At 54.5% G+C, this 123,534-nt stretch overlaps 5 protein-coding genes across 6 annotated transcripts; 3 read left to right on the top strand and 2 right to left on the bottom strand.

Moving 5' to 3' along the window:
* Window positions 1-9,363: 9,363 nt before the first annotated feature.
* Window positions 9,364-15,884, top strand: PRDM12 (PR/SET domain 12; the record flags this gene model as incomplete). The annotated part of the gene is made up of 5 exons (XM_082775759.1): window positions 9,364-9,577; window positions 10,402-10,592; window positions 11,398-11,553; window positions 14,385-14,496; window positions 15,502-15,884. 5 exons carry the CDS (start codon window positions 9,364-9,366, stop codon window positions 15,882-15,884), a joined length of 1,056 nt encoding a protein of 351 aa, XP_082631885.1.
* A 2,181-nt stretch (window positions 15,885-18,065) lies between these two features.
* On the top strand, window positions 18,066-23,425 carry EXOSC2 (exosome component 2). The gene is made up of 9 exons (XM_082775591.1): window positions 18,066-18,227; window positions 18,307-18,408; window positions 18,524-18,569; window positions 18,972-19,061; window positions 19,401-19,466; window positions 19,633-19,701; window positions 20,828-21,004; window positions 21,197-21,325; window positions 22,125-23,425. Exons 1-9 carry the CDS (start codon window positions 18,103-18,105, stop codon window positions 22,203-22,205), a joined length of 885 nt encoding a protein of 294 aa, XP_082631717.1. The 5' UTR covers window positions 18,066-18,102; the 3' UTR covers window positions 22,206-23,425.
* Window positions 23,426-28,051: 4,626 nt separating this feature from the next.
* On the top strand, window positions 28,052-97,563 carry ABL1 (ABL proto-oncogene 1, non-receptor tyrosine kinase). Of its 2 annotated transcripts, none has more exons than XM_082775682.1 (11): window positions 28,052-29,115; window positions 74,795-74,968; window positions 75,707-76,002; window positions 81,188-81,460; window positions 85,300-85,384; window positions 85,722-85,899; window positions 88,213-88,397; window positions 90,480-90,632; window positions 91,231-91,320; window positions 91,624-91,788; window positions 94,138-97,563. In XM_082775682.1, the coding sequence occupies exons 1-11, from the start codon at window positions 28,980-28,982 to the stop codon at window positions 95,832-95,834; spliced, it is 3,432 nt and encodes a 1,143-aa protein (XP_082631808.1). In that variant the 5' UTR covers window positions 28,052-28,979; the 3' UTR covers window positions 95,835-97,563. The 2 variants fall into 2 exon arrangements, with proteins under 2 accessions (XP_082631808.1, XP_082631809.1); XM_082775683.1 differs by lacking the exon at window positions 28,052-29,115 and adding an exon at window positions 66,875-67,152.
* Window positions 97,564-101,557: 3,994 nt separating this feature from the next.
* QRFP (pyroglutamylated RFamide peptide) lies at window positions 101,558-101,953 on the bottom strand (the record flags this gene model as incomplete). The annotated part of the gene is made up of 1 exon (XM_082775996.1): window positions 101,558-101,953. One exon carries the CDS (start codon window positions 101,951-101,953, stop codon window positions 101,558-101,560), a length of 396 nt encoding a protein of 131 aa, XP_082632122.1.
* A 3,829-nt stretch (window positions 101,954-105,782) lies between these two features.
* Window positions 105,783-117,874, bottom strand: FIBCD1 (fibrinogen C domain containing 1; the record flags this gene model as incomplete). Its single annotated transcript, XM_082775929.1, has 7 exons — window positions 105,783-106,042; window positions 106,267-106,446; window positions 106,709-106,805; window positions 110,988-111,124; window positions 111,738-111,897; window positions 112,710-113,186; window positions 117,803-117,874. 7 exons carry the CDS (start codon window positions 117,872-117,874, stop codon window positions 105,783-105,785), a joined length of 1,383 nt encoding a protein of 460 aa, XP_082632055.1.
* Between the last annotated feature and the right edge of the window lie 5,660 nt (window positions 117,875-123,534).

Raw genomic sequence — 123,534 nt, 5'->3', positions numbered from 1 at the left:
GAAGGGAGGGAGGAAAGAAGATCCCATCTGCAAAGCAGGGAGTGGGAGGCATGTTGAGAGCCGGAAGAAAAGGAGATGTAGCATCTCTAAATATACCTCCAGAGAATCAAAGAGAGACAGTGAAAGATGGGATAGTAAAAGCCACTTGGAAAGAGGGGAGAGGGGGGAAAAAATGGCTAGAGGAGGGCATAAAGGCTGCTGATGGGAATTGGGAGCGGGCATTACCGAGAAGACTTCCTTCTAATTCATCTTCCAAGCTCTGTGCCAAAACAGCATTTGGCATGGTTCACAGGGAGCAATTGTGTGATAATGAACCCTAAGGTGTCCCTTAATTGAAGACTGAGTATTACAGATTGTGCCAATAGTCGTAAATGGCACAGGATTGTGGGAGGATGCATTTTCTTAAATGTATCTGTAAGTACAGATTAGTGAGTCTCCCCAGTGAAATACCCATACTATAAATTATGGAAATATCTCTTTCTGATGCAACCTTTTATTGAGGGGGTGGGGCAGCAAAAGAAATAGTTTGCAAGCCTTTGAAATTTGGCCTGTCATTAAGATGGTGCCTGCAAAGCTGGGTTTTCATCAGCAGTCTGGTGTCCTGGCAGGCTAAAGTGCTTGAAATGTTCCCAAGTTCAGCAATTTGTTTTCCATTATTGCTGCCCGCTCGGGGCAGAGGGGCCGCAGCCATTACACTGCCCCGCTGCTATGAACACGGCTCCTGCTTGTAGGGCAGGGGCTGGCGGGTGCCCTGGCACCTCCCGCAGAGCCAGGGGCCCCGTGCTGGGTTCCTCCAGCCCTGTGGGGTGTCCTGGGGGCCGGGGCCGTGGTAAATCCCCCCCTGGTGCTGCTCTGGGGTCTGTAGGTACCTGCTCAGGTCCTCTGGTTCAGGTGTGGTTTGCTGCCCAGAAGCTGCTGCGGTGCCTCCAGGAGAGGAACCGAGTCTCTGCTCGGCTTTGGGCAGGTTGAAACCTCAAAATAAAGCGGGTTTAAGCACGGATTGACTTAATTCTTCTTTTTTTTTGGGTGGGGATCAGCGTGGCGTTGCCTCCTGGTGGAGGTCAGTCCTGGGGTTGAGGAGGCTGCGGCGAGGAGGCCCAGGGAGCGCTCTGCACCCCGCTGTGGTATTTGGGGCCAGGAGCCAGAGCTGGAAGAGACCCCAGGTGAGTGCCCAGCAGCAGTCCCCAGCCCCGTCCGAACCCACCCTGACTCACTGGCTCCCAGTTTTCCCTGTCGTTTACGGGCAGCCCTCCTTCCCTCACCGCACACCCTCTCCGAGGCTTCAGCCCCTCCGGGAGCCGCACTTGGGGCCTTGTTTCTCTTGGTGCGTCCCCTGCCGTGCTCACCAGCTGCAGAGACTCCTTCTACACGGACATTTATTGCAATCCTGCAAAGCATCTCCGAGCAGCAGCCTGAAAAAGCACAGTACGTAGCATCTCATCAGGTTGACGATCACCCCACCGCCCTCCCAGGCTCTATATTCGGTGCCTGAATGGGCACAGGCTATTTTGGGAGCAGAGGGGAGGCTTCAAGGCAGTCTAAAATACTTTCTTTAATTTTGCATGATTTCAGAGCAAACTGCATTATGGACGTTGCAAGTTAAACCCGAGTGATCATTGAAAGAGACGAGCGGGCACGGGGACTTTATTTTTTATTTATTTTTTCCTGGCTACTAAATATTTCATGGCGTGTTTTGAGTACCGCTGTATTTACAGTAAGGTGGGTGGGGAGAGCTCGTGGCTTTTTGGCACGACGTGGATGTTCACAGCCTCACCTGCCCTGCGAGAACACGGGTTTCCTGAATCTGGGGTCGTTTTCCAGGGGATTTTTGGGGCTGCGGCACATGCGGGGGGCTCAGAACTGTGTGCTGATGGAGTCCTCGTGCAGAAACGGTGTCGGTGCATCCCGTGGAGCACCGCATGGGTTTTATTCGCTGTAATGAGCTCTTTGGCCTTGCCACCGTGGCTGCCGTGGATATTTTTTGCCCAGATGTGGCAGAGACCGCTCAGACAGGCGGGCAGCTCGGCTCGGTGGGGGTGAGCAGCCCCCTGTGCTCCCCCTGTCACATATGGGGCATTTCTCTGCTCTGCCAGGACTGGAAAATATAGAAAGGGACCGCAGGCAGTGAGTGGGGCAGGGGCCGAGCCCCCGTCCCATCCCACAGCACCTCGGTGGGGTCTGGGGATGGGGCAGGCAGCCAGGGAGCAATAATTCACCCCCAGGGCATTGGGGACGGGTGCCCCCATCTCCCTCCAGGCCTGGGACATAGGGCTTGAGGGAGGCAACCCCAAAAGGGCATCACGGGGCGGAGGGGGGCAGGTACCGGCAGCCCCAGCTCATCTTCCCACCCTTCCCCTTATCACTTGAGGAAATCCTATTTCAAGGCCGCTCTAAAGGAGCCTCTGATCTCTGCAGAGGCCGGCTCGCTCCCCTCTAATCCCGGCCAGGCCAGGGTGCAGGTGCCGCGGGCCCGGGGGGATTAGACGGTGCCTTCCCTTTGTGCGAGCCGTCACTCAGCCGCGGCCGTGCCCGGGGAGCCGCACCGAGCGGCGGGGCTCCTTGTCGGGGCCATTGGCCGGGGAATATTAAACTTGGCCGCCCCCGAGCAGGCCGGGGCCAGGGTTTTGGTGCTGTTTGTGTTGTGGAGAAGCGGGCTGGCAAAGGCCGGGAGCCATGGGAGGCCTCAAGGCCTGTGATGGCGCCCGCTGCGGGCCTTGTGCTGGGCACCCACACACGGCTCCTGCCCCTCCTGTCCCCTGGTCCCGTCACTGCTCCTGAATCCCATTTGGGACCGGCCAGCATGGGTACAGCAGCCCTGGAGCTTCACGGCCAGCCTGGTTCCTCCTGGCGGAGGGGCAGGAGGGAGCCGTGGGGTCCCCAAAGTCGTGCCCGCTCCCCTGGGGCTGCTCGCCCTGCCCTGCCCGAGCCGGGCCGGTGTGGTGGTGTGGGGGCCAGCGCGGGTCTTTGGTGCCGGAGCTGCTGCTGAGGGAGATGCAGGTGGTGGTGGTGGGATATAGGAGAGGTGCTGGGATGTGGGAGAGGTGATAGTGGGGTTTGGGAGAGGTGATTGTGGGATTTGGGAGAGGTGGTGGTGGTGGGACGCAGGACACCCAGCAGTGGGGTGTGAATGCCCTGTCACGGGGGCCAATTTTCCTGCTACTCCACACCAAATCCCCTTCTCTCCCTCCTGCACCATTCCATCTAACCTCTATCCACGGGGAGCCCCTTCAGCATCCACCCCTGGTATCAAGACCACAAGGATGAGGACGAGCGAGTGGGGTCTGTGCCCAGCCCCACAGCCTCGCTGGAAACCCTGGGGAGCACCCATGGGGGACCCCCCTGCGCCTGCCTCACCCCAACACATTCGGTGAGGGGCAGCCCTGGCTCAGAGCTGCTTTATGGGGCTGTTTCCACTCTTCCCGTGCCGGGGCTGCTTTGGGGGGGCCGGCAGCCATCCGCCCACACCGTCGGTCCCGCTGGCCGTACCGCAGCACCGTGGGGCTGCGAGGAGTTACTGCCGCAATTTGCCACAATCATGTTTCATTTGCAGGCCGCCTGAGCCGCGCGAAGCTGTCAGATGCAGCCGGGAACGCGAGGATGTTTGTTGGTTTGTTTTTTTTTTTCTCCCTTTCCCTGTTTGCTTTTGTGTGCCGTGACCCCCTCGCCAAAATAATCTTGGAAATACTACTCAAAAAAAAATCAAAAGGGAAAAAAAAAAAAGACAAGAAAGAAAGTGAGAGCGGAGGGGAGAGCACTCAGCATCCCTCCTCGGCTCCGCGGCCTCCCGCAGAGTGAAATGGAGGCAAATAATGCCCTAAAGCTCCTTTTTCGAGCAGCGCAATCAGCCCGCCTGGCTCGGAGGGGCGGCAGCGCTGTGTGCTGGAGAGCTCACTCGAGGGGCCACAGCTTCACCGTACCGAACCCACCGTGCCTGGACCCTCCGAGGGGCTGGCTCTGCTCGGGGACCCCCCAGCCCTCTCCTTGCTCACACTCTCCAGGAGGAGAAAGGGAGCCAAAGTCAGAGCACGGTTCAAAGGGGGCACAGGGGTCCTATCGGCTCCATCCCACGGATGTGCCCCCCCCAGGGATGGCCACTCTCCCCCTGGGGAGGTGGCGGTGCCTCCTCCGTGCCACCCACCTGCATGTGCCCCGTGCCACCGTGTCCCAGCAGGAGAGGCCAGGGGACACAAGGAGCTGCTCGGAGCGAGGGGCGCACCCTGGGGAGACCCCCCTGGGTCCCCCACTGCCCGCCGTGCTCCCCTCATTGCCACCCAGCTTCGTGGGGACGGCTCCGGGGGCTGTGGCTCCCCAGCCCTCGCCTGTCCCCATCATTGTGTCCCCCCCCCGGGACAACCCCCGGGAGCCGTGCCGGGCGCAGGTAACATTTGGGCACATTCCCATAACCGAGTGCTGCCAACTGCTGCCGCGGCAGGGCCGGAGCCGCCTCTCCAGCGCTGCTGTTTGCTTTGCAGCCTCCTTAGCCCCTATTGAGGCTTTTCAGCTCCAGCCCCTTCAGGGGGTTTAAGTAGGTAAAACCTGAGGAAGAGGCTATTTTCCTCCCTCCCTTTTGAGCCCTGCCTTGTGCCCAAAAGGCCCCCTTGTTTCACGCGTGCCAGTCACCTGGCTGGGCCCCCAGCCCCTTTCTCTCCCAGCCTCCCCTTTCTTTCTCCTTTCTCTCTTTTGACTTTTCCAGGAGCCCTCGCTCTCCAAACGAGCTTCAGATTGGATCCAGATTGAGGTCCCTTTGTCTTTCAAGGGTTGTACTAAGCTAATTAAATGTGATCCCAACAAATAAACGCAGATCTCCCCATTACATTCAGGCCTGCCTTTCAGGCAGCACCGGGCGGCCCCTCGCCCCCGCCCGCTGCGCACAGGGTCCCCCTCATTGAGTCCCGGCCATTGAAAGCACTGCCAGGATTTCTTTTGTGCCGGGGGTCTCCGAGCCCTTTTTCCATCAGAAAAGACCCCCAAACAGCAGCTCGGCCTTTGTGAGTTTGCAAGCAAACGCCAAAGAAAAGCCCCCTGAATGCTTTAATAAATGACACATTTAGCAACTTCGGAGGCGCCTGGCTCCTGCGGCAGCCGCAGGGGTGCAATGATCCCTCCTGCCCCGGCTCCCCCGGCACCCGCAGGGGTGCAATGATCCCCCCCCTGCCCCCCTTCCCTCCGGCTACCGGGGCATTTTGCAGCCGGCGGAGGTGCAGGGGATGCGGACGAAGCACCTGAGCCTCCTGGGCTCCCAGCCCAGCTCTCGCTGCCTCCAGCCGCCCCCTCTTTTTGCCCCCTCGGAGGAGCGCACGGAGCGGGCGATGGGGTCGGCGGCTCCTCGCCACACCGGCCCCGGGTACCGGGACCCCGGGCAGCAGGAGGAGCACGGCGGGGCTGCTGCTCGGGGTGGGGGGGGAGCTTTTCTACCCGGTCCCCCCCCCCCCCAGTGTCCCCTCGGCTGGTATTAGCGCTGGCAAATCCCAAATCGTCTTTAATGATTCTCACCCCCCCCCCCTGCTCCGGATCGGGGGCTGCGCTGGACTTTTCTCAGCTCCACTAATATCTTTTTAATGACTTTGGGAGGGGGCAGAGCCCGGCTCTGCCCTAGAGCCTGGATTGCTCCAAACAGATGTTGGGGCAGAGGGAGGGGGATGCTCTTCCCTGCCAGGGACTTTCTTCTAGAGTTCAAACGAGAGGGGAGCTTTCAATCACCGCTAAAAATGTATTTCTCCCTTCTGAACAATGGGCTCCTTTCTGCGCCCGGGGGGACTCGGCTGCGATCGCGTTTCTGGTGCCGGAGAGGAGAAACCTCCGGCTTCAGGGCAGGAAAAGAGCTCCGAAAAGGGCTCTTCCCCGCGCCGGTTATCTCGTAGCTCTACATCCCTTCTCCCTTTACCCTCCTTGCGGGAAAATAATAATAATAATAATAAAATAAAATAGATATATTTATATACACACACACACGTATCTGTTACAATCACTAAGAAATGATAACAACTCCGCCGCTGCTGCCGTCCCCGAGCCGTGCGCGGAGCCGCCGGGAGATTTTTGCGATGAAGCCGGGCTCTCGGCAGCGCTGGGCAAACGAAAGGGGGCTCCCCCCGGGCCGGGACCTGTCCCCCCCCGGGCCGGGACCTGTCCCCCCCCCGTGCTCCGGACCCCGGCAGCGCCGGCCCCGCGCTCCCTGCGCGCCCGCGGAGCCCCCGGAGCCTTCCCCAGCGCGGCCGTCAGCTGCGGCCCCACAAGAGTTAAATTTTAAAGCAAATCAAATTCCCATTGGCCACTGTATATTATCTCAGCAGTCTTCATTTGATACCTCTTTAATACAGAAAGGAGCTTTTCAAACCCCTTTTCTCTCTTTTCTCCCCGCCACTCTTTAAGAGCAATAAATGTTCAACTGCAATAACTATAAATCAATCTCAGCTCTGTTCAAATCCTATTCATGCGGAGGGCTGGAAGAGGGGAGAGAGCTCCCCCCTCCCCCCCACCCCCCAAAAAGCAGCTGCTGGGCTCTAATCTCCTTTCTTGCACTGTCATTCACCCTCATTTTTCCTCCATCACCCCATCCCTGCAATCTTTTCTTGTTTTGCTTTTCTTTTCTCTCTTTGCTGCATTATGATCCCATGTCTCCCCTCATCAGACCCCAACCTTGTCCAGATCCTGACCATCCCCTTGTAGGCTGTGAAAGAAAAGAAGAGTCCATGGATGTCAAATTGGTCTCAAAAAGACCATGAAAGATTGATTTGCTCCACTTTTCTTCTGCCTGACATTATTTCTGAGGGTCCTGAATGGGAAACCAGAAAGTCTGGGACTGGAATAAAGATGTTCTCTCTGTAAGGGGGAGACGGGGGGGAAAAATGCCCATTTACTCCTGGCCCATCAACCCTGCAAAACAGAGCAAAAGAAAAGAGGACTGTGGCTATTCAAAGTCAGACCAATATGTACACCTCCCAACAATATGCCAATATACTGAGGGCTTCTCTATTAACACCCATGAATATTAAAGTGCTCACTAAACGCTCAGAAGGAACTTTGGGAATATACACATGAAAATACAAGCAGCATTGTGCGGGGCTCAGAACAATGGGGCGGCGATAATGGCCCTTCTCTATTAACAGCCATGAATATTAAACTTGTTTCCTCTTAAATGTTAAAAAGGAGGGATAGCTGCGATATTAAAAAAGAGAAACGAGAAGGGGAGGGAGGGGGGGGGCAAAGCACCTTCCTACGACTGGGAAGGAGGTTTGGGAAACAGCTGGGGATATTTAAAGCCCCTCACAAAACGGGAGGATTTTTTTTTTCCCACCTTTTTCCATCGCCACCCTCCCCGAGCCCCCCCGCACCCCCCAGCGCGGCCGGGAGCGGGGCGGCAGCGCAGCGCGCACGGGAGCCGCGGGGTTTTTACGGGCATCTATTTTTTTGTTGCTATTATTATTATTTTATTATTATTTTATTTTTTTTTTTATTTTTATCACGGGACAATTTGAGGGTTGATGTGGTTCCTGGAAAAAAAAAATAAACGCGGTCCGCGGGGCCGGCAGCCGGAGCGCTCCGTGTGCTGGGAGCTTCCACCTGATGCGTTGCAGAGCGAGCCTGGGATGCGGGCTGGCGGCTCGCTACGCTCAAAAATGCAGAAAACCGAAATAAACTTATTTTTACGTCCATGAAAACCCGAACCAGTCCCGGGCGGGTTATTCACCCTCCCTGTCTAGGAAAAGCGCTGTCCCTCTCCGAGCAAACGGCCCCGGTAACCAAAAATTTGGGTTGATTCCTGCCGTTTGCACCTTTTCTTGGGTGGGTTGATAGGAATAAGCGGCTGAACCTGGGTTGTAAGATCGCTTTCGCAACGCCCAGCAAGGGGAGAAGCCGCCCGACGGGCTCACCCTATAAAATGCCCGCCGGGGGTGCTGCTAGGGACCCTGGGATGCGGAGGCTGTGGGGTCCCGGAGGGGCTGGGGGCGGCCGTGCCTCGCCCTCTCCCTGGGTTTGGGGTGCGGGAGCCGGGCTCTGAGTGCTTGAGGAATTTGGGGGCCCGTCCTCTTCTCCCCCCACCGCCCGGCCCAGCCCTTTGCAGCCCCTTGTCCCCATGAAAATCAAAAGAACAAGGCTGAGGAGAGGGCTCTAAGCTCCGACACAGCAGGATTGGGTTTAAATCCAGCGAAGATTAACCCTTTGCTGAGCCAGCAAAGCCGCGGGCCCTCGGGGAAGGGAGGGTCGCGGTTGTGGGGACCCCCCCGGGGGCTGCGAGGTGCCCAAGGGCTGGCAGAGAGGGGGTGGCAGCGTGAGCCCCGCGGCTGTGCCGGGGAATATTTTGGGGTACAGAGACGGGGGTGCTGCGGGGGGCCGAGCCCCGGTGATGCTGCAGCAGCACCCGGGCCGGGGAGAGGACAGGGCCGGGGTCCGCAGCCCCTGTCCCGCGGCACAAGGTCCCCAAATCCCCCCCAGGACACGCATTTGGGGGCCGGCTGGGCTGTCCCCGCTTCGGCTTTGGGAATCAATCCCCGATTTTTTTTAGGGGGAGCACAGAGGGGTCCCGGCCCGCAGTATTAGGGCTGGCACCGGGCACCGCGGACCCCCCCGAGGGTCGCTCCCCAAAGGCGCAGCGGGGCCGCCGGTGCCGAGCCGGGGATGCGGGTGGGCGCAGCTCCCCGGGACCCACTCGGGGGGGAACCGGGACCGATCCTCGGGGCTCTGCCCGTTGGCTGGGGCCGAGAGGGACCAAACAGCACCGAGAAACGAGGTCTGGGGGCATCGGGGGCGCGGATTTCGTTGTGTGGAGCCGCGGCCCCAAAACACCGAGTTTTGCGCGTAAAACGAGCGCCGGCAGCGGCTGGGAGCAGCCGGGGCCGAACCGGAGTGAGCAGAACCGAATCGAGCCGTGCCCGACGGCGAGGTCCGGTCCTGCACCCGGCTTTTGGGGGGCAATCCGGAGTGTGTGTGTGTGTGTACGTGTGTGTATGGGTGCGTACGTGTGTGTGGGGGGGTATAGGGCTGTGTATGGGCGCATAGGGGGGTGCATCTGTGCGCACACGTGTGTGTCCGTGTGTCTGCGTGTGCGTGTATGAATTTACACGTGTGTGCATTGTATGTGGGGGTGTGTGAGCGTGTCCGTGTGTGTGTGAGCGTGTCCGTGTGTATCTGTGTGTGTGTGTGAGTGTGTGAGCGCCGTGTCCCTCCCTCCAGCCACCCCACCCCCGGGGAGGGGAGGGCTGGAGGGGAGGGGGGCTCCGACGGCTCGCCTCGCTCCGGCAGCCCCAGTCTCTCCGGCAAACGTCAGGGAGGTCATTAATAACCAATTAGGAGGGTCAATGAAGCTCATATATAGCCGGGCGGGAGCCGCCGAGCCGCACGGAGCCCGGCCGCCGCCTCGCCCCCATGATGGGCTCGGTGCTGCCCGCCGAAGCCCTGGTGCTCAAACCCGGGCTGAAGCCGCAGGGGCTGGCCCTGGCCGAGGTGATCACGTCGGACATCCTGCACAGCTTCCTCTACGGCCGCTGGAGGAACGTGCTGGGCGAGCAGCTCTTCGAGGAGAAGAGCGGCCCCAAAACCGCTTTCACGGCCGAGGTCCTGGCTCAGTCCTTCTCCGGAGGTGAGTGCCCGGCCCCCGCCACCGCCGCCGTCGGGGCTTCGCCGCCGGCCGCTTTTTGACTCGGGTTTGACCCGAGAAAGTTCCCACCTCGGCCGTGGGGCTGAGAAGGGGCAGGGGAGGGGGTCGGGGCCGCTGCTTTCCCCCGAGCCGCCCCCGGCCGCATTCAGGGCCCCGCACAATGTCTTTTCTCTCGTCCCGGCTCCCTTTTCTCCCCCCCCACCTCCCTCTCGGATTTCTGTTCCTCTCTTAATTTACCGTGAAGGCTAATTCCATTTCCATTCACGATATGTCAACCATCTCATCTCCCCATTTTGTAAGAGGAATTCCTGGGCCCTTTTAAACAAGCCCCCGCGCCATTCAGGCACAATGTACCGCTACAGCATTCCTAAAGGACTAATGAATTTAGAATTAGCAATTTCTTTCTACTTGAGTTTAATGAATGCAGATCACTTTAACGGCATGACAAATTGCTGGATGGGCCGAAATAGACACCATTTAACCCCCTTTCTCAGCCTCGCTCCCTCGCCCGGCCCGGGCCGCTATTCCCAGGTACCGGCTCAATGCCCTGGAGGGGAACCTTGTAGCGCTTTGTAGGAACCCTCCCGGCCCTTTAAAAGCCCCACGGCCCCGGCACAAAGCAGCGCTTTGGGGGTGCCAGCCCGGGGTCTCCGCGCCCCCTTCCCCGGCCCCGGCTCGGGGACAGCGCAGCCGGGCTCGGGGTGGGGGGGGGAGCGCGGCGGGGATGGGGGGACCCCGGGGCGCTTTGGGGTGCGGGGGGAGGCAGCGGCCGGTCCCTCATCGACCCCTCTCGCCGCCGTCCTCAGAGGTGCAGAAGCTGTCCAGCCTGGTGCTGCCGTCGGAGGTGATCATCGCGCAGAGCTCCATCCCCGGCGAAGGGCTCGGCATCTTCTCCAAGACGTGGATCAAGGCGGGCACGGAGATGGGGCCCTTCACGGGCAGGGTCATCTCGCCCGAGCACGTGGACCTGTGCAAGAACAACAACCTCATGTGGGAGGTAACGGCCCCCCGGGGGGGCTTTGTCCTCAGCTCGGCGTGCCTCAGTTTCCCCCGGCTCTCCCCAGGGCAGGCTGCTTTAGGAGACCCGTGGGGCTGCAGGTGGGTGCGAGGCTCCCGCAGCCCGCCCTCGGAGCATCCCCAAGCCCCCGCTGCTCGTGTCGCACGCTGCGGGGTCACATCCTGCCCTGCCCTGCCCCGTTTGGGGTGAAACGCCCGGCTGGAGGCTCCCTGCAGTGTGCACCGTGGGTGAAACCGGCTCTGCCCATCCCCTGCTTTGTCCCAGCCCCGGTGTTTTTACTCCATGGGTTTTGGGGTGATCCGAGCTGCCAGGACATCACTGTTAGCAGAAAGGGTTTTGCTCAGTGTTTTGGTTTCACCGAGTGCTGGGTTTGCACCGATGGTTATTATTATTTCATGCAGAGTAGAAGCTCGCCTCGCATTTTTTGCCACCCCACAAGGCATCCTCCCGCAGGGCCAGCTCCGGCAGCGACCCCGTTCCCCCCGAGGTGGTGGCAGGGTGCTGAGCAGCCCCATTGGGGCTGGGCTCCTCTGAGAAGGGGGCACTGAGGCAGGGAGCCGGGCAGAGAACCAGCCGTGCCCACCCAGCACCACGATCAGGAAGGGTCCGGGCACCTCCTGTCCGGAGGCAGCAGCTCCTGGCTGCCTGCAGGGTCTCAGCCCCGAGGCCGTGCTGCTTTGGGGCTTGTCCCCAGCCGGGGACGCGATCCCAGAGCATCCCCCAGCGCCGCGATCCCCGTGTGGAGGGGCTTGGACCACCGAGCGCTGTGTGTCCCCCCCCCCAGGTCTTCAACGAGGACGGCACGGTGCGGTACTTCATCGATGCCAGCCAGGAGGACCACCGCAGCTGGATGACCTACATCAAATGTGCCCGGAACGAGCAGGAGCAGAACCTGGAGGTGGTGCAGATCGGGAACAGCATCTTCTACAAGGCCATCGAGGTACGCGGGGTCGGGAGGCAACGGGGTGCTGGGAAGCCACCTTTGCGGGTCCCTTTCCTTGTCTGTGGGGCTGCTGCTGGAGCACCCGTGGGAGTGCAGGGCACCCAGACCTGTGGGGAAACGTCATTGTGCAGGCTTCAGGGAGGCAGGGAAGCACCCTTCTCTTCTCTGTTTCCTTCTGGTGGGCTCATGGGGTGAGGTGTGCTGAGCACGGGGAGAGCAAACGCTGCCCAAGCTCGTTTTGGGGCATAAAATGTGAAAAGAGCTGCGATCCTGGCTCAGCCGGGGCTTTGGGCAGGAGCAGGGTTTTGATGCTGTCTTTAAAAATGGGATTTTTGCGTGTGCAGAACCTGCTTCAGTGCAGCAGGGAAAAGTCTGGGGGTTCTGTGAGTGCCCGGAGCCGGGTGCTGGCTGCGCTTGGCTCCGCAGCTTTCACCCGGGGGTCGCAGCGGCTCCGGGTGCAAATGGAGCAGGAGGAGGACGGGGCTGTGGGATCCGGGCAGGGAGTGGCACCGCTGCTGCTGCAGCCATGCCTCGGGCATCCTGCGGTGGGCACCGGCCTCATCCTGCCCAGCTCATCCTCACACTCCTGTACAACGTGTGGGCAGGTGCTGGGTCCCGGGGACACCCCAGGGTGCGGGGTGAAAGCTGCGGGTGCTGGGATGGAGGCGAGCGCCTGGCTACTGCAGCAGCATCGTCCCCGTGCCCGTACGTGCCAGCAGCACCATGGTGGGCACCAGCCCTGCTTGTGTGCAACGTCCCCATAAAATGACCCTATTGCAGGAGGAGCTCGGGGAGATGTCAGCGGGCAGCTACCCGGGTTTAGAGCGGCGCGAGGGGACAGCTCCTGCTGCTGCGGGGAGAGGGAGCGCGGCTGGGGAGAGCGCGAGCGCCCGCGGGCATCGTAGGCAAGGGCAGCTCCCCCGATCCTTTGGGCTCCTGCAGTGGCTGCCAGAGGAGCAGGAGGGCTGTGGGGCAGGACCACGGCCAGTGCTGCACTGAGCCAGCACCAGGGTTTGGGATCGGTGAAGTGGGATGGGGAAGGCGAGTAGTGGGGTGAGGGAAGAACAGCTCCGCTGCTGCTGCGGGAGGGTGCGTGTCTCACTGGGGTCTGCGAGCAGGAGCCCTGAGCATCTCCGTGCTGCTCTCCTCATCCTGGGGTTCCCTTTGCAGGCTTTAAGAGCCGATATTCTTGTGGGCAGCCGTGCCTGGCATGGTGTTCGCTTAACTGCTTTTTTTTTTCATTAGATCTTGTTGAGGGGTGTAGCTCGGGGTGCGGCTGTGTGTCAGCCCTTGCGGACTTCCCTATGCAGGGCAGTGGGGCAGGTGAGATGAGTATGGGTGGTGCGAGCAGAGGGTTATTGCACAGCGATATCAAATCCACGGGCTCGCTGCCCGTGGCTGGATCATTGGGCACTGGAGCAGAGGAGTTGAATTCCCTCAGCGCAGGCGGTGAAGTTGAGATGTGGAGAGCTGAACCCTGCGTGATGGGGACGTGGGCATGAGAGGTGCCCGTGCCTGGCTGCGGGGCCACGGGGAGGGGAAGGGGCCGGGGCTTTCTTGGTGAGGGAGTAGGGAAGGGGAGCACCGAGGGGCCGAGGAGCTGGGTGGCAGTTCGAGGGGCTGCTTCCTTCGCAGGCTCCCCGTTCCCACCGGTGCCTGGACAGCACACCCGTGTGCACGCACACCCCTGCGGCCCCAAACCCCGCTGCCTGCTCCAACTCAGGGTTTGTGCGCCGAGAAGAAAAGAAAAAGCAGAAGTTTGACTCTTAGGTGACTCTTAGGATTCCTTTTCCACCTGCCTGCCAAAAAAATTGGGCTTACTGGGTGCCTTCCTCACCATCCAGCATTTGTATTTTCATGCGGTTTCGCTTGTTCCTGCCCTTACTCGCTGGTTTGCTTTTCCCATCCTCTTCCTCAGCAATTCCAAGTTAGAAAGTACAATATAGGAAAATACTGGAAAATAGGGTGAGGGCCTTGAGCTTTGCCCTTCTATCTGAAGGCCACGAGGTTCTTCGGGGGTAATTTAAATTGTTTTGGGGTGTATGCATGCGGATGAGCTGCTGGCGTGTGCAGCAACAGACCACGCACATATACTTTATCCCTCCAGCAACATTTTATTCGTTTATGTTAAAAATAATTAACTTTCTGTTAAGAGAAAATGATGCAGAGAAACAGCACGAATTTGGGAGGGGAAGTGGTATCGGCTTCTCCTCCTCAGCCTCTCACCCTGCAGCCCCAGTGAGGTCCTTACATAGAGGGAGGCTTAAGGATATGGAATCTGGCTGCCACTGCTTCCCGATGCTTCAAATGAGGCACATTTTCAGTGCTCTGGTGATCTTAGATCTGCGTTTCGTGGAAATGATGCTTTTCTTGAATCACTCTGCGTATCGAAAGCCGGCCTCTGCAACAGCGGGCTGTTTCTAAATCAGTTTCTCAGCACTAGGAACCTGCAAGGGAAAAAAATACAATTTTTTTTAGGGTTATTTGTTATTGGTGCTGCCTTGTGGATTTGCTCTGGTGTGAGCGCATCCGTGCTCCCAGCCACGGCTGCTTTGCGTGGCGAGGTTGGGCGCCGTTTGCTGGCTGCTCGCTCCAGGGAACAGAGCCATTTCCCCGTGCCGCTGCACCCTCACCTCCCTGAGCTGCAGGGACCCACAGGGGCTGTGCTCTGTCCCTGCCAGGTCACCAGTTGTCACCTTCCTCCCAGGACCTGATGGCAGCGGGATGTTTTAGGGGTGGGGGACGGCCAGTGGGGTCTGCAGCGACTGGCCGAGGATGCGGATAGAGCCGCCCCATCCCGACAGCCCCGTCTGTTTGTCTGTCTCCAGATGATTCCTCCAGATCAGGAGCTGCTGGTCTGGTACGGGAACTCCCACAACACCTTCCTGGGCATCCCGGGTGTGCCGGGGCTGGAAGAGGAGCAGAAGAAGAACAAGCATGGTGAGTAACATCGCGCACACAGGGACACGGCATCCGTCTCGTTCTCTGCTCACCCCATCCCCAGCTCTGAGGGTGTGGGGCAGGGACCCCCTCAGCTCTCAGGGGACAAACATGGGGACCATGGAGGAGCACAGCACGCCCCGTGCTGGGCACGCAACCCCACACAGCTCTCCCTAGCCCCACGATCTTCCTGGGAGAGGCTGATCTGCCTCGGCTGTAATGCAGCGCCCGTCTCCCCCAGGACAGAGCCATGCAGCTGGGGCAGGTCCCTGGGATTTGGGGACCCTCTCCGTGCCGACTTGTCCCTGGCTGGTGCTGGTGCTGTGACCAGCGACTGCTGGGCAGGGAGGAAGGAGCCCTGACGCACTGCGGGAGGCTGGGATGCAGTCATTTATTTTCCTGCTCTGCTTTTAGCAGCACAAACTGTTTTTTTACCCAAATCGCCAGCACAGGCTTTCCCTTCCATGGGCTTTCACTCTGCCTGTTTCAGTGGTTCCCCAGGGTGCTCATTTACGGGCAGGCAGCGGGTCTTTTTGGGGTGCTGGGCTCGGAGCCGAGCCCCTCCGTGCTCCCCGCTCTGTGTGAGCAGGGTCAGAGCCCAGCAGGGCATGGGGTGAAGCTGGGACTGAGGCAGGTCGCTGCTGGCAGCTCCCCGTCACCCTCCCGTCACCCCTGCTCTCTGCTCCTGGCTGCTTTGGCCACGTAGGTGCAGGAGAAATGAGAGGTAGCCAAAGGAAGGGGAAAGCGCATCCTGTGTGAAATCCTTTCTGCAGGGGAGACGGGTCAGCCTGAGCATCCCCCTCACCTTAATTGGGGTCAGCCTGCTCCCAGCTCTGTCCCCATCCCAAATCCACAAACACCAGCCTGCGGGCACCCACAGCAAGCAGGGGAGAGCCAGCGAGGGCACACGGGGCGGTGATTTAGGGCAGCCAGCACCGCGGGCAACTCGGGAATGGGGGTGAGCCCAAGAGGGCAGCGCCTGACCGCTGCATCTGTCGTCCCCAGAGGATTTCCACGCGGTGGAGACGGGGGCCAGCACCACTGGGCGCATGCGCTGCGTCATCTGCCACCGCGGCTTCAACTCCCGCAGCAACCTGCGCTCCCACATGCGCATCCACACCCTGGACAAGCCCTTCGTGTGCCGCTTCTGCAACCGCCGCTTCAGCCAGTCCTCCACCCTCCGCAACCACGTCCGCTTGCACACCGGCGAGCGGCCCTACAAGTGCCAGGTTTGCCAAAGTGCCTACTCCCAGCTCGCCGGGCTGCGGGCCCACCAGAAAAGCGCCCGCCACCGGCCCCCCAACGCCTCCCTGCAGGCTCACTCCCCTGCCCTGCCCGTGCCCCATCCCGCCTCCCTGGCCCATCACATCCCCACCATGGTGCTGTGAGCCCCCGGCACGGCGGCGGGGGTTTTCGGAAAGCTGCTGCCAACGGGCAAAAGACTGGCGGTGAGACATGCAAGAAGTCGGGAGCCCTCGGCAGAGCTGGGGGGGGCAGAGGCAGGGCTGATTTGCGTGGTGAGCTGCTTGAATTTAGGAGCATCGCTGGGTGTGTGGGGTGCTCCCCGAGTGTGAGCTGCTTGTCCCCGGGGCTGGCAGGGGGACAGGGGAGAGGGGATGGTGCCTCAACACACAGGGCACGGTGTCTGGCGGGTTTGCTGGTGCACAACAGGAGGGCAGCCTCAAGGCCATGCCTGGATGAATCGCACCTGGGTTTTACAGATAATTTGACAGAAAGAAAAAAACCTTCGTGCCCCCTTGTTACTGTCCCAGCAAGCGGCCAGCAGAGAGACGTGGCACGGCCCTGCTGGAGCCATCAGCTTTCTCTCTGCTGGCCCTTCCCAAGGGACAGATTTCCCTCCTGATTCAGCAAACGGCCGTGTTTCCCCCCGAGCTGCGTTCAGCCCCGCTGTCTGCCTTCCTCCAGCCCACGGTGATGGGGTTGGGGTGCCGTGGTGAAGGGGACAAGCCAAGGGACACCCCCAGCGCGATGTGCCCACCGGCAATGCCCAGCCACGGGCAGGTTTTGTGGGGTGCTGCTCCAGCATCGCTGCCCCTCGCTCCCTGCAGCCCCGAGGGAACATTTCGGGTTTCCTTCTGCTGCCCTCTGGGGACAGAAATCCCGTCCCTGGGCCAGCTCCGTCCCCAAGGACAGCTCTAAGCGCCCTCTGGAGTCCTGCCACATGCGAGAGGAGCCGTGTATCATAAGGCTTGGAAGAAGGTATTCTAATATTAATTATAAGTCTAAGGTGTATAAAGTTCTCACAAACCGTGTTTTACTTCCGAAAAAAAAAAAAAAAAAGAAAAAAGAAAAAGAAAAAATCTGTCACTTTAACTTTGTAAATATTTATGTAAAACATTATTTACAAAACTTTGATATTATATATTATTTGATTGTATATGTACACAGTGTAAATACATTTGTACCTCTCTCTTGTATTCTAAATAAAAATTACTTGGAACATTTATCATTTAGAAGATGGATAGTTTTGAGGGCTTTATTTTTGCTCCGTGCTGGGTGGAAGAATATAGTGGGCAGGAAGAGTTAGTTTCAAATAACTTCAGGCAAGTAAGTGGCAAAAAAGATGTAGCACTGGGTGTTAGACCAGGCACTGAGAAGAGGAAAGGTCGGCTCTGGGAAACAAAAACCCTTCTGCAGGTCGAAAGAGAAGGGATGCGTTCGTGCTAGTAATAGATGGGGTGGTACTAGTTGGGCTGCCTCCACTTTACAGTCTGTTTGGAAGAAAAACTGCTGATATCTTTTAATATCTTCTCTGAAATGATAGTCATATTTCAGCTGATAGAGGCTACAGTTGCAAGCCTTGCTTGAAATATTTGATTTTGGTCCTGAGGAAGCGAAGCATTCAGGGAAGGTCAGCCCTGGCTTCTCTTTTCCCCTGTATTTTCTCAGCAGCTCTGAGATGCTAACTGGCGTTTGAAGGAAATGCGTAAAACTTCCACACAATTGTGTTATTTAATGCTAGAGCAGCTATGCCAGGGGTGAATCCTTCAGCCCTCGTTTAAGCCGAGGCTTTCTTTTGGGGGCCGGCAGTGCTGTGTAACGGGGTCAGTGCTCAGCACCTCCACGGTTGTGGTGTGAGGAGCTGTTCCTGGCGCCTTTATTTCACCTTGGGAGACGATAACAGCATCATCTCTGAAAAAAATGGGAAATAATTTGCATGTACACACACACATAAGCAGAAATTAAGAGCCTGGGGGCCCTGCTCTCCCTCAGGTTGAACGTTTTGTTACAGCGCTGAGGGGCTGGGGTCGGGGGGCTCCATGCCGGGGCTGCCCCCCCCCGCCTCAGCACCTCAGAGGCCTGGCACAGCGGTGAAGGGGCCCTGCCCGCACTAAACATGGCCGCCTTCTCCCCTTCGATCCCAACGCAGTGAAGCCCCCGCCTCCCGGTCGTGCCAGCAACCAAAATGGCCGCCCGGCGCGAAGGCGGCGCCACACCTGACGCTGCCCCCCCCCCTTCACGGCTGCCCTCACTCAAGATGGCGGCGCCCACGCCTCAGGCGCGCCGCTTTCTGCCAGCAGCCAAGATGGCGGCCGGAAGGCACGTGTGGAAGGGGGAGCCGGCGCCGCACCGCCCGTCCCCAAGATGGCGGCGGTCGCCATGAGGCTGCCGGTGGCCCGCAAGGCGGTGGCGCCGAGTGGGTCGCGGGGCGAAGAGAAGCACCTGGTGGCGCCGGGGGACACCATCACCACAGACACGGGCTACATGAGGTGGGGAGGCGGAGGAAGCGGCGGGGAGGTGACTGGTGGCCGGTGCGGGGCTGTCTTCAGGTGCCTGTTCCCTCCACAGGGGCCATGGCACCTACGTGGATGAGGAGAAGCTGATCGCCTCGGTGGCCGGTGCTGTGGAGAGGGTGAACAAGCTGGTGTGTGTCAAGGCGCTTAAGACCAGGTGAGCACCTCAGTCTTGGCTACGGCGTGGGTGGTGCGGGAGGCAAGGTGTGGGTGGTTGCTGTGGGGAAAGATGGGATTAATAATGAATAAACTGCTGTCTGTGCCCCCGCCAGGTACAACGGCGAAGTCGGCGACATCGTGGTTGGGAGGATCACGGAGGTAAAACCTGCAGGCGCGGTTTTAGGGGGCTCCTAAAAGTGTGCTGGTGTCTGGGCGTTGTGGTGCCTGGCGCTGCGGGACAGCCGAGTGCTTGCAGGGTTGGATGTGATGCTCCTACAGTCTAAAAAGAACTGAATAAAACCCATACTGAGAACAGAGAAGAATATATTTGGTTACAGAAGCACTGTTAGCACGTGTTTTTTCAAAAAGGTGAAGCTAAAAGTAGGCTGCGGTGCTGTCTCAACTCCCGCTTGTCTCAGTGCTGGTGGAAGCACTTGTGCAGGCCCTGGGGTGGGATGTCGTGGTCACATCACTGCTCGTGGCCTTTCGGTGTGAAGCTGTCAGGCACTGAAGACCTTTCTCATTTTCTGAGTGTACAGCAATAGAACTTTTCTTTTCCAGGTTCAGCAGAAACGATGGAAAGTGGAAACCAATTCCAGGCTAGATTCAGTCTTGTTGCTGTCATCTATGAATTTACCTGGTGGGGAACTGGTGAGTGCAGTTTGTGCAGAGACATGTCAGAGCCCTGTCTTCTGTTTTCGCAGCAGGAAGCTCTGGAGCCCTTCCCACAATTAGCACACGAGTAGTGTTGGTTTTTTTTGTGCCTGCAGGAGAGTCTGCAGTGCTCTAATAAACTTCAACTTTTAGGGTTATTTGGACATAAACACTTCCATGATTTAAAGGTGTGCTGACCAGTTTACCTGAGTTCCCTTGGTGACCAGATTGTGTTTTTCACAGCATCCTAAAGAGATGGTCCTCCCTAGCATAGGTATTAATTAACGTTTGCTAATTCTGAGTGCTGTGTAACTTTTCTGTGATTGTTCTTTTCAGAGAAGGAGATCGGCAGAAGACGAGCTTGCAATGAGGGACTATCTGCAGGAAGGGGACCTCATCAGTGTATCCTTGCACTGCTTGTACTCAAACAGAAGACTCAGGGGGCACAGGGGGAACAGCTAGACCTCGGCCAGCCTGGCTGACACGGAGAACTCTCTGCTGTGGGCAGCCAGTTGCTCTTGGCACTGAGCAGCAGTAGGGAGCTTGTTTCCTTGACTGGCCCTGACAGGCAGAGGTCCAGTCTGTGTTCTCTGATGGGGCTGTATCGCTGCACACCCGGAGTCTGAAATACGGGAAGGTAAGTTGCTCAAAAGCACTTGGTCTTGGCCTAATTTTGTTCAATTTGGCTTTGAAGAGTTTACCAAACGGCATAACTGGCTGGAATTGGCAGCAGTTCAGAGCTTTTTATCTGATGGCATCTGCTTGCTACAAAAAGAGGGGTATGAGAAGGGCGGAAAAAAGAGATCTCCCTTTGGGGAGAGCTCTGGTGAAGGGCACCATTTAGCATATCAGAGAGTTACAGCTAGGCTAGTGGTCCTGTGTTAGAAGGCCAGGCCTTTCTCAAATATAACACAACTCTATCCACGTCAGTAGAATTTATTTGATTTATATCAAGGTAACGATATAGGCCAAAGCACAATTTGGACTTTTGGGGAGATATTTAAGAAAAGCTGGAGAAGATCAAGGTGTTATAACCCATTTGTGCAGGTTAGGAAGAGGCTTAGCTCCCACGCTGGAGCACAAGGCAGAGTTCCCCAATGCAGAGAGCACGTGCTTTGAGCTGCTGCTGTCACTGTTACAGCTTGTGAGTCCTGTTTTCCCCCACTAGCTGCTTGGGAGCTGAAACCCAGGGAGAAAAATCTTCTGGCTCAAACTTCATCGTTCCTCTTCTGCAGGTCATTGCCCCTGTGACTTGTTTCTCACTCCAGGGCTCTATTTTAGGCTTTATGCAGTCGGCATTTATCTCTGGTTTGGCGCATTGAAATAAGCCAAGGGGCCATTGGAGCGCAGGCTGCAGTCAGGATTACTAGACTGAGGGTATTAGCACTTAAAAGATGAAAGCGAAGTGTGCTTATTGCACAAAGGGTGAAGGACAGCGACTGGATTAAGAGGGAAAGTGTTCTTCTAAATTGGGCCTCTCAGTCCTCATTTTTCTGCAGGAATGGTTGATGTCTAGTTAGGATCGAGATATTATTAACATTTGTGCTAAGCACTTAGAGTATTCTTCATCTTCAAAGGACTGCACAGGCATTAGCTAATCCTCCCAGCACTCCCAGAGGCAGGCAGGTTTTATATTCGCTGTTTCACAGGAAAGGATGTTAAAACTGGTCAGTTCTTAGCCCAAAAATGGAGTGCATGCCAGTGACTTGATGTTAGCCGTGGTGGCTCGTGTCTCAGGCTGAGTATCGTGGTCTCTTCTGCAGCTTGGCCAGGGTGTGCTCGTTCAGGTCTCGCCCTCCCTTGTGAAACGCCAGAAGACTCACTTCCACGACTTGCCCTGTGGTGCATCCGTGATCCTCGGCAACAATGGTTTCATCTGGATCTACCCAACCACAGAGCAGAAAGATGAAGAGGCAGGGGGCTTCACCACCAACCTAGAGGTGAGAGGACACGGAGGATGACGAACCATGTTCTACCAGTGGTGCTTTGCTAGTTTAATGTGGTCCAAGAGGCACATCAATAACTTGAGGCTTTCAAGAAACGGGTTTTAGTTCTGTGGCAAAACGTTCTTTACAGTAGGTTTGCATTATTTTCCTGTGTATTCATCTCTTTTTTTGTCTGTCCTTCCTCAGCCAGTTCCCTTGTCTGACCGGGAGGTGATCTCACGGCTCCGAAACTGCATTGTGGCTCTGGCTACTCAGAAGATGATGCTCTTTGACACTAGCATCCTGTATTGCTATGAGGCATCCCTTTCTCATCAGGTACAGAAGCCAGTGTCATACACTTCATTCCACACTCTGGGGAGGGATTGGAAAGGCTGCATCAGTTGTTGCTGAAGTTAGTAAGATATGTGCTAGGGTTTTTTATCTTTCCAAAGGATTTTGTAGTGAGTGATAATATGAACTTCCCCCTTACACGTGACATAAATTGCCATGGGACATTTTCAGGAATAGTTTGAAGGGTTCTGGCTCTGGCAAAGCCCACCTATTTCTATAGAGAAATAGTTAATTTTTAGATACGTGTTGTTTATCTCTTGCTGGGTAGGATTATGGACCATCTGTGATCCCTGTGAAAACAGCATTGCATTAGAGTTTGCATGAGGCTAAGGTGCAGTTTGAGAACAAGTGAAAAAGCAAGCCTCGTGTATCATACAGAGCCTGGCCTTCTGTTTATAGCAATTCTGCATGTGCTGAATGCTCCCTCGGTTTGAGCTCTTGCTGTTGCACACCTTTGCTCCGTGAGTTTGTAGGTTCTGCCAGGACAGTCGTTAGCAGTTCTCCTGTCATAAATGGCTAAGATCTGAAGTGGCTTTTTCTTTCATCTACAGGGGCAGTACACGCAGCTAGATGGGGTGTTCTTTTGAACTCTACTTCTGGTTAAGATGTTTTTTCCCTTCCCAAATACTGGTTTATGGCATTCAGTAAAGGTTGGGAGTTGTTAGTAGATTCTCCTTTGATTTCTTATGGTCTTTATATGAAATAGTAGGCTGGCAAAGTTAACTTGGAGTGCGATGGTAGTTGTTGTTCTTTGGTGCCAATGTTACTCTTCTTTCCACTCCAGATCAAGGATATTCTCAAACCAGAGGTGATGGAGGAGATTGTTCTGGAAACCCGGCAGAGGCTGTTGGATCTGGAGGGATAGTGTCAGAAGCGGTTATTTGAAGCCCCACCATGGCAGCTTTTGATCCTCAGTATTTTTTTTTTTCAGTGTTTTAGTCCCAGGCATTCATTCCATACTTCAGAAATTACCAAAATTGCTCATTTTAACTCCGTGGATACCTCCTGAGCCCTTTTAGTACCATAGTACTAAACAGTACTGGAGTACAATAGCCTTTTAGTACAGCAGTACATATCTGACCTTTATGAAGACACAGATACAATGGGGACGTGCCTTGTTGCTGTGTCTAGTGCCCCTGAATTTGGTGTTGAACAATAGAGAGGAAGGGGTGTGTTTTGCGATTGGTTTCTTCCTTCCCAAAGGCTTTTAAATTGTTTTTAATTTTTCTTTATTGTAATGCAGATCTGCCAGTTTGTCCTTTTGACTTAGGGTTTTGCAGTCTCAAAGAAAGAAAATAAAAAGTACAAGTCCTTAGAGGAAAGGAGCGTCTAACCACATTGTGGGTTTAGATTTTCATGGTTTGTATGTCTCAAGGGTTTGAGACTGGACGTGGCTGTCCGCATGACCCAGGTAGCCATAGGCAAGCAGTGTCTTCTCAGTCTGTGTGCATCCTGCCAGTCCCTTTTATATGCCTGATGTGGCAAGCTCGTCCTCTGAAGAGGCTCTGTTACTGTTTTCTATTAAATATTTTGTATTTCAATAAATTTTTTTTTTGAAACAGAGGTAGTTGTTCAGGAGCGTGTGCGTTGGTTTATCCTCCTCCGGAATGAATTGAGTCTAACTAGAGAACTACAGTTGGCTTAAGTTTCCTTGTGCCAGGACACTTGGAATGGTTGCAGTGTCCTGGTGCCTCCCCTTCCACCATTGCTCTTCATCCTTAAAACCAGAACTTGACCTTCATCATCAGCACGTCTTCCAGGCAGGGTAAGTGTGTGAGTAGATTGCCTGGCACTGTTCACAGTGGCTTTCTCTCAACATTGCTTCACTGCAAGATGCCGTGGAAAGGTGAGTTGTGCCGCTGTGTCAGGGCTGGGGGAGGCAGGGAGCCCAGCAAGACACTGGCCTGAGGGCCTTGGTTAAAGGTGGGCATGCTGAGCCAGATGTTGTCACTCGCCTTCCCTGTATAGAATGGATGTGATGCTTTTATTTTGATGTCCTGTCAGATCTCTGATGCTGTATTAGAACTGTTTGTTTTATATGTGTATTGTGTGTGTGTATAAACATATTTGTTTCGTATTAGAGCTGCTTGCACTACGATGTTACAGTTGTTAAAAAGGATGAAAAATCAAAAAGTCTACCCCAATTCCCCCTGAATCTAATCTTAATGTTTCAAGTTCTCATGCTTGCCTCAGGCAAAAGGAGAAAAAAAATTGCTCACTCTTTTCCTGGGAACAAGAAATATCCTTCCTTGCTTTTCATCTGGTGCAGACTGCTCTGCCTGTGGTCCAGAGTAAGCACTAGGTGGCAGCTTCAGATCGCGTTTGTAGTAATCTTCAGCAGCTTTGCTTCATTTCTTTCCAAATAACAAGGGCTGGATGTCTGCCACCAGCGCTGCTACCTAAACACTTAGTAGAGCATTATGGAGCTCAGTGGCTAAGGACAAGCAAGGACATGGGTAATCCTTTCTGCTGCTGCAAAACTCAAACTTCAGCCCTTGCTGCCTCTGTGAAATCGTACTTAATTCCTAGGGCTGTGACAGTGGAACATTCCATGCAAAATCTGGGAATTGGTTATTTCTGAGTTCTGCAAGGATTCCTTAGGAAATGTGAGAACAATTGCATCCTCAAGATGACTTGGGAAGGTTGAAGACTAAAGCCTGATGGTGACGTTTTTGGGTCTGTATATAAAGCTGCTACCAGCGTTATCTGCATCAGCATGGATGGGAACAGCACAGAGAATGAAAGTTTCAGCAGTCTCTGCATCTTCCAATTAGAAAAATACCTTTTTTTTTTCTTTTTTTTTTTTTTTTTTCTATCCCTCTGCTGTAGTGTAGCAGCTGTTTATCTTACTACTGTTTGGGGAGACTGGGGTTTCTGCTGTGAGGCATCTATGGGGACGTACAGGCAATGAGATAGTGTCTGATGTTCCCTTTTCTGAAAGCATTTTTGAAGGCTATTGAGTTATCTGTATTTCATCCAGTAGCACTCTTTTTGTCTCTGCTACTTAACTATGTCAGGTAAAGGGCAAAAAAAGATGAAGAGACTGTACTGCACCACCTCCCAGAGAGATCTGATACCTGGAAATGGTTCTGCTGGTCTCTTAGATGAACGCAAAATGTTCCTCTGTCCTTCAGCAACCTCTCTGCAGGCATCTAACAGGTCAGGAAGGATCTGGGGGTGGGTTAGGAGGCTCTTGAAAGCACCGTCAGTAATGTGGTAGAAGTGCTCTCAATTGTGGGCTGTCAGACCTGCAAGGTGAGACAGTGCCAGGTTCTGATAGCGTGAATCTCGGGAAAAGGGAGCTGGTGTCTCTGCAGCAAGATGTGCCTGCACAGATGAGTTCCCTTCTTTGTATGTTTTTCCTTATTTTTTTCTACACAGCAGCATCTTTTTAAAACTATGCTCCATGTCCAGGCTTCTCATGCTAATCCTGTCTTCCCAGCATGAACTTTGGCTGCTTATTCTCAATAAATGAATATTTAACCTGAGAAACAATGAGCTAGATCTAGACTGCTTCATCTGCATGCTGCAGCATTCCTGATATCTTGGCCTCGGGAATGTGTTAAACAGGGAAGGATGTGGGACTCATCCAGTTACGTGCTCCCAGATTCCTGACAGTTTTGTTTTTCAACCTGTGAACAGGAGCACAAGCAGGAAAGGTTTGCTTATTGATCACTTCTGATCTGTGCGGGGAAATGGGGGTCCTGGCGTTTTTCTCCATGGCCACAAGAGGTCATTGCTGCTCTCTGCACATTCAGCCAGTGCCAAGCCCAGACCTAAATTCTGTGAGAAAGGTTTGAGGGGCTTGTTGGCAGTTCCTGCAACCCCATCTAGTGTAGCTTCACAAGCCAGCAAGTGATAAGAGATGGGAGTGACAAACTGGCTGGGGAGGGATAAACTTCCTAAGCAGTTTCAAAGGTGTCTGATAGAAGGACGTGCCCAGCAGCCATTTACTGATGATTTGACTGAATCCTTGTGGCTTTTCTCTTCAATAAATATTGAGAGCTATTGACTAGTGCTCATCCACCTCTCTAGCGATGGGATGTGCTGCCAGAGCTCACAGTTTCCATGCAGAGACTTCAGGTACTAATCATGACCCACAGTATGGCAGATGCCTCTTCTACGTTGCCCACCAGAGACGAGTGGGGAGTGGAGGGGACTGGGGGAGGTTTGGCAAACAGGACTGGGGAAGCCAGGGCCCCTCTGCATAGGCAGGTCGAGCTGTATAGATGCCTCTGAAATGGGAAGTGCTCAAGATGTAAAGGAGGACTCCAGCAAAAGCAGCATCCTCTTGCGTTCTTTAAATAGCCTGCGGGATTTTGCTAGGCAGCTAAGAAGGAGGGATGAAAAAGAAGAAACTATGGTTTCTGTGGTTTAGGAACAAAACCATAGCTGAAACGGGTGGGAAAAATTAACATACACAGAATGCTCACGTACGCACTAAATCAGCTTAGACCAATTCGATTTTTGGTCACTGCTGTCTGCCAGCATCGAGCCTGTTTATAAGCCTGTGCTGCCTATTCCAGGGCTGATACATAGCACAGATGTGCTTGCAAGTGGAGCTAGTAAATAGTTCCCTTGCTGGTGAGTGTTGCCTGCAGAAACGAGAGCACAAATCACTCATCTGTAGAAATAAATTTCCTGTTTCTTGGTGCTAGTGTTGATTCATGAACTAATATGAAGAACGGCAACCCCTCCCTTCGCTTCCAGTAATAACCACTGGGACTTCAAATCTGTGCTAATGGATTATTAATCCAATTACTGCTGCTATTATGTTACTTCTGTATCATCTGTGTGCAGTTTTGCTGTTCAAGTGAGGTGAATGGTATAAATACAAAGCCTCGAGCAGACCCTGGAAGATACTGAAATCCCACTGAGATGAAAGGCAGTCTCGAAATGGTTGTCTCAGGTTTCTGAGGACTGGCAATTAACGTGCTGAGGCTTGGTATTCGGTCAAGTGGTTTAAGATACTGTTACAGGGGAAATGGAGAAAATATCACTGCAGCTGTTGGATGTAACAACCCCCCGTGTAAGGGAAGGTAAATGGAAAAGGTACTGAAATTTCTTCTGGATTTCACTCTGCTTCAGTCCTACCACAGTACCTGATAGAGATTATCCAGAATGTTCCAGTTGCGCTCAGAAGGGAGCAACTTTTTCATTAAGGGGTGGTTGGTACTGACTAATCTAGTAAAAAATCTCCCTCAAGTTGCTCAGCCTGTGTTGACAGGCAGCTGTTTCCTCATCTTCCTTCAATCCGTGGGATCAGCCTGGGTATGCATTGGAGCTGAGTAGATAGATCATCGTCGTGAAAAGCTGATCTCCATTACTGAGATAAACCTGGAGAAATTCTGCTGAGAGGCTGTGCCCCTGGATTTGTCTCAGGGCAACGTTGCAGAATTTCTCTCTGCTGCATGTGTAGCACAAACACCATCAGTACTTGAGTCACTAAGGGGAAAATGCAATAAAAATGGTTTGGGATCAGTCTCCTGGCTGAGAATTAGCAATGTAGGAGCAGGCGATTACAGCAGAGGTGTGGAGGATCCCTTAGGCCTGAAAGAAGGGCTATGTTTCAAATGCTATTGCAGGAAGATGAAAAATACATGTCAGCCAGGGACCTTGAGTGCGGCGTAGATGTGGAGTGTGTTTGGATTTGTCACAAGGGAGGAGCCCGTATAAACAAGCCACTCTGTGGCCAGATGGTTACCCCGAGCAGGAGGCTACTGCAGAAATTGCATTTGTGTGTTCTCCCATTGTCAAGTGGGAGCAGACGCAGACCTTTGACCAAGACACCCTGACCTCATCCTGCTGCCTCGGCCCTCCTCTGTTCCCAAGGTGAAGCGGAGAATGTACGAGGAACTAAAACATCTCCGGCGTCACGGGCTGTGCCCCGCAGTGTGGGGACCGCGTGTGCTGCACAGCTAGCGGGCTGAACAAAGCGGGGTTTAACTCCGGCGTGGTACAGAACGGTGCTCAAATAAAATCGTGTTTGTTTTATTGCCTCTTCCCGTGGCCTCTGTGGATGTTTTCGGTGTCAAGTTTTGCATATCCACTGAAGCCAAGTCCTTTGTGCAGGCAGGACGACTGCTCCCTGCCTGCGGAGGAGCTGCTGGCGGGGCGTGCAGCTGCCCAGGTCGAGGTCTCCTCATCCTTCCACATCCCTGCGGGGAACGCAGGGTCCTGAGCTGTCCTGGGGTCTGAAATCCCTCATGGCAGGGGGGCTGTAGGTGGTCCGAGGGCCAGCCAGCTCTCCCTGACAGGCGGAGGAAGCCACTTGGGTGGCCCCGAACAGGGACAAGGGCTGTGCCGTGAGCTCTCCGGGCCCTTGGCTGTGCTCCACGTAGGGGAAGAGCCCAACTTTAATCCTCAATTCGCACCATTGCGTGCTGTAATATCAACAAACACCTCTCCCACCCGCCCTTTCCACCTTCACCCCGTTCCCCTCAGCTACCCCTCATCCTGAGGGACGCGGGGGCACCCCCCTCAAACCCCACCGTGGCACCCCCATTCCCCTCACTGGCTTCGCTCCCCATCCCCTCAGCGCCCCGTTATTCCCTCACAGCCCCCATTTCCCTCATTTTCTCCCCAATCCAAGCCCTATTTCTCCTCACAGGCCCGGCAGCGGGCGGGAGGCGGCGGCGATGGCGGAGGAGGGGCCGGAAGGGGCTGTGACCGCCCGGCGGCCGCGGGTTCCGCCATCTCCCTCCCCTCTCCCGGGGGTCTCTCCCCCCCCACACACACCCTCCTCAGCTTTGTCCCCCTTCCTCCTGTCAGCCTCCCTTCCTCCTCCTCCTCCTCCTCTTCCTCCTTTCCTCCTGCAGCCGGCCCCGCTCGGCCTCCCGGGGGTGCTGTGCGGGAGCCTCCCTGCAGGAGCCCGGCTGCAGCCCCGCTCCTCCTCCTCCTCCTCCTCCCCGTGAGGAAGGCCGGGGGCAGGCAGCCGAGAGCGGGCCCAGAGCTGCTTCGACGGCCTCCATGGCCCCCCGGCACCCCCTCAGCTCTCCCCGAGGGAGAGGCACGGCAGGAGGCGAGGCGAGGCCGGGGGAGGCCGGAGGCCGCCGGGCTCTGAGGTGCCCCCGCCGGGCCGCCTGAAGCCTTAGGGGAGGGGGGGTGGTGCCGGCTGGTTGGCCTTGGCCGGCTCAATGCTATGCGAAAGAAAAGGAAAAAGAAAAAAAGGAGAACGAAGAAGAAGAAGAAGAAGAAGGAAAAAAAGGAGCCTCGACGCTGGTCGCTGAAGGGGGGGGGGAAGGAGCGTTTCCTGCCCGGGGTGAGCCTACACGCGGGGTCTGGCGTGCGTGAGGTGACCTGACCCTGCTGCCCTCGGTGGAAGACACGCCGCGGACGGCGACGTGAAACTTCGGTGACACTTGTTTGGTGACACTTGTTAGGATCGGAACTCTTAACTTGCCTTTTTTTTGTTTTCGTCAAGCCGCCTAAGAAGCCTTGCTGCTGTCACCGAAAGCGTTGGGAGAAGCCGTGCTTGCCTTGGGTCTTTGCCTCAAGTGACTTTATTACTTGGTGAGTGCAGCCAGCACGCCCACCTGAAGCAAATTCTCCTTCAGAGCTCCTTCCCAGCCTGGAAGATCGGGGGTCACGGACTTTGCTGAAGCTTCTCGTCCTGGGAAAGGCTGCCCATAGCTGCTTTATGGGGCAGCAGCCTGGAAAAGTTCTTGGGGACCAAAGGAGGCCAAGTCTGCCCGCCCTGCACTTTATCAAAGGAGCAGGGAAGAAGGAGTCATCGAGGCATGGGGGCCCGCACTGTAACGTCTTCGTCGAACATGGTAAGGTGTTTCAGCTGGTTTTTCTCTTGGTTTAATTTTGATTTACCCACATGGATGTGGCATGTGTTTGCTGAAGTGCATAGTGCGGGTACAAAAATGCTGTTCTTCATGGAAGTCTTTTGTTTGCTCTCCCTTCGTGCTTAAGGTGAATATTCCGTGATTGTTTCCTATGAAAATACTCCACGTGCATCTGATTACTCAAAACCTGGGCTGTGATTCTGCTAAACATGGAATACAAGGAAGTAGTTTTTTAACGTCCTACAAGCTTCTCATTCTTGCCCTGGATATGTTTGTTGTTTGTTTGTTTGTTTGTTTTTTAAGGTCTATGTAAGTGTTTCATCCTTTTTGAGTAGTTTATTTCGTAGGTATTGATGAACCACAGCTGATGGTGATGCTATTGCCACTGACAAGTGTTTTCAATTATCTTTACAAAAGGGGTTCTGCTACTTGGAAAAAAAAATAGCCTGCTTTGGAAACTTTGTGGATAGTGCTGTTGTGACAACTGGTGGGAATAAAACAGTTCCTTGTTAATTTGCTCGGTGTGTTTACAGCACTTTTGGTTAGTGGTTTCTCAGCCAGTTAAGTGCTGATCCTGTGCTGTGATGGATTTAAGTGCAAGAGGCTAAAAGTGGCCAAGTTAGGGGTATAGCAGCCCTTTCACCTGTTGGCATCCCACCAATTAAAAAGGGGTCAAGAATCTCAGGAAATCACAGCAGATTAAAAGTGCAGTAGAACTTGGTTGGCTTCGTAAATGTTGCAAATGATTTATTTGTTTTTTAAATGTCAGAAGAGATTTCAGCTAAAGGCATCTCTTTCAAAAGTTAGACACAGAAATGAATTGTTTCTCTGGTACTTTTTGGAGTAATCCTTGCTTTTGCACAGCGGTTTTTCAGCTCTAATAGTCTTTGAGGAAACACGCAGCAGGCCTCTATCCCAGGCTGGCGGGTAGGATCTTCATAAAGCTTCTTCGACGGTTCTGACCTCACAGGAAAGTTTATCTGTGAACAAAATGAAACTGCCTCTATAGTCTTCATCTAATTAAAAATGAAAACGTTTGCTCTCTGAGAACATAACCCACCAGTAAGTGGAACAGCTTTGATTTGGTTTCACTTTAGCCGGGCTTTGCTTTCAAACCTTCTCTTACCCTGTGTTTCTAGAAGGGACCAAGAAATCCTGCGCAGCGTTTAGCAGAGACACCAGCAGAGATGTACTGAAATACTACTTTGAGTCTCAGCTCTTTCTTCTGATTTTTGCCCAGTGTTTGTGCGCTGAGGTTATTTGGAGGTAATTACTGGAAGGTTGGGGAACAAGGGCTAACTTAGCCCCCCGATGATAAACCTGCAGGACTTTTCCGAGCTGTGCTGTCCGCACCGTGCTACACCCACTCCTCCAACCCCGGTTTGGTCGCTGCTTTTGCTACTTTGGACAGAGTTTCAAGGTCAGATGAGATACAGCAAGCCCTCACCGCAAGCAGTGCAATATTCTACCCACCTTTGGTGTTTTGATGTAGCAGAAGAGCCAGAAACGCTCCTTTTTGATCATGTAACAGGAGCAGGCAGATGGTAACTTTATGCTGGTGTGACCCCAGGTCAGAAGATCCCAGCACATTTGCAAAGAAAAACAGCAGCTATAATGTCCGTGTACCATATGTCCACGAGAGACCTCGGTGGCTTGATTTAGAAAAGAATAAACTTGAAAGGGGACATCAAGGCCAGTACATCTGTTCGGAGAACTGCAACAGATCAGCCTCACTTAGCTGCATGAGGAAAAGTTTCTGCCTTTGAGTAAATGAAATGGTTCTTCGTGGTGCTGGCAGGAGAAGGCTGTACCACTGGTTCTGCGTTGTTCAGCTCTATTTTGAGTTTGGGCTCCTTCTAGCCTGAAAAATGATGTCTTAAAATATCTAGAAAAATACAGAGAAAGCTAAGTTCATTGTAGAAAGTTATTCATCTCCCTCAATTTATTTATTTTTTAATCGATAACTTTGTCTTTGAAATATATATATATATATATATATATATATATATATATAATCTGATATACAGACCTTATGACCTCTTGACTTTATAACCAATGGACAGAATAGTGTTTCATGGTTTCAGTGCTATTCAGAAGTGGTGCTGTAGGGTGCATCTTATAAAAGTAGATTGGGATTTCTTAGGACTTGAATTGTTTCCATGTTTGTCTTTCAGCATTTTCATTACATGGGTTCTTCTGAATGCTAATCGCTGTGTGTGGATTCTCTGACTGGGCCTGCTTTAAGGGCTGCTTAAAGCTAACCCTTAGTGATAGTTGAACTCTTAAAGGTACTTGGTTGAGGTTCTTGTTTTAAGGTACAAAAAGGTTGGGTTGGTAGTAGCGACCTGCTCTGGTTGTCTTTTGGTAAAGCTGTCTGTAACTTTGGTGTTTCAGTGGGACCGCTCCCCGCTGCCTCAGGAGATGTTTAGTGGTGATCTTCAGAGCACTGGAGAGCTTAAATGCTTCCCTAGTACTGAATTTGGTGGATAAATAGGCAAATTAAGTCGGTAAATATTATCAGATGCTAACAGTGTATGGCAAAATGACCTTCAGGGCCGTAATTCCATTTCGCAGGCTGTAGCACTCGAAGCAATGCATCAAGTGGCTTCTGAAAAGCAAGAAGGCAAGTGGCCAGCAATCAGCTCTGCTGGTGGTCAGACGCTGGGCTGGAATAATGCAGAAAAGCTCTAAACTTTGTTGTGAGTTGACAATTGTGGGAAAAATCTGTGGGCAAGTTTTGGAGTTGTTCTTTGTCTTGTTCCTTTATCCGCTAAGAATATTTTACGTGCTGAGTTGGCTCTGGTGCAGTTACCCTGGGCAGCGGGGTAGCCCTTGACGGGATTTTGTGCATTTTGGTGCAGCTGAGAAAGTATAATGGCAACGTTTGCCTCTTCCCCTATGCTTTTCTCAGCTGAAAAATGAGTCTGTAGTCGCTGCTTTTGGGGAGTATCCAACTGAGAGCAAAACCTTGGCCAGTATCTTGATTAGTGGGACGGATTTTGTCACTGCAGGTCGGTTTGCCTGGTAGTACCAGGACGTCGTTCTCAGCAGAACTCATGCTTTTGAAAAGAAAAAATGTGTTTTGCCTCGAGACTTGCAGCTCTCCATGAACATCACACCTCTGCCTCTCTTGGGGTGCTGCTGCATGGGGGATGAGCAGCTGCCCTGCAGCATCGCAGTGCGGCAGGAGCTCTGAGCAAAAGCAGCACCCGAAGGCTTTGAAAAATGAATTTTAATGGTTAACTTGTGCTGCCGAGGTGAAGAAGAGCCGAGGTTACTGAACTCTGCTGGCTGTGGGGTTGCTGCCTGGTCAGCAGCGGGGCAGCGCTGCAAGGGGTGAGATCTCGAGGGGTTTCCCTGCTTGTGTGTGCCCCAAAAGCTGGGTTTTGTACCTAGATGGAGATAGCAGCTGAGAACGGGGGCCATCTGTCCATGCTTGTGGTGTCAGACCTTGAGCGAGCTTTTTGGCTTTAATAACGGGAAGTTTGGTAAGTAGAGACCTGAAACGTGGGTCGTTCACATGATGCCAAAGCTCTGGTACCCGTCTCTGCTGTCGTTAGCACCACTTTTGCTGCAGCAGTCAGCACTAGCTGGCTGCGGGGAGCAGAAACTGCCTGGAGAGGTTTTGGGCGTGCAGCTTTCGTGTGCCACCTCTCCTTACGTACAGAGAATCAGTGACGGATGCAAACCCAGGCTCATCACTTTCATTGTTTTCTGCTATAAATCATAGCCACGTTTTTTATTGCTTTGCAGCATGTGTCAAAGTTTATATATCTGGCTGTGGAGTTGGTAGAGAGAAAAGGAGCTTGCTTTATAATCTGTATTACACCTCCGTGCTACCAGGGAGCGATAGCTGCTCAGCTTTCAGCTTTATTTTCTGTGTGAGAAAGCGATAGGGAAGCTTCAACAAGTTTCTTACCTTACTGAAAATAGGAGAACTGCAGGAACTGGATCCACTTTTCCCGTATTTCTGGTACTGAATACTTCTGAAGTTGGCTACTATAAACTTTTTCATATTGCTTCGAACGTTTTCTTGTAAGGGTGCTGAAAGTTTTGGTGCTTTAATGAGGAAGTAATTGCCCCAAACCGATCTGTGGTGTAAGCTTGCCAAAGCTGCCGGTTGGAGACCAGCCCTGTGACATTCACTGTTAGAAAAAAAACAAAACAGTTGGAAGTATCTTTGCCCATACTGCTGATTTTAAAATTTACTTTTTTTAAGAGTCTTTAGGTTTAATGATCTAATTTGGTTTACATCATTAAATTTTGTTTCCACTGTGAAAATTATGAAAACGAGTAAATTGCTTTGGTTCCTTCCTAATGACTTAGTGACCGAGCAGCGTATGCAAGCATATAGTGTAATATATACTGCTGTAATTAGATCAGTATTTATTATTTTAATGAAACGTTGCTCTCTTTTTATACCATGTAGGAAAACACCTAGTTCCGAGAGGCTCCAGTTATTGTTCTGTTGTGAGTAAAACGTTGTTAGTAGCCTGAAGACTTTGGAATATATTTCTCTCAGCTGGACGCTCCAGGCCAAGCAATAATAGGTGACTTTGTACTCGTTACCCTTTATCTTGCAGGTACTTTATATGCAATATAAATTTATTAGATCGTGAATTGCCCATACAGGGAAGTAATTTAAGTGAGATTCCTTCCGTTCAAGAACTGCTTCTTTAAAACCCGTGTGGCTGCAGACCTTGCGTATCTCTCTTTTCCTTGTTCCTCGGGACATTTTTACACTCAGTGTCTGCCTCACCACCTGCGAAAGCTGAGACTCGAAGGAGGCAGCTTGACTGCTCGGGTTCCACCTAGACCTTTCACCTGAAACCGTATTGTTAACGTTGGCCTCGTGGAAGTCCCCCATTTAAAACCCCCCTTTGATATCTGAGCCTCTGTTCTAAACCGACAGAATTTTTTTTATTATTAGCTTAGAGATTTGGCAAGTCCCAAACTTTAATTTTCATCTCTATTAGGAGAGAATTATCTATGGCTTTTGAGATCACTGCTTATGTACCCAGCCCCGATGTGCTTCAGTATTAATCTGGGTAATGCTGACATCTGCTGCACGCCAAATGCAGATCTGCGTGCTGCCTCTCACTATATCCCTTTCCATCATACAAAGCCCTCGCTATCATTTTTCCTGCTCCAGTTATCAAATACCACTAAGTTTCACTAAGAAGCCCCCGTGCAGAACTTGATGCAGGGCAGGAATATACTAGGAACGAGGCCTAAGACTTGCTAAACTGTTTTTCCGCGCGTTGAGGTGGAAGATGAGGATGGGGAAAGGCTAATCCTTTTCCTGGGCAAAAGCGGTTCTGTTTTGTGCACCAACTAATCTTTGATAGCTTGCCATGTTTAAGCAGTTCAGCTCCTTCGTGATGAATAGGTAGCACTTGCTCGTATGCCAGAGCTTCCTTAATAGATTGTGCTGGTTCTGCATTCTCGTTATTTACACATTTTAATAGAAAGGCTCTGCGAGGAGATCAGGACGGGGAGGCAAGAGAAAGCTGCGGGGGATTAGAAACGGAGCTCATGGCTTGCGAGCGATCATCTCCTTCAGCACGCCGCAAAATTTGCCAACAGACTTGCAGCGTTTTAAATGGCAGCGTTTAAGTCTTGAACTGGGAAGTGAGGAGTTGGCAGCGTCCCGCAGCAGAGAGCTGGGGGTGCAGGGGCCTGTCCTCAATGCTCTGTGCCACCGGTGCTGTGGCGTGGGCACGAGGAGGCAGAGGTGGCCCTGGAGAAACACATGGCTTTGTGGCTGTGGGGCAGGGACGCTGTGCTTTGGGAACCTGATAAAGCAGGCAAGAAATAAATGGGAAAAATAAAAAGTGGTGTCGGTTCTAGGGGATCGTGCTGCGTTGACTCCCGTGGGTGGGACTGCGAGCAGCGCCCTGGCGAGGTGGCAGGTGAGGAGTGCCTGGAGTAGCTTCTGCTCTTACAAATATCCTCCTGGTGCGGGGATGTGCTCAGGATTGCAGGCAGGGCGCCCAGCACCACAGCTCAAAGCCTTCAGCACCCCCAGATCTCACAGAACACAGCTGCAGCTCCGTTGGTCTACGTGCTGCACACCGCAAGGTTTGAAACCTGTATTGCCGGGGTATTGTGTGCCCGGGGGGGTTCAGTGGCATCTTCCTGCACTGCAAAATTATTTCATTTGTGTTCGTGCAGACTGAAGGAAACCTTTAAAATGCCGCTGGCCTCCTGGAGTTATTGTTTCAGGTGGACTTTGCTTTCTTTCCTGCAAGAGGTAGTAAGTCTCCTTGTAAAAAGGTTTGTTGTGAGCCACAGAGGTCTGGGGCTGTAGGAGCGTGTAAAGTACTTCCAGCAGAAGTTAGGCCGCAGTGTTGGTTTGGTTTTTATTTTCATTTTTGTTTTAACTGCATCTTGCTCTACGCTGATCAAAGATCAATCTCAACAACCTGGTGGGGTTGTTAATCTGCATACCAAACTGCCCATGTAATCAGTTTATGGAGGAATCCTGGACAAAAAAGGGCAATGAACGTCTAGTCAGTTTTAGTAAGCAGAGCTAAGGCAATGTTTTTCCTTAGTTCTTAGCATTTTTCTTTAAACTGGCACATTTAATCCCAATTCTGCACATAGGTATTAAGCGTAACTTCTCCTGAAGCAGCTGGAGGTCGCACTGACCTGATGGCAAAACTTAACACAAAGCCGCTGAAAGTGTGTTGTAGGCTTTGGAAAGAGTTCCTCTCCACGTGTCTCCTGTTAATGACAGGGTGAGCATGTCCTGAATGCCAGCTTTCTCTAGTTTTGCCTGGAGTACTCTCTGAATTCTGGCTTTTAGTTAATTTTTATCATTCCATCCCAGCACTTCTTCCTTGCTGTTTCCAGCTAGGTTGCAGAAAGCACGGAGCTTGCTTTTCCACAGAGCGTTTGCTGCTGATTTACGCAGATGTGAGACCATCACTCTGTCTTGAGAGGAGAGGGCTGCTGCTTCACGTTGCATTGTCCCCGTGCCCTGCTTTTACCTAAGGAGTAGAACTTCACCGTATCGTTTCCAGGCCCCGAGCCGTGCCCAGCTGTGTCCTAAACTCACCTGCTGAAGCACAGCTCATTGCAAACCCTGTTTGCTTCAGACTCTCCTAAAAGCTCAAGAAATAGTACTATGCAGAACCTGATTCCACTTTGTGTTTGCATCAAGTCTGGGCTTTGAGGAAGGGAAGCCTGCCGACGTAGCAGGTTCTTCCCTCCCGTGCTCACCTCCACATTGCTCCCTGCCCGACGTCCGTCGCTGCTGGCAGGCATCGAGTGGGGTAAGGGCACGGAAACTTTAAAGAGGAAGCTGTCAGGTTTTGGGGAAATGCTCGTTAATTCATTCGTGTTAAGGCTGCTTAATTTCAGTGCATCCTCTGTGCCCTCTCATGCGAGGCAGCTGGCGAGGGGCTGTGCCCTGCAGGTATGTGTGGGGTTCTTGGTTCCTGGTGCGACCACCGAGGTTACCAACAGGGCTCTGGCATGGTCAGCCCAAGCCTTTGCACCTGTGATACCTTTAGAGTAAATCTTGAGAAAAATGAACTGCCGTTTGGGGCACTGGCCACTAGGTGTCTTTTTTGGAATCGTTTTAATGGCTAACTGGTTAAATCAGCCCCTGCATGGGAGGTGGCTGGGAAATGAGCAGAAGCTCGTGGCAGGAACCGGGGTCAGAAGTGACAACCTTGCATTTCGGAAGGAGCGGCTGTCAGAGCTTCCCAGTTCCTTTAGACCTATCACTATTTCGAGCTCGCTCAGACCCAACACACTGATTGGAAAAAAAAAAAACAGTTGTGAGATGATGTTTGCTTTTGCTCTTAATGGGAAAACCTCGCTCCATTGCTACCTTGAGCTCCGTTTCAGCCTGTTCTTCAGTTTGAAAACAACAGAAAATAGGTTGCAGTGCTGTATGCCCTTTTAACTGTTGTTGACTTCTGCATTTGATCGCATTTTCCCCTCCTCTTTTGCTATGCCACACAGACTTTTTAAAATTGTGTATGCATATCTTTATTTCTTTATAATTATTGCGTGGTCCTCTCAGAATAAACATTGATTTTGTAAATCCTCTTTCAGCATTGTGCCCAGCATTTCTAAACGTGAAGTTTTCCTGGCGAGGATACTCGGGGAGGATGCAGAAAACAGTATGCAGCCTGTTGGAGCTATTTACACAGTGGGTGTCAGAATTGCTATCACAAAACTAATTGAGGAGGTAAACTTTTTACGAAGTCATAACAATGCCCACAAAAGAGAAGCTGTAATCTAGTAATTCTCTATTTTACTCAAATCTCTTTTGGATGGGAGAAGTTTATTATAATGCAGGAGATTTAATGCATCCAGCAAAATAGTTTGGGCTGTAAATATGTATGCTTGGATGGTTTTTTTATTTTTATTAATTCCGAGCTGTCTTCATATCCTCTGTAAATCTGACAACGGATAATGTTGGTTTAAAAGGTACGTTCCAGTGGAGCCAGCATTACGGGAACAGCGATTAGAGCTGTTGTTGTCTGGTTACACCTCATGTTTGCAAATAACTTTGGAAAGCCCAAATGAAAAGCATTGAATTAATGCCAAGCTGTTTCTCCTTAAATACACTTAATTTGATGGATAAGAAATGCATTTAAAATTACTTGCAATTGAACCTTTACTTCTTTTAAGGCCGTTGATGGGTTCCGTTAAATGTTTGCTATATATATATTCTCTGAATGCGTAGCTATTTAATAAAAAATAGATATCCTTTCCTGGAAATGAGCCGGAGGGGAGACAAAGCTGTTCCCATCACTCGGTACTGTTGATGTTTGTACAGAAGCTGTGAGTGCTGTGGGTTCTCTCTTACATCTCCCACACCCGTTTGGCTCTCGGGGCGGTGCTGCTTCAGGTGCCACGGCACAATTAGCGCTGCGAGGTGATCACGTAGGGCTGCACATGGTGCCTGACTCTTTTTGTTCGATATCATCAGGAGAACAAGCTGCTGGGGAAACTCAAGTGCAGTTAAACCTCTGTGCAGGACTTTCTGATGCCTTTTCCTTGTTCTAGCTGGAGATGGGGCGTGCAGTGAGGGTGACGATGGGTACGGTGCCGGAGGCATTGCTTTGGTGTTGCTTGCACCGCCTGTGGATTTAGTGTAGGAACTTGTTTCTGTAGGGGCCAGATCCTGCAGGGACCCTGCTTACCAGAACCTACAGTGCTGATAAACCCCTCAAATAAGCGGATAGGATTTTTGAGCCAAGCAGAAGGATGAATCAGACAATCGTGGTTGGAGTTCCGGAGGTAATCATTAGTTTTAAGTGCTGACGTTACCGCTGTGTTGTCCTCTGCGAGGCAATCTGTCAGGTCCTGCCGTGCTGCCCAGCAGAGCTCTCCGCCAGTAGTCGTGGACTTCCCTGCACAGTAAGGTGGCTTTGTGTTTGTGGGTAAGAACACGGGATTTCAGGGACGTGAAGTGAAAATAGCGAGCAGTGCTGCGTTTGTCGTCCCATCGGGAGTCACAGAACGGTGCAATGCCAACGTGAGGTTTACTGAAATCAGCAGCACGAATCCACAGGGATGCGTGAGGTGTCTGTTGTAATAAAACATGTTAAATGTCATATTTGGGGACTTCTGTTACCTTTTCTCCCCCCACAAAGTCGGTGTTACAGCGACTCAGCCGCGCTCACGTCATTTAGCCCTGCGGGACATTAACAACCCCCAGGTCAAGGTGAAGGGCACAGACGCCCCGGAGCAGATGCTTTCCAGCTCAGACATCGCCGTCACCCGCGGTTTTCCCAAATTAGGAAGCTTCAGCTGGACTTCCCAACCTGATGATGTGAAGCCCTTGCTATGACATGGCCACCAGCGAGGCTTGAATCACCCAGAGCCGAGGGCGCCTCGTCACCCACCGCGGGTGAGTCGTGGCCTGCCAAAGGGTAGGTGCTGGGCAGGAGCGGCACCGAGCGGTGTCTGAAGGGCCGGCTTCTGCAGAGATTTTGGTGGTTCCGCCTTTAAATCAGCTGGAGCAGCTCCGTGGATGTGGCTGCTTTTAAATTCCAGAATCGGAAGCGCAGCGGCTGGTCCGTGGCTGAGGCTTTCATCTGCCGAAGCCGCGTTGCTGGAAGCTGATGTGCTGCTTGTGAAACGCTCCCCCAGGGCAACTCAGGCCCTTTGGGGAGGGGGACTGAGGACTGGAGCGAATCAGACGGGCGGTTTGTGTTTGCATTATTAATACGGGACGTTTTGCCGTTCTCAGATTGGAATCGCTCGCAGCTGAATTTTAAAAATGCACTACTGCTAAAAATTTCAGAAGGAAAACCGACCTCGTGCGAGCCGAGGTGCTCTCTCCTACCTCCGAGACCTTTTAGTGCAGTCATCACAGGTGATCTCCTTGGGGTTTGGGTTCTTTGCTGTCACCACCCCTGTGCAGTGGGGTCTGGTGGGCAGCTTGACGTGAGCTTTGCACCTCCTGCAGAGGAGAAGGGCACTGCCTGAGGCAAAGGACATCAAAAACGTAGTTGTTGTGTTCCTGGTGTGTAAGAAAACTGTCATTTATTTCCAACGGATCCAAGCACACAGCACGAGAGCATGTTGTTATGGCAGTGCGGGACACAAAGCTGAGCAAACGGATTCCTTTAGGCTACAGAAGAGATGGTAGGGATGAGGTAGGGCACTTCCCTTCCTCCTTCCTTTCTCATCATAAAGTGTTTAAAGAAGAAAAATCCTCTGAGGACGTGAAGCAAGGTGCTTGGCTCTCGATTGCTGAGGCTGGTGCCCCTGGGGTTCACACCTTGCTGTGGGATTTCCTCCTAGCCCGGGATCGTACCCGAAGCGCCCCGAACTTCCCAGTGGAAGGGGTTCTTGCAGACAGCAGGAAGGAAAGCTGCTTTCACCAGGACCTACCCAAATAAAACCCGACAGAAAAGCCCGTCACACGGGGCCTTTCCTTATTGCCCAGCGCCAGCTGGTTCAGCGTCTGAACGAATAACTGAGATTTTTGCACCATTTCCCCTCAATCCGAGGGTTGTCCCCGCATAATTGAGCTGTGTGTTGTCGTGCTGGGTACCAGGTTTGTGCAGGTAGTGGCTGTGATGTCCTGGTGCCGAGGCAAATGAAGTGCTGTGCTCTTCCTCGTCCCAGGGAGCAGCAGAGCACTCCTTGGGGAAGCAGATACCGCTTGCTTTGTGTGGAAGTCAAAACCAAAAAACCTTTCTCTTTGTGCCGTTCGCCATCAGAAGCTGCAACTTCTTGTTGTGTTAGCCCATGTGAAGAGGAAAGAAGGCTGCTTCCTCTTCCTCAGGGGTAGAAAAGGGATAAGAAAAGGGGTGGAAATTCCCGAGGGTACTTGGGGACGGACTAATTTGTGTTGGTTGGTTTAGATGAAAGCACAGCCTTTTGTACAGGTGCTAGTGCCAACACACAGAAAGCCTTGTGTTCATTTTGCCTTGATTTTTCAGCTGGGGTGGGAAATAAAGCTTAAATTCTTCTGACATGACTTACAGAATGCTCTCTGGTAGGTGCCTACCCGATGTCCTTCTGCTGTTTGCAAATTTGTGTAGCGCATGCCCTGACATTTTGCACTCCTCCTATGTTTTCCACTGTGCTCGAGCTGATTTTTTTTTTCTCCTTGACCAAATTGTTGCTTTTCCTCTTGGAGGAGCAAGTGTCTGTCTTCAAATTGGATGCTCTTTGCAGCTTGGCTGCTTGCTTTGTGTTCTGACAGGCTGCGAACCCTGCTGCTGAGCTGGAGAAGCTGAAATCCTTGCTTAAAAAAGAAAATTGTAATTTCTTACTGCCTGCTAGAAAGCCGCTGGCCTGCACTTGCAGGTGACCCGCCAGAGATTTAAAAAAGAGAAATTGGATTTTATCCTTTTTTTTTTTTTTTTTTTTTTTTTCCCCCTGGTTTTAAGATGGCCAGAGCTGGCATGAAAAATGGGAGCTTTCTACGAGGGGCTTTGTCTGCCCTAAGCAGCAAAAAAAAAGAGCAACCCTGATCTTGTTTCTCTTCTCGGGTCACCTTTTAAGCTTTTGGCTCTATTAGCTTGCTATTGAAAATAGTTCTTCTTCCTTCTGCCCCTTTGTGTGAAGGGAAATAGATGTCTTACCCGCTCAATTGGCTATTTTGACATTTTTCTACACTTCTCCGTAGTCGTTCCTTCCTGGTGCACAGTGTGAGGAGGGTGCTCACACGGTGGTGGTGCCTTTTTGGGGGCAGCTGTATGGGAAGCTCCGTCGGGCAGGCAGCCTGCTCCCTGCTGCTCTGACCAGGTAAGGGTGCTGCTGCTTCAATTAAACCTGGTTCGGGTCACTCGTGAGGAGTCTGTCAGATTTTCAGTCAATATTTTGGCTCTCTGGTGTGTACAATACCACCTCGGAGCGCTAACCGCAAACAAAAACCCACAACTGTTGGCAGAATTATTCTCTTTGGATGAGGTTGGTCAAGGTTTTTACCCAAACTCACCGCAACGGCTGGGTCCTGTTGTCTGAGGGATCACGCAGACGGTTTTGCATTAAAAGCTTTGTTCTGAAAACCTGCCTTTTCCTGCAGATTGCGGGTCCGTGGGATGGGTCCTCGCTTTCCACTTTCTTCTCCCCAGTTGTTGAGGTCTGACCTGGACTTTGCAGGGAGGGTGACGGCGTGATTGCAGCGCGTTGCTGCAGGACAGGCGCCCAAGTTCGGATGTTTTCTTCCTCGTTCAGCCCGCTGATTTTTATTTATTTTAACAAACAGCAGCAGAAATTGAAGAAACGATAATGCACAGATCCACCTCTCAGCAATTTCCTTTCTTCCATTGCTCTGACCAGAACAGCGATGGGAGAGAAGGGGCATGATTGCAGCAAAGTGTTACGTGTCTCTTCCATAACATAAACCCTGTACTTTAGGAAAGATTGCATTCCTGCACTAAATAGTCCAGAAATAGCCTCCTTCAATTTTTCCTCTGTTGTCTCTTTCCCACAAATAATATTTTCATAAGATGCCATCTGATTTAATGCCACTCTTTTCTCCGGTGTATGAGCGGTTATCTTTCTGCTGTCACAAAATAATCCTTCCAGCTGAGATTGAGTTCATCGTTCAGCATCTGTGTTCAAAGGAAACGGCTCCAGGATTACAAAAAAGCAAAGAGCCACGGGGAGACCATCTTGCTGGTGCGATCCTCGGGGCTTTGAGATTTGGGTTCACAGCACTTGGTATTTTTTTTATTTTTTTTTACCTCCTGTCTAGGGACATTTTATCATCCTCCTCTTTCCTGTTCCGAGCAATTACCATTTATTTTATCTTCAAGCAGCAGCCTGTGGCAATAAATTTTAGGAAATTCCTTCCCGCCCTTTATTAAGCCCTACATAATAGCTTCCGCTACTCACTCATACGTTCATTAGGAAGAATTAAATGAGTGCTGGCGGCCATTAGCAGAGCATTTAATAACCTCTCCAAGGGAAGGTGCAGCAGATTGGAATAAATGAACAGGAGTAAAAACAAATGAAATAACTACGTAGAATACGCTCAACTAATTTGTTCTTAAAAAAAATGATAAAATCACTTATTTACATGAACGTAGCATTTTTTAAAGGGCCTGGTTGAGACAACCCCCAGTCGCCAAACCCCGCAGGCGGCGACGGTGTGCGCTTGGCTGGGCTGCCTCGTGGAAGGGGATTTTTTTAGGGTGAGAAAGGGCGTTTTGGTGTGTCCTGATGGCTTCCCTAGGTGCTGGTGGCAATGCTCGCGGGTGGCGGTGAGGACACAGATATGTCTGGGAGGAACCAGGCCGTAGCTAACAGCTCCTCACATCTCTTATCAGCCCCGCAGCGGGCTGCTGGTGTGCTGGGGGCTCATCCCTGCCGCTCTGCGTTACGTTCTGGGGACTCGTGTGGATTAAAGCCCTCCTGTAGTGGCTGGGGAGGCTGCGGAGCAGGATACGCATTTCCTCATCGTGATGGGGAATGACAGAGGGTGAAGGTGATCCCAGCTGCTGCTTCACCACCCCACTCGTGGTGAACTGGGGCAGCTGGGCACGTGAGCGTGGAAGGGCAAACGCTGCCTGCACGTCGGATTTCCAGTGTAAGTGCCTTGCTCAGCGGGCTGCAGTGCTCGAGGAGCTAACGCGGCCACGTCGCCGCTTAATGCAAAGCCTCAGACTGGCTTTTACTTGGGACAACACACCGAGTAAATAACTAACACGAAAACTTTACAGCAGTGGTTCTTAACAGCCTGTATTTCATCAAGGGAACGGCGACGACCTTAATTTCATTCTGCCGTTCCCTGTTTTAGAGGTGGAAGTGTCTCAATTCAGAAGTAATTCAGCTATTGCGGATGATGTTTTTTTTTTTTGCTGAGGTTTTGTGGTTGTTTTTATTTTAGTTTTGCTGCAGTCATTTCTGATCTCATTTGAGGAATCAACGAGTTGAGAATAATGACACGATAATTGCTGTTATTGAACCAAAGATGCAGTTTAAGGTTTTTACCTGGATCACTACATTTGATTGATATTTTAATTTGGTTTTGGCAGATGAAAGATAATGAGGATTGGTTTGCACTGGGATTACTGATTTTTTTTCCCCTACTTTCTAGTACGCACGTAGCTTTCCTATTTTAATTTCTTATTATATTTAAAGATTCGACAGTATACGAAGGGAGCTGATCTGTACAAATAACTTCAATATCTGTGCTGCTAAAACGCTCTGAACATCTCCAAGTCTCCGTGCCAGGTAATAGTGCCTCTAATAGCTTTCAGATGCATTGCAAACAACATCGGAGGGATACACAAACCTATATATCAACATGGATCTTTACACTGCTTTTTAAATGGCCTAATCAGTTCTCATTTACGGGAAGGAGTCGGTGGGAGAGGGGCAGAGGCTGCTTGAGCCGATGGGTTTGGGATCTCTGGTACGTGGGGACCAAGCGTTGCTGAAGGCAGAGCCCGAGGAGCTGATGTGTGCTCTGGTTAAACTTGGTTAAAGAGGCAATGTAAATCCCAAATGCTTGCCCTCGCTCCAATCGAAGCTAAAAATTGCAATAATATCGTTATTGCTGGGCACAATTCCCTGGTGCCCTCCTCCTGCCCGCTGATGTGAGCATGCTGACATCTGATGCGGAGCAGAGGCAGCGGTGGAGGCCGGCAGCAGCTCGCTAATGGGTTGCTGATTGCTCTCCTGCTCCCCCTGCATCCCGGTGAACGGTGCGGGGTGGGCTCTCGCAGGCTGGGGAGCTGATAAAAAACACTTTGCCCTCGTGCCATCGTGTTTCTCTCGGAGAGTAAAAGAGCAGATTTCCTCTGCTGTCCTGATGGCTGCCTCTCCTGCTTAATTAGAAAGAGTTATGTAAAGAAGCAGCCTCCCCGTCTGAAGCTGAAATGAGTTGTAAACCTCATTTTACAGTTGTGAAACCATTTTACCTACTCAAGGAGGTGTAAAAGGAAGGCACAAAGAGGATGGAGCCGGGTCGTGGGGCGTCCCTCCCTCCTAGGAGAGGTTCGGGAGCTGCCTGGACGTGGTCCTGGCCCGCTGCTGGAGCAGGGCTCGAACCAGGAGCATCTGAGCAGCACCTGTGGAGCGATTCAGCTCCTATTTCACTGGTTCCCTTCCTCTTATTCCCTCCCAGTTATATAGAAGATAAGGAGCCGTTGGCTTGGTCGGTGCCGTTCCGTAGCTGAAAAAATTCAGCGTGCATTTCCTCCCATCCCCACCTCGTTGTATTCCCCAGCTACCCCTGTTGGCCTCGCTCCGATAACAGCATTAACTCGTGTTAAACCTCAAACCCTGCGTGCCCAGCCCGTGCTGTCGTTGTGTCCCACAGCTAAATGTGAAGGTGAAGTCGTTCCCATGCAGGCGGCTGCCCCTAGGGAGAGCCAACACACAGCACAGGGTCAGCAGCACGATGCAGATGGTCAGCGGCGGGGACTCATCTCCTCCTGAGAATAACATCAGCATTTGCTCGGCGTCTGCTGCTTTCTGGTGGGATTTGAAGGCATCCCCCCGTGGTGGCAGGAAGCTTTGAGGTGAGATCTGGGTCTTGCCTTTAGCCCTCCTGTGCCCCTTTGTTCCACTCTATAACAGCCAGGTGATGGTTGCAGCTTGTAGCAGCTACACCCCTGTCCCGAGGGCAGCCTAGCGCTGCGTGTCTCTCCAGCCATCCATTTTCTCTTCATTTACAGTGCAAGAGATGTACAGAAATGTGATCTTTTTTCCCGTGGAGCCGTAACACTTGGATAAGCCACCAGTTTTGGGCCTCGCTTGCTGTTTGAGTTACAGCCACTTGCTTTCTTCCTTTACACAAGAGGCTGCCAGCAGAGCAGCGTACCCAAATGTTGCCAAACTCTCCCCACTGCGTGTCACAAAGAAAACAATTGCTGCGCCAGCACCCCCAGGAACCCTCCTTATCACACGTGGGTTTTTTTCCCTCGATTACAGCCTCGTGAAAGGCGGCGTTGAGGCAAGCATTCCTCTTTGTGTTTCCTGGGCCGGGCTGTCAGCCTGCTAGGCGTCCAGCAGCCCCGCTTGTTCACGTGTGCCTTTGGAGGAGCCGAGGCGCAGCAGGTCACTCCGTGCCTTTGTTCCCCGCTGAGCAATTAGAAAATAATTTGTTTCTGCTCCCAAATCCTTCAGGGAAACGATTGAATATCCTTAACCCGAGAGCTGTGGCACCGAGACCTCTGCGTGGGGCAGAAGCCGCTCCTCACCTCCTCGGCACGGGGGCACTGCTGCTGCTGGGGCCCTTTGGCTCTTAAAACGAAGCAAATAAAGGATTTTCCCGGTCAGCCAGAGCCAGGTGAGTGGCACAAGGGATGGAGGTGCCAGATCCCTGCGGTGTTACGAGTGAAAGCTGGATGGCAGCTGGCGTGGGCACACCATAGGGTCCCTCTGCCCCCACGAGCAGGGAGCTGCTGCTGGTCACAGCCCAGCGGGGCTTTCACTGGTGCTGTGGGTGTGGAATTAGGGCCCAGGTTTATTGATTATCTCATAGCTTGGTCGTCTGCTGTTTAACCTGCTGAAGGTTAATTAAAAAAGGGGATGGATGACCTCGTGGCCTTCTCGTTAATCCGAGGATGACTGGGCAGAAGGAAGAAGTGCTTTGTGTGCTGAAATCGGTCGCGAAGCCTTCTCGTGCTGCCCTTCCCTCCGCCCACCGCGCTGCGCCTGGCATTTTTTCCCCAGCTTGACACAAATATTTGGCTAGGGCTGAAGGGCTGAAGAGAATTACATGCTATCAGCAGAATCGGAGGAGAAGACGTTCCTCTGCCAGTCACGTCATGCGCCGGGCACGGCGAAGGCTCGGCTTAATGCACCTGATTGTGTCCGGCGTATGCTAAGCAGGGCGAAGCAGCAGTGGGCGCAGGTCATCGCCCACTGCGCGGTTCCCAGGCTCGGGGAGAAGCCCTCTGCCCGGCAGCTGGAGCTGCATTCCCCGGCCTCATTCCTGGCATAACTCGGCCTTTCCTTCCCCCCTTCCCCGCCCCTGTCCTGCCTGGCAGACCCCAGTGGTTTCTTTGGAGAGCCCAGCCCGGGCTGGTAGCCACGGGGCAAGAGGTCTGCCGCGGCTGGGAGCCCGTTGGGGTGCTGAGACACGAGGGGTGGCATGCAGGATGGGTGCCTGGTGGCTCGGGGCTGGGCACGGAGGGGTGGCAGCCCTGCAGGCAGCATCACAGCACTCGTGGGGGCATCTGGAAACTGCTTGGCAAGTGGCAGGGTTCATTTACGTGGAAGAGAAGAGCCGGCTGTACCCTCGTCGACTTGCTGAGGTTTATATCGGCGTAGATTCGCTCGGTGAAGATGTTTATCCTTGCAAGGGTACGGTGACCTCTTCCGAAGTAATTGAAACGAAAGAGAAAGGAAAAAAAAGAAATCAATAACGCTGGAGCAGGCGTCAGATAATGGGCTGTGTGTGTCTGTGAGCTGCGGGGTTACGGAGAGACGTCGAGCAGGCAGGGCTCCTGCCTCGGCTGTTCTTCGGGGGCGAGGATGGGTGTGAGAACAGCTGCCTGCACGAGGCGTAATTAAGGTTTAATTGGAGCTGGCCATTAGGAGGTCAGGGAGAGTGACGCGGGGAGGAAAGAAAGGTGGAAAGAAACTTGAAGGTTTAAAGAAGAGAGATTGGAGAAAACGAAGCTGAGGAACGGAGGCTGGCACAAGGGTGGTGCAGGGCAAAAAAAGGGCTGGGGAGGCAAAGGGCGGTGGGAGAGCTGGGGATCGGGTCGCAGAAGTTGTCCGAATCCTTCTGGGAGGGAAGAGGAGGAGCTGAGGAACATCAGGACCTGAGTTCAAAGGAAACAGCAAAACCCTACAGGTCAGGACCCTCACAACCAAACCAAAAACGTACTCTGGAGCTCTGCTGTTTTTCCTGGTGGAACTACAAGGGTCCTTGGCTGAGCATTTCCCAGCCCTTCATACGGAGTTGAGGCATGGAGGAGTGCAGGGCTTGTCCTCGGCCCTGCTGGAAGCCTGTGGCGGGGCTAACTGAAGCCCGACAGTCTCCGAGGCTTGCCTACGACGCTTTACCCTACAGCTTCGAGCCAACAGGAAAATACTGCCCTTAAACAAAATATTTAGGCAGACTGTGTTTAAACATCCCCCGGAGTTGCCTTTCTTTTGAGTCTCGAGCTGAAATACGTTTGAGAATCCTGCTGCTGGAAGTGGAAAACCGCACGTGAGCCATTTCCATCGAATTTTCTCCTGGAGAGCATGCGCCTGGAGTGCCTGCGGACTTCCATCAGGCTCTTCAGAGGAGTTGCTCCAAGCTCCTAGCGGAGGGAAGCGCCGTTTCCTAAGAAGCCGGGCACGCTTGAAATGCTGGGAACAGATTTAGTAGCTTGTGACAAGGTTAGCCCGGTGCTGAGAGCGAAGTCCTGGGAGCTGTAAAAGCGCAGGGCCGTTACGCTGGAGGAGCCGAGTGACTTTCCTCTCTGCGTGACCTCCGGCGAGCCCTCAGACCTCTTTGCATCTCATTCAGCCCAGCTGGAAAGCCCAAATAAACAGCAGGAGCCTTGCTGGAAGCCAGAAGCCTCGACTGACTGAGTTATTCTGGGGAAATGGGGAAATTAATTAAGTCATGAATTAGGCTCGGGGAGAGAACACCCGGGTTAGGTTGGCTTAAAGAAGAAAAAAGTCTGCAAACGCCCCAACCTACCGTGTTTGGGCTTAGCTGGAATGGGTGAAGCGACTCGGTGCCATCCCGCTTCACAGCGAAGACATAAAAAAAAAATTGCACTTTTCCTTTTTGTCAGCCTGTTTCCGAGGCTGTAGGAATAGTTAATCAATATTTCCATCAGACACGCGCTCGGTCCCCTTGCCACAGGCACTCATTTTTAAACCCTTCAATCTCGTGTCATTTATGGAGATTGTATTGTCAGAAACAGCACCGTAAATAATTTATTTTGCTGCCAGAGCTTTTCTAAAGGTCTCTGGGCGCGATGCAAGATTTCCTCCAGGAGCTGTAAAGCTTCCAGCTCGGTTCGCTGTGGCAAAGGAGGGGTTTTTTTGAGAGAGAGACGAGGAGGATGGTGGAAATGATTGGGTATTTCGGGGAGTGGCCGGCAGCTGTTTCTTCTGCATTGCTATTGCAAGCCAGAGCAGAGCAATTAGTAAGTGAAATGATTGCTGGCTGATTGTTTCTCGTGCACCCGATGAGCCCACGTCCCGTGTATGGGGTCGGTGTGGGTGCCGGGTCCCCTGCCGTGCCGCGGTGACCCCGCTGTTGGTGATGTGCTTCGTCCTGCACGGCCCCAGCAGAAGCGTGGAGCCTCCAGTTCATGTATTTGATGTTTTCCTCTCTCTTTAGTTGCTACCTGGGCTGTGAGCTGCAGAAGGAGCTTGGCACCATCTTCCATTTGTCTCTCTGAGTTGAAATTCCCTTGGGGCCGCCCAGCTCCCCTCTCTGGTGGGCACCCGACAAGCACCCATCCTCAGCTGGGCCTCCGAGCCTGCAGCACAAACTGCATCTGCCAAATGTCTGCAGCTTCCCAAAGCCTGGAAGCTTCCCTGAAGGAGGAGAAAACCCTATAGCAGGCCCAGGTAAACCGGCTCTGTACTGGGAGGCTTGCAAGGAGGTCACTGTTCCCAGTTTATGCTTTCAAGTGTTCCCAGATCTCGAACGCTGTTGGGGTTTCTGGGTAGCTAGCAGGGAGTGCAAGGGAAATCCCATGGAAACCAACCTGGTGTACTCCCCGGACAAATTAGAGGGCAGATATCTAATGGTATGTGTGGGAAAGCAAGCACAGGGAAACAAATATCTCCACCAGCTCCCTTTGCTGAAGGTTGGAGCTTGGGGAGCTGATCTGGCTTTAGCTGTGCCCTGAGGAGCTCCGCTGAAGCCCGGGCAGGGGCTGCGTGGGGCTCATCGTGCTCCACCACCATGCTCTGCTGCTCCGTGCCAGCCCTGACCTGGCTTGCTGCTGTTAATTAAGGCTGGGATTAATTGAAGAGAAACTGGCTTTTTGCTTGGCAGGAATCACGAAGCGCAGCCCGGCTGCTGTTGCGTGGCAGGTGGCAGTTCCCAGGTATGGGAGGAAACAAGCGAGCGGGTCCCGAGCTCCCCAAATGGGATGGGGGCAACGTGCCTGCGGCTGGGGAACCCCCGGCCCCGGGGCTGGTGCCTCTCCCCATCTGCTCAGCCAGCCAGGCTTGATGGATCAGAGCCTGATCAACAGAGGAAACCCCAAATACTTGTTTGGTACAGATGCGTGCTGACCACTTGCCTTTTTCATAGTGCTTTAGGAAAATAACAGCTATAAAACCTGAGCGCCCTTATCGCTTCCATCAGGTGCAGAGCGTCGCGTTTTGACTTGCTGCACACAGCAGTGGGAGGCTGGCACTTGCCTTCTTTCTGTTTTCCATCCTCCTTTCCCCCCCGCACGCCTCCCTGGCTGCTGTTTTATACAGAGCAGCGTCTGCAGGCTGTGCTGTCGATGATTTCCCTGCTTCAAAGGAGCGGATCAGGAATTCAATTTATCCGTTTTTATACTGAAAGAACAAACCGTGCAGCATTTGTTTCCTCCTCAAGTAATCTTTCCCTGGCTCGATTTGGTTTTGTTGCGTGATCTCTCCCCACGTTTTCCATCCTGCTTAGACGAGGGCAGTGTCTCGGGCACCAGCGGCCGTTCGGAGCGCTGCCGCTTGGTGACAGCCTTTCAAAGCCAAACCCTCGCCGCTGGAAGGAGGGCTGGACCTGCCCCACCGCCCAGCTCGCTGTAAAGAAGGAGTTGTTCCCTGGGATTTCATTCGCACGTTAAGTGTGGAGGTAAATATCTGCTGGCAGCGTGCTCGAAGCAGCACATTAGCGGCAATCCTGAAATCCCCGCCTGGTACGTGACGTGCTGCTGAGACCTTTGGGGGAGCAGTGAAATGAGCTAAAGGACGGGTTCCTGTGCTGGAGCATTGCTCCGGGGGGTTGTCCCCCATGGTGACACACACCCACACCTCTGCAGCCCCAGCACCTTGCTCTGCTCTCTCCCAGGGCGCACACCCGGACACGATCCCGGTGCCAGCACATCCTTACCAGGCTGATTCAGGCCGTGAGCCCCTCAGCTCCCCTTTTCCCAAATGGAGACGGGATTTTATCAGGCTCCCTGAGCGCTGCCTGGCTGTCCATCAGGCAGCGGGTCTGGACCTGGTGACCTGCAGCCGAATTTAGGCCAGGAAGAGGCAGCAGCAGGGGAGGCTCCAGCTGCCGGCCCCCTGCCCGCTCACAGCTCCTCAGCCTGCTCAGCGCGGTTCTGTCCCAAATGCACGGGTGCTGGGGGAAGGAGGGGAACTGAGAGGGTACAGGCGAGGGGGCAGAAAGCAGCACCCCAATTTCTGTACTGCACAGCCACAGGCAGCTGGTGTCACCCTGTGGCAGGCAGATGGAGCCGGGCTGTTCGTTTTGGGGTGTGTGCAGGCGAATATATGCAGCACTTGCCCTTCTCCCGTCCCCCCGTTCCCACCACCGCGTCTCCTTTTGCCCTCCTCTAGCTGGCCAGTCTCACCGGTCCTTCATAACCTCAAATCATCTCTTCACAGCCCAATTTCCCCATCCTGGCCCTCAGTATTCTGTACCTGAGGTTAAAGACTAAAAATGATGAGAGTTATTTGCAGAAGCCTGTGTTGGCTGCTGTTGGGTTTCAGATGCGGCCCCTGATCAGGGCGGCAGGTACAACTGCTCTGACAAAGACTGATTGCAAGTGCTGCAGTCCCACTTTCTATTCCTTTTTCTCCACTTATCTGCTGTGATCAAGGAAAGCCGATGCAAACCTTGGAGGGATTTGCTGCGAGCTCCCCAGAGCTGCGCTCTGCGATGTGGCTGTCACTTCGGGGAACCAACGCTGTGAGAGGAGAAGGGCTGGCGTCGTGGTAGTGCTGGCGTTTGTTCCGGCCACCGAAACTGCGCAGATTTCTCTTCCACTTTGCTTCTGTTCAATCACGTGCTTAACTCTTTCATCCCGCCGTACTTTTATCTTCTCTTTTCACTCAACTCCAGGAACGTTCTCCCAGGCTCTTGGAGCAGCAGAAAGCAAAAAGGAGCCGTTTGCTCTTTCGTATGGCAGCGCGCTGGCTGTTGAAATATTTATGAACCCGTCTGCCATTGAGTTATTTTACTGGATTTCGTGCTGCCGGTGCCAGGAGAACCTCTCTAATAGGTACAGTCCTGGAGCAAATCGGCAATCTCAGGAATTCAGGATCAATCCGCCAGGTTTCTGAAGTCTCGTGTGCTCCCACCAGCGTGATCGTTTGTTTTGTGCTCAGTTCAGCACAAAACTGAAGTCAAATCCCTGGTGCCTTTTCTGGTTCTGTAATTTACAGCTATATCCCAGGATTATCAGAGACGGGAGGAATACCTAGTAAAGGCCAGAGGTTTCCTCTGGGATAAACCAATTTGATGGGTTTGTTGAAGACAACAGGGATTCTGATTGAGGGCCTGCTGTTTACCTAATGTAAGATGTTAAAATACAGGAACTACAGGAGCAGTTCCCTGTTGGATTTCACTTTTAAATCCCCGTGCAGCAAATATTGGTGTTGCAGAAAGAAGTTTGCCTTTCTCAGCCTGGTGAGACCTCTGCATTTCTTCAGCTGGATAATTTGGGCCCGCTGCACACACGAGCAGGAGAAACCTGGGCTCCTGCAGGGCACAGAGCCACCCCCGTGCGTTTCCATCCTGCCCTGTTCGTGTTGTGGGTGCTGAGGGCTGTCGGGTGCTTTCGATTTCCCGTGCCCAGCTGGGTTTCCAGCACAAGGAAGCATCACCGAGCGCTGCAGCTGAGCACCAAGGGCACGGCCTGACCCCTTCTGCTGTACCCCTGCCTGCCCTGGGGCCAGGCAGTGAATCACTTTGGGCTGCGTGATACGTGACCGTGGCCGGGGGGTGATCTGTCAGCCTGGGGTTATTTCGAGTGCCAGCGAGCTGTGTTTTGCCTCTGTTCCTTCTAATCCCCCTGACGCCAGCGCAGCGCAGGCCGAGGAGCTGACCGCAGCTCGCAGCCAGCCCGCTCCAGCCCCGCCGGCACCGAGCCTCCCACGCTCAGCCCCCTCGGAGCCCCCGTCGGAGGGCAGCAGGGTGCCGTTTTCGGTGCCCTTTCCTCTTCGTTGCCTTTTCTGCCGTGTCCGTAGGCTGCTGGGAAGGACTCGACATCGGTTTCTAATCAGCGGCGGAGCAGTTGTGCGTGGCGGGGCGTGATGACGTTGGTTGGCTCCGCTGGCTGCCAGGTGAGTGAAAGTCGATCCGGAGCGAGTGGAAATAATGTGGCCCGAGACATGTGCATGCAATTTGGGCGGATGATTCAAGCCAGAGCCATGGCAACTGAGATAAACAGAGGAAAAGATACTGGAAAAGCAGCAGCGGCTCCGTTTTAATAGCGCGGCCTTTCTTGCAGGCGGCTCAGATGTTTACTAGAAGAGCTCCGTCCTCCTGCGTGTCTCTCCCTCCCCGCCGCCCCCATCGCTTCGCGTGCACTTAGTCATGAGATCGGATGGCTCCTTGGGCAAAGCACCCCAGGCCAAATTCCGCAGTTTCTGCTCCAGCAAAAAAGCCCTCGGCCGTCCTCAAATACGGGCTGCAGAGCTGCTCTCCCCGTCTTCACCGCCGTGATGCAAAGGACCCCGATAAAAACCCATCTTCCTCGAGCTCTGTGTGGATCCTGCAAGCATCAGAGGGATTGTTGGCTCGGTGGGGTGTCTGAGCACGGGGCGAGCTTCTGCTGGAGATAAAGCCATTGGGCAGGCGTGAAGGCTGTGTTGTGAGAAGGTAATGTCTGAAATGGAAAGAACCGAGCGCCGCCGCCACGCTTCCCACGTGAAGCCGGGGAGGAGTTGGCCGGTGTGTGGCCGTGGAGATGATCCTGAGGAGATGGAGCACGGCTTGGCAGCGGGGCCGTGCTGCTGTGTGGGCTTCTGGGCAGCCGAGCCCTCGAGCTGCGAGTGGAAACAACCCAGCGAGAGCCGCCTGGCGCGGTGCGGCGGGGACGGGGCTGGCAACGAGGACCTGCAGCCCCTGGAGCCGTCCCGATGCCCGTGCGTGCCACAGGGCTCCTGCGATCCCACATGGGGCTGCAGGCAGTGTGCTGGCCCCCAGTCCCACCCGCAGGGGACCTGCTGGTGATTCACCTCGGTGAATCATAATTCCTGAAGCTTTTCTGATCGTTGCCCTCGGTGCGTCCTCGCTTCCCGTGCTGCAGGTCCAGGCTGACTGGGAGGCGCAAGCTCTCAAGCGGTTTAACAGCGGGCTGGTTTCCTAGGCTGGTGCAGCTAGCCTGCCTCAGAGATGCATCTGTGTGGCTCCTTTTCGTCATGAATTAGCTTCCCAATTCTGTCATTCCAAGATATTGTGAATACCGATAAAAAAAAAAAATCCAAATAAAGTCGAGTACACTTACCCTCTAGTTGCATCCTTAAATTTGAGGTTCGGTATAAGACTCCCAGTGTCTAAACAGAGAATTACTGGGCACGTGCTGTGGTTTTTTTGCTTTTTTATATTCCTGGTATAAAGGATTGAAGTTAGTTGTGCAAATATCCTCTAATTCACCATTTTCCAGGAGGAGGGGAGCCAAGGCACTGGTCGCTGAGCTCTTGGCTCAGGACTCACGTGAAGCCCTCCTGCGCCTCGCAGCACACGCCTGCTCCAGGCCTCCTTCGTGCTCTTGGTGGCTCCAGCCTGCCCCATACACGTGGTCACAGCCATGTCTGTGACAGCTCTGCTTGTAGGAAATGTGACATTCCCACTGCAACGCAACAAAAGGGATTTTAGGTGTTGCCTCCGCTTGCAGTGTTTGCCTGAGCCCAGGCGCAGTGATGCTGCCAACCCTTGGGCTGGCAAGCCACAGTCATGACCCTTCTGCTAGCAAAGACATCGCCTCTCTGTCACATGCTGTGAAGATTGAAGTACAAACAGGTTTGGTTTAGACATTTATCTTATTTAACTTGGCTTGAAGGGAATAACAAGGCTCCCTAGCAAGCCTTTTTCCTGAATTTTTTATTATCGGTGTTAATGTAGGTGACAAAAACAAGACACTCGTCTTTCTCTGATTTTTTTTTCCACTTCATTGTTCGATTTTACATTTTTATGTCACTTCCAGTTCTCCTGTCACAGTGACATCTTTTGGAGTGGATAAAAGCTGAAAGCTACAAGCAGAAAATAAAAAAATCAGCTGCCTTTGGAGCTGAACCATAAGGCAGCAAACGTAAGTCAGAAGCCCGGTATTTGCTTTACTTTTATTACCATTCCTGTAAGGAAACAAAATGTACATAAAGGGTCCATCTTCTGATGTTCAGTGACCAGAGGAGCCCAGGAAGCTGAGTGAAGGGCTTCAGAAGAGAAAATTTATTTAGTCTTCACACATGGAAGTTGCCTTCCCTGGTGCCACGTTTCTGTATGCATCTTCCTAGCTAGTAGGTTCTGGGCTCTGTAGAAGCCACCATTGGTACAGGTGCTAAATCTGTTTGAGTGTTACCCTAAATTCTCCCTCCCAATACATTTTTTTTCTCTTTTCCTGCCCAGATTTGCTGGCAGGTAGAGTTGAGGAACTGGGCACGGGTGCAGAGAAGCTGGGATGGACGTTGTGTGCGGGGTGCTCCGAAAGGTGCAGCCTGGGGGCAGAGTTGTGCATCCCTGCGGCCCCAAATGCTGGGAACAACAAGCCGAAAGGTGCCCAGGTGATGGAGCAGCACTCCTGGGGTTTAGCCAAGAGTGAACCATTTCCCAAAAGTGAGCTGTTTCCCTCTGGATCTCAGAGTGGGAGCGGTAGCATCCCTAGCAGCACTCCCTAGGGATGGCTGTGCTGTGCCGGTGGTTAATGATTTCCTAGAAGGAAAGGGACTGAAGTGTGTTCCCTGTTTCATGGGGCGATGCCCTCTCGCTAAGAGCACCTGATTTACACCGCTTTTCGGTGGCCGGTTTGTGCCTGGAAACGTTTGGGGCCTGTTTTGAAGCTGTGCAGAAGGAGCGTGCTTGCGTCAGCCCGAAAGTGCAGTGAGTCAGTGGAGTCCTGAGGGAGCTGTAACGGCTCGAACAGCAACTTGGAAAAGGAAACGGGGACGGATTTAAAGACGCAGCATTCGTGGTCGTGGCCTCGTTTGGGGCTGTGCTGCCTTCGGGGAAGGCGCTGGTGGGGAAGGGGTTTGGCGAGGGCTTTGCTGCTGGAGCCCCGAGCGGGGCTTTATAGCAGCCGTCCACCCGGGGCAGGGTGTGGAGCTGGAAGGGGGTGGTAAGCTGGCTCTGCTCAGCGTTGTACTCAGGATTTTGGTATTCAGGGAATCTCCATGAATTCCTCGTTGATATGTGTGTTTTGGTATGTTAATGAATAACTTATTGGGAGGGACAGGAAGGCAGGCGGGGGGCAGCCTCTGGGTTTGGCCCCCGCTCCTCCTTTCTCCTCGGCATTTTCAGCTGTCTGTGCTCAGGGCTGCTTCGTGCAGGGATTTATCCCGTGCTGGGGTTGCTCTTGGGCCATTTCGTCTGTCCTGAGCAGACCAGATTTGATTAGGGAACCCCACTGGGGCCTGCCAACACGTGTGTGGATCTCAGCGGGGTTAGGGGCAGTGGTGGAAGCGCTCGCTGCCCTGGTGCCCATCACAAGGGGGCTGGCTGTTAACGCACCCCGTTCTCTTTGCATCCATCCCACTGATAAACAGAGGGGACGTGGGATACCTCCTTCCTTCAGGCCTAGTATTGACTCAGACGAGTTCATTTCAGGTGTTAGCTTTGCTATTCTTAAAATGGTTTTGGTTCCTCTTCTGGGTGCAACGACACAAGCCTGTTCCAGTGCTGTTGCTGGGTTTGCATGTATTTGACAGCTTCCTGTGGTGCTAACCAGTGTCGTATTCGGGGTCCTCAAAACCATAGATGAGTTTATGATGTATTTCTGGAGGGAGAAAGCATCCATCTGGAGGTGTCACAGCGAAGTCGAAGATAACATGTTGGGCTCCATAAATTCCCTGATGGATCCCTAAAACGCGTGCTTTGAAGTGGAGAGCCCATCTTGCCTGTTTACAAGGCCTCCTGTTTAACAAAACAGACTGAAGCTATTCCTCCCAGTAGAGAGCTCAGAAAATAGCAGAACGAACAGCCAGTGCTGAAGGATTTGCCGAGCAGGGCAGCTCGCTGGCTGGGCATCCTTGGGAATGCCACCGGGGTGGCTCTGAATATATATCCCTTCCCCGAGGCTGCTTCCACCGGGTTGTTTCTTGATCTGTGTGTTCTGCATATACAGACCATTCCGTTTCTTTATCAACAGGAATATAAAAACGTTTGGGGACTGTAACGTACAACTTCCAATGTACCAGTTCAGCTCTCTCGCTGTAGCTATTTAGTCAGCCCGTGAGAGCTTCATTAGTTCATTTTGATTGAGGAGCGCTCTGTTCCTCGGCAATACTTATGCAAATTAATGACTCACATCCTCACAATTGAATTTAAATATCTATAAAATTTTAGATGTAGGCAAGTAATTGCATTGCGCTCTTGCAACCCCTGTGAAAGATTTTGTTGCATCCGAGGCCGTATTTCAAACCTGTGACCTCACTCCCATAAAGCAGAGCTATTTCATTACATCATAGCTGTGCAATTTGACTTTTGATAGCTGATATTTGCATTTATGTTGGATCCATTAAATATTTGTCTGCTTAAAAAGCTGCCAGGCATGAAACACGTTGGCTCATAAATGCTTAAAATATATATATATTAAAAAAAAAAAACAAACAACCCCACAACTGGTATTCTTTTGGCCTTCTTGCTGGCAGTTTTGCTGAAAACAAGTGAATTGTAGTTTTCACTTCCATCATCGCCATCTGCTTGGTTTCCAGAAAAAAATGATTAATGATTTTTTGCCTTTGCAGCTGCAATATTTTATTAAAGCCTGACTTCATTAGTGATACAGACGGAAATATTTCTGCAGTTAACCGGCGTTTATCAAGCCTGCAGCAGGTGACTAAGGCCGTACTCAGATGCGGGCGCTCTCCCTCGGCTGTGGGATCTTTGCAGGGTCCCCATGGTGCAGTGAGAGCAGGTCACAATTCGCAGTGGCCAAAGAAATGCCCGAGGAGCTCCGTGTCCGAGACCTCCTGCCATTCCTCTTGCTTCGAGGCGCCGTGCTTTCCGTGTTGCTCCCGTGCAAGTTGGGCTTCAGATAGGCTGGGTGAGAGGCGTGTGGCCCCTTTGGGGTAGGAGGGGATTGCTCGATGCTGAAATGGTACAAAGTGCCCGTTTGCAAGCAAAATGCTGAATATTTTCGCCTAATGTTTGTTATTGTTAGCAATAACCAACCATCCCTGCGCCCTCCTGCGCTCCAGCACTGACATCCCCTGCTGCAGCGGGCTAAAACACATCCTTTATCGCTTTATAACTCTAAATCACCTTTTTTTTTTTTTTTTATCTTTTCTTTTCCCCAAACCTCTTCTGTCACCTACCTCTCGCCAGCAAATCCTGCGAAAACAACATCCCCTGTGACTCAGCTCCGCGGGCTGTCTGGCACCGGGGCTGACGCAGTGCTGGGGAGGACCCCTCCCACGCGCCCCGCGCCAGGGACGATTGCCTAACCCCACTGCGAGCGGGATGCTCAGCGATGGGCTCAGAGAGCCTTCGTCCCATCAGAGAGCCTTCCTCCCATCAGAGAGCCTTCCTCCCAACGGGGCCGAGAAAGCCTTCCTCCCAGGATGCCGGAGAAGGTGATGCTGAGGCTGTCAGCAGTGTTTTCTTGGCCCCAAAGCAGCAGAGTTAAATTCCTTGCTCCACCATACCCTCTCCGTACCCCCCCTCCGTGCACCCAAATATCCAGATTAAAGAAGAAAAGAAAAAGGGATGATAGCCCGAATTTTGTAAAATGGCTATTTTTGTAGGTCGAGCCTCAGATGGCGTTTGACCCTTCACGCAGATGGTTTCACTTAATGTATTTTGTTTAAACAATCCCTGTTCCTGGAAGTGGTTTCAGAAGAGGCTGTTCCTCCTTGCTGCTCGTGTTTGCTGTTTCTCGTGATATTACAAGAAGCTCGAAAAGAGCAAATTCAGAGGAGGGCGGCGTTCAGCGCTAACAAGCGGTCGTGGATCCCAATTAATAGGCGGTAATTGTGTTGCCTCCTCGCAGCTTTCAGGACTGAAGTGCAGTGAGGTGTTTCTGTCATCGTGCTCTAGAGCTCACTTCATTTCTGGGAGTCCCGGTGCAGTTACGGGGAACAGCTCCTCATCCAAGAGAGCTCCTGGTTTCTCTTGGGACAGGCTTCTTGGTGTCCCGACATGAAAACCTTCCCTTTTTCTTGGGTCCAAATCAAGTGTTTCTGTGGGAGGGAGGTAAAACATCCATTACTCTTGGACCTTTTCACGTCCGTTGTGATTTCAGCGTGCGCAGACTCCTCGCAGGTAGCTCAGGATGCCTCGTCGACGTTGAGCACACCCGGCACGAGCCGTGAAAAGCCAAGAAGCCTGCCTCGAGTTCAGCTCAGCAGTTTTTACCCTGTCCTCCGCCCCGGCCAGCTGCCACCAGGCGGCTTTCAAACCAGATCACGGGAGCTCTGCGCAAGAGGAGTAAGGCAGAGGGGGTTTATAAGCTGGAGGTGGTGCAGCGGGTGTAGGGCCGAGGTTTCACGTGGTCGCTGAGCCTCCCACGGGGGGAGGAAATCTTGTACAAGTGGGGCACAAGCACGGCACCAGGTTGGTCGACTGCTACAGGAGCAGCCTGAAGAAGAGCTGGGAATAAAGCTGTGGTGTCTCTTCTCCATAAGTGTGTGTTTAAGCTGAGCGCTTAATTTGCCCTCCGTTTATTTTCCTAAAATATTTTCCATCTTAAAAGCCAGATCAAGTCTGAGAGCTTGACACCGAGCGAACGGGACCCAGGCTATTATCAGCTCTTTCCGAAACGACAACCTGCTAATCCTCCCGGTGCCTTTGTGACATCCTTTTCTCTAACACTCCAGGTGTAATTACAAGATGAGAGCTCACATAATCTGTGAGGCTTTTCCTCTGCGCTTTTGCTCGATCTGATAACCGGTACGCTACACGGCTTGACATCCTTCTGCGTTACCTCTCTCGAGTGCAGCACTGGCTTCGTATTCCCCTTGACTCCAGGGCTGCTGGAGGTTTCTGGGCTGTTTCTTTCTCCGACCCTCCTTCTGCTTTCAGATTAATTTTCAAACGGGTTCTGCTGGCACCCTAGCTAAGGTGCGGGGTGGAGGGAGGGATTAGGGAACACAGCAGCTCTTTCATTCTCCGAAAATCCTCTGGCTGCGTTCCAGGAGGGAGCCTTGCACAGACTGAGCTAAACCAAGAGAAGGGAGGAAATGGGGACGCAGTGACCCACAGAAAACCACCGAAAACTTTCTCCCTGGATTTTCCCACCTCTTGCCGGCTCAATCCATAGCTTTGTGTCCTTTAACGGGTGTTGCAGGCTGCTCCTGGTCGTTCCCTTATTTTGGAGGGTTTAGTCATTATTGTGATGATGTGATCCAATATCTCTTAAGTTGGCTGTGCAGGCAGAGGAACTTCTGTGGGCAGTCTGAATGTGCTGTGGCCAGTGAAGTTAAGCCTGGGATTTCCATGCTAAATTTCAGGTCTCATCCAGGTAACTCCAAATTTAGAGATCAGCCTCCATCTGGTAAAGTCAAATGGAGCTGTCTGTTACATCCTTCCTGGGCAACATCTGCTGTTTTCCATTCCTCTTGTGAGATGTTGGGAGAGAGATGCGACTGGAGAAGGTGCTGGACATTGTTTAATTTTTACTGGGGGATTTCATAGCTTTTCCTTCACCGAGAAAACAAGAAGAAGATAATATCTATAAGGACATGTAAGGGAGGTGCTCACGGCCTGCACAAGAAGCGTGTTTGTAGATGTTTGTTCCCATTGGGAAACGTCAATGAAATTAAACCATCCGGACAGCTCAGTACTTGTCACTACAGGTAACTTCCTCGGTGTTTTGAACCAGCAGCTCTCCTGGCCCCTTTGGGACCCAGCACCATCGTTTCCACGGCTATGCAGTGAGGAGCACTCAAATGTTGGTTGTAATCATTTGTGTAGGTCTTCAAAAACTTTGTAAATGATAAAGCAACAAAATTGAGCCTCAAGCACCGGCTGCAGCAGCTGTAGGGCCGGTGTGAAGCAGGGTCGGAAGCTCCTAGGATGCTGACTGTGGCTATTCATCCACGCTCGCGCACTTTTCTTTATTTTCTGTCTGGTATGCGGGCAGACAGGATCTACAGTCTTTCTTCATGCCAACAGCAGTAAACCTCAGACCACATGTAATGTATCTGCCCTGCGAATGGCTCTGATTAATGACAGACAGGTAGGGCGAAGGGAAAGGAGCTTTGGGTTTCTCAAAATACACGGAGAGGCAGAGGGTGAGGTTACCGGGATCGGTAGCCCACGTTTCTTCTTTTACACCATCTTTTATTATTTTCTTGTATAATTTTTTTCCCTGAAAAGGCAGAAAACGTGGAGGCATTCCACAGCCTCAAACCATGTTTTAAGTGAAAATGTAAATGTGACAGGTACTGCGTTCTACATGGACCAAGAAAACCCCTGCTGAAAGGATTCGATTTAAAAACTTTTTCCCTGCTTAATTCTGCATCAGGTTTTGGCGTTGTGTTAATGGTGCAACCTGGAGGGACCTCCACCACCTCGCTCTTCCAAACCAGTTCAAACCCCAGGAAGGTTCGGTGCTTGGGCTGCGTCCCGTTACGCTCAGCAGAATGGGAGCCTCCTTGAGTGCCCTGCCTGCTCCCAGACCGGGACTGAGACGAGGGGATTGGATGTGTCTGCCTCCACCTCTGCTGCTCTCCAAGGGCAGCTGGCTGAGACCAGGAGGGAGATGTGTCCCCCTCTTCAGACACACGACTCTGTGCAGGATTAGACCCCTGGAGAAACACCAGCCTGCCCATCAGACCGCCGCTGGGCTCCCAGTAAGGTGCGCTGCTCCCCCGGACATCACTCGACATCTCCCATTTGAAATCCCCGCTGTGCTCCACTCAAAGCATCGACATGCAGAAGGTTTTGAACACCGGCCGGAGCTGCCCCGCTCAGCACAGGTCGACGTTCCTGGTCGAGATCCGGATCGCAGGAAGGCGTGCGTGTTCACGGCCCCGTCCGCCTGCCACGGAGCTGCTGCTGCTGGCGAAGCGGCGCCGCCTCCGCGTTCCCCCTAATCCCTGCTGGGGCTGAGGCAGCGCCCGGTTCGCAATTCTTGTTTTCTTTTCCTCTTCTCCCCTTCCACCCCCTCCTCACGTGTAATCTGATCTCCCAGGCCTGGTCTTCTGCTTTGGCAGATTTTTCGCCTCTGGAGTGGAAGGAATTAACTGCTTGCTTTCTGTTGGGGAACGAGGCGGCTCTCACTGCTCCTCCTGGCTTTTCGGGTGGCCGTGCTGGGCCGTGCACTGGATAACCCACGAGGTCAGCACCTCTGAACCCCCTGGCGCACCCTGGTTTTCGCTTTTCATTCACATCTCCTTGCCTTTTCGGTAAAACAACACGGAAATGCTCCCACTCAAGCTCTGAGTCAGTGTTGGGCAAAGAAACGCTTCTAAAAATCTGGTTTCTGACACTTTGCAAGTATGCATCTCCTCTGATTGTGTGCTGGCTCCTCCGGTCTGGCAGCAAACGCTGAACTTCAGCAGGATCCCTAAGCTGATGTGACTCTACCTAGCACACAAACTGCCCTTCCCCGCTCCACATCTCCCAATTTTAATAAATCGATCGGGCGAGAAGAGCTCGGCACTCAGGATAAGGTGGAGTCAGTGTGATTTGGTGTCTTTAAGGTAAAACCTCCATCTTTTTTTCCAGATCTGGAAGTTGCAAGGTGCCTCTTTCTTTTCCTTTGCCTGCAGATGTTTCAAAAGGCTCTTGATGGGAGAGGCCAAAAGCTTGTTTAGTGGTTTATAAAGAACCCCTTTGGACTTGGATGAGGTGAGGGCTGGTAACGCAGGCAGCTCAGTGGAGCTCACAGCACATCTTCCTTTTTTACATGGGTACCAGGAGGATGGGCCAGCGCTGCAGGAGCTCAGTAGGACCTTTTGCCTCGTTACTACCTTAAAAGAAGGATTCTGCCCCATTGCTGGAGAGGAAAATCAACCAGTCGAACATCCCATCTCTAATCCCATTGCTCCTCAGCCGAGTCCTTCGGCTGGGAGGATTGCAAATCGCAAACATCTGTTAAATCGAGGAGACACAAACCCCAACAAACGCACATGCCCTATTGCAAAACCGTTTGTTTTTCTCTCGGGGTCTCCAGTGGCCTTCTGGTAACCTACCTTTGTTGTTGTTTCTTGCCTGGCAGTCCAAAGAGTGTTAATATTTCATGGTGCGTGCAGGTAGCATCTGGGCTCTTGCTGGGCCACTCACAGCATGCAAGGTGCTCTGAAGGAAGGAAAACACTCTGCCCTCAGGTGCTGGCTGCCCTTTACTCAAATCCACGTGTGCTTGTGATGGCTTTTTGGGGGGCTGGAGGCAAAATGCCTACTGGAGAGCGAGCTGAAAAGTATCGGAATTGTAGTTAAGTGGCTTTTGTTTTTAACGTGCTGTTCTAACTGGCAGCTGTCCGTGCTGTTGTGAGCAAGGCAGCTGGATCTTGAGAAGATTTTTAGATGGAAAGGTAAAATCAGGGGCTCAAACACGAACCGCAAAAGGCAGAGATGCTGCACAAAGGCAGCAAACAAGCAGGTGATGGCAGCATCAGCAGAGTAGACCTGACATAGGGCAGTGCTGGAGAAATTCACACCACTGAAGGCACAGAGTTCTGTGTGGGCAGAGCAGAAACCACTTGGGCCTCCTGTCTGGGTCTGCCTGTTACTGGTGCTGCTGGTCCAACTGGTGCCTGCTGATCTCCAAAGTCACAACCGCGGCCGAGGAGGCAGGCTTTAGCAGCCAGGATTTTCAAGCTGCTAGTCCCCTCGATCGGTGTCTTCCAGAAGGCTTGGCACAGCCCGTCTGAGAGTAGACGGAGAAATTGAACGGTGGAAGATCTGAGAACCCAGAGGAAAATCAGGATCTGTCAGGCAGAGCTGGCCCAGCCCCTGGGAGAAGAGGCAATATTGCGTCTGCTGTCAGATCAAAGCCCAGCTTTGCTACAGCTGGGGCTGCAGCACATGCTGTGTCATTCACAGATTTCAACGTAGGTTTCTTTGATCGCTTTCATGTCCGCATATGTTTGTGCTCAGGTAATGGTGTGAGATGTGCCGTGCCACCGCCTGACTGATTTCATCAGGGAGCGCTGTGGTACGGCACGGACCTGCCTCTAACCAGAGACAGCGAGCTGGGAGTGCCCAAAATCACGAGTAACCTTAGTGCTTAAGGAGGAAAATGCGTCTTATAAATGATGTGATTGGATGTGTGGAGCAACAAACAAAAAGTAGGGAGGCAGCAAAGTGCTGTACAACGTGTACTGAGTTCCCTAACACCGTGGGGAAATCCTCAGCTGTGTTTACAGAGGAGCAAGATGAGGCACGGGTGACCTGTAATGGTAAGCAAGAACCTGCTCTTTGGCTGGGGCACTCCTCCAGTGCTTTGCTTTAACCCCTATTTTGTGCTGCCTCTGTTGCAGGACAAAAAAAGCCACTTGAAGGTACCTGTGAAAAAATCCCTGGTGTTTGGGGCTCCAGTCTGTTACCTTTCTGGGTTCAGAAGGGGATTTAAAAATTAAGCTCTGCTTTTAAACGGGTGGCGAGCAGTCAAGCTGTTTTTAATGGTATCGCAACAAAATTCACTGCAGTTGTCTGAACGGGGGGGGATCATGCCAAAACTTACTTTCTGCTCACGGAGCCCAGTCCTTTCACCGCGGCTGTCGCGCATGTGCATGTGATTGCTCTCTTGGAAAGAGCTGCCCTGAAATTTTGGGTAGCTTTAAGGAAGCGAGGAACAAAATAGCCGGCTGCGAGAAGAAGCTCAGACACGGAGGCAGCTGGTTGAGGAGGTTATGGCCTTGCAGCGTTGGGTAGGTACAAACATCAAGGTGTGGCGTGCTGCAGGCATGGTTAAACTTCACCTGGCAAGGGCCAGGAACAGCCTGGTTTTGCCCTAAATCTAGCCGTGCTCTGAGCAGGAGCCTGACCCGGAGACCTTTTGAGGCCAGTCCCAACCAAAACCATTTTGCTGTTGCCAACAGCGAGGCTGAGTGAGAGGTTGCAGCAGTCTCTGCAGGCCAGAAGTCTGCACGCTTTTCATGACTGATTTTACTCGAAGATGCCTATACGACAGACATGAAAGGGATTAATAGATGTCAGCCGTAAGAGCAGCAGCACTTGTGTGACACCACCAATGTGGCTTTTATTTCCGTATCGCCGGGTAATTTCCTAGCATGTGCTAACTGAGGAGTGTTTGCTCCAAAGCATTCCCAGTGCAGCTTGCCATGACACACATGAAGAGCTGCTGAAGGACGAAGTTTGTAGCAGAGGGACCACACAGGCTTGCCTGCGTGGAAAAATAAAGGGAATTAATTTAAGGGTTTATCTACAGAGGAAGCTATCCCGGGAAAGCTCTTTGTGTTTGGGTCCCTGGGTGGCTGTGGCTCTCCTGCAGCGAGGTTCTTCTGTGGGCGGGTTAATTTACCTCGAAACGAGGCGTTTTTCATCTGGAGGAAGAACCCCAGGGGTTGATAGGGAATGTAATCCACCATAATGCTGCCAGCACTCGGAGTAACCTTACTCAGAGCAGTCGGGGGGCGGCCTTTGTGCTTCCAGGGGAACCGAACGGGAATTTCACATCCCTGCAGTTCCTACAGCTGCAGGCGAGCAAGGCAGGGCAGGGATGCTCGTCACGTAGAGAGGAGTTGCGTGCAAGATGCCTGCTCTGCTCTGCAAACCTGACTTCATCCCAGTTCCCTAAACACGACGCTGGGCCCGAGCACGTGATGGCTCAGCGCCTCCTGCCATTGACGTAACCTTTCTCCTCCAAATCTGCTTTGTTTTTTTTGTTTAGGTTTGGGTTTGTTCTGCCCAAGCTCTTGGATGCAGTCTTCTGAAGTCGGGTGGGCAGGGAACGAGCAGAAAGTGTTGGTTTCTTCTGAAACGCTCAGGCTGCCATGAAATAGAAAGAAATCCTGTAGAAGGGGAGGGAGGAAGGCAGGGCACGGGGAAGGCTCCATCCCTGCCTCTGTAACACACTGCTGGCTGCCGGGGGGGCCAGGCACGTAGCCTCACCTCTGTGTGAGCTGTCTGAATTGCAGCATACTCAACTTCTCTTTTCTGGCTTCTCAAAGGGGGGTATCCATGCTCGGCTGCTTTAGGATAAAGGCTGAAACCACTCGGAATATTGCGTTGTCCTCGCTGCAACCGTTCCTCTGCTAGCGGTGATGTGGCTTGTGGTGTTTTTAGATACAAAAAGGGCAGAAGTTATTATTGCTGTTCAGCGTGGCATGAGCTGAGGGCTGCCGATTCCTTCCCAGGATGAGGAGAGTGAAGCCAAAGCAGTGCTGCAGAGCGCTGCCCGTGCTCCGAGCAGGGCCTGCTCTGAGGCAGGGCCCCCCGATGCTGCAGTGTGTGGACTTCCCCCTAAAGCGTGAAACGTTTGAAAACTTCAGAGGGCAGAAGAGCCCCAGTAACACTGCCAACACAGACTGCCGGGGGTGAAGGGAAGCCTTCAGGGACAAAATGAAGGAGGTGTCAGTTTGTCAGTCCCCTGGGCAGCTCCGCAGGCGGCACCGGGGCTCTCGGAGCTCTGCTCCCCGGGCACCCCAAACTGGGGGAAGCGAACGGGGATGTTTCAGCACACCCAGCTGGTTGCTTTACAGACGGCGATATATAAAACATATCAGCCAGGGGAGGTCGAGGCTGGACATGAGGAAGGATTTCTTTGCTCTGAAGGCGGTCAGATGCAGGACAAGGCTCCTTGGTGCTCGGTGCCCGGGCCTGGCTGCGCTCAGAGGCATTTTGGCAGCACTCGGGCTCATGCTGTGCCTCCTGCATCGCTCTGGGACATCCCTGCAGGTGCCTCCCACCTATTTATTTCTCAGAAAAGCCCTGGTTGATTGAGGCAGGAGGCACAACAAGCTGAGGACACGCTGGGTTGGGAAACCCTGCCAGGAGCAGGCAGGGGTAAGTCCTGGGAAGGCTGCAGGGAGGTGCCGGCCGCAGGTACAGCCCCGGAGGTTTGAGGGGGGGGTCTCGCTGCCTCCCCTGCAGGGTTATCGGCGCCTTCCCATCGCGATTATCGCGACATGGGCCGGGCTCGGGGCGTGTTTGGGCCGGGGCCCGGCAGGAGGAGGGTTAAGGGCCGGGGCGGGGCTCGGCAGCTGCCGGCAGGAGGCAGCGAAAGGGGAGGGGGGGGGGGGAGGCTGCGAAGGGGGCCCTTTGTTGGCGGCCTCGGGCGACTTTTTGGGGCAATTTGGGGCAGTTTCGGGGAAAGCTCGGGCGGCCCCGGCGTTCCCCTGTCGGCTGGAGGCAACCAGCAGCAGGGAAGATGCCCGGAGGAGGCTGCCCGAGGGGGGGGGAGAGCACGGCCCCCAGGGCTTCGCTCCGCCAGGGCTCGTCCTTGTGAGCCTCCTTGTGCCAGGCTTTTTTTTTTTTTGGGGGGGAGGGAGAGGGAACCTCGAAGGGTTTCGCTCTAACAAATGAAAATGTTGGAGATCTGCTTGAAACTGGTGGGCTGCAAGTCGAAGAAGGGGCTCTCCTCCTCCTCCAGCTGCTACTTGGAAGGTGAGCGGGGCGCGGCGCGGGGCCCGAAAGGGGGGAGTTTGGGGAGATTTGGAGGCTTTAGTGGGGGGATTGAAGGTTTTTGGGGGAGTTGAGGGGGGTTTTTTGGGGAGCCGGGAGCCCGCTGGTGAGCGTGTTGGCGGCCAGGTGATTTTCATTAGGCGTACAAAGGGAGCGCGGCTCTGCCATGTATGGTGGGGAAATGTCAAGCGGTCGGCGAGCCGGCCCCACAAACACCGCCAGCACAGCGGGACAGGGCGCGATGTTAGCACCCCAAAAGGCTCCAGCTCCTCTCGGGAGCCAGACAAGGGTGGGAGAGTGGGGAAAAAGGCTCTGGGCGAAGGCGGAAAACCCCTTGGCGTCCCTCTGCTCGCTCCTGGGAGCTCCTGGCCACCCCTTTCCGCTCGCTTTTCGGGGACGGTCCTACAGCCAGGCGTTCAGAATCGCGGGGTTGAGTCACCCCCTGTGTAGGGATTGACATCGGAGTTGACGCAGGCAGCTCACTGGAGGCCTTGCTGATAGAGGCGAGCTCAGTGTGGGGCCCCCATCCTGTGCCCCTGCTGGGCTGAGGAACCCTAAAAAAGTCCCCCTAATCCTAAGGAGGGGCTCGGGACCCTCTCCCGAAGCAGCCAGCAGCGCTTTGTCCCCGTGAGCGAGGGGCCCAGCCCCAGGGGAGCGCAGCCCTGGGCCGTGCCCGGGCGGCCGATGCATTCTTGGGCTTCTTTGTGTCGCTGGATGTTACTTCAGCAAAAATAATCGGCGTGCCAGGAGTACTTTGCTAACTCATCAAATCAGAGGGGAGAAACGCCACCACCTGATGCCGCGCGGCCTATGGCGAGCAGCTCTTGCTCAACTCTCGAATATTCAGCGGAGAAACGTTCCTCGGAAATTCATAGGTCAGGAATCCCAAAAACTACAAATGGCTCCTCGGGACAGACCGAGCCGGAGGAATGCCGCGCGGAGGCCGCGTTCACCAGCCCCTTTTGGTGGCTCCGAATACTTTCCTGCTGTCTAAAACCCAAGGGACGCTTGCCAGAGGAGTTTTTTCCTTCCAGTTCTGGTTCCTTTACGCCCCTAATCCCGCTTACTTAAAGCTTCAGACACTTAATGGTGGGCGGACTCATGCCCTTCCCTACGTGACCGGCTTCCTCGGTGAGCTTTTGGGGCCGTGGGTGCCGTGCTGGGGCCGGCTGTGTATACGCACAGCAGGGCTGGGCCGTACTGGGCCGTACTGGGCTGTGCTGGGCCTCCTTCCCGAGCAGCTGCATCTCTCAGCAAGGCCCTCAGAGAGTAGGCAGAGCACTTCAGGGCCTTATGGGGGTGTTGCCCTGGCTGTTGTTTTTTTTTTTTTTTTTTTGCAAGTTTTTGCTTTTGTACACGGGGCAGGCGCTGCCCCCTCCCCGCTGAGCGTGGTTGCACAATGGGATCAGAGCACAGCTCCGTGTCCCGGCAGGGTGAACGGCCTTATCAGGCAGCAAACACTGCCCGATGTAAGCTGCAGCTTCGCTGGGAGCGGGGCTGTGTGTTGATTTTTCACGACGGAGCGGGAAGCGGGCGCTGAAGGAACTTTGAAACAAACTTCTCCCAAAGCTCAGCACGGGGCAAAGCTGCAGCCAGCACCCATGTAGGTGTTTAAGGTGACCAAACACCATCACTGCCACCCGGATGCTTTTCCCTGCATGCTGTGACAGCTGCCTAGGACAGCACTAGTCCAGGACCCACCACGAGCAAGTTTGGTGGAAGCCTTTCAGGCCCACAGAGGCCGAGTGGCAGCCCCCAAGAGGGGACGGCCGCGTGTCGGGGCCCCCAGCCACGTCCCCGAGCTGTGTGGGATGCCCGGGCTGTTCTGCGTGCGTCCTGCCGCCGTGCTGGCACTTCTGAAAAGATTAAAGAGATCATGGTGATATCGCCGAGGATTTAAGGCCCTCATGTTGCCTTAGCAGCGTGGGGAGCTGCTGAGGACATGAGAGGAGAACTTAGAGTTTCTTCCCCGTGGTAGGCTGTGAAACCGTACAGAGAGCTGCTGAGGGGGTGGAAGGGCCGTGAGTCGCGTGGAAATCCAGCTGGAGCCAGGAGGATAGACTCAATTTTACCTAATTCGATTTCTTTTGGTTTTCATCTGCTAACAAAAACATGACAGCGCTTGATGAATAGCATGAGTCCAACAATCAGATCTGTTTATGGTATTTCCAAACACGCTTCTGGACGGTATTGTCTTGAGGTTGGGCTCCATAAAAGAGGTTACAAATCTCCCCGCAGAGCTGATTCAGAGTCAATTCGTGTAGGTATAGACACACGTCTTTTGACCGAGCAATCAGAATTGTTTCTTTTCATGGTGGTCCTCTCCTGAAAGGCTTTTTTACGCCCTCCTCTCTGCGGGAAGGAGGGCTGATGGGCTGGGAAGCCCCCTCCTGGAGGCCGGGGCCATGCCGTGCGCAGCCGGGCTCGCCGTGCATCACTCCCGGGCTGACCCAGGCCTTGAGGATCGCCTGGACTCCAGCAGAAACCCTTTTTGAGGCAGTTAAGCGATTGCTGAGATTCCACGTTGCTGTTGGGGCTGGCCATTTTCTGCTCTCGCTTCCATCGGCGCTAGTAAATATTATTTTTAAACGTGAGAGAGCTGAACTTCTGTCATCTGCTTCCTCCTCTTCGCCTTTGCCAGACTGAATAATTCCTCCCTCACTTCACACCAAGAAAGGGTAAAGAGTGGAAGGGAAGAGGCACAGCGAGTCCTGCTGCCAATCTGATCTGCAAACACAGCGTGTCCATGTCCCAAATAGGGGCTGAAATAGTCTCGCTGCCTTTTTGGGCTCGCTCCACCGCTCGGAAGCAGAAATCTTGTTTAAAACCTGTCAGCCTTCTCTGCGAAGCTGAGAACTGTGCTGGGGACGCTGGGCGAGCCCTTTGTTTTCAAACTAAAACATTTCTGCCCTGCCAGCTGTCACCCTGCCTATATATCTCCTGCCTTCAGCCGCTCTTGTTACACTCAGAGCCCAGGGAGGAGCAGCAGCCCGTGGCCATTGCCTGTACCCAGAAGATTTCTTTTGATGCTCTTGGGATCAGCCAGGTCCTGGGCTCAGCAGCACCAGGGACTCATCCTGCTCCCGGAGCAGCTGGTAGCAGCCCTCAGCCCCGCTCTCAGTCTGCTTGTTCCCTCTCCTCCTCGGCTGTTTTCCCCTCTGGGCCTCTCATCTGCCATCTCTCAGTAGAGTTCTTGCTTTTAAATACGTTTCTGGCTCTGTAATGGCTTGCTCCAGCGGTTCTTGCCTGTCCCATCCCTATTAAAAACGTGGCTGGCGGTGCTTGGTACCGTTTCCCATGGGGCCTGGTGAGGAAAGTGGCATTTCAACAAGGAACCAGAGCTGTCTTCAGACCTAAAAGTGATCATCCACGGACGCGTTCGTCTTCCCCTAACGCTCTGGAGCTGCTTAGTGAAATGAGGAAATAATCCTCCCAGATGCTTCCTTGGTGTTTCCCCTCCCCAGGGCTCCAAGATGGGCAAACCTCACTGCTGCTGCTCTGTGAGCAAGGAAAACAAGCAAAAAATTTGAGAAGAGTTCAGAAATACCAAAGTGTTGTTTGAAATTCAGGTGGATCTAGCTGCTCTTTGCTCTTCCTCTCCCAGGCGTTACAACCTCAGGTCAGGCAGCAGCTTAGTAGCAGATTAGGGAATAAAATCTAGATTTCTGCCCTATCCACTGTTCCTCTTTATGCATCCCCAGCCGTGATTAGCTGGGGAGAGATGGTATTTACCTTGTCACTGAGGGGTTGTAAGCGGAAGATACTCTGCAAATAAACTCCAGTGGAACCTGCAGGATGATGTAAGAGTGAACTTTCCAAAAAAAAAAATCCAACAAGATGACAGAATAATATTATCCAAGGTATAAATGGACTGCGAGGGGCTCTTTGTGCCTGGGCAGCGCAGCAGGAGCCCTTTGCAATACCAAGCTCCAGCATGAGCCTGGGGTAGGGAGCGGGTTCTGACCTCCCTGGAAGGGATGGGTCTGAAATCCAACACGAAACCTTCTTTTTTTGGAGGGATCAGCTTTGCAGAGCTTTTTGTCAATCCCTGTCCCAGCAGGCACAGAGGCTGCTCCTCCACCATGTGTGCGCAGGGCCGGGAACGCCGGGTGTCTGAAACCTGCACAGCTCTGTTTTTTTCCTTCCTTCCAGGGCACGAGGAGGGCAGGGGGAGCACAGGGAGAGGGGAAGCTCGAGGCAGCACGTGCTGTACCTCCGGAGAGATCGCCGAGCGTGCTCTGTGCTCCCTCGTGCTGGAAACCTTGTGGAAAAAATGCCGGCGCAGTTTGTAGGCGCACAGGATGTTTGCTCTGTAGGGAGACGGGAGGGCTCTTCCTTCCCTCGGGACCTCCCCGTGGTCAGCTGTGGGGGAGCTGCTTGCAGTTCAGGGCTTTTGCCTCTCTTCCAACCTTTTGCTTAAAATTTTCAGGAAATGTGCTTGCGGCGGTGCCCACCAGAACTTTTCGCATCCGAGGACTTGTCACGTGGGCCCTCGCAGTGATTCACGACTGCGCACAAACAGCAATGAGCAGGAGATGGTTACGCTTAGGAAACCTTTCAGCCTGCAAACTTAAATACCTCCCGCTGCAGGCTTAATTCAGGGGGAAATTAAGGCATTCGCACAGCCAGTGCCTCAAAGGAAGGGCTCTGGTTATCTCATTTCAGTCTGCTCTGATATCTGCGTCGTTCAGGCGGTGCTAGCGGGGAGCTGAGTTACAGCGCGGCCTCTGGGGCTCGTCCCGGTGCCACCTCAAGCACGGGGTGATCAAAGCAAGAAGCGAGAGCCGCGCAGGGAGCAGCAGAAGGGCAGGTGGGTGGGGGGAAGGAGTCGTGGTGATAAGCGATGGAGTCAAGGCTCACTCCCCGCCCCGGCCGTGAGCCAGGACACCGTCCCGCAGGCACAGCGGTTGGGCTGACTCACTGGGAGGAATCCGGCCCTTCGAAGGGCTTGGCAGTGCTGTGAAATTACAATTAAGTCCAGTGAGAGGAGGTGAGGAAGCTGGAGCGTGTTGGAAATGACCCCGGTGTGTTTGGACAGGGACAGCTGAGTCCTGCTCTGCAGGGCTGGGCAGATTTCCTTGGGAAGCTCTCGAAGAGGGACGAACGCTGCTGACAGCCAGCCGTACGCAGCACCCGGATGGACGTGTCCTGTCTGCTTCTCCTGCCTCGTGGCTTTGTGTCCTGGACCTGTTAACAGCCTCCTCTTGGGGCCCAGAGCTTTAGGAGAGTGTTTGGGGAGTGTTTGTCACAGTCCATGGAGCTGCTGCTGCGCTCGTGGCCCCACAGCTCCGCTCCCTTCACCTCCACTCTTCTCCTTGTTGCCTCAGGGCCCCATCCTTCCTTTCTCATAGTCCTTTAATGCCATCACCACCTTCCCTGCCTCCTCCTGTGGCTTTGGGCTCCTGCCCTTTGGGGTGCCAGCCCTGAGCGTGCGATCAGGTCCCGGAGCCCGGCTGCGTAGCGCCCTGCGTGCTCGCTGGGCCCCTCGCTTGGTTTCCCGGCGTAGCAAATTCTTCTCCCTATTACTTCACAGCCCTGCTCTTGCCAGTCGTTGGGTCTGCAGGCAGTTATCACCGCAATCGGTGGTTTTTAGGAACGCCGTAGAGCCAAACCAGCCTTTCTGGACTTCCGTATGGCTTCTTGGGGGTGTTTTCAGCCTCGTTGCAGGCTCTGCCCCGCAGCGCGCGCACCGTGGATCCGCAGAGCGCCAACCCCGGCACCGCTCCCCTCCCGCGCATGAGCCGTGCCTTGCCGGGCTGCGATCGTCGTGCTGCAGCTGGAGGGGCGCCCGCCTTGGATTTCCTGCCTTCCTGTTGAATCAGGCCCCAGTGGGGGAGGCGTTTTCCTTCCTCCCGGAGGTTTACGGCCGCCCCGCCGCGCTGCACAGACGCGGGGCCGGAGCACGGCAGCGTCGCCGCTCCGCTTGCAGCCCCTCTGCTGCCCGTCTGCTGCCGGTGGGACTCTCCCCCGAGTATCTCCGGTCACACAGAGCCCTGTGCTCTGTAGGGGGGCTTAATGGGCTTGGCAGGATCGAAGCGTTTTCACGGTAAAATGATGATAGCTCCGTTTTTTCCGAAAGCAGATTTGCTGTTTCTTTTCTCACTGTCCCTCTCGAAGCAAACCCGGCGTGCCGAAGTGTCCTCTCCTGCAGGAAACGGGAGGAGGAAGAGCGTAGAGGTGCTTTAAAAATAAAATCCCGACCATGCCACCACCTTTTCTGACTGTGGTATGGCCACCGGAATCGTTTAGGAAGCGGTATGACTTGGCTTCTGTGATTCACCATAAAAATATATCTCCCTGCTGATATGGTTTGGCCGGGAAAACAGGCCCAGCAGTGTGCGAGCTTGGGTTTTTCCTGACTGCCCACTTAACGTGGTCTCACCTTTTCCAAAGAACACACGGCCCTCGTGCTCGTCGGGAAGCACCCGGGGGCCTTTTACCAGCAGCGACCTGACCACCACGGTGGGGACACCAGGCTGTCTGGCGGGGAGCCCTGGCACTTTTACCACCAAAGCTCAGAAAATAACCAGATTTGTTATTGTTAGGGGTTTTTATTATTATTATTTTATATGCAGCATTCCTATACAGCATTTCCCCGTTGTTATTTGGGCCTGTCCTGGCCCACGCTTGACTGCCAAGGGTTTTCTGGTGCTGCTTTGGGGCAGATCCTCGCTGGTGAGTGCCGGGTTTGCAGGCCAACCAAGCTGGTACAGGGATGATTTGCTGGGATGCTCCTTGCTAGTTAGCATTAAAAGCATGAGGACAGAGCTATCCTCCAGATGGAGGGCAACCCCTTAAAAAAAAAAAATAAATGAGGTTTTCATACTGTTACCCTTGTTTCAGCACAGGTACCGCGTTGGTGGGGCGGCACGTGGGGCCGTCGCTGCCCCAAACTCCTGGTGGCATCCTGGTAATTCCCTGGTGTGCTTGAAGTTGGCTAAGATTTATTGAGTAATACACATAGAGTGCAAAAATCTTCATTGATTTGGCTTTTGCTCACCTTTGAAACTCAGTTTTGAGGGACTGTGCTTTTCTTGAGACATCTCGAGCCTCCTAAAAATGTACAAAGCGCAGCGTGCGCTCTCACCGTGCGCTGCTTCGGGGAGCAACGTGCAGGAGGGAGGCTTAAAAAAGGCCCAGCCTTTACTGGAGTAAGATGAGAAATGATTTAAAACACTATAAACAACAGAAGTATGTACCCAACTCGATACATCCCACGTCTTCACAATCTCATCCTGCCTGGCGCTTGGTGCTTGGAGTTCTGGTGATTTCATTTACAGGATAATTAAGGGATTTACCTTCTAAAGGTCTTTGCTTTTGTTTTCAAATCTCCCCGTTGCAGCAGCTGGGCAGGAGCCAAGGGATTTACAGAGCAGCAGGCAGCCTACATGAGCAGCATTTCCTGGAGGGAGGAGAGGGGCTTTCCCCGACCAGCAGGGAGCTGGAGCTGGCTGGCGAGGGTGCTCTGTGTATGTGGCACTGTCCTGTCCGCCGTCGTCCTCTGCCACATGAGGAGCACACATGTCAAAAAATGAGAAAAATCACGGCGTGGGGCTTAACCAGCTGGCTTTTCTCAGCAGCAATGACCCTCCTTGTTCCTCTCTCTCTCTCTTCCCCTCTCCAGAAGCCCTTCAGAGGCCGGTAGTGTCAGATTTTGAGCCCCAGGGCCTGAGTGAAGCCGCCCGCTGGAACTCCAAGGAGAACCTCCTGTCCTGCCCCAGTGAGAATGACCCCCACCTCTTTGTTGCACTCTACGATTTTGTGGCGAGCGGGGACAACACTCTCAGCATCACCAAAGGTAAGGCAACCGGGCAGAGCGGTATCGGGAGCGTGTGAGAAGACACGGGATGAAAAACCACTGGGAGACAACTGAGTTAGACGCTAAACACTATGGAATTTATTATTTTTTTACCGTGGGAATTCTTTTTAAACAAATACAAATACTTCTTGAAGTCATAACCTTTTAAAAGGTTAAAAACTGGCTGAGGTTTTTGCGTTGGCCAAGACTGTTTGTCAAAGCTAAGGTCTCCAGCAGGAGCAAGATTCTGAGCTGAGAAATCAAACTAAGCTGACTCTAGGGGCTGGCCTCTGTTGTTTTCATGCTTCTTTCTCCAAAATACAGGCTTTCTTAGAAAAATGACCTCATACAGGTAGTGTTTTCTTACTTAGTCCTTCTGTTCCTTATGCAACTCCAAGTTGCATCTATTTTCTTTGCTAATCAAAACAATTTTTTACTGTTTATCTGCTCCTGTTGTAGTCAACTCAGTTCAAATAAAATTTGTTGGAGTCTTCTCTCAGCTCAAGCAGTGCCAGAAGTGCTGCAGAACTGCAGGGGAATTGAACAAACTCCTGAAGCGTGCATGTCACTTTATTTGGCTTCTGTGCTCTGCTCAGGCTTAAAGCAGCGCGTGTGGTCCCTGCTCAGTGAGATTCCTGTTCTTATGGGAGGTTATTTAATGACCATAGGGCGGAAAGAACCCATCCCTGTGCTCCTCTCCCAGGTTTGCTGTGTCTAAACATATTCTCTTGTGCTCAGGTGAAAAGCTCCGCGTCCTGGGCTACAATCACAATGGCGAATGGTGTGAGGCTCAAACGAAGAACGGACAAGGCTGGGTGCCCAGCAACTACATCACCCCAGTGAATAGTTTGGAGAAACACTCCTGGTATCATGGACCCGTGTCCCGTAATGCTGCCGAGTACCTTCTGAGCAGCGGCATCAACGGCAGCTTCCTCGTGCGGGAGAGCGAGAGCAGCCCAGGACAGAGGTCTATCTCCCTGCGGTACGAAGGAAGGGTGTACCACTACAGAATAAACACCGCGTCCGACGGAAAGGTAAGGCTGCAGGCTGTCCACGTTGTAAAAGAAAACCGTGTTGGTGGTGTTCTCCGTCCTGCTGAATGCACAAGGTCAAGTAGCAGCGATTGAGCTGTGCAGCTCCGAGCCCCGATCGCAATGTTCAGCATCCGTCGTTACAATAAACTGTGACATTCCTACAGGGCTGTGACAGAACAAGCTCATTCCTTTAGCAAACTGGTGAGGTGGAGTGCAGCTCAGTAGCGAAACACTAAGGTAGGAGACAGTAGAGCTTACATCAGAGCTGGATGCAACAAATCTTGTCAGTAAGGTATTCTAACAGAGGATTTTCGTTGCATATGTTCAAAAGATAACCTTTTGGACTGCCAAATCAGAAAAGTGTTGCTGATAGTCCTCTAACTATTAGGGACAGAGTACCTTTTGGACTACTCTGCGTCATTTTAAACTACTATTTTGATTTCTGCACAGCTTTTCAAGGTGATTATTGAAAACGGGTAGGCACTTTCATTGTTGTTTGGGCCCCCTTTCCAGTGTTGTCTTCTTTTTTTCCCTCTATCTTTGTGTACTACAGCAGTGTTGCAATGCCTTGCTTGATGGATGCTGCAGAGAAATGTTAACATAAGCTTAGTTTTCCACAGATTTTCATTTGAATTTCATGGAAACGTTTCTGCTGGCATTGGATTTCGGTAAATTTTGTTTTTAATGAACCCATTTTAAGCAGTGTCTCTTTAGATCCTCTGCAGAAGTTGCAGTGTGGGTCTGGAGCATGGCTGCTGATGCTCTTCTTGCCAGCATCTAGTAGATGACAGATTCTGTGCCATTAAAGTACTTTTAAATGAAAAAAAATAAAATCAAGTATAATACTGTCTTCCATAGCCAATTTTCCTGTGTCCTGTGAGAGCTCTGTTCTTCAAACAGTAGAATCCATAATATAAAAACACAGGGAACAAGTATATCATGTTTGCTATTTATCAGACTCATCACTCTAAAACCTTTAATAAGATAAACAGACTTTATTAATTAATGGAACACTTTTGGTCTGCTTTAGCAAACAGACTCTGATGGAGACGATGATATTTATGATTATTTCAGGTGATAGATTTCTTCGTTACAGTGCTTCACCTCTTTTTTCACTCTGTGCAGACACACTCTGTGGTCACATCAGCCCTGAGAAATGCTGACAGGCTGCGTACTCCGAGGAATACACGGCAGTCTGGAATATTTTTCCTCCTCCTGTCTCTGTGCTTGATATCCCTTTGATTCCCATCGATGCTGGCAGCTGAGCAGTGTTCGCAAGCGAACACTTTGAACCGAGGCCTCCTCCTTTTGGTGTAAATAACCACGTGTCCCTGGTGCTGTAGCACGTTCTCCTTTTTCGCTGTAAAAGGGTTTGGCATATGAAGGCTTTCATCCCCGCAGAGCTGTTTTTATCCCCCAAAACAGTTCCGCAGAGCTACAGTAATCTGCTCAGGTCTGTAGTAGCCGGTTTAACTGTTCATTTTCCAGAGAGTTGCTTGAACTGGTGTTTTTGACGAAAGGTGCAGGTCAGCACGAGAGCTGTGCCTGTGGGGCTAAGCGAAGAGGAGGCCACAGTGCTCCCTCTGGCCCTGCCAAGGAAGAGGGCTGCTTGCCATCCCCACAGAAGGGGCCGTTCACCATCCCCAAGCCTCAGCACTGCAATTCATCTTGTTAAATCGCATCGATTTCCATTTGTGTTAACGAAGCGAAGTGCGACAGCTCATCAGGAGCGTGCTGCCAGATGCCTGCCTCTGCCACCCACCTCCGCCTGGAGCTGCACCAGGGCACGCCACGCTTCCAGTGCCCTGTCCCAAGCTGCTGAAGCTTAAAAGCAAGTAAGAGAGCCAGCTAACATCCCTGCTTTCCCCTTGGGAAACGGAGACTGCTGCACAGCATCCCTGCTGTGAGCTGCTGGGGGCTTGCTTCATTACCCATTTCACATCCTTCTGCCGAAGGGAAGCTCTTACCTCCAGCTCCCCGGGCACCTGGGGCTTCCACGGTCTGCCAGGTCCTTACTCAGCCTTCTGAGGAATTCACTGCAGCACTTGGAGGCCTCGAGGATGAACGGCTTCGGTGGGTCATATCCTGTGCCTGCGGGAACGGCGCAAGAGGTTTTACAGAACCGAGTGGAGCAGCTGCTGCTTGGCCTGGAGGGGGTCCGTGCATCACACAGCCTCCCCCAGCCTGCAGGAGAAGTGAAAGAAGCAGGAAGAGATGGGAGATGCATCTGTCTTAATTTTAGCACCGTTCATGTTAATGCTCTGGGGTTCAGTAGCTTGAAAGAAGTAACTCATCAGGGGATTTTTTTCGTTTCCCATTTTAATGGGTCATATTCTTCCGGACCACCTTTTAATGTTTTTTTAGGAAGACATTCAAAATGACCTTTCTGGATTTGGCTGGCACAGCGCAGCCAGTAATCTGGTAAACCACTTCCGTGGAACTGAGGCCTTGGGTTTTCCTGCCTTGATGGTACTTGAGGCAAAGCCTCCTATTGAGTAACCAGAGTGAATAAACAGCGCTGTCCAGCCACTTCTTCAAATCCTGCTGTGGTCAGCATTACGGACACAGGACGTGTCTTGATGGAGTCTCTTGGAGCTTCCAGTGGCTCAGCAGGATGCAGATTCGTTCCCTTCTTCGTGGATTTTTTTTGTGGGGGCTTTTAGTATTGCCTGCTGATGGCAGGGTGAGAAATCCCTTCAGGTTAAGGATGCATCGCACGGGTCAGTTTAACAACACCCTTACCACCAGTCAGGAGACACAGTCTGATGGTACAGGCTGTGCATAAACAACTAATTTCTACAAAACTGAGCAGCCTGGAGCACTTTGGAACAGCACAGCTTTTAGTTTGACTGAAGATGCACGAAAACTGCCCAAATAATAAGTGGGCAGCGTAGCCAGGATGCAAATTGCACGAGCCCCGGTGTAACCTCCTGCACTGCAGAACTGCTGAGTCTGGCCACGCTTTGTGAGTACAGTGAGCAGCACCAGACCATTTACATGGGGGAAATGATCCAGCAGGCATCATGAGCTCAGGTTTGGTGAGCAGGGTCACTGGAGGAGGGGGGGCACAGCAAAGCTCGCTGCGCGGCACCGGCAGCACGCCCTCCAGAGCTGCTCCTTGTTGCCTCGTCTTGGGATACGTGCCTCACGTTCCAGATGAAGATTTGAACACTGCCTAACTCTGATCTCCAGTAGTGAAGAGAGGGCTTGAGGTGTCAGAGCTAAGGTTTAATCGCTGAGAGGGTAGAAAAGTGCAGAATGAACACGCTCGGTGGGTGGCTGGGTGTGTTTTTTCATGCAGGTAGAAACCTTGGTGTGTGTTACAGCATGGAGCCTTGTCCTGGCATCCTGAGCTCTGTTCCCCAGCCTGCTGTGGGTTTCTTGTCAAACCTTTGGCCGTTCATTTACCACCCTTCTCAATCTGTAGCAAGTTCATACCTGTCACACAAAATAGGGATATTTGTAAATTCCAGGAGATTTTGTGATCGTGGGATGCAAGCCATCAGAAAACCAGGGACAGCTTCCTTCTCCCCACTTCCCTGGGCTTCCAAGCAGTCCGAGAGTTCAGCATAGTTTCACACATCCATACTTTTATATTTTAGTCCTCGGTGTAACATGAACTGCTGGTACCACTGCTAGTACTGCAAGTTGTTCCCAAACAGCTGTGGTTTGTTCCTAGCTGTGGTTACACTGGCTGTTCCGTGGTGGTCTGAAGAACCGTTTGCTTCTTGCCTTGCAACTGTGAAAGCTTCTCTCAAAGTGCCATTCTTCTGTTCCCAGAGCATCCATTTTTAAGGTGATTTCACCTCTGATCGTGAAAGTCCATGACACACGCAGCTGAGCGTTCCTGCCAGCTCTCACAGGACGGTCACCATCTGCACCGGAGCCTTTGCCTCGTTCTCAGAAACTGAAGCAGGAATTTGGGCCAGCAGGATGCTGAGGGGCAGAGGGCCTCTTCCGCGGCACTCCGACGTCCTTGGATGATACAGCTGCTCTTTTCACTCACCTTTTCGTATTCGTAGGGCCAGTGCTCTTCTTTCCTTCGGAATATTTGGTCTTCTCCAGTGCCTCTCGTTCTCATTTTGGGTTTTCCATAGTAAACAGATGCCTGTGAAGGAGGAGCATCCGTACAGAAATTGCCGGTCTCCAGATCAAAGGCTCTTTTCCTCCTCTCTGCAAACATTTTTTTTCTCTGTAAATACATCATCTTTTTCTGTTGGACATGTTCACTTAACACATCTGTGAAGCTCCAAAAATTTCTTTTTTTTCCATCCAAGAATTCTGTCTAGGTGGAAGAAGCAGAGTTTGGCCCCAAGTCTGGGATTTGGGGCTGACTGACAGCCCTGTCAGCTTCCCAAAATCCCAGGCAGATGGCCACCACACGTGCACAGCCTGAGCTTTTCGGTGCACATCCAGCGAGGCAGAAGGTTTCTCCCTGTCCTTCAGGCGTTACAGCATCACTTTATTATTATGGTTATTATTATTTTGTAGCTTTTGTCACTGGAAGTTTGGAGTTGGGTATGAAATAAGAAATACAGAGCTGTGTTTGTAGGTGTCACTTCTCTACCTTTAGCAGGCTTTTAGGCTCGAATGGCTCTTCTCTATAAGTGTTGAAGTGGTAACAAATGCAGGCTGCCATGCCTCGCAGTAGGTCTGTGCTCAGTGGTAATGATTTTACTTCTGCGTTATTGATCTGTGCCCGTCACAAGGATGAACAGGCCAGCTGTCCAGCTCGATGCAGAGCACTATGCAGACCTTAGCCCAAAGCTCACAGTGTGTTAACGAAACTTCAAGGAGAATCCAGGAAGGTGAAACGTCATCACTCAGACAGTAGCAATGTGATCCAGACACTGAGGTAGAGAACCCGGCGGTTCAGAAACTATCCCACAATCTGTGCTGATGTTTCAAGCAGCAGCATGCCAACCGAATGCTCTTTGCGGTCATTCCTTCTATATTGTTAGAGCAAAGTGCATGTATTTGCTGGTGAATCCATGCCCTTCTGCAAGTGTTGATCTTTCTCAGCTCTCAGCTTCTGCGAGCTAAAGAGCACGTGGAGCTCGTGGCACGGCAGTGTGACCTGAAGCCATGCAACACTTGGCTTTCACCATTTTAAATGTAGTTTCTACATACAAATGCTCAAATATGCATGAAGTTAATGAGCTTTCTCTTTTTCTTCGGTCCCTAGCTGTATGTCTCTTCTGAGAGCCGCTTCAACACGTTGGCGGAGCTGGTCCATCATCATTCGACGGTAGCAGATGGGCTCATCACCACTTTACACTACCCGGCGCCCAAACGCAATAAGCCCACTATTTACGGGGTGTCCCCAAACTATGACAAGTGGGAGATCGAGAGAACTGACATCACCATGAAGCACAAGCTTGGGGGCGGGCAGTACGGAGAGGTGTACGAAGGAGTCTGGAAGAAGTACAGCCTTACAGTGGCCGTGAAGACCCTAAAGGTAGGATTTGCATCTCTCAACATTCCTACTTCTCTTCTTTTCCTACATTCCTGTCCTTTCAGCTGAGCTGAGTGCAGGCTGGCTGCCTTCCCTCAGCCCCGCTTGACAGTTTGGGTTGGTGCTAGCCCTTAATTTCTGTGCGTAGGCCTGGAATAACAGAGGACTTGAACCGATGATGGTTTTATGTGACACTTGAAACACACATAACTAAACAGGCTGTTAACAGCGCAATTTTTGCTTCAGAGCAGATGAAACCTCAGAAAAGTAAATAGCTGCTGTGATACCTCTTGCATTCAGGGGGTGGCAAAGGTGTGCTGCTCGCAGGTGAACGCACGGAGACAAGCTGGGGCATTAAGGAAAATTGCGGATCGTGACTCAGGCAACAGAAAATTCAAGGGCTGCATTTCAAGGAGGATCTTAATGTTTTGATTGTTTGTCTCATGTGGCGTCTTTCCCAAAGACAAGCTCCCTGTGTACCTAGCAGTCTTAAGCAATTGTTCACAGCTGTTTATTATCAAAAGAGACGAGGGGGGGGGGGGGGGAAGTGTATCCAAGCTCAAGTATATTAAAATTCGTAAGAGGCTTTAGTGGGGAACTGGGTAATCAGTTCTGTTTCTGGCTCTGCTCCCTGATTTCTGAGTCTTGGTTTCCTTGCCTCTTGAAATGCAAATAATGCTCCGGGTTCATAAGGTCATTGCTTAATTCATTTATGTTTATAAATGTGTCTTGAGATCTCCTGGCACCATCTACACACATTGCATTCGATTGCTTAATAAGAGTTTATGTTAACTTGACACCATGTTCTCTCTCCTCGCATTGGGATGTGGCTTGGGCTTGCAGAAACAAACAGAAAAAGGCTTTTTGTTTGTTTCTTCTTGTTTTCTGTTTTTGCAATGGACATTTTTGAAGTGGAGAGCCCCGCATTGATGCGGCAGTGTCAGGGGAAGGAAGTTTCCTTGATTCGGGGAAAACATTTCTCCCTGTCTGTCTGAACGGGGGCTACCTCGGTATTTCTGGGTTGCTATGGCTGCAGAAAGGATTTTCGTTTTGGCCTTTTTTGTACTCTGGAGATTCCTTTTGCTGCTCCCCAGTGGAGAAGAGTTCAGTGCCTGCTTGCACAGGCAGCGAGTGACACCTAGTGTTACCCGTGCTCGGGCCAACGCGTTGGGACCGACCGCAGGGCTTGCTCGGGAGCACCATGGTGCATGTGGAGCTGCGATGTGACCGGCTTGAACAAAACATCCTTATCATGAAAAGGAGAGGGAAATCATGTCCCGAAATGCTAAGTTTGCTGCAACATCTCCTGCCGTGATGCGAGGGTGCCGGATGCCTTCGGGTCTCTCGTTTGTGCCCAATCCTGATTGTTGCGTTCCTTCATCTTCTCGCTAAAACCCATCAAGAGAGGCACATTTTGTGCGATGCCATCGAATCTCTGTGCCTAACGAGAAACCTTAATACAGACCATGGCTGTTTCAAATAGATCAAATAAATATTTAATGAAACACGACTGAAAGTGGTTCATAATGTAATATGGAGCAGCGTGTTCCACTGGGGAATGTAAGAATAACCAAAAAGAGAGTTGAGAAACACTTCAGTCTGCAATTACGCACACTAAAACCATCCTTAAAAGCAAATTTATAATCCACCGTCCTTAAATCCATCAGTCTGCTACCTGACAGGTGGGATTATAGCTCTCTTCAAAGTTTTGGGAAATATTTTTAAATCGCATTTATATTCCGGTTCAGCACGGGGAAACAAGCCTTCAGCAGCTTCTTCACAAACACTCAAACGACTCGCTTTACCTTCATGTGAGAGAATATTTTCCAAAACTTGACATGGCTCTTGTTCCTTCCCCATCTACCCTGCGTATCTGCGTAAGAAAGATAAAGGGGAGGGAAAGCTAAAAGGAAGAAAAATCCCTCCCAGCTTCCTTTTGACTAGCAGGGCTCAGGAAGCCCGATTTGTTGTTCGTTTTTCTGTCAGGTCTGAGCAGAGCTGACACAAGCAGCACCCTGGGTTTTGGTTGTGTGTAAGCGGGAGGTGCAATGCAGCGAGGCGGTGCTCGGATGTTTCCCATTTAAACGTTTCAGCAGGGACTCGACAGAAATGGGCCGTGGTGGCTGGGGATGGAGCTTCGTGACCCGCTCCAGCAGCATCTCGGGGCTGGATGCAGCCTGCTGGGGCCGTGACCCAAACTTACTGCCCCGTGAGGGCCATTAAATGCCTGAACTGTTGTGAGCCGGCCACCTCAGCACATTTCTTCCTGCACACATCTACCCTGCATCAATTAAGGTTGCCTTCAAAGACTGCCTTTTTTTTTCCTTTGTTTTCCCCAGCAGAGAAGCCTGTGATTTAAATCAAGCAACGTGCAGGCCAGGTGTCCCTTAATGAGGTTTGTGTAAGTCAGGGCTGAGGCACAGTCCTATATTTTGCTAGGAACACACCGTGTTGCTGAAACCCTTGTATTTATTCCGTGGTTTTGTGCAGAGGAGGACTGAAACTGGCACAATTCTGCTCTTTGCGTGAGATCAGATGTACAGAGAGATTGGTAATTCCCTCAGATTTATAGAGAGATCGCTGTTAGGGTAATTCCCTCTGTGCATCCTCCTGATTAGTTTGGTCACTGAGAGGTAAAGGACTGCAAACCACGGAGCAGCCGTGCAGAGGAGCCACCTTTCCAGCAGCACACAAAAGATAAGTGCGCGTCGAGGTTTGTTTGGCAACCTGGATTGTTAACCCCGTTTCCTTCGCCAAAGAAAACGGTTTAAAGTTCTGATCACAAGGCCCTTTGGGCTGTTCGTTTTGACGGAGCGTGCTCACAAAAACACAGCTGCCAATCAAGTTAATTGGCGACGAATAGCGAATGATGGAATGAAACCGCTCGAAAAAGGTTCTCGTGGCTAACTGCAGAGCAGAGCGCTGCCTGGGTCTTAGAGCAGCAGCCCACTGTTATCATTCTCACCAGCAGCAGTAAATCCTCTCCAATCCTTCCTTAAAACACTTCGTCCATGTAGGCTGTCAACATTAATCCGCCAACGGGAAAAAAAAAAATATGGATATAGAAAGAAACATTGCTTTAGGAATAGATCTGTGTTTTTGCACCACTTTGAAATGACCTTCCGGCCGTTTGGGGCCCGTTTGCTGCAGAAGATGGGTCTTTTGAGCAAGATTGGATCTTCCCTGGCTTTCTGTTGTGCCAAGCAACTTCACGGCGCTCAACAAATAGGTAGTGACACATCTGCCCAGAACAGTTACGTCACGGCTCAGATTCTAAATACCACGAATGAAATCTGTGAAACCTCGGGCTTTCGGTTAAGGAGTCACTGCCGTGGGCCACGCTGCCCTGTCTGAGGGTGGGCATCTCTTGCTCAGAGCCAGTGAATTCAGGGCCTTGCATTTCAGCAGTTGCTCGAGCCTTCGATTGTGGTGTAGCCTTCCTTTTCTTTTCATTCGTGTTTTGTTTCTTTTTCTTTCTGTGCTGTTTGTTTCATGTGATTTTATTTTCTGTTAGGAACAAACATTTTTAGCTTTTTCCTTTTCAGCTCCTGAACGGTCCTGCGAGAGCCCCTTCACAAAAGGGATATAGATTTTCTTGTTCTAAAAAGCTCTCTTCCAAAACTACAATATGAATGATAAAAATACATTTTAAACAATCCTAACAAACGAACAAAAAAAGTTCCCAACTCCTTGGCATTGTGATGTGGCTATGGGGAAAAATTACCTTGAAAAAAGCTGTGGCTTCTGTTGTCACTTCGCTGTTCGTTTTGTGCCCCCATACAAAAAAACTGTTCCTCCTTTGTGCGCGCTGTCCTTGCCAAAGCTTTGCTATTGTTCTGCAGGAGGATACCATGGAGGTGGAAGAGTTCTTGAAAGAAGCCGCAGTAATGAAGGAGATCAAGCATCCGAACTTGGTGCAATTATTAGGTAAGTGATAAATACCAAGCAGGGGGATTTGAACTTAAACCCTTGTGCAGTGATATGGATGTTAAGGAGCAGATAAGCTGCTTACCATACCAAGGCTTTAAATACAGACACTTATTGTCTGGCAAAATTCACAATTTGTACCAGTAATACATGATTTTTAATGATCTCTTCTCCCTAACGTTTTAATTTGCCAGAGCCTGAAGCAGGAAATTAAACCCCTCTGTTAACCAGTTCCACGCACAGCCCATTCCCTGTGCGAGCCCTGTATTTCCCCGTTAGAGGTGTAAATTGCCTTAGAAGACAAAATATTCAAACCAAACTTTGTCGTGGCCCTTAGGGGTGTGCACACGGGAACCTCCTTTCTACATCATCACGGAGTTCATGACGTACGGGAACCTGCTGGATTATCTGCGCGAGTGCAACCGGCAGGAGGTGAACGCGGTGGTGCTGCTGTACATGGCCACTCAGATCTCCTCAGCCATGGAGTACCTGGAGAAGAAAAACTTCATTCACAGGTAGGAAGGGCACTGAGCACCCCTGAATCTCAAGGTTTATTTTCAGATTATCCCAGTGCTGACTTCAGATGCAGTCCATGTCCCACATTTAACACGCTGCTGTGCTGCGTTCTCATCCCCTGCATTGACCTGTCTGTAGGATGACCTTCTAATTGGTTTTCTCTGTGCTTATTTTTTTCTTTTTTTGAAGCAGGTTAAAGACATATCAGTACTTTTATAGTTTGGACAAATGCCTTAGCTCTAAATGCTTCCTCAGGTAGCAGGCTCTTAATGGACCAGATAAGCCTCTGCTCTCCCTTGATTCCAACGGCCCTTAAGAACTGCTGCAGGCAGTTGGTGCTGCTGCATGTGGACAGGTGCTCAGAGCAAAGCCTCCCTCTTAGTGCCACCTCACCGTGTGTCCGTTCTCCTTTATCTTGCTTTTTTCAGCCCCTATGGGGACTGTTTTCCATTATTGACCAGATTGCATATTTGACTTTAATAAGCATCTTTGCAGTCTTAAAGTCCCAAAGACTCTGACCTTTAAGCGTGCTGCAATTACGGCTAGAGCTTCGCATTCTTCGTCTGTAGAAATGGCCTCCTAGCAATATAATGACACATCCTGTGCGAAGGTTTGAGAGTCACCGAGTTTAATACAAGATGTTCTCTGTGCCACAGCGTGACCTTTCCTACCCAATTAGCTGGAATATGAAATTAGCACGTGTTTTTTTATAGAGACAAATATGAAGATCGTGTGTAAAGTTCTAGGTCTTCCTCTAAGACATGCGTTGCCTTTGCTGCCTGAAAGGCTTGTTTAAATGCTTCTGTCAGTCAATAAAGTGAACGGTGATGCTGCAAATTAAATTTTTTCCACCCTTTGATTTGCTCTGTTGAAAGTATTTCATCCCTTCAGCCTGTAGGAAGTGAACTTTAAAAACTGCTTTGTGTGAATCCCATTTGTCTGCTCTCCTGTTCATTTCATTTCCCCTTATTTCTGATGACCCATTTATCTAAAATAAATAGTAGCATTTTTTCCTTATCAGCCACCCCCACACCCACCTACCCAATTATTTTAAGAGTGTTGTCACAATTCGCATCCATGAATTCAAACGCTGGGCTGTGACCTCATTTAATGAATCAGGAAGGAGGAGGAATTTGATTATGAAGAGGAGCTTTTATTTAGACACACATTGTAGTAATCAGCATTGATAAGAAGATACATTCAAAAACATAGTGGGAATTTAATGGACATCTACTAAGATGTACTTTTTAAAATCTACTCTGGCTGAGCAGAAGAAACAAACAAAAGAAACAGCAGAGGCTGCCTCACATTTGAAGAACATCTCACGCTTTCTGGTAGAATCAATTTTTAGTTCAATGTAACATAATCTGAAGAAGCGTTTTTAGTAAAACCCAGTATTAGGAGAAATGTAATTCTGCGCTTTACATTTTTATCCTCATCAAGCATTTCTGAGGGTGCTAACAGCACGTCTGTGGCAGGGAGGTGGCAAACGCGGCGTGTGCATCTCTCACCTGCCAGGGTGAAGGCAGGTGAAAAAATGTGGAGGAAAAGCTCGATTTGCTTATTGCTCAGTCTTTTAAAAATGTAAGTACTGATAGCAGAGACCACAATAGGTTTGAAAAGGCCAAAATCTCTCCTGTTGGAAGATGAGGGCTTTGAACTGAAAGGGTGAGAAGAAACTGTTGTCTTGCAGCTGCCCACGCAGGCTTTCTTCTGCCTCCTTGGCAAGGCAGCTGGGGTTGCTGCTTTTTCACCGAGCTGTCCATATGGTCACCGATGACATTTTTGTGTTGGCTGTGAAAACATTGCGTTGTAAGATGTGGTGTTCTTAGGAGGAAGGAGAGCATAGCTGGGGATTAAACCTGGTAGTCGAACAGGGACTGGAAGAAGAATTCTAGAGAGGGACTGGTGTTGTCTGGGGTGATGGAAGTGTTGGAGAGGTGGGCAAGAAGCGAGGCATCGCAACTACTTTAATTCAGCGCTCATCCTCAGCTATTGATAACTTGAGCACTGACATTTCTTAAAATTATTTTTATCCTGAGGGTGGCAGCTTTTATTGAAAGTGAGGGGGCTTCTTGAAGCTTTCACTTCACATTAAGAAAAAAAAAAAGTTTGGATGACAGTCTTACAAAGCCGGAATGGAAAATCACTTTACCTCTTGCACGTATGCAGAACTCCATAATTTCTGTGTAATACTCTGATCTAAATAATCACATGCAGGCCCAGGCTTCTTCGGGAACAGCAAGTTTCCTTGCTATTGCCAAAAGGGAGATGACAGACCACTCATTGCCTGGTTTTGTTCTCGTTTTTAGGGACCTCGCTGCCAGAAACTGCCTTGTAGGGGAGAACCACTTGGTGAAGGTGGCAGACTTTGGCCTGAGCAGGCTGATGACAGGCGACACGTACACTGCCCACGCTGGAGCAAAATTCCCAATCAAGTGGACTGCACCAGAAAGCCTGGCCTACAACAAGTTCTCCATTAAATCTGATGTCTGGGGTAAGAATTTTACGTACAAACAAATTGGGATTATAGCCTTGTGTAGCCTTCTGTTGCAGGGCTGTGCAATGAGTACACTGTGAAATGTTTCAGGAGAGAGCGCGTTCCCTGGCGTGAGCCGTGCTGTTCTGTGAGCTTGTCAGAGTTCAGGGATTAATCTCTGCAAATTCAGTCCTTGAGTGGAAAACTGAGGATGCAGACCTGGCTTTGTGTGTTTGAGTCGTTGGCAAGTATGAAAATAAAGGATGCTGTAGTGTTTAGAGAAATGTCTGGAATGGGGCTGGAGGGCACCAGTGCTGCTGACTTGATAGAGTCCTGGCACAGAGCTATGAAGCAATATATTGTGATATAGCCAGGAAGTTTCAAACTACTTTATGGAGGAAAGGGAGAATCTGGTTCATTTTTATGTTAAAAAATTATGTGTATATCTGTCTGGTGATAGCTCCGAGCTCGTCTTTCTGCATTTTAAAAGAATAATCTTTGGAATGAGATGAGCAGAAACAGAGAGAAAATTTGATGACAAATGGTTATTGAAGAGCCCTGAGGTGCTGGTGATAAGACTAGGCTTAGCTAAATGGAGCTAAATTCTATCAAATCTGACTGTAGAAAATTTCATTGTACTTTTTATCAGCCTTTCTTTGGATTTTATATCTCTGCCATAGCTGTTGGTCAAATTCTCAAAAGTGCCCAGTGACATAAGATAGAAGTTGGTGGGACTTGGTCCCAAGGGCACTTGAGAAATGTTATCCTGAGCATCTTTTATATTTATATATAAAAAGAGCAGACAGTAGGAAAGCAGCAGTGAAGTTTTCTGCAGATTGGAGGAAACGGTGCGGAGAAAGGCTTCATTTTGAAGGAACTTTTAGGGGACGACTGATAGAAAACCTTCCAGAGATGGCAGAGGACAACCCTGCTGAGGTCTGTGTGCTGAGCAAGGTGTTTCTCCTGCTCTGGGCTGGCATGGGATGGCGCTGGCCGTTGCTGGGTAGCTGCCACAGTCCTCAGGATGCTGCTGAATTGCTGGTGGGGCTGTAGGGATCCCTGTCATATTTAAACAGCGGAGTACTCGGGGAATTTCCGAAAGGATATTGGGTGTCTTTAATTAAGGTTAGTGTAACCTTGCAGAGCGGTGGATTAGGGGATCTGACTGGAGCACGCCAGCCATCCCCAGAGGCCACGGCTGCTGCTGGCCATGCCAGGGTTTGGATGCTTTTCACCTCGCTGCCTCGAGACAGAAATCAAAGAAAATTGTGCATAGAAGTGTCTAATGTAAATTGCCCTTGGTGGTGTTACCATGTAATGTGATGTGATTTCCTTACTTATGCAGAATTGTAATCGCTTTCTCTTCAGTTTGAGGCCAGAATAGGGTGACTGAACTAATTACATGCAGGTTGCTGAACTGGTGTTGAGTCTATTCTGCATGCCTGACTCCTGGGTTAGCTGCCTGACCCTGGCGCTGACCTGCACCGGGTTCTGGGACTTGAACGCCTCGCCTGGCTTCAAACCTTTTTGTGCTCTCCCTTTTGACTCTTCAGCTTTCCCCGTGACCAAAATATCTCACCCCCTCCATTGTCTCCTTCGTAGCAACTGCTGAAAATCTCCTCTCACTGCTGGGTCCCTGGTTTCCCCTCCAGTCTGCAGCTAAACAGGGGTGCCCCAAAAACCACCGAGCTATTAAAACGTGCGAGTCCTCTAGGGAGAGGCTGCAGATGAGAGGAGCTGTCAAATTGAGAGAGAGACTGCAGTGCAGCAGCGAAACAGTTTCAGCTAATCCACTGTGAAGTCTCTTAATTGTGCCTTTAATAGGACTTGAAGGATCTCAAGGCGTTCAGGTTTGAGACAACTGATACATTGAAAATTAGTCTAATTCTACCCTGTCATATCTCAGGAAACTCGTCTGTGCTGGTGACGAGGCTCGTTACGCTGCTTTAACATTTAAGCTGCTGCCGAGCATGGGATCTGAGCCACCCAGAGCTGGTTTAAGTGCAGCACTGTTTAGTGACTACTCCCACTAAACATCCTCTCGAATTGAAAATGAAAACAAAGCTTATCGATTTTTTTTTTTTCTTTCCCCCACTGCAGCTTTTGGTGTTCTGCTGTGGGAAATCGCGACCTACGGCATGTCCCCGTACCCCGGGATTGACCTGTCTCAAGTCTATGAGCTGTTGGAGAAAGACTACCGCATGGAGCGCCCTGAAGGCTGTCCTGAGAAAGTCTATGAGCTCATGAGAGCGTGTAAGTTTCCTCCAGCCCTGCAGATGGAAATGCTGCTGTTTAGCTCTGCAGAGACGCAGTAGGAGAGCCAGGATCTGGCCACACGCAGCCAGACACAAGAAGCCCTCTGCCAGTTGTGGTGGAGATGCAGAACTGTGCAGAAATGCTCGCTTCAGACCGCTTTCCCCAGAGGATGAAAGCAGTGCGAAGCCAGCCATCCTCTGCTGGGAGTACGTGGGCCTTCGGGAGGGGGTTGTTGTGCAGCTCAGTGTTTTCTGTCTCCTTTTTCCTGACAGCTTAACAAAAGACTTGTGCTCCAAGGGTGAAGCAGGAGTTTGTTAGGCTTCTTAAGGGACTGGCGTTGCTCTTCCACTGTGGCCTTTTGGTACAGGACTTCTGTAGTGCGATAGTTTTTTTTTCTTCCAGGGGTGCTCAGCACCTACTGTTACTCTGGCTCAGTGGTGCTTGCCGACACCCAGCACCCTTCAATCAGATTTCCACGTTGGTATTTTCTCTCGGCCATTTTATAAAAAGGGATCAGTGATAGCTGGCACCTCCTGGCGTTGTGTGACAAATGTCCAGCGCTGGTGGGCACTTCTGAGCCGTGGTGTTTTTGCAGGCTGGCAGTGGAGCCCCTCCGACAGGCCTTCCTTTGCTGAGATCCATCAGGCATTTGAGACGATGTTTCAGGAATCCAGCATATCGGACGGTAGGTCTTGGGGCAGGCAGCTCCAGGGATGGGACGGGGACACTCGTGTCCTTTACATGTAGCTTACAGACTGCTTTGTGGTGACACTCAGCCATGGGTTCCAGTGCCTGGTGTAAACGGTGTAGAAAGCAGCCACACACTCACGTGGGGGCTTCTTCTGGGTCTGATTTTAAAGGGCTGAACAACCTTAGGGAACTTCTGCTTGGTGGTGTTGGCTTTTCTTTTGTGTAATTAACTCTGAGCAGTATGATAGTTATTTATTCTGTCTGTTATAGTGATTTTTTTGTCGTCTGTGTATTGCAGAGGTGGAGAAGGAATTGGGAAAGAAGGGCATGAGGAGCGTCGTGAGCAATTTCCTCCAGGCCCCAGAGTTACCAACCAAAACACGAACGTCAAGGAGAGCTGCTGAAAGCAAAGATGCCAACGAGGGTTTGGAGACTGCACATGCTCGAGGCCAGGGGGAATGTGGTAGGTTTTAATTAAAGTCATTATTCCTGCAGGAAATACAGGGGGAAACAAAATGCACGTCCAGGTCTTCACCTAGGAAAAGCAGTGTCTAAAAGCAGGCGCCACCTTTGTGGATCAGTATTGTGCTTCTGGGTGACACGCTGCCGAGATCGCTTCGGGTTCAGAGCTCCTTTTCTCATTTTTTTTCACAGAAAGGAGGGCTGTTAATCCTGGGACCAGATACAAACACACAGCATCTGGGAGTGTGAATGCTTAGCTGGCTGAGGGACTGGCGCTATACCTGCCGTTGCTTAGAGAAGCCCTAGGAGTCGTTTTAACTTAATGGCTGTCTCCTACAGCTCCCCATAGACCAGAGCCTGAGCACAGAGCTCTCTGATCATATTCTCTTCCCATTCCCTGGTAGGAGCTATCAGTGGGATCTCCCACTGCATCCGAGTGCTGGAAATGTGCTGTGTTCAAGGCTCTTTACACTACGGCTCTGCATAATTTAAAGCAGGACGATTGCTCAGGTTTAGCAAGCCCCGTAAGAGAGGTTTCTTCAGTGTTTCATCGTAGCAGGTTTGTGCTCGTAGTGCTGAAGAGTATTACTCTTGGCATCTACCAAACAGAATTTCAGCAAGGGACAAGGAGATATTTACAGAATCTTCCATGAAATTAAACTCTATTCAATCAGTGTCTTCAAGCACTTACCTTCCATTTTGGGGTAATAAAAGCAGCGGTAAAACACTAAATTTATACAGAAGGTTTGTATCCAGATCGTTTGAAAAATAACAAGATAAAACAAAATACATTCTTTTTGCCAGCTTCTGGTAAGCACGCCTTACATGACCATTTATGTAACTGACCTTTTTTCTGTAATGACAAACTCACCTAGTAGCTCGTGTATCAGTAGCAAATGTACGTCTAGACAAAGGAAAAAAATAAAAAAAAATACAAGAAGGAATGTAAAATCTGGGAAAAAGAAAGTGTCAGTGACTTAAACAGAAAGGAAGGTTATTTACAGAAGGGCTTGGAAACACTGATTTATAAAGCAACTTAGTTTTCTAATGAAAATGAAAGGACTCTTCTGCTTCTTTTGTAAAAAGGTAAGAATAATGAGCACAGTATGCCCGTATTTTTTGTTGTAACTCAATTAATACAACACAGTGTTGAAGACCAGTGGTAAATCCAGCCTGCCATATATAGGAAATACAATTGCCTGCTATTACGAGCTTTGAAGTAAAATAACTTCATTTAAATACTTAAGGGCTTTGAAAGCTTCGAGTGCAGCAGGAATAATATGAATTTAACACTACGCTGGGAATTATTTCATTCTTTCTTGTGAAAAAAATATGTATTTCACACTGAAGCTTTATTGCTGATTCCTCTTCAGCTGTCAGTGTTTTCATAGCACGCCAGAGTCTGGAAGCCAAAACTTAGTGAAAGCTGCTGCTTTGCTCTGCTAAGAAGCATCCTCTTCCTCCCTGTCTCTGCTTCATCTCCCTCTGCTACCTGCTCGGGCTGTACACGTACCTGCCGCCCTAAAGGCATCCCTCTCTCGAATTAGCATGCCGTCGGAGTGCCTGACCTAGAATGAGACCCCCAGTCAGTCAAATGCAGAGCCCTTCAGGACTCTGTAAAAATTTATTATGAACCACTATTCATTTTTAAATACCTCTTGTAACTGGAGAAAGGGTCACCCCAGCATTTCCTCCTGGCGCGGTCCTGCTGAAGGAGGCTGTTATCCTCCCTTATTGTACAGAACTGACCGTCTTTGCGGCGCGGTGACCTGAAGCATTCAGCTGTCAAGGGATGTCTTGATTTCTGCTTGTGAAAAAAGTTATTTCCATTCCCCGTGAAGGCTGGTATCAGGGAAGGAGGTTAGGAGTATCAGAATCTAAATGAACGAGGAGCCTGGGGATTGAGGTGGGTTTGCGGAGATGTCCTATTAATTCAGAGGGTCAGCTGTTCCGAAGGCAGCAACAGCTTGGGGACCAAAGAAAAGGCCTCTTTATATTTATCTTCTCAGGATGAAGCTTAGACAACTCTCCGGATGCTAGGGTGGGAATCTGAACATAAGCAGTTGGTGTTTGGATGTTGCTGTTTAAATCAGAAGCCTACAGGGAAAGTCCTTTGGCAGCCAAGCCCTATATTGGCCACCTCAGGAAGGAGTGCTTGTAGGATTAGGCACCGCATTCATTCAGCCTAGGCTTCAGCGTAGCTGTGCTTGCTTTATTCCTGATCTGAAGCTGGCTTTCCTTGTGGAACCTGCACCTTTTTGGAGGTGCTGCGGTGGTTTGATCCTGGAAGCAACCAGCTCGTCCTGCCTGTTGAGGCGCAGCTCAGCAGCCTCTCTTCTTTCCCTTGCAGACCCTCTGGACCACGAGCCTGCCATTTCCCCCTTGCTCCCGCGGAAGGAGAGGGTGGCTCTGGAGAGCAGCTTGAACGAAGACGAGAGGCTGCTTCCGAAAGACAAGAAGCCCAACCTCTTCAGTGCCCTTATCAAGAAGAAGAAGAAGACTGCCCCTACCCCTCCGAAGCGGAGCAGCTCCTTCAGAGAGATGGACGGCCACTCGGACCGCAGGGCGGGCGGGGAGGAGGAGGGCAGGGATGCTGGCAACGGGGCTTTCACCGCGCCTCCCGCAGATGCAGGTGACCCCTCCAAATTTCAGGGCCCGAGCAACGGGGCCGGTGTCACCAACGGGGTCGTGGCCGGGAACTCCGGATTTTTATCTCCCCACTTACGGAAGAAGTCCAGCACGATGAGCATCAGTCGGGGGGTGGCTGGCGAGGAGGAGAGCAGTTCCAACTCCAGCAAGCGTTTCCTAAGGTCCTGCTCAGCCTCCTGCGTGCCCCACGGAGCCAAGGACACCGAGTGGAAATCCGTGACTCTGCCTCGGGATCTGCAGTCCACGGGACGCCAGTTTGATTCCTCCACTTTCGGGGGACACAAGAGCGAAAAGCCAGCGCTGCCTCGGAAGCGGGCAAACGAGGCCAAGACTGACGTTGCTGTCAGGGGGACGGTGACCCCTCCTCCACGGCTGCTTAAGAAAAACGAAGAGACCGGCGACGACGTCTTCAAAGACGCGGAGTCGAGTCCTGGCTCCAGCCCTCCGACTCTGACGCCGAAACTTGGCCGTAGGCAGCCTGCCGCCCCTCCTTCCTCCAGCGTGCTGCACAAGGACGATGGGGTCAAATCCAGTGCCTTAGGTACCACTGTGACAACGGACCAAGGTTCTGCTGCCAAACCCAACTCCGCTGGGTTTGCAGGTGCCAACAAGGCTTCTGAGGAGCCCCGGCTGAGGAGGCTCAAGCAGACCTCGGAGTCGGCAGGGAAGGACAAAGGGAAGTTAGCGAAGCTGAAGCCAGCCCCTCCGCTTCCCCTCTCTTCGTCCTCCGTCGGCAAGGCTGGAAAAGTGGCTCACAGCCCCAGCCACGAAGCAGCAGCAGATGCGGTGTCGGGTCCGAAATCCAAACAGTCGACTCAGGTTGCAGATGCTGCCAGCGGCGACGCCCTCAAGCCAAACCAGCCCGGGGAAGGCGTGAAGAAGCTGGGGATCCCCTCCGTACCAAAGCCACAGTCCTCCACCAAGCTGCTGCTGAGCACGGCCACCCCAGCTGCCTCCTCCTCCTCTGTGCCCTCCGCCCCAGGCGGGGAGCAGCCGTCGTCTACAGCCTTCATCCCTCTCATATCCACCAGGGTGTCCCTGCGGAAGACCCGACAGCCCCCGGAGAGGATCGCCAGCGGCACCATCACCAAAGGGGTGGTGCTGGAAAGCACGGAGGCTCTCCGGCTCGCCATCAGCAAGAACTCGGAACAAATGGCGAGCCACAGCACTGTCTTGGAGGCCGGCAAGAACCTCTACACCTTCTGCGTGAGCTACGTGGACTCCATTCAGCAGATGCGGAACAAATTTGCCTTTCGGGAGGCCATCAATAAGCTGGAGAACAACCTACGGGAGCTTCAGATCTGCCCAGCCACGGCTGGCAGTGGTCCTGCAGCCACCCAGGACTTTAGCAAACTTCTCAGTTCGGTGAAAGAAATCAGCGACATTGTTCAGAGGTAGCAGAAGCCAGGTTTAAAAAAAAAAAAAAACAACAAATAAATCACAGTGGGCCAAAGTCAACTGTTGAGAGAGTAACAGCGTGTGTGGACTGACAAAGGACTGGGGCGTTCAGGACAGGGCTGTGCAAAAGCCACAGGCTGTTTGTGCGTGCCCCAGCTCCAAAGAGCAGGGCTGTGCTCAAGAGGCACTTTCCACCCTCTTGGCCCAGATTCCCTGCGTTTCATTTACTCGTAATCGTCTTATCTGTGGAGTTCCTGCCTTGTGGACTACAAGTCTGAATGCTGATGTCACATCATGCCTTTTTATTAATATTTTATTGCTCTGGACGGACTGCTAAGACTGACGCCAGACTGATGGACACTGAGATGCCAGCCTCCTCAGGAGGACTTCCTACTGCATTTCCATGCCCTCCCTCTGCCCCGCTCCCAGGACTGGTGTTTGACTAGCAATATAACCATGGCGTGTCTCGGGAGAGTTGCAGCGTGTCCCCGAATCCGACATTTACCTGGCAGCAATGCAACACACCTGGAGCTTGGGGAGAGGAGGGGGGGGAGTCCTTAAGGTAACTTTTAAAAAGGCTAGAGTGCTACAAGTGATGTTTACCCAAATCCTTCCTCCGATTCCACCTGCTGCCCTCTGTATCTGTGTTTTCAGCATTTTCTGAACGTTGTTGAGCCCGGGTGAGTTGCTGGGGCTCCAAGCGTTGCAGCCAGCACCCGCTCACCTAGTGGCACGGGAGCCTGCCTGCAGGTCTCCCCGGCAGCGATATCGGACTGGAAAGGTCCAAAGAAGGACGTTGCTGCTGCCCTCTCGTTACACCCAGCGTTAATTGGGGTGGAGGGCTGCAGAGCAGGCCTGGGAGCAGTGGGCTGGTGCTGAGCAAGGCATCGCTCCGTCAGTGACGGGAGGGGATAGCTTAGGGTGAGTTCAAAGATACCACTGTGCCTCCAGCAGTTGCTTCAGTTGAGCTTGCGCATCGCGGATGGGCAAGAACTGCTGTTCCTCTAGGTGAATTTCCAGCCTTTTTTGTATGCTGTGAGCAGAGATGGGACCTGGTTTCTGTGCTCCTGTACAGCCCGGTGCTTTGCGGGGCCGCGGTGCTGCCCTTGCCAGCCCAGCGCCGGGTCCCCTCCAAGAGCTCAGCTGCCAGTGCTTAGGGGTTGAAACCATCGCTGCCTTCGTGCTTCGTTCCACCCAGCGTCGTACAAGGAGCTGTGAAGACTGCAGGCACCTCTCTTTGGGTAGGTCTCCCGAGGAAGCTGCCAGCAGGGCTCCTGGGCTTCCTTCCCAAGGTCCTGAAACCTTCCCGACTAACGCAGCACGACTGGGAACTAACTGTGACTCGTGACAATAGTGAAAGAACAAGGTTTAGGGCTATTAACAGTGCAATTTAACTCTTTAACAGTTCCAAACAAGAGAAAGAAAAAGAAAAAAAAAAAAAAAAAAGGCATTTTCTATGTCCTGTCCCCCTGTAACTCTTGTGGCCCCTCTTGTGTATCGGAAACACTAATTGCCTTCCATTGTATTTTATTCTGTTCTCTTTGGGACTGTTTGTTTTGTATATGATTTCCAGTAGTTCACTCTTGTGTGTTCACGCCACTTCTCGCCCTCACAGCCAGCCATGACTTAACACGTGACAAATGTTTAAAAGAAACTACACACTTCTGCCACAGGCTGCCTTTAAAATGTAAGGAAAAGAAAAAAAAAAAAAAGAAAAAAAAAAAAACAACTTGGACTGTCTCTTTCCTGGAGGTACTGTTTTTACTTTGATAACATATTGTGCCACTATATTATACATTTGTATCTCGTTATTACACACTTTTGTAGACTTGTCTTTTTTACAGTGTGTAAATAGCTCTGTCCTTCATCTCTGTGACACTTCGGGGGGTCGTTTCCCCCTTAACTCGGTCCGGTGCAGATGGTTTCTGTACGCGACTTCCAGTCCTGCCTCCTCTCTTTCCTCTCTTTTTCTTTTTTTTTTTTTTTTGATTTATTTTTTATTCCAGTTCTCTCTCGCGTAGTATATTTAAAAATAAATCAATGTTGAGGAAAACCCGTGTCTGTCTGTTAACAAATATTTTCAAACCCAGCTACCTCTGCTGGGAGCCCCCATCCCAAAAGGGTCGATCCCGGTGGAAGCAGCTCGCCGGGGCCCCTCGGAGCAGGCAGCAGCAGCTTTCCACGCTCTTTGATCCAGCTCTGAAAAGTCAGGAGAGGAAAAAAAAGACGCAGGGAATAAACTCTGCCATCACCTGCTTTGAGGCAAACGCTCTGCTGTTGTCTTGGGTTGGATGTAAATCGTAGATTTGGTTTTATACATTCTGTTAATTGCTCGTGGTCTGTGATCCTGCTGCCGTTGGTGGGCAGGTGTCTGTCTGAAATCTGGGAGCCGTCTTGTTTCCAAACACCCGTCGAAGGAGGGATCGGCTCTGGGTACCGAGCTGTGCTTCAAACCGGGCCCTCCGGCTGGCTACGTGGAGATGCTCACGAACAAAAGGGGATGAGAAGGAAACGAGGGCAGTGAGTGGTGTGCCTGAGGTCCTGCGGAGATGCCGAGTGATGTTTTGGGGTTGGTTACAACCCCTCTTGCCCCATTTCTAACCCCCAAAAAAAAACTCCCAGGTGAAATCTGACAGACAGGAACTTGGGGGCTCCCCAGGAGGCTCATCTGTGTTGGGCTGCTCCCAGGTCAGCCTGGAAAAGATGACAAGAAGCAGGAGGCTGCAGTTGGCAAGCGTAAATTACTCAACGGCCTGCACTTGGCAAGGCTCAAAACTTCTTCAGCCAGGTGGTGGTGGCTGATAAATGCGTGCTCGAAGCTGCAAGGGGCTCCTGGCTGGTTTGTGGCCGTGACCCATGGCAAAAAGCAGTGCCCAGGCTGCTCTTCGTCTGCGTCTCTGCCATAAAGACTGGTAGGTGGCAAATTTGGGGCTGGGGGAAGATGATGAGGGGACCTGTCCCTGAACACAACCGTCCTGGGGATCCCGACCCTGCTTGTGGGGGAACGGTGTGGGATGGCAGAGGTCGGGGGTCCTGGCTGGGGAAAGCCCTGGGACACGTGGGGTTGGGGATGGAGGAGCAGGATTCAGGGCTAAATTTAGCCACGTACAGTAGGAGTTGATTTAACAGATCGATGCATTTAACAGTTTGATTGCTCCAATTTTCAAGGCTATTGAGCTTGAAAGTGAGAGTGCTCCGGAGGAAAAATAGCTGTGTTTGTGTTTTTGTTTTGCTTTTTGTGTCTTTGAAATTACAATGTTCGCTCTTTTAAGTTTGCCTTTAATGTCATCCTGCTTTTTTTTTCCGACGAGCTGCTCGTCATAAGATGGGAAACGTGGTCAGTGCTCTGCGCTCAGGTCTTTTATCTCAACAGCTGAAGGAAGGCTGGCAGGGCAGGGATGCTGCAGGACAAGTGGCACTCAGGTGCATGGAGCTCTGCCCGCCCGGGGATGCTCTGGGGCCAGCTGAGAGCCTCTCCTTGCCGGGCAATAATCCCTCCACGATGAAAGGAGAGGAAAATGTGCCTGAGCTGTGTCAGAACTGCAGAGAGGATCGGGTGTGAGCGGGCTGCTGGTGGGCTGGGGGAGCGAGGCGCCCCCGGCACAGCCCTGGTGCCCCAAGAGGAGGCTTGGGGTGCTCTGCCACGGTGCTGGGAGACCCAGTTATGATGCAGCAGTGCCTGTTTTGGGTCCCCGGCACACAATTAAATCGGGTTCTGTCTCTACACAGCCTCCGCTGGGTTCCTGTGGTTTGCGTTGCACTCTCTGGCCCCTCTGCAGGGCTGCTCTGGGTCAGGGAGAGGCGAGGGGAGACCCAGGGCAGCCTCCGGGATGGAGCCCACGGGTGGAAATGGGGCTGGGGTGTCCTCAGGGCTGTACCCGGCCCAGGGGAGGGTAACGGGGAGCTTCACAGGGGGCTGAGCCCTTCTCCCATTCATTTCCATTCATTTTTACCCCTCCCTGGTCAAAGCGCCGGCTTTTACTTTTGGGTAAGTTGCAGGAAGGGGTTTGTGCCTCGCTCAGAGCCGGGCCATGCATGGGGAGCTTTCATCCTGCTGCTCCCAGCCCCTTCCCCACGACACCCAGCACTGCAGGGCCGGGGCTCTGCTGGCTCCCCAAACCTCCCCTGACCCCCCCCTTCAACAGCGCCGGGTAAAATTGATCAGTGCGCCTTTATTGACCATTTGTACACTCCAAAGAAAGGGGCGGGTGGAGGGAAAAAAAAAAAAAGAAACGTTGCCATAGAAACACTGATGGAGCTCCCCCCCTCCTGGTCCAGCTCCCCACCTCCTGCAGGGGGTCTGGAGGAGCCGAGGAGAGCCGGGAAATTTTGGGGTTGGGGGCCAGGCCGGGCTCAGCACCCCCCAGTGCCAAACACCAGCACCGAACCGCGGTGTCCTCCGCGTCCCTGCAAGCCTGGAGTCCTCTGCAGCCCCCAGGGCAGCCTGTCCCTCTGTCCGTCCATCCATCCGTCCGTCCATCCATCCTCCAGCGCCTGCCTGACCCACGGACAGCCTCCTCCTGCCGCTGGCAGCTCGTGCCGGCCCCGCGGCGCGGTGTTAAGTGCTGCCTGCCTGCTGGATATCACAATGCGCCTCTCGGAGACTGATTTTTTTATTTTTTTTCCCCCTTTCTTTTTTTTTTTTTTTTTTTCCTCCTCCAACCAAGTCCTGACACCGTCTTTGATTTTTTGAGGGCGCAATTTAGCGCTCGCAAGTGATCGCCCTGCTGCGTTTTCCGTGCCTGCGCTGAAATACTCGCGGTCGTTAGGCGCCCGACTTGCCCTCGGTGCCTGCGAGCCAGGGAGCCGGGCTGCTGATTGCGAATGTCTCTGCCTGCGGCGGCAGGCACAAGAGCAAACGGCGCTGTTGGCGTTGGCAGAGCTAAATCTGCCAAAAAGGAAAAAAAAAATTTAAAAAAAAAAAAAAAAAGGAGAAGGCAGGCGCTGAGGAGCTTGTTCTTCACGGCCGTGGGTGTGCGAGCTTTTTGGGGAGCTCTGTCCCCAGCCGTACCTTTGGCAGGGGGGGTTTTGGAGCGGCAGGGGTGGGGGCTTCAGCATCCCCGCGCCTGGAGGCTCCTGCAGCTGCTGGGCTGGGCAGGGGTGGCTGCGGGGAGTGGGGAAGGAAGGAGCCCGATTTTGGGGAAGGCCTCGGGGTGCCGGGATGGGGATGCTGGAGCTCGGTCATCGCCATGGCACCCGCTGGGGACGGGTCTCTGCGTTGGCTCGGGGCTGGCGATGCAGGGGCGGATTTGCCTGCTCCCGTGGGGATTTTTGAGGCTAAGAAAGATTTTCCTGAACCCCACTGCTTTGTCCTGGTTTGCAGGCAGGAGCTCTCCTAAGTGGCATCTTGACACGAAGCAGAATTTGCTGCTGGAGGGACTGCTGGCTGGCCGGTGCTGGGGACACCCCCGCTCCCGGCAGCCCCCCCGGGACTGTCCCCACACCCTCACCCCCCTGCCATCCTCCAGCCCCACTGCTCCCCAGCCTGGCACGGGCCGTGTCCCCGGGGAGGGGACGTGGGGCACCCTCCTCTTCCTCCCCTGGGGCTGGGGGAGCCGCCGTGGTGCCCCCCCCCATATTTCCCCACTGGAATCCCAACAGCAGCTCCTCCGCGGCGTCCTTCGGTCCGAGCAAACCCAGGCGAGGTGGCAGGAGAGGAGGGGACGCGGCACACCTCCCGGGGCTCCCTCCAGGAGGTGCGCGGGGGGGTCAAACCCTCACCCTCACCTCCCGAATCGGAAGGTGAAGCCGCCTTTCTTCCTGCTGTAGCCGCTGAGCTCCTCGGCCAGGTTCCCCAGGGTGCCCCCTCGCTTCTCGCCCCCGGCCGCCAGCGGTGCGGGACCCTCCTGCCTGCCTGGCCTCCCCCGGGGACCCCCACTCCACGTGCCGGAGCCCCGCAGCTCCCGGGCGATGCCGAGCAGGGTGCTCAGCTCCTCGCTTCGCCTCCGCTTCGGATTTGGCCACCAGCAGGGACCGGGGGCCTCGACCAACTCTTCTCGGCAGCCGGGCTGGAGCGCGGGTCCCTCGGCGGGGTGCCAGGGCTGCTGCGGCTCGCCGGGGGGGAAGCAGGCCCCCAGGGTCAGCAGGAAGAGGCAGGACAGCGAGGAGGGTGCTCTCATCTGGGGGAAGCACAGCGAGGGAGGGATGCGGTGAATAACGCGGCGTCCTCGGGTCTCGTGGCCGCAGAAGGGCTGCGGACGGGTGGCACGCGCTCCCCGCCCCGCTCTGCGTGAGTATCGCCTGCCCTCGTCCTGATACAGAGCAGCCCCCCCCAAAAATCTGCCGCAGGACCTGCCAGAAAACCCCTCCGGCTCCTCCAAGCCTGCTGGGGGGGCCGCTCTGCACCCCCGTCTCCTCCCGACCCCGCTCCCCTTGGTGGCAGCGGCCCCGTGCCCCCAAATTGCAGCCCCGCAGCTCCTGCCCCGGGCTCGGGCCGTGAGCGGGGCCGGTGGCAGCCGCAGCCTCCTGCTGCTCTTCGAGGCACCGCGGGGAGGGCTTTAAGTGCCTTCACCTCAGCACCGCTCTGCTCCAAATGCGCCGCTCCCACCCGCGGCGCCCCGATAATGCAGGGGAAGGTGCTCGCCACCCCCTGCTTTATGGGGCCGGGGGCGCCCCGCAGGCAGCAGGGTGGGCTGAGCAGCGCAGGGGTGACCTTCAGCACCGGCAGGGCTCCTCCGCCGCCCCCTTCCTCCTGCTGTAAAAGCTCAGAGAGGGGAAGTGGCGTTTTTGTTTTCTGCGTTTTCTTTCCTTTTTTTGTTTTTCTCGCAGGAGATGTTGCCTTAAAAGTCACCGCTGGCGATGGGGGCTGGGATCCCTGCCCCTTCTGTGCAGCACGGGTGGCCGTGGGTGCTCGGCTCTCCTGCCGCGGGCCCCACTGAACCCAAACCCGGCTCCCCGACCCACCCTGCTTTGCTTTGGGGTGCTCCGTGGCCTCACCCGCACCTTGCCATTGCTTTGGTCTCTCCTAGAATGAAGCCAAACCACTCCGGGAAGCCACCATGAGGTGCACCAACCCCAACCCCATCCCCATCCCCATCCCCTCCTGGGGGCTGCCTGCCACTCACCTTCTGCCTCGGGCGATGCCCAGCGCCTGGCCCCGCTCTGCGCCACCCCAGCACCTGCCCGGACTGAGCCGTCCGGCCCCGCTCCTCTCCCCATTAAATACCCGCGGGTGCTAATTGCTGGCAGCGCATACCAGAGGCCGGGAGGCTGGCGGGGAGGTGGCTGCAGAGGCGGCCGGGGGCACGGGGGGGACGCTGATGAACGCGCCGCCTTCGTGCGCTGCCTCGTTTGGGGGGGAGGCTGAGCGGGAGCAGGGCTCTCCCTTGGCTTTGATGCAGCGGCGATGCTGGTGTGCAGCAGGGGCTGGTTGGGGACACGAGTGTCCCCCACCCCTGGGGCTGTGCGTGCTCACCTGGGGCTGTTGGAGGTCCCGGAGGTGTGTGCAGACCCCACGGGGTGCGTGGGCACCGGTGGAGGCCCCCAAAGCCCCCAGGTGGAAACGCACCAAGCGCCCTCCTCGGCCCCGGTGCCAGGACGTGGTCCCAGCAGGGCTGGGTTCCTCCTCCCCCGATGAACCACAGCAGCTCAGCACCATCTCCCCCCGGGCTCAGCAGCGGGCTCGGGGTCCCTGTGGGGTTTCAAAGGGCTGCCTGGTCCCTCTGTGGGGCTGGGACCCACCCGATGGCACCGCAGGGAGGTGGCCCCGCAGCGCGAGGTGGGCACGGAGGCGGAGACGCGGGGTAACGATGAGTTCCTTTTATTAAGGAGTTCCCAAAGTCCACACGGACGGCGCTGGACACCACGCACACACGATGGAGACTTCACGGCACGGCAAAACAACACGACCCCACGGGGAGGGAGGTGGCGAGGCGCCGGCCCCGCGAGCCACCCGCGCTGCCCCTTCCCGTCCCCAGCACGAGGCCGTGGCCGTGCCGTCCCCCCACTGCGTCCCCGCTGCCCCCCGGCCACCCCGTGGTAATCCTGGGGAATCCGGCACCTTGGGTGGTGCCATCCAAACCAAACTCGTCGGGAGTCCTGGCTGAGACGGGCGGTTACACGGGGAAGTGCTACTGACACGCTGCGCACACCACGGCCCCTCCCCAGCCCCCAGGAGCTCCCCACGATGGGGACACCGAGCGTGGGCTCCGGATCCTTCTCCCTGGAGGCAAACGCTATAAAACTGGCTACGTCTAATCCATGGAAATAAACGAGCTGGAAGCAAAGGTGGGGCACGGCCGCCTTGCTGCCCTCCCTGCGGGCCCTTCCCGGGGATGCCGGGAGCCCCTGGGGTGCTGCCAGGGGGCTCCTGCCCCCCGTGTTGGTTGGGAAAAGCACCGCAGAGCTCCCCAAATCGCCTCGGTTCAGGCACCCAGCCCGGCTGGCTGCCTGGGTAGGGATGGAGCTGGGCTGGTGGTGGCTGTTTGTGCTCGGAGCTCGTCCCCATCGAGCAGGGAAATGTCCCCGGCAAAGGGCAGAGCTGGGGGGGGGGCGAGCACTGAGGGTCCCCTCTCCCCCGGCGGGGCAGGGGGATGGAAAATCGCCTGGTGTATGAGAGGGCTTGTCCAGCTCATTGAGGAGAAAGATTTAAAAAAAGGAGCACGTAGGGAAGTGCAAAGCTGCCGGGAGGACGAGGCTTTGATCTCACGGTGCCCGCAGTCCCCAGGCAGCGGGGGCAGCGGGGGCAGCCCTCCCCTCCTCGGGGTGCTCCGGGTGCGCTCTGTGGGGCAGGGTCCGGTGCAGGGGCTGCTCAACTCGTTGCTGCTGGAAATATCACACAGGGGGCAGGGGTCCCAGCTTCCCTCTCCCCTCCCTGCTCCTGCACAGGCTTTGCTGGGGGCTTTTTTGGGGCAAAAGCCCTCCTGGAGTCCTTGCCAGAGCCTGTCCCTCTCCCCATCACCACCCGTGCCCGGGGGGTCGGGGTTGCTGCACCCCTGGGTGGGTCGGGGCCGAGCCTGGCTGCAGCAGCAGCCCCGTTATCAGGGCCCTGCAGACGCTAAGCCCCACTCAGGGCTGCTTTCCGCAAAACCTTAATGGGATTTGAGGAAACGAAAGGCTTTGAATATCTGCAGGTGCAGAGCCGTGGCTCATCGGGATGGAGACGAACGCGGGGCCCCGGGCTGGGGGCTCGCAGGGGGAGGCGTGTGCTGGCCGAGGCAGGGGGATTCGGGCAGGGTCGCAGCTTTTGGATGGTGAAAATCCAACGTGAGGCCCAGCGGGTCCTGTCGGCAGGGAGGGGGTGCGTGGGTCAGGTGCTGGGAGGCAAGCCTTCCTCGCTCCCTCCTCCTCCTCCTCCTCTCTGCTTCCCCCATGCCTCCGAAACGGCTCCGTGCCGTGCTCGGCTGCAGGCGCCCGTCCCTGCAGTGCCGTGCCCGTGGGTTTGGGGTGTCCGTGGGCAGGGACAGGCGGCCAGCCCGGCTGCACACCCCAGCCCGGAGGGGACAGCGAGGTTTGGCCATGTCCCCCCCTGCTGCCAGGACCAGGGATGGGGAGAGGGGAGCGTCCACGGGGCAGAGAAGGAGCCGCAGGCGCAGTGATGTGGGCACAGGGGCTCCAGCCCAGCAGCGCCCTCCCCATCCCCAGAAGCACTGCGGGGGCTCTGTGGGTCCCCCCGAGTGGCCGCCAGGCTGCTCATAGATGTCCGTGCCCCCCGTGGGGACAAGCAGAGGGGACCAGCCTGGCACGACCTCACCGCTCAGCCCCCCCAGCACTGCTCCCCAAATCCCCGCTGCACCGCAAGCGGCTCGGGGAGGGGGCACCCAACTCGGCAGGGAGTGGGGGGCACGGGATCAACACAGACACCTGGGGAAACAGCCGGCAGCCCTGGGGGAAGATGCTCCAGAAGGACCCTGGGGGAGGACGGCAGCCTGGGGTGCGCTGGGAGGACGGGGGGATGGGGACACGGGGCGCTGGGGAAGGGCAGGGGCTGGGGGGAGCTCGTGCCATCCCCTAGTTCTCCTCCCGGACAGGCCGGATCTTCATCTCGGTGAACTTGAGGGAGTACTGCCAGCCCGTCCAGGAGGACCACTCGATGCCGTCGGCGTAGGAGCTGTGGTGGCCCTTGAGGTACTGCCCGTTGAGGTTGGAGGTGTGGCAGTTGCGGTACCACCAGGCGCCGTGGTAGAAGGACGCGCAGTTGTTCTCCGAGTGGTCGTTGTCCAGGTCCTTGGTGGTGAACTTCATCCCGTTGTGCTTCAGGAAGGAGTCTCCTGCCGCAGGGGAAAGGGGCGGTGAAGGGCTCTTCCCACCCCTCTCCCTGGGGGTCCCACACACCCCCCCGTGGGGCTCCCCGGTGCCGTACGGGGCGCTCGGGCTCACCCGCTGTGCCGATACCCAACCGGCAGCCGCTCTCCCGCTCCCAACCCTCTGCAGATGCAGCCCCAACAAAGGGTTTTGGTGCCCTGTGGGGCCACGCACGTTCCCGACACCCTACCTGCCGTCCCCGAGTAGTCGGCGATGGCCACGGGGTACCCGTCCTCCTCAGGGTCGACGGAGAAGAGCCCCACGCCGAAGCTGCCGTAGTGCGCGAAGGCGGTGCCGTTGTCGAAGTCCTCCAGGTCGATGCGGAGCTCGTAGGTGCCCTGTATGGTCAGCACGTGGATCCGCTTCAACCCTACGGCGGGGGGACGGGGTGAGCGGGGGGCACCCGGGGGGGTTCCCCCAGGAAAGGGGCACGGGGTGGGATGCAGCAGCTCCCCCCCAGCCCCTGCTCCGCTTGCCAAGGGCGCGCACGCAGCTTCCCTGCCTGCTGCTGCCCCTTTGCAGCCTCCCTGCGTGCCGTGTGTCCCCCCCCCATGGCCAGGCAGCGTTTGGGGGTTTGGGTTCAGCCCTGTGCAGAGGAAATCCGGCCCCAAAGGGGCTGCCACCCCACGCACCTAACCAGTGCTCCCCCGTCAGCTTGCCGAAGCCGTCCCGGTACGCTTCCCAGCCACGGAAGAAGTTCACCGAGCCGTCCTCCCGCCGCTGGAACACCTGGGGAGACACCAGGGGGGCGTCAGCCACGGGGTGCTCCGAGCCCCAGCTGCTCCCGGCCGTGCTGCTCCTCGTCCTGTTGCCTCATTAGGCCCAGGTACAAATTAATTCCTTCCCAAATTAAACCCTTCGGGCTCGGTTATTCCATGGGGATGCCAGAGCGAGCAGATCCCAGGCGATGCTGGGTTTTTATCCCCCCCCGGGGACAGGAGGGTGGCTTCAAATAGGATTTAACTCCCTGTCCCACCTGGGGGACACCTCAGCTCCCCGTGCTGCCCAGACCCAGGCCAGCTCGGGGCTCAGCCTGTTTTTTCTATCCGGAGCCACCCCTTTTCCTCTCCTGCCTGCTCATCGGCGTTTCACGCCCCGTGCGTTTCCTCCCCTTTTATCATTATTTTGAGTTTGATTTATTGACAGCAAGCCAGAAAACGCTGCTCCATGTCCGACCGCTTGAACGTAATTAAGCCTCCAGCTCCAGATTAATTGCATTAAACTTGGCCGCCCCAGCCTGCCTGCAGGGGAATCGAAGCCGGGGGGACGGCCCCGCAGCGCTGAGCTCCCCGGGGTGCTGGGGGGCTTGGGGTGGGGGCTGAGCCCCCAAGCACCGGGGCTGTCCCCACAAGCAGTGCCACCTCTCCAGGATGCTCCCGTCCTTCTGTGGCACGCTGCCATGGCACATGTGGGATTTTTTACCCCCCTAAATTGGTCACTGCACATCCCGGAGCTGCTCTCCACGGGGACGTGGCCCCCAGCTCCTGCCCCCCGTGCAGTTTTGGGGCTGGGCGCTGCCGGAGCCGCCCTGCGCAGGGGCAGCGCCATCCTCGGCGCGGCGCGGCGCTGATCCTGCTGTACTTACCTTCTAGAATTAGAGCCTTAATTTTTATCCCCGCGTTGAGCACTTGAGAAGCCGCGGCTAAGCCCGTTAAAGGGGCTTTCTGGGCGCTTGGCAGGCGAGGGGGTGGCGCGGCTGGCTGGGGGCCCCCCGAGCTGATTTTCCCCGGCCAAGGCTGGCTCCGAGCGCTGCCGCGTGGGGAAGGCGACAGCGATGCTCCCGTTTAATCGGCTTTGACCCGAGGTTGTAACTAGGCCAATTGCCCGAGGGGTGCTCAGGAAGGCGTGCGGGACACGGCTTCATTAGCTGAGCCTCGGCACGCTGCGGTGATTACCGAGGCGCCTGCAGCTTAAGGGCTGGCACGGGGCTCTCCCGGCACCGGAGCAGCCCTCGGTGCCCCACAGGTCCCCAAAATTGGCTTTGAGAGGCTCCAAACCACCTCGCAGCCCGTGCTGGGGTGCAAGATCTCCTGCAGATCCTTCTGGGTCTCCTGCGCCCTCCTCTTCACCTCTTGTCCCTCCTGCTGCGTGCGCCCACCAGGCAGGGATGCGATGGTTTTGGGTGAGCAGCTCGGGGGGATGCTGCCGTGAGCCTCCCGCAGGGGGATGCTGCCGGGGGGATGTGGGGACAGCTCTGGGATGGGGGCTGCGGGTGAGAAATGGGCTGGGGGAGCAGCCTCGCTGCGCTCACAGCGCGGGCTCCCTGCTCTTTTCCTCCCCATGAAATATGCATCACCCCCTCTTAAGCAAAAAGGATTTCCTTCCCCGCTTTAAAGCCCAGGCTGAAATATTCATTGCCCCGGCTCGCTGCCTCCTCCGGTCATTGGGAGCTCACCGGAGAGAGGCAGACCCCGGGAAGGCACGGGCCCAGAAAAGTGAGTGAAATAAAGAAAAAATGAGCACCAGCCTCTGCCTGCAGCCGGGCTGGGAAGTCTCCGTGCCGCAGCCCCCTGCAAGGCTTGCTCAGCCCGTGGGCATCACTGCAATTAAACCCAGCTCTAAGCACAGGGCACGGATGCTCCCGCTCGCCGGGGGACAGAGACCTGGCCACGCAGCACAGCTGGTGGCAGAGGTGTCCCCAAGGCTGGTGGCACCCCCAAAATAATGCCTTCCCCACCCACGTCTCCACCTTCGTGCTGCCCTGCCCACAGCGAGTGCCCCCCGGTGCTGCCAGCTCCCTTTTCTGGCAGGATCTACTTTTCAGCTGTGCAAAATACGCGGGAAATGGCCCCAAATTGCTGCCGTCGCTCACAGCGAGCTGGGGAAGGTAGGGAGTGGAAAAAGCATCCCACGTCCCCTGGGTGCCCAGCCCCGGGCTGGATGTGGCCGTCACGTTGTGCCGCGGGGCGCAGAGCCGTGGCACGGGGAGCTGCACAGAGCTGTCCTGGGGACGGGGAGCAAACGGGGACCCTCAGGGCGAGGGGACGTGGTGGTGACCCCGTGGGGACGGGGAGATGCTGGTGGGTGACCCCGTTCGGGTTCCTCTCCCAGCGGGGCATCGGCACAGCCCTGCCCCTGCCCTGTCTCCGCAGGCTCCGAGCCTCCCTTGCAGCCTCGGGCTTAGCTCAGCAGCTCCCAAGTCAAAATTGATTCAGCTGCTTCCACCCACCCACCCACATGCAAATAAGCCCAAATGTCAGGAGTAATCGCTCCAGAGGAGGAGAAGGAGGAGGAGGAGGAGGGGAGGGAAATTTCCCAGGCTCTGCACCACGGCACCCAGCCGGGGCTCACCTGGAGCCCCCGTGGGCGCGTGCCCGTGGACCCCAAAATGTCCCCAGCCCCAGGGGAGATGGGTGGGATGTGTCCCCCCCCCCAGACCCTGGGGGTACACCTGGGAGCCTGCCCTGCAGAAAAACCCAGAGAAAGGGAGGCAAACAAGGCTGGTGCTGTGCCTCGAGGCAAGGAGCCAGGGTGAGTGTCTTGGTCCCTGCAGTGGTGGGACTTCGGCTCCGTTGTCCCCAGCTGAGGCCAGGGCACGCGGTGCTGCCTGGGGTAAAATCATTCACTTTGCACCCTCCCCAGCCCAGCTGGAGCCCTCCCAGCTGCAGCAGCTTTAAATAAACCTCTGAGTGGCTGGCTAATCACCTTGGGCTGCTCTTCAGGCAGCTCCTGAGCGCGTGGCTGGGGGAGGCTGTGTGTGGGGTTGGCTGGGACCCCCTGCTCCTTGGGAAAGGAGGGGGTCCCCCTTTTCCTTCCGTGTACCCCCAGGACTCAGGGTGCCTGTGCTGTGCCTCGATTTTCCCAGCTGGAGCTGCTGCTACCGACCCGGCTGTGCACAACAAGTTGCTGCTGCCTGGGGTGGGCTCCGGGCAGAGCGAGGCCGAAGGCTCATCAGCCCCCCGAGGGCAGGGGGGCTAAGCTCCCTCCTGGCACCGCTCAAAGCTGCTTAGGGGAAGCAGATTGCGGGGATTTATTTCCTAGAGCGCCCAGCTGGAGGGGCTGGAGGGGTGGCTCGGCTCAGCCAGCGTGCCCTTGGGGGGGAGGCTGCCTGCCCCTGAGGGTCAGCACCCTTGGGTCCCTGCGGGGTGGCACCCCGACACCCCATGCAGTGCCCCCCTGGGTGGGGGTGCCCAAGGGGACCTGGCTGAGGAGGGTCCCTGGGTCGGGGGGCTGTGATTGCGTCCCCCCGCCCGCTCCGTGCCGCATTACTGCGATTTCGGGGCTGTCGCGGCGCTGCAGCAAAGCGAAGTGGACAAGGCGAGCTAATCAGTGCTGCAGGCGCCCCGGGGTGCCCCTTTGTCAGCTGAGGCGAAACGAGCTGGGGCTGGGGGCGTCCCGGGCTCTGGAGGGGGCAGGGAGGGCACGAGGCTGTGCTCTGAGCTTCCAAAAATGCTCTGGAAAGCCCCGGTCACCCCCTTTGGACAGGGGCTGGGGGATGTGGGCTGTGACAGGGGGCAGAGCAGGCGTTCGTGGCTCACAAGCTAATTTCTCCTGCTGCCCTCCAGCCTTATTTTGGGCAGCCTGGTTTTGGGGAGCTGCCCGAGCACCCCACTCAGGGCTGGTGGCTCCCTGCCGCCTGGTTTGCCTTCACTGCCCCATTCCCATGTGCAGCACCCAACAAAAGGCAGCACGGAGCCTGGCACGAGCTCACACCACCCAGCAGGACATGGGGACGAGTCAAGCAGAGCCTTTTGCCCCATTTCATCCCATCCTGGAGCCAGCCCTGCTGGGAAGGACGGGCTCCATCACAGCACCCAGCTCCAAACCCCAGCAGCGCGTCCTGAGCCGGTGCCAGGTCCCAGTGTGCAGCCAAGCCCCATCCCCACGTCCCCACGACGCATCCCGGTGCCGAGAGCGACGTCTCCAGCCCACAGCCCCCTCGTCCCCACGTGGGGACATGGCCCCGCTCACCGTCCAGCCGCCCCCGTCCGTCGTCATGTCGCAGTAGACCTGGAAGCCCGAGGGGTCGTGCGTGGGGAAGATGGAGTAAATCCCATCCTCTTGCTGTCCGCTCACGTAGATGTCAAAGCAGTCCCGGGGCCGGGAGCCTGGAGCGGGGCGCGGGGATGGGGTGGGAAGGAAGAGGGAGGCTGGTTAATTAATGAGCTAATTTCGTGGCTTGCCATTTCTTCCAGGCTCTTGACCGTGCTGCCAGCTCTCGTTGCCTCGCTCTTTCCAGCCCTTCTCCTCCGAGGCTCGGGGGAAGCAGTGCTGGGGGGGACGCAGCCACCACGGGGCAGGGACCGTCCCCAGGACCCCTGCGATGCCCAGGGCTGGCGGGTCCCAGCTGGGGAGCCAGAGGCAGCCGCAGGCAGGGCAGGGACACGTGCTGCCGGCCCCGGGGCCATCTCAGCCTCATCCAAACCCACGGTTTGAATGCCATGGAAGGAGAAAGGTCACTTCTGCACATCTGTGGGGAACAGGCAGGGGTAAAGGGGCTTTGGGGCTGGTTTCACAGGCTGGATAGCTGGGGCTGCGTGGTGAAAACCCATCCTGGGCACATCGCCCACCTGCCCAGTCCCCCCACTGCACCCAGTGCCCTCCAGGCTGGTTTCCCCATCTCAGGTTTGTTTCCCCCTCTCTTTTCCCCAGGCAGGGACGTGCTGAGGGCCACCCCATGGCAGCACCCTCACCCTGGGTGGGACGAGGACCCCGTCTCACCGTTGGAGCAGCCGCGGGGCCGCGCTCCCCGTGCCGGGGCTCGCTGCAGGTCAGCCTTGAGCCGGGGCCGTGCGCCACCGCGCTCCTTCTGCAGCGTGTCCAGCACGTCGCTGACGGAGCTCACCAGCCGAGCCATGTTGGCCTGGCTCTCCGAGAGCAGCTGCGGGCGAAGGGGACACAGGGGAAGGTGACAAGTTGTGGTTAGGTGTGATTTTTTTAGGCCCCTTCCACCCGCAGCAGGGCGGCTCCTCCGTCCCCACGCAGCGCGGATGCTCTGCCCGCTCCCTCGCTTCCCCAAACGCCACCAGGCAGGGCACGAGGTGGGGGACACAAAAGCCACAGGAGACATCAAACAGCCCCTTTGGGTGCTTTGCAGCCTGGTGGGGGCTTCTCCAGGCTGGAGAAACCCCCGGCCCTTGGTGCGCCGGTGCTGCCGCCCCGCGGGTGGGCACAGGGAGCAGCCTTGGGGGACCTGGGGGTGGCAGCAGGAGCCGTGTCCTGAGCCAGCCACCGGCTCTGCCTTCCCCCGAGGTGACCCGGCGGGGAGAGGCAGGCGAGGTGAGGGCAGGCGGGAGCAGGGCAGCGGAGCTGAGGAGGTGACAGAGGGACGGGCAGCCAGCCGTGAGCGGGACCCGCAGCGTCGCGGCAGCTCTGCCCTACCCGGGTAAGGTTTTGGTGCCGCCCAGGAGGGGTTGGGGCGGTGAATTGGGGAGGGCAGGGGGGTGGTTGGTGAGCAGGGAGGGGAGAAATCTCCAGCACGGTCCTGCTGCCCGTTTGGGTACGCCCAGGGGTGCTGAGCCAGACCTGGAGCAGGGAGCTGTGCACGGGGACCCTAAAAGGCTGCAGCCATCGGTGTTGCATCACCCCCAGCTCCTCTCCGCTGGAGCTGCTCCCTCTACACAGACCAGGGGCCGTGCCCTACAATCCTGGGGACCTCCAGGTCCCCGAGCAGCACCGTGGAGCCATACCCACCTGGATAAGCCTGCCCTGCTCGCCCTGCAGGGCGCTGAGCTCCTGCCCCATGGCGCTGTGCCCCTTCTTGAGGCCGTCGCAGTCGGCGCGCAGCTGGGCGGCGTGCGCCAGCAGCTTGGCCACCTCGTCGGCCACGGTGACCAGCAGGGCCTTCTGCTGCCCCTTGGCGGCCTTGGCCTCGGCGTCGTGGTCGGAGAGGGCGCGCAGCAGGGAGCTCTGCAGCCCCTCCAGGCGCCCGAAGCCGCCCGCCTGGTCGGGGCAGTTGGGGTCGATGAAGATGTTGATGCGGGAGCTGTCGGCTTTCTCGATGGTGACCAGGGCGTTGGCCTCCTCGGGGTTGGTGCTGATGACGGGGGGCGGCTCGGTGCCCGGCGCGTGGTAGTGGTTGATGAAGAGGATGGCCCCCGTCACCGTCACCGCCAGGAGGACGGCCACCGACAGCAGCACGGTGCACAGGACGTACCCGCAGCTCATCCTCTGGGGGGACACAGACAGATGCCATCGGGACCCGTCCAGGTGGACCTCAGGACCCCCCACCCCGCTGCGAGGTGGGTTCAGGCCCTCAGTGGGCAGGAGCTGGGCTCAGCTCCGGGGTTTGCACCCACTGCAGGGCGCTTTTGGCCCCATGTGAAGCCCGGAGGGGGGGCTCTGCCTTCGTGACCTGTTTTTGGGCAGGCAGCCCCCCCAGAAGACCCCATGGGAGAAGTGGGGTGGTTGGCACCTAGGGGACAGCGGGGAGGCCAGGCTGTGGGTTTTTCCTGCGGGGTGGCATTCTCCATGTGGCTTGCATCCGCGCCCATGGGTTGGACCCACACCTCCGCGACGGGTCCAGCAGCGAGGGAGGTGACGCTGTGCACCGGAGAGGGGGGGACACGGGGACCCCAAGGACCCCCCGGGGAGCTCCTGAGGCTCTGCCAGGGCTGGAGGGGCACGGGTGAGATCGGTGAGCAAAGCTGCTAAAACCGCCTGGGAGACGGGGGGTATGAAATAATAACGAGAGCGAATGGTGCCGCGGCCGCGTGCTGCCGCTCGCATGTTTTATTGAACAGGCGATGCTCAGCCAGAACAGCCCCAGCTCCAGGGAGGTGCGTGCGGGCTCCCGGCTGCCCTGGGCGTGCACAAATTTGGGGAGAAATAGGGGGAAAAAACACCTCCTGTGAGCCCTGGGGAAAGCAGGGAGGGGAGAGGTGAGCACGGGACGTCCCCAGCTGGAGCCACGCTGAGCACCGCGGGGACCTGCTCCCAGCGGGGAGCTCCCTGCTCCAGGGAGCCCCACGTTCCTGTCCCTTTTGCACCATCCCTGTCCCTGGAGAGGAGCAGGGCAGCTCCCAAAGCCCTCGGCTCACGGGGAGAGCCTCTCCTCCTCGCACAGCCCCACGGAGCGTGACGCTGCCTCCCCCCCGCCCCGTTCCCATCCCACCTGCGGGACAGAGGCTGTGATTTTCCCCTGACCCCGGCCGCAGCTGTCAGAAGGAATTGCAGGGCTGCCAGAAAAGCCGCCGATTCGCAGAGACAAAGACTACTTTCTCCGGGAATGAGAGGAAAATTGCTGCATCTGCAAAGATTTCCCAGGCCCTGTCCCCCTCCCGTGCGCATCTATCTGGAGTGACACCTTCCTTCAAGCACCCTTCACTCACGCTCCTGCAACCATTTGCATTAAGGTGACCCCAGCTGCGGTGGATGGGGAGGGCTCGGGGGGGGCCCCACGGCTGCCCCCCAGCCCTGGGGGATGCCCAGGGTTTGTTCTCTGGTGATGGGAACGGCGCTGGGCTGTGGGGGAGCCACCCCGCAGGGAGCACCATAAGGAGGCAGCCCCAAAGCCTCCTGCTGTGTGCGTCAGGAGGAAATGTCACGGCATTAAGGGGAGCTTTCGGCAAGCTGGGGGGGTGCTGTGTGCTTCTACACGGGGTGGGGACAGGGACAGGGGCTGGGGGGCTCGTCCTCGGAGTGCTTCTGCCCATGGGATGGGGCAGGGGGCATCGCTGGCAACCCCGTGGGGACGACTGGGACCCGTCCCCTGCGAGCACAGAAGCCAAAAGGATGGGGATGGATGGGGATGGATGGGGATGGATGGGGATGGATGGGGATGGATGGGGATGGATGGGGATGGAGGCTGAGCACAGGCACTCGGTGGGATATTTGGGGACCTGCGGGACGAGCAGTGACAGTGCCACCACGCCTGTCCCACCCCCAGCTCTGCGCCCTCCTGTCCTGCACGGGGCTGCTCCCAACCCTGCGTGTCCCCCCCCCTCGCTGATGTCCTGCTGGGACCCCCGAGGGACCCGGCTGCCAGCGAAGGGCTTCCATCCACGGAGCCACCCGGCTGATGTGCTGCTTCCCACGGCCACAAATCCCCCGTGGGCTCCGATACCACGAGCCTGAGGCTCTGCCCAGGAGCTGCACCCACCCAGCTCCTCTCCAGCCTTCGAGCCCCGGCACCGGGGGGCAGCAGGGGGGGGGGACACACGGCCCCCTCTACTCGCAGCCGTGCGGTGACAGCTTTACAGGGCCCCCAGCATCTCGCTGGCAGGTTGTGTTACCTGGCAACCTGCGGTGGGGAGAGGAAGGGAAACTCAGCCGGCGGCACCAGGAGCGCTCCCGGCTGGGTGGGGGTCCCCCGAGCCCCCACCCCAAACACAGCAGAGAGGGAGCTCCCGGCACAGGGCCCTGCAAACACCTCGTCCCTCAGGGCTCCGAGGGATTCTGCTGTCCACTGAGGGGCTTGGAGCTCATGGAGCTTCTTGCTGAGCTTTTGGGCAGCTGTAGGACATCCCTCTGCTGGACGACACCCTGCTCGGTGGTGCCCCCCTTGCCATCAGGCTGGAGCTCCTGATGTCCCCAAATCACTTCTTCCTAAGGAGCGAGTGGAGCTGCTTCACCTGCAAACCTGCTCCGGGTGCTGGGCTGCGAGGCCGTGGTGGTGCCAGTCCCTGCTCTGCCCCCCGTGGGTGCAGAATCCCCCTGGGAAGTCGGGCACCGAGCCACGGAGGAGAGAGAAGTTTGGCAGATGGATGGCGGTGCCCAGGGTGGCCTCGTGTACAGATCCCTGCAGCCGGTGGCCTCCGAGCTGATGTCTCATGGCAGTGGGGCTGGGAAGAGTCAGAGCAAACCCACTGCTCCCCTCCTGGGCCAAGGCCAAGGCCGGTTCCCCTCATGCTGGATGCACGTGGAGCACGGAGGAGGCAGCCCCAAGGAGCTGGCACTGAGGATCCTGCTCCTTTTTGGCCCTCTGAAGGGCTGAAGCACCCTGGAGAGCCAGCATGGGTGGGGAGCAAAAGCTCCTGCACCCCGAGCCCTGGTTTGGTGTCTCCACTCGTGGCCGCTGTGCCCGTGGGGTGGTCCCAGCAGCACCAGTGCCCAAAAAGTGGCCACACTGGGCGCAGGATGCACCAGCTCCAGCACACGCAGCCGGAGCAGAGCCACAGGGAGGGAAGGGCAGCTGCTGGTTGTCCCCGGGCAGCCGGGATGGGGATGGAGCTGAGGACGGAGAGCAGTGCTGGGAGAGGCTGAGCTTTGCCGTGGGGCAGTTTTTGGAGGAGGAGGCGCCCTTTGCTCCAGCAGCCGCTGCTCTTTGCTGTGGGCTCACCAGGCAGGGCCACAGGGAGAGCTCTGGGACAGGGGCAGCGACTGCTGGGGGCTCCCCTGTGAGCCGTGCCCCAGCTGGGTCTGATCCAGGCTCCCAGGGGTGCTTCTCAGCACGGTTTCCATCAGCCAGCCCCTGCTGCTGGGGCCATCTGGCCCCAGAGGAGCCCCAGGACAGTGAGGGCTGTTCCATCCCCACCCAAAGGCAGGGCTTGCTGCTCAGGCAGCTCCTCGTGCATCCCAGCTGCTTGTCCTGCTCTTCCCCTGCCCCCCTCCAGGCTGAAGCAGCCTCGCTCCAGCCCTTCTTTGCACAGAGCTGCTCCCCGTGGGGCTTGGGGCTGTGCTGGAGACGTGTCCCAGCACCTTGTTGTGCTCCCTGCCCGTCCCAGCACCCTGCCCTGCTTCTCCCAGACCCGGCACAGAGCTGAATCCTTTTACCTGCTCTCCTCCGTGCTCCCAGCCTGCTGCTGCTGCTCCTACAGCGCAGCACGGCGCGGGGAGAGGAGCTGCCTGGCTGCGGGTGAGCGCGCAGGGACAGCTCTCTGCTGGAGCCTCGGGGAGCTGGGAGCAAACTCTGCCTCCTCTGCAAAGCCCAAACAGCTCCAGGCTGTGCCATCCAGCCCCGTGTGGGGCCAGAGCCATTGAAGGGGTGGGCGAAAAGCAAGCGATGGACGTGGGGACGAGCGTGCCACCGCTGTGCCTGCTCCCCGCAGACCCTCTCCGGGCAGCGGGGTGCGGAGAGAAGCCAAATGATAGAGGCTGCTGCTGCTGCCTCCCTGCTCCCAGCTCCATCCCTGCCTCTCGGGCTGTGTCGGGACCATCTCCTTCGTTTCTCCCAGCCCTTTGCAGCCCTGTTTGCCCACGCACCGTGCGCCTTCGCCCCCAGCCCTGCCTGGCACAGGGTGCGAGGCAGCCACATGCCCCAGCCGTGCCCCCCTGCCTGCCCCACGGCTTCGGGCTCGGCTGGGGGAACCGACACACGCCTGGCTGCTGGAGCAAGCAGCCTTTGGCACACGCACGGGCACCCGTGTGTCACCCACGCTCTGCCACCGCCGCCCCGCACCCCGCCGGCCTGTCCCCCAAAACCCGGCCGCCTGCTGCCCAGGAGAGGGGCAGGATGGGGAGGGAGGGGGGGTGAGGAAATAAAGGCATGCAGCCGGCTCTGGCTGCAGCACGGCCGCCAAATCCCCTCCAGGAGGTGATTTCGGAGGTGATGGAAGCGGTGGAGCAGCGGCGTTGTGTGTGACAGCCCCGGAGCGGCCACGGCGCACGGAGGGATGCGCCCCCGGCTGGAAATAAAGCACCGCGGGGGGGGCTTCACGGGAGGCAGCGAGCCCAGAGCCTCCCTTTGGGTCCTTTTCGGGATGAGGATGCTCACCTCAAGGCGGGGGGGGGAGCCTCTCACAAGCGGGGCTGCCCAGGGCGAGAAGTTGGGGAGGGGGCCCCCCCCCACACCCCGTTCCGCCTCCCCCTGCCGGGTGCCGTCCCGCCGCCCCCGGCTCGCCCCGTACCTGCGCTTTCTCCTGCTGCCCGTCCTCAAGTTGCGAGGCTCCTCCCATGGTTTTCCAGCGCTCGTTCCCCATCGCGCCGCAACTTCGGGCCAAGTCCCCGAGCCCCCTCCCCGGGCGCAGCAGCCCCGCAGCCGCCGCCGCCGCCGCGCAGCCGGAGCGGGAGGAGGAGGAGGAGGAGGAGGAGGACGGGAGGAAGAGGAGGGAGGAGGCCACGGGCACGGACGCGGGGGTGGGTCTTCCCTCCCGGCAGCCCCGCCCGCCCCTCTTTCCCCCCCCCCTTTCTCCGGCCGTGGGTAGGGGGCAAAGGGGTGAGCGGTGCCCCCCCCCACACACACCCTGGGGTGCCCCCCCCTCTGGTCCCACCGCTGCCCCCCACCCTCACCCCCCCCAAGGCACTGCTATGATGGGGGCTCCTCTGTGTGCCCCCCACCCCTCTCCAGCCGCTCCGGAGTCACTCCGGATTGAAGCCCCCCCCCCCCCCCCGGGGACAGCCCGGCTGCTGCTGGCGCAGCCGGAGGAGGCGCAGCAGGTAAGGCAGGGGCTCGGAGCAGGGTGGCGAGGGGGGGTTTTGGGGTGTCCCCTGTCCCCTTGGGGCTATGGGGAGGGGCAGGTGCTGGGTGCGTGGCCCCCCCACCCCATTCCCAAGGCCGTGGTGCTGGGGGCAGCAGCTCGGGGGGCTCGGTGCCACCCTGCCCCACGGGGGGGGGTGTCCCTTAGGGGGTCTGGGCAGAGTGGGGGTCATCTGGATCCCCCCCCAAATAGCCTTGGGAGCCAAAAGGGACCTGCTACAAACCCCAGTGCTGGCTGGGGGGGGGCAGCAGCACTGCCCCCACCCCCTGGAGCTGCCCACCAAAGCACCACAAGCAGGGCGTTTTGCCCAAACCCTGGCGTTTTCAGCCCAAAGCGGCAGCGCCGGCCTGACTTCCCGCCACCTCTTGGAGCAGGGCTGTGGGTTTTTGTTTTTTTTTTTCCTTCCCGTACCCTGGCGGCACCTCCCTTTTAATCTTTCATCCACCGCTCGTCTGACCTGCGGGCAGGAGCGCTGCTAAGAGCTTCGGAGGAGCATCCTGAGAGCACAGAGGACCCAGCCCTGCTGGGGAAAGGGGGGGCTGCTCCCTCCCTCGCTGCCGAGAAGCCCCCGGAGACCTCTGAGCAAGGGGGGCACAAGGGGAAGCACCCCCAGGCCGGCACCTTGAGCCGTGGGTACCCAAGTGCCCGCTGTCCCCTGGCCAGGAGCATTTTTTGCCCATGGTCCTGGTGATGCTGTGTGGATTTACTGGGTGCTGCCGGTGGCCACAGCCCAGCTCCTTCCCCGCCGGTGGCTTCTCAAGGGCTCCTCGCTGCAGCTGAGACCAGGCAGCTCGCTGCACCAGTGGCGGCTTCGTGTCCCCCCCCCCCCCCCCCCCATTAAGCAGGGAAGTCCCCGGAGGCTGTTAGAGCTGAACTCCGAACAATAAAAACTTATCATTAAAAAGAAATGTGTCTTGGCTTCATGTGGCCTGGCAGCGCGGGGAGGAGTGATTCAGTGGCTTGTCAGCCCTCGGTGTTAGGCACGGCGAGCTGCACAACTGGACCCTCTCCAAGTCCAGCAACTCATTTTCTGCAGCGGGAGCCGGGGCTGTGCAGGGAGCTGGCGTTTAATTTGCAGCCCAAACACACCTTGACACAACCCCCAGCGTGGGCACGGGTGCTGGCGGGGGGCAGGATGCTCAGGGGTTGGGTGCCCGTGAGGGTGCGGGCGCAGGGCGCGTGGCTGCCCGGTCCTTGTAGGCGCGTGTTTTTTTTGGGGAGCCCTGCCTGTGCACGAGCGAGGGGCCGGTGGGGATGCTGGCCATGCTCATCGCTGACTCACGCCGAGCCGTGTCACCTCGTGTCACCCGTCACGGGCTCTGCCTGGAGATGTGGCACTGGGGATGTGAGAAGGGGCGCCCTGGCTGGCTGAACCCCACGGCTCCATCCCCATCCCCTCCCGGGCTCACAGGCCTGCAGCTCCTTCACCCTGGCTCCTCTTGGGGGCACTGCATTTATCCCCAACATTTAATTTTTAAAAGCTTGCCCAGACAAAGTGGTCCCAGCCCCAGCCCCCCAGAGCTGTGCGGGGTGCCATGGAGCACCCCAGGGCTGGGGTGAAGGCTTTGGCCGGGCACCGTGGGGCTGGGAGAGCTCCGGGGGGATGCCTGTGGCACGGCAGCAGCTTGGTGAGGTGGGGAGGGGGCTTCTGCCGGCAGCCCAGCCCGGATCGATCCTCGCAAGGAGGGGATGATTCATGTCTCAGGCTGTGGCCTGAGGGTGAAAACGGGAGAAGTGTTTGATGTGAGGATGCCGGTCCTGCTGGGAGCTGCGGCTCCTGCTGGAGCTTCCCCGCCCCGAACAGGCTCTGCCCCTGCTGCCCGAGGGTCCTGGGCTCAGCCTGGGGCAAAAAAAAATTACCAAAGGATCTTGGGATTAGCTCTGTGCGCTAAAATATGGTGTTTAAGGAAAATTTTTGGATGCTGTCTTGCGTGCAGTTGTTGAAGGCGGCGAGCAGAGCTGCTGTGCATCGTGGCCGGCAGGGGCTGGCTCCGTGCGGGGTGGCCGTGTCCCCTGGGGGGGACAGAGACCCCCAGGGAGCAGGGGACACATGGGACAGGGCTCGGTGCCGTGCTGCCCCTCGCCACAATCAGCCAGCACTCGCTCTGCGTGCCCAGCACAACACGGCGCCGGAGACGGGGCTGGATTTTGGTGGGTCCCAGCAGGGTTTGAAACCTGTGGGTTTTGGGGACAGAATCCTGCATCTCGCAGCCATTTCCCCACCGATTGTGCTGGGGTTGGGGAGGTTTGGGGGGGGGCTGCCTGGAGGCCGCCACCTCCCCGGGTAACCGCGCGCTTTCCTTGGCCGCGTGCCATCAGAGCCGGAGAGCCGTCGCTGCACACACACGGCGTCAGACATCATCATAATATTAATAATGAAAGGGCAGCTCCTTCAAAGATCTTCGCCCCTGCGCCGCGCGGCTGGCGAGAGCGCAGAATGCAAAGGAGCTGCGTGAGCCTCATCCCAAGCAGCCGCGGGGGGAGCGCCGGGATGCCCCCTGCCCGCCTCCGTGCTTCGAAGCTGGGCTCACCAAAACCCACTGGGAGCCCCCCCCCCAGCTGCTCTCCCCACTGTGAATTTTGCTGTGGGGGTCCCCAGCTCCTGTCCCCCGGTGCCAAGCCTTGCCAGAGGTTGTGGCCGGAGCCCATCCTGCGCCCTGCCCAGCACTCAGCGATGCCACTCGCCGTGCCAGGGGGATTTCTTTCCATCAGAGCCATCAGCAATCGACGGCTCAGGCAAGGAGATGGGCTACCTGCAAGGAGGTGTCTGGGGCTGGAGGCACAGCAGCCCACAGGGGGGTCATCTCCTGTCTTTCTGGGGCGCAGGGATGCTCTGGCACCCCATTAATGGCAGTGCCAGAGGTTTTGGTGGGGCCACGAGGAAAAGGGGGAACCAAAGCATCTCTCGGAGGGAGGCTGAGGTGGCCCCAGCATCCCCGAGCATCTCTTCAGCTCCACTGCCTGCAAGATATTTGGACTGCAAAATAAAACTCTTTTAGCCCCCAGTTTGGCCGCTCTTTGGGTGGGGTTTCCCCAGGAGGGTTTCGCTGTGGCTGCCCCGGTCTGGGAAGGAAGGAGCCAACCCCCTTGTCCTGGGCGCAGACTCGTGTCAACCGTACCCACCCATTCCCACGTGCTCTCCACACATTTTGGGGGTCCCGATGGGCAGCAGCAGGGCCGTGCCCCTGCACCCCAGGGAGCACAGCACCAGCAGGAGCCTGCTGTGCACCCAGTGCCAGCCCTTTGTGCCTTTCTGCGCAGCCCTTTCTCAGTTTTTTTTTTTTTTTCCATTTTTTTCCCTCTCCAAACACAACAAAACCCCCAAATCCTCCCCGAGTGAGAAGTCTCTTTTTGTTCCTTTTTTTTCCCACTGCTTGCTCTCGCCGCTCTCTGCCGCGGCAGAGTTATCGATTGGAGCTGATTCCCTGTAATCCGCCCTTTCTGTGAAGAGTTGGCATCCTGGAGACCCCGGGGGGGGGGGGCCCAATCCTGCCCCCACGCAGGTCTCGCTCCTCTGCCAGGCTCGGGGTGCAGCGGGGCACCCAGGTCCCCCCCATCCCATCCAAGCAAAGCTGGGGGCCAAACGCCGGGTGTGGGACTGGCACGCAGGGTCAGGCTGTGAAAAGGCTCTGATTTGGGGCAGAGCCATGGGGAACCCTATGGGGTGGGTTTCTGGGGCACCTTCCTGCCCCTCCTGTGTCCCCCGGAGTGTCCCCCCCCCAGCTCATCCCCTCCTCGCTGCCTCCCCATCTATAATTACTGCCAGCAAATGGGCCGCAGCTCCGGAAAGCGAGGAGGGAAAATATGTATGTACATAAAAAAAAAAAAAAAAACACCACCACCCAAACAGCCAAAAAAGCCTCCTGAAAGCACAGCACAGGCAAGGTTTTAATTTAAAACCTTCTCCTGCATGAAGAGCAGCAGCCCGGGCCATCTGGAGGAGCATCTGCAGGTGCCGGGGAGGCGGCGCTGCCTCCCCCAGCTCCCCGGGGAAGGGGCTTGGAGCTGGCGAGGAACAACCCCGGGTGCCCGCGCAGCCCTGGCCGGGGGCTCCCAGCCCAGCCAGCGAGGTCTCTCTGCTTAATTGCTCCGTGCGCAGGAAAAAGTGATTACGAGTCCCAGACGCAAGCTGCGATAGCAACCGAGTTTATTGCGGGAGATTAATTCCGGGGTTTTAATTGAAACTTCGGGAGCAGGGCAGGGAGGGGTCGGCCAGGGCTGGCAGGAGAAGGGACGGCCCAGCCGTGCCCGCGGCCATCCCCAACCCCATTCCCGCTCCAAAGCGGCACTCGATGAAACCCCAATTAGCAGATTACTCGTCAGAGGACTCCTCCATTGGCTGAGCATCGCAGCCAGCATCCTAAAGCCCGAAATCTCCTAGCAACTCCCCTGCTTTGCCTCCCTCCACCGGGCCCTGCTTCCCCGGCCCCCCCTTGGCGCACGCAGCACCCGGTGGCTCCGGAGACATCGGTGGGGTCCAGCAGGGATCTCACCCCCTGCACAAATCCTCAGCGATACGGGAAAGGTGCTCGTGCTGCATGGCTGGGCTGCCTGTACGAGGCTCAAATCCTCGGGTTTATGCTTTGATGGCAGAGATTTGGTGTCTAAACCTGTATCGGAAGGCTTCGTCCTCCCAGCAGGCAGCACGTTGGAGACGCTGAGAAAAAAAATAAATAAATCAGGGGACCCCAAATCATGGCCAGACCTCGCAGCTCCTGCCCAGCCCCGGGAGGGGAAGGCAGCCCCCTGGCTTCAACACCAGGCGAATTCCAGCCCTTCGTGGGGAAGTGGATTAGCGGCGGCGAAGTGGCTCTGCTCCTAACCTCTCTGCAAATGAAAACGTCCTTGAAAGTGTAAAATCGCGGCAGGGCGCAGGGGGACGCCCAGGGCCAGGCTGGCTGTGAATCTCCTGCCGTCCCCGTTACAGTCAGGATCATCAGTGCTTCCCAATCCTTTCATTTCGGGTTCAGAAGGCTGGAAACAAGGGCTGGGAAAATAGCATTTTGTTGGTTGGAAGTTAATATTTGATGTGGGGAAAAAGGAAAAAAAAAATAAATAGATTTTTTTCTTAATGCCTTAATATTTACAGGCTGGGAAACGCGTCCACAGATCAGGGAGCGCTGAAAAGGATAAATCACTTCTCTTCCTTTAATGTGCTTTGT

This window comes from Aythya marila (assembly GCF_965140915.1).
Source record: "Aythya marila genome assembly, chromosome: 19".
NCBI lineage: Eukaryota > Metazoa > Chordata > Aves > Anseriformes > Anatidae > Aythya > Aythya marila.
The sequence above is the reverse complement of the archived record's forward strand: the minus strand, read 5'-3'. Positions and strand labels throughout refer to the sequence as shown.

Coding starts and splice junctions, on each gene's coding strand:
- EXOSC2 (XM_082775591.1), top strand. CDS start 18,103: ATGGCGGCGGTCGCCATGAGGCTGCCGGTGGCCCGCAAGGCGGTGGCG. Junction 18,228..18,306: donor ACAGACACGGGCTACATGAG/GTGGGGAGGCGG, acceptor TTCCCTCCACAG/GGGCCATGGCACCTACGTGG. Junction 21,005..21,196: donor GCTTCACCACCAACCTAGAG/GTGAGAGGACAC, acceptor GTCCTTCCTCAG/CCAGTTCCCTTGTCTGACCG.
- ABL1 (XM_082775682.1), top strand. CDS start 28,980: ATGGGGCAGCAGCCTGGAAAAGTTCTTGGGGACCAAAGGAGGCCAAGT. Junction 29,116..74,794: donor TAACGTCTTCGTCGAACATG/GTAAGGTGTTTC, acceptor TCCCCTCTCCAG/AAGCCCTTCAGAGGCCGGTA. Junction 85,385..85,721: donor GAACTTGGTGCAATTATTAG/GTAAGTGATAAA, acceptor CGTGGCCCTTAG/GGGTGTGCACACGGGAACCT.